At 43.5% G+C, this 144,179-nt stretch overlaps 1 protein-coding gene and 1 long non-coding RNA gene across 3 annotated transcripts; one reads left to right on the forward strand and one right to left on the reverse strand.

Moving 5' to 3' along the window:
* The first annotated feature begins 2,718 nt into the window (after positions 1-2,718).
* On the forward strand, positions 2,719-70,057 carry ETNPPL (ethanolamine-phosphate phospho-lyase). The gene is made up of 13 exons (XM_073571978.1): positions 2,719-2,894; positions 25,027-25,145; positions 25,296-25,455; positions 33,404-33,478; positions 33,575-33,668; positions 43,015-43,131; positions 46,195-46,277; positions 48,654-48,879; positions 50,146-50,300; positions 52,516-52,605; positions 59,697-59,827; positions 68,397-68,461; positions 69,372-70,057. Exons 1-13 carry the CDS (start codon positions 2,839-2,841, stop codon positions 69,477-69,479), a joined length of 1,479 nt encoding a protein of 492 aa, XP_073428079.1. The 5' UTR covers positions 2,719-2,838; the 3' UTR covers positions 69,480-70,057.
* Positions 25,704-99,447, reverse strand: LOC141086169 (uncharacterized). Of its 2 annotated transcripts, XR_012231527.1 has the most exons (4): positions 99,281-99,447; positions 75,033-75,950; positions 74,251-74,414; positions 25,704-25,921 (listed from the first exon to the last, which is right to left on the reverse strand). It is a non-coding gene; the product is annotated as an uncharacterized lncRNA (long non-coding RNA). The 2 variants fall into 2 exon arrangements; XR_012231526.1 differs by having other exon boundaries at positions 74,251-75,950.
* Positions 99,448-144,179: the final 44,732 nt, after the last annotated feature.

Consider the following 144,179-nt stretch of genomic DNA (forward strand, 5'->3'; position numbering starts at 1 on the left):
ATGCACTTGGGGGTTAAAGGGCTGGCAGGATACGGCTGCCACACAAGCATTGCGGACTCTGGGGACCTGCCCGTGGGCTGCATGAAAAGTCACCCCTGCTATATACTATATACAGAGCTCCTGTGTATAATATCACAGGTGATCCCTTTATTACCTATACAAAGACACTATATACAGAGCTTTCTGAGTATAATGTATCCGGTGATCACTGTATTATCTGTACACTATATACACATGAGCTAAGTGTATAGTGTCAGTCTACAGGTAATAAAGGAATCACCAGTGACTTTTTACACAGGAGGTCTTTATATAGTGTACAGGTAATACAGGGATTACCAGTGACAATATACACAGTAGCTCTGTGCTGTGATGCTGTGACAGCCAGGACCACCCAGTCTCAGATTGAACAGCCGAGCTGTCAATCAAAACACCGACAGCTCAGCACGCCCTGCACCTGATTTGACACTGAGATGCCACTCAAAGCACTGACATCATCATCATTCCCCTGTACCAGATTGGATGGCTGAGCCATCAGTAACTACATTCCAGACACACTGAGGGTTGGAATCGTGACCTGTACAAAGTGTAATGTCACTGGTGATTACTGCATTACCTGTACACTATATAAAGATCTCCTGTGTATAATGTCACTGGTGATTACTGTATTATCTGTACACTGACACTATATAATGTTACTGGTGATTACTGTATTATCTGTACAATGACACTATATACAGAGCTCTTGTGTACATTGTCAACAGTGGTAATGTTAACATTATTAGTATTGTGGTGTTTATTCATGGTCATTATTGTAGTATTATTCGATCACTATTTGGTGGTAGTAAGTGGTCTGGTCAAGGCGTAGCGGTATTTGTCCTTTGTATGTGTTATTATTCAGTCACCACGGGGTGATAATTTATAGTCTGGTCATGGTGTGGTCGTATTTGTTCCTTATATGTAGTATTATTTGGTCATTATTTGGTGGTATTATGTGGTCTGGTCATGGTGTGGCGGTATTTCTCCTAGTATGGGGTATTAATTTGTCAGTATGGTGGGATAAGATGTAGTCCGGTCATGATGTGGTGGTATTTGTCCCTGTTCAGTATTTGTAAGCCAAAACAGGAGTGGGGGAAAAATACAGAAATGGTGACGTATGTCTATTATACTTTTCCTCTCATTGTTCCACTCCTAATCTTGGCTTACAAATACTGACCACATACTGAATGTGTGAACGTGGCCTAAGGATAAGTGATAAATTATTGATAGGTAGGAGTTCGACTATTGGGACCCTCACCGATAGACGGAATCTCCAACTTTTATCCACATTAGTATGGAGCGGCATGATTGACTTGATCACTAATCCCATTTGTTCCCTAAAGGGCATGTCACACTAAGAGATATCGCTAGCAATATCGCTATAACTAGTGACGTTATAGCGATATTGCTAGCGATATCACTGTGTCTGATACTTACGACCGGCTCCCCCGCTGGTTATCGCTGATCGCGCGAGAACGTTCAGGACTGTTTCTCGTCGTCAGCTTCCTGTGGCGCTTCCTGCTGTGAGGACGAGCGGCGCGTGGAGCCGGGCGGGTGGACGCAGGATCGCCTGGTGTGACAGGTAAGTAGCGACCCCCATCCCCAGCGATGTCGCTAGTGAGATCTGCCTGTGTGGCAGCTCACTAGCGACCACTTACTGATGTACCAGCGATCCTGACCACGTCATATCGCTGGTCGGGATCGCTGGTGCATCGCTAGGTGTGACAGTACCTTAAAAGTGCTGCATGATGCATCTGACTTGCGGCTCCATTTCAAAATGGGAATAAAAGTTCCCCATATCAATAAATTATCACCTACCTAACCTGTGGATTGTTGATAACATGTTTTCAAAGAAGCCCTTTAATGCAAACTACTGTAATTGTACATCCCAGTTATGGTGGCGCACAGTAGATGTGCAGGGGCCGCATAGCTGTAAGGCGGGCCCATGGAGTCAATTCCTACTGTGGGCCCCAGACACACCAGTCCAACCATGCCTAAAAGCATAATGATTTATTATGGTTTTCCAATGTGTCCGTAAAAGATAGTGTTTGTCCATGATTTTTTGCTGAGCTCTTCAGAAAACATAAGTCAAGTTGGCAATCCTGAGCAGCACCATCACCTCCAGATGTGTTAACGTTTAGTTCAATCCCTCACTGCTTTCATTACATACAATACAGCTATAAAACAAGGTGACAAACACAACAGAAAGTATTTTGAATACTTCAGACAGTTCAGCAAATAACTGTAAATCTATTTTGTGCCGCTACTTTTTGATAGATCTGATCAGCTTTTTTTTTCTTTTTTGCTATTTGTTCAGATTCTATTGTTTTTACTTGAGCATCTGAATATAAAGACTATGGGTAGCTTCTAATATTGGGATTCACAAGAGGGCAAAAGAGTTAGGAAAGCACAAGAATGCAAAGTTTGTAGGCTAATAATTGAAATTAACTACTGAACAGTCAGCAGGACATTTGTGCCCATGCAAATGGGGGCATGGAGTCGGTACAATAACTGTGTAGAAGACATTTCGAAGGCGTATGTTACCGCTTTGATGTCCTCGGCTAGAACAAAAGTTGGAAAAGTTAACCATTTGCTAGCCCATCACCATTGTAGGAGTTAATGTCAGGCAGAGGCGGGAGAGGGGAGTGGAAGAGGCAGTGTCCTTAGAAAACTCAGCCAAATAGGGTGAGAGCAAAAAGCAAGAGAGCAGCTCTCACACCTCACAGCCTGTGGTCACACAAGAGTCCTGGGAGCTCAGCTGATCTGCAGTTCTGTGCCAGGGGGAGATTGACAGGAGCCGAAATGTGTGAGCCATACTGCAAGGAGAAAACCATTGAGCTGAGGAAAAAGCACATAGGGTAAGTCCCAATGCAGAGCAGCTATCTCCACTGTGGAATATGAACCGACTATCATTTCAGTACTTTATTAGTCGTGCTGCTTCAGATATACATATTCCTAAATAATTAAGAATCAGGACACATTCTGCATCATATACTATAGGGTTGTATTGGTGTTATTCTGTTGCATGGTACCATATGTTCCTTGTACCATCCATGTACTATAGCAATGTGGGACATTACATCCCTGACTCAGGATCACAGCTGACAGTAACTGGAAAGTAAACAGCATTAATACCTAGTGCCAAAATGTCCTGAATGTCAGTGTACCCAAAATTAGAGGAGACCTAATAGTTGAGGTAGAGCAGACCCTCTAGTAGATCATTCCCATCTGCACTCAGACAATGAGTATGGCAGTATACTGTGTGAAGTTGGTCTGAAAATAACACAAGATCCCCATACTACCTAATCATGCCATCCTACTGAGCGGTGGAGAAAGAAGTCTGGTGCCAGCAGCACACTGACCACAAGTGACGAGGCATTTCCGAAAAGAACAAACAGCAGATCTCCGAGCACATTACAAAAGGAAGCCGCGTCTCCCATTTCTGGGTCTAATCACACATGTCCTAATATTTACAGAAGAGAACTTGGGTAACTGAATTGGCCCTAAGGAAATTGCTAAAGTTTACATATAAAAGAATGATCAAGTTCTACACGTCATATGACAAATTGCAAATATTTGTCAACAATGTGCTAAAAATCTGTAATGTGATTTCACTGTACAGTGGTATTCCTATATTATAATGCTCAAAAATAGATAATTGAAATGTAGACAGCTATATGGTAAAAAGATATGATTGAAATAGACAGAAGTATATACAACAGCAGCCTACAATGAAGGAATATAGGAATTCCACTACTGCAACATAACGTTATTGATCAAAGAGTGTAAAAACCGTCCACAGGGACAAGGTGGCCTCATTAGATGGGCCCTGGCTCTATTGACTCACCTCTCATTTAGCCTATCCATGCCTAGATAGATAGATAGATAGATAGATAGATAGATAGATAGATAGATAGATAGATAGACAAATACAGGATAGATAGATAGATAGAAAGATAGATAGAAAGATAGATAGATACGAGATAGACGTGGGATAAATAGATAGCTATGGGATAGATAGACACAGGATAGATAGATAGATAGATAGATAGATAGATAGATAGATAGATAGATAAATAGATAGATAGATTTATATGGGATAGATAGATAGATATGGGATAGGTAGATAGATATATAGATAGATATTGGATAGATAGACAGATAGATAGATATGGGATAGATAGATAGATAGATATGGGATAGATAGATATGGGATAGGTAGATAGATATATAGATAGATATTGGATAGATAGACAGATAGATAGATAGATAGATAGATAGATAGATAGATAGATAGATATGGGATAGATAGATAGATAGATGGATGGATAGATAGATAGACAGATAGATAGATAGATAGATATGGGATAGATAGATGGATAGATAAGATATGGGATAGATAGACAGATACGGGATAGGTAGATAGATAGACTTCTATAGCCCCATCCTGGATCTGCCCCATCCACCTTTCCTACAGCCCCTATCCCTATTCCCTTTTGTACACTTGCTTTGGCAAAACTAATGTGTATTTAGTTCTGCCAATAAAGCTTCTTTGAATTTGATAGATATATAGAAAGATAGAAACTCTGTTATCCCATATGATCTGTCCAATCCTCATTGTTCTCTCACAAATAGGATTATACCAGCATATAACACTGGAGCCAACTAACAAAAGCGGAGGGCTGGGCGACCCTTCCTATTATTCAGGAGGATCACCAGTACTGAAGCCTTGTCTGTTGTCCTGTAAATCACTCGGTGACTGCACAGGAAAAAAAAAACCAGGAAGGAAAGAACCTAATCTACACGTTACGTTATCTTATCTGGTTTTTTCCAGCGTATTCCATTTCTTACTGTCTAAAGTTCGCAGTCTTCAGCAGACAGTAGGGGAGCAGCGGCACACAGTCCCTGTAATTGCCTTCCAATGGCGCCAGTGTCCCAAATAAAGCTGATCATAGTCTCTGTACATGTGTCATTAGATGCTATGCATTATACGTCATAGCAGGAAAGTACCACATATAGCAGAAATGTCCCCTTACACTAACATACCGACACCTAAGCCTTACAGACGGTGATGAATGGTGGCGAGTGGGATGAAGGGAACAGGGTGGGGGGATCCTGAGGCTGAAGCAGACATGGGAAGGGGAGAGGGGGAAGGAGAGGGGTGTTCATGCTCTTCTACTACATCCAGACTGTCCAAAATGGAATAGTCTCTGAGCAGGCTTTGGATCAGCTTTATCCAGGCAAGGGAAGTCCAGGCTAGCCATGTAGTGTCCCTAGGTGACAGGGTGTACAGTAAGGCTTCTTGGTTTTGAAGCAAATTGTAAACTCAAGGATAAAGTTTATAAAGTACCTATTAATACAATAGGAGTTTGTATGTTCTCCCCGTGTTTGCGTGGGTTTCCCCCAGGTGCTCCAGTTTCCTCCCACATTCCAAAGACATACTGATAGGGAATTTAGAGTGTGAGCCTCAATGGGGACAGAGATGATAACGTGTGAAAACTGTAAAGCGCTGCGGAATATGTTAGCGCTATATAAATATAGAGATTATTATAGTCATCTCTTGGGTACAAATTGTGTTCCAGGTCGACTAATAGATCCTGACTAGAGTTGAGCGATACCGTCCGATACTTCAAAGTATCGTATCGGATGGTATCGGCCGATCTTTAAAAAAAGTATCGGTATCGCCGATTCCGATACCGGAAGTCCCATTCAAGTCTATGGGACTTCCGGTATCGGAATAAGAAAAACCCTTTCCTGCCCTTGTACAGCCTCTCTGGGGTCTGTACGGGCCTTTCGGGGGGCTGTGCCGGCCTGCCAGGGGGTCTGTGCAGGCTCCGGTGGTCTGTGCCGGCCTGCCGGTGGTCTGTGCAGGCTCCGGGGGGCTGTGCCGGCCTGCCGGGGGGCTGTGCCGGCCTGCCGGGGGGCTGTGCCGGCCTGCCGGGGGGCTGTGCAGGCTCCGGGGGGCTGTGCCGGCCTGCCGGGGGGCTGTGCCGGCCTGCCGGGGGGCTGTGCAGGCTCCGGGGGTCTGTGCAGGCATCGTCCGATGGGACTACAAGTCCCATCGGGCGATGCCTGCTACCATGACAGTGATTGACACATTAGCCAATGATGGGATAGTAGTAGTCCCATCATCCGGCTAATGTGTTAAATGTAAAAAAAAAAAAAAAAAAATTACATGCTACATACATACAACATGCATACTACATACATGCTACATTCATACTACATACTACATACATGCTACATTCATACTACATAAATACTACATGCAACATACATACTACATATATACTACATGCATGCTACATACATACTGCATGCTACATACATACCACATATATACTACATACATACTACATGCATGCTACATGCTACATACATAACACATATATACTACATGCATGCTACATACATACTACATGCTACATACTACATATATACTACATGCATGCTACATACTACATGCTACATACATACTACATATATACTACATGCATGCTACATACATACTGCATGCTACATGCATGCTACATACATACTACATACATACTACATGCTACATACATACTACATATATACTACATACATACTACATACATACTACATGCATGCTACATGCATGCTACATACATACCACATACATAACACATATATACTACATGCATGCTACATACATACTACATGCTACATACATACCATATACATACTACATGCATGCTACATACATACTACATGCATGCTACATACATACTACATGCTACATACATACTACATATATACTACATGCATGCTACATACATACTACATGCTACATACATACTACATATATACTACATGCATGCTACATACTACATGCTACATACATACTACATATATACTACATGCATGCTACATACATACTACATGCTACATACATACTACATATATACTACATGCATGCTACATACTACATGCTACATACATACTACATATATACTACATGCATGCTACATACATACTACATGCATGCTACATACATACTACATGCTACATACATACCACATACATACTACATATATACTACATGCATGCTACATACATACTGCATGCTACATGCATGCTACATACATACTACATACATACTACATGCTACATACATACCACATATATACTACATACATACAATACATTCATACAATACATACATAGACATACAGTACATATAACATAGAGTAACATACTTACCAATACTTGTCACATTGTTCCCCGAAGCCATTGTCTTTTCCGGAATAAATATTAACATAACAAACCACAAAAATACTCACCCACGATCCGAAGCAGTCCACGAGTGTGTCCCACGACGATCTTGGGTAGAGAACTGCAGCATCAGCTGTTGCTGCCGTTCTCTACGGGCTGCAGGAATCCAATGACGGAAGGTAGGTATCCTTCCGCACTGTATTCCTCCTCCACTTAAAAAAAAAAAAAGTCCCTAGTCTCACTTTATGCCATTGCTGTGTGGGAAATTCCCACACAGCAATGGCATAAAGTGAGACTAGGGACTTTTTTTTTTTAAGTGGCGGAGGAATACAGTGCGGAAGGATACCTACCTTCCGTCATTGGATTCCTGCAGCCCGTAGAGAACGGCAGCATCATCTGATGCTGCAGTTCTCTACCCAAGATCGTCGTGGGACACACTCGTGGACTGCTTCGGATCGTGGGTGAGTATTTTTGTGGTTTGTTATGTTAATATTTATTCCGGAAAAGACAATGGCTTCGGGGAACAATGTGACAAGTATTGGTAAGTATGTTACTCTATGTTATATGTACTGTATGTCTATGTATGTATTGTATGAATGTATTGTATGTATGTAGTATATATGTGGTATGTATGTAGCATGTAGTATGTATGTAGTATGTATGTAGCATGCATGTAGCATGTAGTATGTATGTAGCATGCATGTAGTATATATGTAGTATGTATGTAGCATGCATGTAGTATATATGTAGCATGTATGTAGTATGTATGTGGTATGTATGTAGCATGTAGCATGCATGTAGTATATATGTAGTATGTATGTAGCATGTAGTATGTATGTAGTATGTATGTAGTATGTATGTGGTATGTATGTAGCATGTAGTATGTATGTAGCATGCATGTAGTATATATGTAGTATGTATGTAGCATGTAGTATGTATGTAGTATGTATGTGGTATGTATGTAGCATGTAGTATGTATGTAGCATGCATGTAGTATATATGTAGTATGTATGTGGTATGTATGTAGCATGTAGTATGTATGTAGCATGCATGTAGCATGCATGTAGTATGTATGTAGCATGCATGTAGTATGTATGTAGCATGCATGTAGTATGTATGTAGTATGTATGTAGTATGTATGTAGCATGCAGTATGTATGTAGCATGTATGTAGTATGTATGTAGTATATATGTAGTATGTATGTAGCATGTAGTATGTATGTAGCATGCATGTAGTATATATGTAGTATGTATGTAGCATGCATGTAGTATGTATGTAGTATGTATGTAGTATGTATGTAGCATGCAGTATGTATGTAGCATGTATGTAGTATGTATGTAGTATATATGTAGTATGTATGTAGCATGCATGTAGTATGTATGTAGCATGTAGTATGTATGTAGCATGCATGTAGTATGTATGTAGCATGTATGTAGTATGTATGTAGTATATATGTAGTATGTATGTAGCATGTAGTATGTATGTAGCATGCATGTAGTATGTATGTAGTAACATTTAACACATTAGCCGGATGATGGGACTACTACTGTCCCATCATTGGCTAATGTGTCAATCACTGTCATGGTAGCAGGCATCGCCCGATGGGACTTGTAGTCCCATCGGACGATGCTTGCACAGACCCCCGGACATCAGCACAGCCCCCCGGCAGGCCGGCACAGCCCCCCGGCAGGCCGGTACAGACCCCCACAGGGTGCACAGACGACCGGCAGGCCGGCACAGCCCCCCGGCAGGCCGGTACAGACCCCGGGCAGTCCACACAGCCCCCCGGCAGGCCGGCACAGCCCCCCGGCAGGCCGGCAGAGACCCCGGAAGGCCCGAAATGACGGCGCATCATGATGCGCACACACCGCGCATCATGATGACGTCAGGCCGTCAATCAACTGAACTTCCGATTCCGATGCCGAATTCCGATATTGAAAAAATATCGGAAGTCGGTATCGGAATTCCGATACAGCAAGTATCGGCCGATACCCGATACTTGCGGTATCGGAATGCTCAACACTAATCCTGACCAAAGGGGCACTTCTACAGTTGTCTATTCTGTGAAGTTACCCCTTTGGGCATTCCACCGGTTGCATGAGACTTCCTCCACATCCCACCACCTAACCCCTGATATAGCCACCAATAACAAGTCATTTTGTCCATTGGATAACCTACCAAAAAGCAGATAAGTCTCTAAAGTCCCTAAAGTAGTGTCAGTCAGTCCTTGAATAGACTCCACCAAGTCTTTTGCTCTGATAAACTTGTAAATTGTCTTTGGTTTCCACAAATTGGGCTTGAGTCCTTCCATTTGTTGCTCCCTCACAACATGGACAACATCACTATAGAAAGGAAAGGATTGCAGTAGTAATGGTAGCTACTTTCCCTGCCAAGCCTTTGACATACGGGCAAGGGAAATAAATAATCCATGGCTATATCCACAGAGCTACATGTCCTTCTCACCATTGTGGGGTGTCTTGCATATAATAGTCCACTCTGCCCAATCCTAGAATTAAAATAAAGTGAAACACTGACCTGGCAATGATCCGGCTAATGGTGGTAAGAGGGGACAGCAGGCAACATCTAATATATGGAAGGCTAGGAAGAGCAGATTTTTATATACTTGACCTTGCTGTTACCAGTGTGCAATAGCAGCCTAAAGGGCCTGTCACACTAAGGGTGGTTTCACATTGGCATTTTAGGGCGCAGCGACGGCCTGCGCACGGCCGCCGCTAAGCCCCGCCCCCTGCTGCGCCTCATCCAGTAGCTCCGCCTACGGGCGCATGACGCTGCATGCATCCTGCGTCCCCTATCTTTACCACTGGGGACGCAGGCCGTGCGCAGTTTGCATTTGGCGGCGCTTGCGTCCTTTTGACGGTGCGCCGAGCGCAACCAAATTGCAACAGGTTGCGTTTGGCGCTGGTCGGCGCACCATCAAATAGACGCATGCGCCGCCAAATGCATACTGCGCACGGCCTGCGTCCCCAGTGATAAAGATAGAGGATGCAGGATGCATGCAGCGTCATACGCCCATAGGCGGAGCTACCGGAGGAGGCGCGGCAGGGGCGGGGCTTAGCAGCGGCTATGCGCAGGCCGTCGCTGCGCCCTGAAACACTAATGTGAAACCACCCTAAGCAATATCGCTAGCAATATCGCTATAACGACACAAAATCAGCGATCTCGCTGGCGGTCTCGCTGTGTGTGATGGGGCCTTTAGCGCTTTATCTCTTGCTTTATATAACCTATTTAACCTACAAGAGCAAACAATACAAGAGCAAATTACAAACAAGGCATGGTTATTGGGGGTTTACATAACGCTAAAGGTACTGTCACACTTAGCGCTGCACCAGCGATCCCGACCAGCGATATGACGCGGTCAGGATCGCTGGTACATCGCTAAGTGGTCGCTAGTGAGCTGCCACACAGGCAGATCTCACCAGCGACATCGCTGGGGACGAGGATCGCTACTTACCTGTCACACTAGGCGATCCTGCGTCCTCCCGCCCGGCTCCACGCTTGTCGCTCGTCTCTCCACAGGAAGCGCCGCAGAAAGCTGACGATGAGAAACGGTCCAGGTCGTTCTCGCGCGATCAGCGATAACCAGCGGGGGAGCGGTCGTAGGTAAGTATCAGACACAGCGATATCGCTATAACGTCACAAGTTATAGCGATATTGCTAGAGATATCGCTTAGTGTGACAGGCCCTTTAGTCTCTGATTATACCAAACTCTCTTTTAAGAGACTCTATGGTGCTGCCTGATAACAAGCTTTGTTATGGCAGCTTTCTGTACACAGTTGTGGCCTGAACTGCCAGACTGAACTGTGGGCAAACATCTGAATATCAATTCACTTAGTAAATCATTTTTCCAATAAGGCTAAAAAACACTCATTCCAATGGAGTAACAGAAACGAGGCGGATAGCCTGCAGGGGAACAAACATCTGTCCTGCAGTCACCTGAATAGCCAGAAGTTGCCAGCTGTGCAGCGCTGCCCCGGCCACACATGTGCTCTCTCCACCACCAGACGGCTGATTTTCCTTTACGCAGCAGCCCGCACATTGTAATCATTTCCTATGCGCTCCTTCTTTCCAATCCACCCCACCAGTAAACAAACTTCTCGTTGCTTAGTAAAACCTCTTTGAAAGACTTGTGAAACACTGTGATGGTCGAGCAGCTAAGAAAGCCAATGCAAGTCCATATTCTATCTTAAAGCGGATCTGTCACCAGACTTCACAATGCAAACTGCAGATATGAACACACAGATCTCTCGGACATGATAAGAACGCTGTATTACGTGGCACAGCTAATTGCTTGAAGAGGTTGTCTCTCCTTGAACTAAATATGTGGCTCCGATAATATAATAAAGCCTATACTCTCCTCCCGTGCTGGCGCCGTTCCAGCAGTGTCCCGGAGTCCTGGTGCTATGGAATGTCACATGGCACCCAATGGGCGCTAGCATCACTGTCTCTGCCTCAGTACAGATTGAACATGAAGCTCAAGTCAAAGATCAGCTGCAGCCCGGACTTCCTCTTCATGTTCAGTCCGTACGAAGGTGGGTATAGTGACGCCAGCACTGATTGGGCGCGAGGCACAAGTGTCATACCACCGCACCAGAGCTCCGGGACCATGAGTGCTGACACTGCTGGAATGGCGCCAGCACAGGAGGTCAGTATAAGCTTTTTATTCTATCGGGGCCAAATACTTTTGTTCAAGAAGTGGTTGTCCTAATAGTGGACAACCCCTTAAAAAGCAATGTGTATTTGCAACCTTTTCTGAGAGCAGCATGAAGAAGTGGCTCGGAATCCAGTGATGCATCACTTACTGGGCCGCTTGCTGTCATTTTGATAAAATCATTGTTTTCTCTGCTGCAGATCTAATAGTTCATCAAATGCAGATCTCTGTATAACCCTTACACCACTGACTGACAGCTTTCCGTGTAAATTGAGTATAGGCAGAAAGCTGCTGGTCAGTAGTGGGAGCCAAGTTATACAGAGGACTACATGGCACAAGGCAACTAATCCTTTAGTGATAATCTTCTACTGATTAAACACTGATTTAATTGAAACAACACAGTCCAGTAAATGACAGATCACTGGAATCAGAGTCTGTTTCCTACATCATGCTGCTCTCAGATTACATAACAAAAACCTGATGACAGAATTACTTTAAAATATTTTCTCCATCCACCTATCCTGATTGACCTGTCTTTAGTGTCCCTACTGCTGCTGATGTCTCGCACTGCTCAGTACAAGCTGCATCTGTCAGGCAAGATGGGTTGGTGGAGACTGAATGCACTTAGACTCATAACCGATTTCATTCTACAGCTGGATTATTATGCACATGGATTTTAGAAGTAATTGCATCATCACATCAGGTATCAGAGATTTATTTATTCATGTATACAACTTGCATTGTGAAATTATGTGACAGATATGCTTTAAAGGGAATCTGCCAGTAGGATAAACCATCCTAAGCCCTCTATATGGGCATGTAGGTCATAGGAAGCTGAATAAAGTGACACTTTGATATTTGCGATCTGATAGCTTATTCCGGAGAAATCCACATTTTTCGTATACGTAAATTATCTCTTCCAGGCTATAGGGAGGATGTTGCCTGGAAGATAACTCTGCTTCCAGACCTTATTTTAAATAAAAGGGAGAGTTACTCTGCAGTGAGATCAGGAGAGAGTGGCAATTACACACTGGTAACCATTACACATCACACTGGTAATCAGCTGCGGCCACCGGCATCAGGGGCTTATCTACAGCATTCTGTAATGCTGTAGATAAGCCCCCAATGTTACCTGAAAGAGAAGAAAAAAGAGTTAGATTATACTCACCCAGGGGCGTTCCAGGTCCGGTTCGGGTCCAGAGGGAGTTGTGGTCCGGTCCGGCGCCTCCCATCTTGCAGCGATGACGTCCTCTTCATTCCTGGCCCACGTGGCTCCTGTGCAGGTGCATTGCTCTGCCCTGTTGAGGCAGAGCAGAGTCCTGCAGTGCGCAGGCGCAGGACCTCTTTGCCTGCGCACTGCAGTAATCTGCTCTGCCCTCAACAGGGCAGAGCAGTGAGCCTGGAATGAAGAGGATGTCATCGCTGCAAGATGGGAGGCGCCGGACCGCGACTCCATCCGGACCCGAACCAGAACCGGAACGCCCCTGGGTGAGTATAACCTAACTTGTTTTTCTTATCCTTCAGGTAACATTGGGGGCTTATCTACAGCATTGCAGAATGCTGTAGATAAGCTCCTGATGCCAGTGGCCGCAGCTGATAGGCAAAAAAATTGATGACAGATTCCCTTTAAGTAAGCTCTGGAGGCAGATTTATCTTCCAGGCAGTGTCCTCCCCAGAGCCTGGAACAGAGAATTTACATAAAGTCATAAAGCATGATTTCTCAACAACAACACATCTGATATGAGACATACATGTAGGATTTTTCAGCAGTCTATAACCTGTATGCCCATACTAATAGTTTAGATAGGTCAAATGTGATGACAGATTCCCTTTAATCCAGATTTTACAGTTGTGACCAGTGTCATTTTTTCACACAAAATAGATAATAAATAACATTTATCACATGTCTACTTAACATAAGCATAATTTTTTAAAAACTTTTTTTGTTATAAAAACTTCACCCCTCAAAGTACTCAAAACCACATTCAATAAGTTTATTAACCCTTCAGGTACTTCACATTAATTAAAGCAATGTGGAAGGAAAAAATAAAAACTTTCCCTATTCCCACAAAAATGTTGATTTAGCCCCAATTTTAGCATTTTCACAAAGGTTATGCAATTTCTCCTGAGTACGCCAATTCTCCATATGTGGTGGAAAACTACTGTTTGGGTGCATGATAGGGCTTGGAAGAGAAGGAGCACCATTTTACTTTTGGAATGCAAAATTGTCTTGAATTCATAGCGGATGCCATGTCGCGTTTTAAGACCCCTGATGTGCCTAAACAGTGGAAACCTCCACAAGTGACCTTATTTTGGAAACTACACTCCTCAAGAAACTTATCTAGAGGTGTGGTGAGCATCTTGAACCCACTGGTGCTTCACAGAATTTTATAACGTTAAGCAGTGAAAAGGAAAAAATACATTGTCGTCAGCAAAAATGTTGGTTTTGTCCTTAATTTTTCATTTTCACAAGCTTAACAGAAGAAAGTGAACTGTACAATTTGTTTTGCAATTTCTCCTGAGTAAACTGATACCCCATATGGGGGAAAAACTACTGCATGGGCTAATTGCAGAGCTCGTAAGGGAATCAGTGGCAACTGAATTCTGGAGCTCAATTTTGTCTGGTATAAATTTCGGATGCCATGTCACATTTGAAGAGCCTTCAACATGCCAAAACAGAGAAAAAAAAGACAAGTGACCGCATTTATAGGGAATCTTCTGCCGGGGGTTCCGTCTGAATCATGTATTTCAGAGATGTACACAGAAACCCTGGTGTAAGCACTCAGTGCAGAGCGCAGGATAAATGTGAGCCGAGCCTTACTGCAATCATTGAGAGGCAGAATGAAGAAATCAACAGCAGGTTAAGAATTGGTTTTATTTCTTTATTTATGCCATTCCTCTTGCAGTACAAGTGATTAGATGGATTTATTCTCTGGGTCAGTGCGATTACAGCAATACCAGATTTTTATCGTTGGTTGCTGTAAAACACTCAAAGATGCTAAATAAAGTTTTTGCATCACCATATTCTGACAGCTATAATTTTTCTATATTTCTGCTGACTTTTACATGTAATTTTCTGGCACTTGACATTTTTTGATCGCTTTCTATTTTGATCTTTGGGAGGAAGAATTAACAAAAACCAGCAATTCAGAAATTGTTTTGTTTTTTTTCCTGTTTTTCATTATGCCATTCACCATATGGTAAAAGTGATAACACAGCTTTATTTTTGAGTCAGTATGATTGCAGAGAATTGTTTTATCATCGCTGTATTCTAAGAGCAATAACTGTTTTTTTTTCTCCACTGATGGAGCTGTAAAGCAGCTTGTTTTTTGTGGGACAAGATGCTGTTTTCATCTATACTACTTTATTTACATTTTACTTTTTGATTTCGTTTTATTCCAATTTTTTGGTGGTATGATGAAAAAGCATAGTTTTTAGCCACTTTTTTTTTATCTATTTTAACCGAGTTCACTGAAGGGGTTAAATACTGTGATAGTTTTATAGATCAGGTCGCTCTGGATGCAGAAATACCAAATATGTATTTTTAATTAAACTAATAGATAAAATTAAGGAACAATAGGATCCAAAATATATCAATTTATTAATGTTTGAAAATATAGAATATCATAATAAATATACCTACTAACATTAAAAATTTTTATTTTTTGGTTTATTTATTTTAGTATTTTTTAATACATTTTTACAATTTTGTTTTGCTTTTTTTTTTACTTTTGCACATAGTCACGCTATAGGACTTTTTTTTACGTTTATCGTTTATGGTATAATTCAATGCAATGACAGAAGCCTCTTGGACCATACTCTCAGCATGGTCTAACAGGCTTACTATAGCTGACTAATTCAGGGATCATCATGATGACTTCGGGTTGCCATGGCAATGATTGGGCCCTTGTAATGACGTCACAAGGGTGCTGATCTGTCTCTTGCAGCTTTCAAAATCCTCAATTGCTCTCAATCGCACCATTTATGGGTTTAAATGTCCTGCGGCTGTGCACTCTAGGCAGCAACAGCCGAAGCTCAGCTATAAATTATGACGAGCTCCTTGTGCTGATAATTGGGCACAGCTTCTGTGCCCTCATAATTTCCGTGGCATAAATTTACATCATCTTTTGGGAACCCCTTCCTGACGATGACGTAAATTCAAGTCAAATATCGTGAAGGGGTTAAGGGAAACCTGTCATGGTGAAAATGGTATCTGATCTGCAGACAAGATAGTATGTACATTTTTATGGGAAATGATAAATTTTATTTAATGAAATCCCTGGTATTTATATGTATATGATGCCAGTAGGTGGTCCTACTCAGTGATTGATTGCCTTCCCTGTATGACTGTGTAAATCACTGAGTAGGACCGCCCACTGGACTCCTATGCATACAGACACCAGGAATTTCAATGAAAAAATACACGATATGTAGATTTTTTTCCAACAAACCTATATATAATTCTGCTCCACTTCTTTCTTTATCACTCTGTCCACAGATCAGACTGCCTCAAGAATGTGACAAGTTCTCTTTAAGTCCTGGAAACTTTTTAAAAAATCAGTCTGAGATTTCTGTAATTCCCCTAACCCAAGTCTATGTCGTGTATTTTCCATAAGTGTACTGTATCCTCACATGCAGACATTTATTAGTGTGTTTTCATTTTCACTATTATTCATATTTTGGCAGGGTAGGATTATGCAGATTGTTTTATGTGATTTAACCCCTTTGAGACAATTTTTTTTTTGTTTTCAACTCTTTGCTTTCGATTTTTCCTCCCCGTCTTCCAAGAGCCATAAGTTTTTTATTTTTCCATCGTTATAGCTGTATAAGAGTTTGATTTTTGCAGGACGAGTTGTATTTTTGAATGACAACATAAATGTTGTTGTATCAAGTACTAGAAAACAGAAAAGTAAGTCCATGAGAGGAGAAATAAGAAAAACTGCAGTTCTGCCATAATTTTTCAGGTTTTGCTTATACAGCATTCTTAAAGCAGTAAAAATACAGCAAAATCATACTAGTTACATTTTTTTATATAGCATAGATGGTAAGCCTGCGAGCACTGCCCTCAAGCCTCACTCCTTGGTATGTGTTGAATTTTGTGTTACTCTGTAATGTCTTTATTGTCTGTACAAGTACTCTCTGAATTATAAAGTGCTACCGAATATGTTGGCGCTGTAGAAATCAAAATTGTTATTATTTTAACAGTGAAAAAAATATGAAATCTGTAAAAAAAAAATAAAAGGTTTGTTTATGCCGCCATTTTCTGAGAACTGTAACTTTTTCACTTTTATGTTTGATGGAGCTGTGTAGAACTTGTTTCTTTGCATTCCATGCTGACGTGTTTATTAATTTATCATTTTTATTGCATTTTTTTGTGAACTGAAAAAATGCAAATCTGGCATTCTGATCTTGTCTTTGTTTTCAGTTTTAAATAATTTTATATCTTGATAGACTGGACTTTTTGGACTTGTGATACAAATTATGTGTATTATTACCTTTTTATTTGCATATTTTGATACTCGCATAGTTGTAGAAAAGCAGCTGTCCTCTACCAATGCTGGCTCTGGAGAATTCTGACAGAACGCATACAGGACACAGGCAATGGAAAAAATGGAGAAATTAAGTTCTCCATCATCTCCAAACTTGTGATGTGTTTCTTTCATGCGAGAGAATCGAATCACACTGCATGACATTCTGAATAATCTCTGACATGAGCGACTATTTGCTCCTGTGATCCCGGCTTAAATGTTCAAATTGATGTAGGCTTTTTGACTGCCCTAGCTATTGTTCCCATACCCCCACAAGACACATAGTAGCAATGGTGGATACAGTACAGGAATAAACTTGGTCTGTCATTATGTCTGCCAGTGCTTTACAAATTCATTACCATCTAGAGTAATCACAGGTGATTTATATTAATGAGAATAGCTATTATAGCATTGCACGATGATGGCATGGACTATTTAATTCATTTGATATCTTAAAATAAATAAAAGATTAAATAACGAAAGTATCTATCAGAGATGAGTGCTAGAGATGAGCGAATCCGAACTTAAAAGTTTGACCTTCGTACTGGACAGTTAGTGTCTAGTTCTAAAACGCCCAACACGGACTTTCCCTAGAACTCCGTTGTAATGTTCAGAGTTGCGGGGGAAGTCTGGGAGGGGAAAGTGTGAGAAAGAGAGGGTTTTTTTTCCCAGATCCAAAGTTCTGGTCTGCATTGTTTATAATGGGGTTCAGGTTCTGGTTCAAGTTTGGGTACAGTTCTGGAACCAAACTTTGGACTAAATTTCACGTCGAGTAGCAGAACCCAAACTTCCATGGGTCTTCTCATTCCTAATGAGCAGATTAATACACAGGACCATAGTCCAGTGTTCACATCAATATTCTGTGGCTGTAGACCTCGAACCAGCAGCATCCCCGGTGCCGATTCTGAAAAGCAAACCCACCATAACATCAAATATGCATCATGTCACAATGATGACAAAGCCTCAGTACCACAAATCAGATGAGACAGCAGAAAATCCGGCAGGTACGAAGCAATTCACAGTGTTCTTGTACAGTGATTTTGGACTACTGATATCCTGCAAATTGTTTTGTTAATCTCTAATATCTATAATAATCTAGAATAATGTACATATAAGACCTTTTAGACACATAAGCATTCTTTATCTTACATAGTTACATACATAGTTAAATAGTTATATAGGTTGAAAAAAGAACTAGGTCCATCAAGTTCAACCTTTCTCCACCAATTGTACATTTGTCACTAATCTAATATATAATTGCCAATCGGCTCTGTCACAGCTTCTGGCAATTGTGTCACTATCCCACAACCTACCGTGGCTGGAACTACGCCGACTGACATATTGGAACACCCAAGTTATGGGTATTCCGATATGGCGGCCAGGATTCAAATCCCCCGCCCTCCGGCTGAGTCAATGAGCGTTGCCACGTGGGATTCAAATCCCCCGCCAAAGTCGCGCAGCTCCGCTCATTGGCTGAGCAGCCTGCCTTCGCTCATTGGCTGAGCCGCCCGCCGGCTGAGGCTTGGCGGGGGATTCAAGTCCCGTGCGGCACCGCTCATTGCTTCAGCCGGCGGGGGCTTACTTACTTACATACTTACCTGACCGGGAGGAGCGTTGCCGCGGTGCTTCTATTCTCACCAGAGACCGGGGCAGGAGTGCGGTGTCGGAATTGCGCATGCGCATAGCGCTATCCGGCGACATTTTACAGAAGACACATTTGCAGTGTGCCTTCAGCAGTATGGCACCGGACAGTGCGGTATGGGCATGCGCGCACACCGGCGCTCCTCCCCGCCCTCCGGCAGGATGGGACAGCGCTGGAGCACAGGGAAGAAAGGTGAGTATAAATGTTTTGGTTTTTTTTGTTTGTGTGCAGTTTAATAGGGGTGAGAGGACCATACATATCAGGATAGGGTGGTGAGAGGTAGCATGCACACCTGGATAGGGGGTGAGGGGACCATGCATAATCGGATTGGGGGGTGAGAGGACCATGCATATCAGGATTGGGGGTGAGATGACCATGCATATCAGGATAGGGGGGTGAGGGGTAGCTTGCATACCAGGATAGGGGGGTGAGGGGACCATGCACATCAGGATAGGGGGGTGAGGGGACCATGCACACCAGGATAGGGGGTGAGAGGACCATGCATACCAGGATAGGGGGTGAAAGGACCATGCATACCAGGATAGGTGGGTGAGAGGACCATGCATACCAGAATATGGGGGTGAGAGGACCATGCATACCAGGATAGGGGGTGAGGGGACCTTGCATACCAGGATAGAGGGGTGAGAGGACCATGCATAACAGGATTGGGGGTGAGGGGACCATGCATACCAGGATAGGGATGAGGGGGGACCATGCATATCAGGATTGGGGGTGAGGGGACCATGCATACTAGGATAGGGGGGTGAGGGGACCATGCATACCAGGATACCAGGATTAGGGGGTGATAGGACAATGCATACCAGGATAGGGGGGTGAGAGGACCATGCATACCAGGATAGGGTGTGAGAGAGCCATGCATATCAGTATAAGGGGGTGAGAGGATTATGCATACCAGGATAGGGGGGTGAGAGGACCATGCATTCCAGGATAGGGGGGTGAGAGGACCATGCATACCAGGATAGGGGGGTGAGAGGACCATGCATACCAGGATTGGGGGGTGAGAGGACTATGCATACCAGGATTGGGGGGTGAGAGGGCCATGAATGCATAAAAATCCTGTGAGGCACAGCTCATTGGCTCAGCCGGCGGGGCGTGGGATATGAATCCTGCACCGCTCATTGGCTCAGCTGGTGGGGTGGGGGATTCAAATCCTCCTCCCAAGTCGCGCGGCACCGCTCATTGGCTGAGCCGCCCGCCGGCGGATGTTCATTTCACAGCACTCCCAATGCAATAGCATCAGGCCTATTTCTAGTTTAAGTATAACCTTCAATCTTATGTGTATTGAGGAAATCATCCAGCCCTTTCTTTTAAAGCTGTTACAGTGTTTGCCATTACTACCTCTTGTGTTCGGCATTCCACAGTCTGACTGCTCTAACTGTAAAGAACCCTTTCCTATTTATCTGTTGTAATCACCTTTTTTCCACCCGTAATGAGTGCCCCCTGGTCCTTACTATGATCTTTAGAAGGAAATAGTCATGCCCCAGTCCTCTGTACTGACGACATAAGTATTTGTACATGTAAATGACATCTCCTCAGAGGCAACTTTTTTCTTAGCTAAACAAGCCCAATTATTCCAACCTTTCATCATATGAGAGGCCTTCCATCCCTTGTAATAATTTAGTTGCCTGCCTTTGAACTGATTCTAACTTCTGAGTTATCCTTTTTAAATGTGGAGCCCAAAACTGGATCCCATATTCTAGATGTGGCCTCACCAGTGATTCATAAAGGGGTAATAATACGTTGGGATCGTGGGATATTATCTCTCTTTTTATACATCCTAAAATCTTGTTTGCTTTTGCGGCTGCTGCTTGACATTGAGTACTGCTGCTCAGCTTACTCTTCGTTCACACCTGTCAAACTAGTCTTGACATTAATCCAAACAGCACACAAATTTATAATTGGTTGTGTTGTGGTACCTTCTAAGGGTCCATTTTCATGGGCTGACTGACAGCTTGATACAAAACCTTTACTGATCAGCAGTCATTTAAATGAATGTTTAGACCAAAGAAAATGATGCACACTGTGCGATCTGTAATAGATCTTCAGTACAAATAGGTTGTCATGGTTCTCGGTAGCTCGAGTCCTGTTTTCACAGGTCAATGCACCGATGATAACGATGATTTATTTTTGAGCAATACAAAAGATCAATTAATCTTATAGACGAGTATTTTTCTCGTCGTCTGCTTCCTGCGGCGCTTCCTGCTGTGACGACGAGCAACGCGTGGAGCCGGGCGGGAGGACGCAGGATCGCCTGGTGTGACAGGTAAGTATCAACCCCCGTCCCCAGCGATGTCGCTAGTGAGATCTGCCTGTGTGGCAGCTCACTAGCGACCACTTAGCGATGTACCAGCGATCCTGACCGCGTCATATCGCTGGTCGGGATCGCTGGTACATCGCTAAGTGTGACAGTACCTTTAGAACTAACGGGCAGGTAGGTGCATGGCGCTGATCTCTGCTGGCTCACAGCAGTCACAGACCGCTCCTGCCGGCAATTCTGCATCATCCGGTGACATCACCTCGAGAGAGCAGCTGCTTATCTACCCCTGTCATTGTCATGCTGATCGTAAGTCAGGTCCCCCCTGCATAAATGCAGGAACCTGGATGTCAATCACCATAACACTGGCAGTCATTCCCCATCCACAGAGCAGCCTGGAAAAGGAAGAGCTGCTCTGTTGACATGAAGCACCTTAATCGCTGGCAGGAGAAGTCTTTGACTGCTCTGAGTCGGCAGCACGCAAAACAGTCAGATACTTAGCATCTGCCTGCCTGTCAATTCTTAAGGTACTGTCACACTTAGCGATGCACCAGCGATCCCGACCAGCGATATGACGCGATCAGGATTGCTGGTACATCGCTAAGTGGTCGCTAGTGAGCTGCCACACAGGCAGATCTCACCAGCGACATCGCTGGAGACGGGGGTCGCTACTTACCTGTCAGACGAGGCGATCCTGTGTCCTCCCGCCCGGCTCCACGCGTCGCTCGTCGTCACAGCAGGAAGCGCCGCAGGAAGCTGACGACGAGAAACGGTCCTAGATGTTCTCGCGCGATCAGCGATAACCAGCGGGGGAGCCGGTCGTAGGTAAGTATCACACACAGAGATATCGCTAGCAATATCGCTATAACGTCACTAGTTATAGCGATATTGCTAGCGATATCTCTTAGTGTGACAGGCCCTTTAGACCCATGAAAAAAAAATAGTCCCAGGAAACACCTTTCAGTCTCTATTGGTTTTTTTTACAGAAAGAATATTGCTACAAACTGTCAAAAATAAAGTCTTGCTGTCAACAGTGACAGAACTGCGGAAAGCAGATGTGAATAACCTGTCTGACATATATTCCTAACACATAGAAGAAAGCGTAAAAAACACATACAGTGCAAATCATCATAGAAACTTGTCACAATAAGATGAAGTCAGTGACTCGTTTTTTTTTTTTTGCATTTTTTTCTTGTTCGAGGAAAAGTTCTGCTGTCAACAAAAGTGGAAAGTTTGGATAAAACTTTTGGACTGGTTTCCTGTTATTAGAGAAAGTTTATAGTTTTTGTCTAGTCATTATCTTCTGTGACAGCTGATTAGAATTGTTTAGTACCCTTCAACCAGTCTGAACATGTTAGATAAACCACTAAAAATGTTCAAAGTCTGAAAATGAGAGGAGACGTTATGTATTGTCACTACTAGTAATATTTATGGTCTTCAATTTCGGTTTCATTGTTTCCTCAGGAAGTAAAGCCCAGACATAGCTTGGCATTGTAGCACCTATATTTAAAGCACTGTATATTTAAAAGCAAAATTAATTAAACCCTGATTCATTATTGCCCTTGTGCCTGTTTTTGCCTAGTTTAGCGTGGTTTGGCTTTTTTTTGTTTACACCCAATTCAGTTATTCTATTTGCATCCTTTTTTAGGTCTGTTTTAGCTTTCGGCTTTGTTGGGAAAGTTTTGCAATTCTAGATGTTTTTCCTGATTCACCAATTGTGACATTATAAAAATTTGCTGCAATTCCACTCCAGTCCCCACCGGTGTATTTTTGAGTGCACTAGTAATTTGGTGCATTTTGCAAAATGTTATGCTTTTGCACTAAACAGTTGCAAAAATAGCGCAGAACAGAAAAAAGACCATGTTTGAACAAGCACCAGATTCATTAACTGCATGTGCCATGTTAAATAATTTTGCACAAAAAATGAGAACAAATGCCACAAGACAAAAAAGGAAAGTTACTTAAGAAACAAAAACAAAAGACGAATTAGAGCCTTGGTTTAAAGCGATCTCATCTACAAATTAAGACCATGGCCCATGGTACCATGCATTTGTACCAGTTTTTTGTCTTGGATTTTAGTGTTTTTAATCTTTTTTTGTGTTTGCACAGTATTCCTCTTTACTCTTGCTCCTTTTTTAAGTCTATTTAATATGTGGTTGCCTGTTTTGCATTTTTTTGTATCTTTTTAGGTCTTTATTGTGGGCAGAGGTTAATATTTTGTGATGTTTTTGCCTGATTCATTATTTAGCGACTTTTCAAAAAGTCGCAAAAGTGCTGCAATTTTTTTTGCCATTTTGTGAAACATGAAACTTTTGTGTGCTAAACAATAACAAAAAAGGTAGCAGAGTATGCGGTCTATATTTCTGTTTTTGAAAAATTGGCACAAAGAATACCACAAGACATAAAAGAAAAGTGACTTAAAAATGCAAATGGTGAATCAGGCCCCATATGCTTACATCTAATCTAAGCAATGTCAGTGATGTCAGCATTGTGCCCCCCCAACTACATGTAATTAGCCATTTTTCTCTAGGCCAATAAAAATATATATTGATTAACCACTCGTTCCCCCAATTCTTTACCAATCGCTCTCCTGCATCTTTAACCCCCCACCACTGTTCTCCTCCTGCTCCCCTAATTCACTATACTTTTATGTCCTCCATCACATCCCCACTCCCACTTTTTATTTTCTCTTTCCCAGCTTCTACTCCCAGTTTTTACTTTCATGTCCTTTTCCCAGCACCCACTCCCACTTTGTTATACTTTCATGTCTTCCAATTCCTTATAATACTTGTCCTCTCCCATATCTCCAGTCATTCATTTTAAATTAAAAAAAAAGAATCACCTCTCCAGATAATCTCTGCAGCTCTGTTTCCTTCCTTCTGTGGCTAGTGGGTACCTGCTAAATTTCATAATCATCAAAGATGAGTCATAGAGAAAGCTTTGATAAAAGCTTGGGGTGGGCTGAAAAATCTATGGATTTGCTTTCATTGCAATAAAACAGATACTACTCAATACTTGAGTGCCAGGATTCTATGCCTTTCCATTTATACTTCCTCCAAGAGCACCACACTGGAACACGAAGTGCCGACCACTTCTTGCTTTTTCACCCCAAGTCATAGAGAAAGCTCCACCTGTAGATTCTCTATTGCAAGCTGAGGAGCTTCAGGAACAAGCCTTGCCGGGCAATGAAGGCCACCACCAAGAATGTTAGCAAAAACTCTTACAATGAGGGCAATCTCGCCTCTCCCTCTCCCAAGGTCTGTGCCCCAGGCGAAAGCCCAGAGTGCTCTCATTATCATCCGCCCCAGTATGTATCCATGTTATATGGATCTGTAATACAGTGCCCGTATATTGCTATTAGCTCATATTGTACCCCATATGCATCCAATTTTATATGTATGCCATGTTACGAAGCAACTCTTTCCTAAAAGTAATTTCATGTGCCCCACAGTCTTATAGACACCATGTACCATCATATAGGGTCTGTGTCATCTGCCCCAATAATTACCTTAGCAATGAGCTAGCCTTTGGACAGCTAACACTTTTGGAAAGAGTGCTATGGTTTTTACTGATTTATTCCTTATATCAGAGAGCAGCTTGGATAAAAGGGTGTTTAATTATATTATTTATTCCCTTTCAGACCATCTTGCAAGGTATTTTTTGCAAAAGATCCAATTAAGATTGTTTGTGCAAAAGGGCAGTACATGTTTGATGAGAAAGGAGAAAGATACCTGGACTGCATAAATAATGTTGCTCACGGTAAGTCTATCAATTATATATAAGGGTAAGTCAATCTACACATATACACACTAGACCGTCTAACACAACTGTTAGTGTGATCTCATTGGATCATTGTGTGCTTTTGGCAGCACTTGCTTATGAATAATGCATCTCTTTCGTCACTTGCAGTTGGACATAGTCATCCTGAGGTGACAAAGGCTGCAGTGAAGCAGATGGAGTTACTGAATACAAACTCTAGATTCCTGCATGACAATCTTGTCCAGTACGCTGAACGCCTAACAGCGACCCTGCCTGAGAAGCTGTCGGTCTGCTACTTTGTGAACTCAGGGTATGGTTAATAATAATATTTCAAGCTCTCAACATACCAGATATTTTGTTGAAATGTTTGTAATAATGGAAAACCACAGCAAAGTAAGAATGCATTAAAAATAGAAATAGTTTATTTTTATCAATTAACAAAATGCAAAGTGAATGATCAAAAGAAAAATCCAAATATTTGGTGTGACCAATCTTTGCCTTTGAACAGCATTGAAGCATCAGTTCATCTATGTTCAATTGAGGACAATGTTTGAAGGAACTCGGCAGTGAGGTTGTCCCAAACATCTTGTAGAATTAACCACAGATCTTCTGTGGATGTTGGATTGTGCAAAGTATCTTTATGAAATCCAACACAGATTTGATGTTGTTGAGATCAGGGCTCTAAAAGGGCCAAATCATAACTTCCAGGACTCTTTGCTCTTCTTTACACTGAAGTTTCTAATGACATTGGCTGTAGGATTGGGGTCATTGTCTTGCTGTAGAATAAATTTGGAGCCAATCAGACACATGGATCGTAATTATATTTTTTTAAAGAATTCATACTTTTCAGCTTTTTTCCCACACCTCCCTAAACTAAATGAAGATATTTATGTGATTATTACTATTGACATTAATAGCATAATTTAAAGAAAAGCTTCACAAAGTCTCTCCGCCACAACTTTTGGCTTTTATCTTAAGTCATGTGATAATGCTCGTTAAAGGGTCGACATTGACTTTTAGGCTTGCTACTTCCTATAGGTGGCACTAGAGTTCTAGTCCTCTTCCTCTCTGAAGAGACAATTTGCATATTCACCACAACTGTAAGTTTTGGGGTATGTTTGACCTTCAATAAAATCTAAGTGGTGGTGTCAGAGGTCCATTAGAGTGTACAATTCTAAGGCTTTCATTTGCCAGCTGAGGCTCTGTTGTTAGAAAGTGGTGAGATTTATCTACTGCAATGAGGAAAAAAAGATATTCATTGAAAAACATTCATGTTATTTGACAAATTTGGTAAAACAGGAAAAGCACTAGATAAACCTGAAAATCCTAAAATAAGGTCCCCAAATGACCCAGGAATGTACAGTATGTTAAGCAAACACATCGATGACTTTACTGCTATCACGTTAGTCATGTTTAAAAAGTTAGAAATACCCCTTTATCACCAGCCTACTCCTTTTAAGCTGAATTATAAAATTATTATTATTTGGCTATATTCGCATGAATGTATTTATGATAGTGCTGTCTATTTAAACAATGGTCTGCACAGTAACAATATCAATTTAATAGAAGCTTGATATCTGATACATGCTTCCCACTCACAATGGCAATGGCTGCATGATTCCAGACATATATGTTTCAGAGAAAAGCATAGTTTAAAGGTACTGTCACACTAAGCGATATCGCTAGCAATATCGCTATAACTTGTGACGTTACAGCGATATTGCTAGCGATATCGCTGTGTGTGATACTTACCTATGAACGGCTCCCCCGCTGGTTATCGCTGATCGCGTGAGAACGTCCTGGGACGCTTCTCGTGATAAGCTTCCTGCGGCGCTTCCTGAGGAGAGACGAGTGATGAGCGTGGAGCTGGGCGGGAGGACGCAGGATCGCCAAGTGTGACAGGTAAGTAGCGACCCCCGTCCCCAGCGATGTCGCTGGTGAGATCTGCCTGTGTGGCAGCTCACTAGCGACCACTTAGCGATGTACCAGCAATCCTGACCGCGTCATATCGCTGGTCGGAATCGCTGGTACATCGCTAAGTGTGACAGTACCTTCACAGTCACCTGGGACAGAGCTTCACAGGAAACCAGGTGGTCCCTGGCGGCTTCTCCCTGCCCACTCCCATTGAGTGACATTTCTCAAGGCGGGGAGAAGCCACCAGAGACATCGCCGGTCTGACTGACAGTCCCCGTCACCTTTGAAAAGATGGTTTTCTCCAAAACACAGCAGTAATCCAGAATGAACCATATTTTCTGAAATCATGCAGCCAGTGACTGATAAATGCCACCTATGGAGCAGGCAGGATGTATCAGCTGTCAGGTTCCCTTTAAGCCAATGCGCCCGTGCACATCAGAGATTTTGCACATGGACCATTAAAATCGCAACACGCACTAATCTTATCTATTTTGTGGATGAGACAGTACTTGTTTTAATAGCTGATCCTTCACCTATCCATGTCGCAGATGTGTGTACAGAGCTGCAAATGAACCCAGTCATGTCCCCAATTTGCAGACAGAACTGGTTGAGGAAATTGTGCAAATTTGGGCTTTGGGTGGGAAAGAAAGTTTCATGTACAATATTAACCCTCGTATTGAACCTACACTTTCAAGTACACAGTTCGCTGAAACCATTGATAAGGTTTTACAAATGATTCTGATAGTCACTGAGAAAACGAGATAGCAATAGAAATATAGGCTCTTTCTTTTTTTTTTTTAAACTCTGTCTATTAAATGCACAGTACTACATACAGGCAATGATATCCAACAAATACCATGAATTTAACACTTAACCAAAAAAAAAAGAACCCCCCCTCCTCCCATCCCCACCATGTGCTATCTCTTTCTTAATATTGATTTTCTTCTTTGCCAACCACAGAGCATTGGAATGTGAGACAATAAAAAACATCTCTGCTCCGTAGCACCTAAGATAGTTAAGCTCAATAATATGCTAAAAAATGACCCATAATCTACAATTATATAGTTACTAACCAGTAACTTGCCCCATACCTTCCCCCTGGGGTTGGTTCACACAGACAGTTAAAAAGGTCCTTTCACTTGCTCAAAACAATTGAGTTAAATACCTTGCAAAAATCCCTGAGCTCCCCTGATTCTGCTTTTCTTTTTCCATTTGAGCTACATCGCTCCATTGTAGATATATTCACATTTAAATATTTTGTAGCACACTATGTGAAATCTCTACTCATAGTTCAACTGGGAAATTATTTATAGTCTTCTCTAGGGGCGTGTGCTTTCCCTCCTCCTTTCCAGATGCTGCCAATCACAACTCGGGAGCTGATCTTAGTCTAGGAAGGAGAGGTGATAGTGCGTGCCACGAGAAGACTCTAAAGAAAGGCCCTGTTGAGCTACAAGTAGGCATTTCTCATATTGACTCCAAAAGCAACAGGTGTAAATATTGCTGCAATGGAGCAATGCAGCACAAAATGGGTAAAAGTGGCAGAATTAGGGGAGCTTTTACAAGGTAATTAACTCAATTTTATTGAACAGGTGACAGGTTCTCTTTTACCTAAATAGGCTACAATGAGCCCAGTAAGCCTAAAATAATACATTTAAAGTGTATCTTTATTATAAGAAAATGCTCTCAAATATGTCTTACAATAGAGCATATACAGTAAATGTGCCATTCTCTAATTCCCTTTGTTCAAGTATAGCACTAAAATAAAAAAAAGCAATAACAGTGGATTTGTAGTAATACAATGAGTCAGAAATAGTTCAAGTGATCTAAAAAGTGCACCTAATAAAAAATATAAGCAAACATAGTTCTTAATCTTTACATATTATCTCTGGCTTAGGGGCTGGTAACACCCTCAACGTGAACAGGCCTATGTGAAATATGTGTTTAAGGTGTACCCATCCCGTAGGCCACAATTAAAATTACCGGTATCTATTTTCTTGAATAGTAGAGCGTGAAGAACATTTTGTTTCAGGCCAAGCACGTCCTGTCTACATATTGTTTGACTGCTAATACTATAAGAAAAAGAGCAACCAATGGTGTACATATCATAGTGGCAGACCATGCAGCTGCTATGGGGTGCATGTTCAATGGGAGCCCCTAACATATGGGACCAATGTAACTACACAGAAACTACATTTAATCACAGATATTGCCCAAAACATATCATTAACCCTTTAACAGGTAATACACAACAGAACACTATCACTACTTTTGTGGTAGCAAGATAATACAGTAGAAAATTGATACCGCACAATGATGTATACTTTATAAAAATATACTTTATTGAAACATAAAAACAAAGTACACAAGAAAAATGCTGGAAAGTAAAAAATGAGGGACTACACGTCCATGGAATCTCACATTACAGCACTCCAATTCACCAACATAATAATGTAATAATGTATAAGACCATTGCACATACTTATCTGAATGAGTCACCTAACAAAGGAAATCACATAGCAAAAAATTAAGAAACGCTCCAGCAATATTCCCTAGTAAAACGTGTACCCACAACGGGTGTACCTATATCTAAATGTCAGGAAAAATGCCCCGCGTATGTAGAAAGCCAAAAGTTACCCTATTAATAGGTGCAAACCCATATAGATAGACCTGAAATGGGCCATCAAGGATGGAGGTAAGATCCGCATACGGGGGAGATCCGCATACGCATGCGGGGTATACGGAGATGCCGGAGGATGTAAAGTGGTCTTAATTAATGACTCGGGGGCGCACAATTCCTTTGATGACCTGGCGTTACCGGACCATGTGACCGCAAAATATCGCTCCTATTAGCTATTATGTCTCACGTGATACCGTGCATGCGCCATGAACGCCTCAGTATTAGGACTTCGAACAGGACCTTCACCTTCACGCTACGCAGGCGCCTTTAGCTGCTTCATACAGCAGCTATAGTGAACACAGGTTTAGGCAATTTTTAATTAGTCACACAAGCGGTATTAGTATTTATACTGGATCTCCCCCTGCCCTGACACGCCTCCCGAGGAAGATGTGCGAAACACGAGTCGGGGCAGAGGGACGTTCACGCATCTCCACCAGCACACACAGGTATGGATCCGTCCATCATTTACTATACTTACCTCCATCCTTGATGGCCCATTTCAGGTCTATCTATATGGGTTTGCACCTATTAATAGGGTAACTTTTGCCTTTCTACATACGCGGGGCATTTTTCCTGACATTTAGATATAGGTACACCCGTTGTGGGTACACGTTTTACTAGGGAATATTGCTGGAGCGTTTCTTAATTTTTTGCTATGTGATTTACCTTGTTAGGTGACTCATTCAGATAAGTATGTGCAATGGTCTTATACATTATTACATTATTATGTTGGTGAATTGGAGTGCTGTGATGTGAGATTCCATGGACGTGTAGTCCCTCATTTTTTACTTTCCAGCATTTTTTCTTGTGTACTTTGTTTTTATGTTTCAATAAAGTATATTTTTATAAAGTATACATCATTGTGTGGTATCAATTTTCTACTGTATTATCTTGCTACCACAAAAGTAGTGAGAGAAACTACATTATTGGTAGCCAGGGTGTGAAGAATGGAAAAAACAAACTCTAAACATTTTTCTCCTGGATGGCAAAACTCCGTAACATATTTAGAGACAATTTGATACTTGTTTGGAGATCCCACCAATTTTTGCGGGAGTTAAATACATAAAGACTTCACTGATTGAAAAAGGTTTTAAAGGAATACAAAGCACTACCACAGTGGTCCACTGGTTGTGTGAGATATTGCAGGTCAGCACTGGTCATTTTAATGGAGCTAAGATACAATAGCAGATACAGTCCATGAACAAATGTGACACTGTAGGTACAACAGTGCAGCCAAGGCCTTTCAGTCTGGCCTCTTTTTCATGCGGATATCATAGAACATGATTGAGGGCAGGGACAGATAGACTTGAATATATTCAATGCTCAGTGGTTACTTTAAAGGGGTTGTCCGGTCAAAACCGATAAGTATGAATCCCCCCCAGCGCGAACACTGTGTGCTGTTGGGATTTGCCAGTTTCAGACTGGGAAACAGCATATGTATAAATTATACATACTCTATCCAGTTTGTGCGGCCTCGTTCCATACACTTGTATAGAGCTGAAGCAGCGCCCTGTCTAGTGACGCGGACGGCCAGTGGGCGTGTCCGACTAGAGGGCGCGGCCTCGCTCCATACAAGTGTATGCAAAAGAAGCCACACCCACTTGCCAGGTGTATGTATAAGTCATACATATCCACCGTTCCCCGGTCTGAAACCGATGAATCCCTGCAGTGCATAGTGCATGCATTGGGGGATTCATAAGTCTGCAGTCACACAGAGTGACTGAAGACATATCGATTTTGACTGCACAACCGCTTTAAGGCAAAATCAGGAGTAAAACATATAATAAAATGTTACCAACTACTGCAAATAAGTAATTCATATCTCATTTTTTGTGATACCAAGCAGTATATGTATTGTCATATATGTGATGGGTTTACATAGTTGACTTGATAGTCTAAGGCAGGGGTGTCAAACTCAAATACACAGAGGGCCAAAATTAAAAACTTAGACAAAGTTGTGAGCCAACCTTCATATCTATTAAAAATGTCTGCAGTTGAGGAAGTTTTTCCTTATTATTAAATATAACTATGAAACTTTTCATATGGATCACATGGCCACAAACTTAAAAAACTTGTCCTACAAATAAACTACATTTTATATGGGACATACTGGAATAATATGCTATATAAGAGCAGTAAAACACATATGGCCCAATGACTTAATTTAAACATGTAATAACAAAGGATAAAAAGCCTAGAATTAATAAATAATACAGCAAAAAAATTATGATGCCAACAAAACTGCCCCCAAAACACAGTATGATACCCACACAGTGTATTATTCCACAGTACCCTCCACACGCACAGTATGATGACCTTACTGTACCTCCCAGCAAAGTATGGTGATCCATCATAGTATGATATCCCAAGTGTGATCCACTCACACAGAAACCTATAAAGTATAATGGGTCCCACAAAGTCCTCTACACAGAATAATGGACCCCACCTAGTCCTCCATGAAGAATAATGGGCCACACACCGTCTTCCGGGCCACACACAGTCTTCCATACAGAATAATAGGCCATACATAGTCCTCCATACAGAATAATGGACCCCACATAATCCTCCATACAGAATAATGGGCCCCACATAGTCCTCCATACAGAATAATGGGTGCCACATAGTCCTCCATACAGTATAAAGGGCCCCACATAGTCGTCCATATAGAATATTGAGCCCCACATAGTACTCCAAACATTAAAATGGGCCCCACATAGTACTCCATACAGTACAATGAGCCCCACATCGTCCTCCATGCAATAATGGGCCACACACAGTCTTCCATACAGAATAATAGGCCATACATAGTCCTCTATACAGAATAATGGACCCGACATAATCCTCCATACAGAATAATGGGCCCCACATAGTCCTCCATACAGAATAATGGGTGCCACATAGTCCTCCATACAGTATAAAGGGCCCCACATAGTCGTCCATATAGAATATTGAGCCCCACATAGTACTCCACACATTAAAATGGGCCCCACATAGTACTCCATACAGTACAATGAACCCCACATCGTCCTCCATGCAGGACTGCATGGGCCCCTCATAGTCCTCTATACAGTATAATTGGCCTCACATAGTCCTCCTTACAGTATAATGGCCTCATAGTCTCCAGTGTCATGGACCAAATATAATCATCCTGAGGGCCAGACTTGGCCCTTGGGCCAGAGTTTGCCATGTGTGGTCTAAGGTGATGCTCACACAATCCAAGTGTTGTTCATGAAAAAAACGGACAGTACTAGAAAAAATACAATTCAGTAGTGTTGTTCAGGTAGCTGTTTTCTTCACAAGGACTGAATGTCCTTGTGAAGAAAAGTGCAACATTCACTGTTATCTTCCATAGTTCGGATTAGACTCACCAACTCAAGTTTATGGGTGAACCCAGATCCCTTGTGGAGCATCCATATAGCATCTAATTTTTATGGATACATTGCAATTGTTTAAAATCGGAAATTGTATTTGTTCTTGTAAATTGTAATTACTGCAGCTGTATAACAACGGATAGCATAGATGACAATACAGATTAAAAAAATCGTCCTTTTTTTCTGGATGAAAAACGGACAATTTTTTATATGCTAGTGTGAGTTTAATTCTCATTTTTCTGAAACACTTTTCACAAAGGTATTACACCCCTTATTTGTTAAACTGTCTCTTGCAGGTCAGAAGCAAATGACCTAGCTTTACGTTTGGCACGCCAATTCTCTGGACACCATGATGTGATAACCCTTGACCAGTAGGTTTTTAAATGTCATTATACAGTAGAACGTTCACTTTTGTTTGCTTAGTAAGTTTATTTTACATATTAAACTTTTGTCATTTGTTGTTTTAGCGCCTACCATGGACACGTGACGTCTTTGATTGACATAAGTCCGTATAAATTTCAACAGCTCGGAAAAGAAGCAAAAAAAGAATATGTTCATGTGGTGAGTGTTTATTAGCACTTCCACTTAGTACCATTATTCTATTTTTACGATCTCAACTCATCATTTAGCTTGTAACTCATACTTATGATTTGAAATGCTACCTTTTAATAACATAATTTTCTAAAATATGGACTTATACAGTTCACAATGATTTGATTGATAAATCAGTTTTAAGTAAGCTCTCAAATTCTAGAATTCTATTTCGAGTTTTATCATTGTTTTTTAAAAATGTTTCCAAAAATTGCTATTTTTCCATGAAACTATTCATTTACATAAGCAAGCAAAATAACCATTATCAGTTCTAGTACTTTTATGTTTATATTGATTTTGCACTTACCACTTTATCTTAAAACTGAAAAGTTATTTCCAAATTTACATGTAAAGTGCAAACTCTCAGCTGGCATCCTGTCAGCATAGCTGTGCTGTATCTAGAATGTAGCTTCTATTGTGAGGGATGATGTAATGGGAAGGGGCAAAGCCTCCTTTATTATGGTGTAGAGAGTGTAGTGTCGTGATGTCGGCGATAAAGAATTCAGAGACGTACACTGATGTGCTGGTGCTTGGCTGCTAGGCCGTGCTTTTCTTTATTCCTTACTTCCTCCTTCCTCTCCACGTCCCTGCCTCTGACTCCTCCTCTCCCCTACATCACTGTTACTAGGCAAAGAATGCAAACAAGGGCAACAGCCCACAAACAACAGGAGATGTGACAACATCACACCTCTTCTTTTCTCACAACAAAAAAAACCTGAAACATTGGAAGAATATTGTCGTTCAAACATTAAGTCTCACTGCAGAACATAGTCTGTAAGGTGGGCAGGTGGTCGGCGATAGGTCCTAGTCGGATAGCGGTGAGACGGACCATCACCAGATAAGCCCTGAGTATCCCAGGAGACATCCCCTGTTAGGCATCTCCAGTCTCTGGCAGGAAGTCGTCGCTCTCCGCTTCCTCAATAGGCGTGGTTTTTGGGACGTGGCCCCGGAGTTTTTTAAAGTGGGACACATTTCGTGTGACCTGACGACTTTGATTCCGGGCAGTAACCATGGTGCCCTTAACACCTATAACTTGAAAGGGTTCCGGATAGTACTGTGACGCAAACTTGCTAGTCGCTTTTAACCTTTGTGCCAGGACCCAATCGCCCACCTGTATTGCCGGCTGTCTGCCTCGATGGTTGCGCTTATCTGCATACCGTTTCATCTTTTCCTTTGATATGGAGTCATTAATAGAAATCGGGGTCTGGACGGAGATTGCTGGAATGCTTGGAAGTTTGACCCGTAAGGGCCTGTTGAACAGTGCCGTTGCAGGTGGTATTCCCGTTGTAGAGTGGGGTGTAGCCCTGTACTGTCTGAGGAATGCGTTCAACTCTTGCTGTAAGTCCTTGTGCTCCATGGTAGCAATCCTTAGGGTCTTGTTAAGCGATTGCATGAATCGTTCGACTTCACCGTTGGCCTGAGGCCAGCAAGGAGTTATTTTCCGGTGTGTGAAACCCAGGTAGGTTGCGAAGGACTGAAAGTCTGTGCTATTAAAAGGCGGTCCATTGTCAGATTTCATGATCTCCGGTATGCCATATGCCGAGAAGATCTTGTCTAATTTTGGTAAAACAGCCTTGGCCGAGGTTGTAGAAACATGTTCGATGACTGGAAACCTTGAAAAGTCATCCATGATCACCAGCAGATAGGAGCTATCCGGTAGACTGCAGAAATCGATGCTAACAGCTATCCATGGGCCGGCTGGCAGGGGTGTCATTTGTAATGGTGCACGTCTATGGGCAACTGTAGTGGCTTGGCACGGTATGCATGTTTCAACGAGTGCCTCCACCTTTTTGTCAAGTCCGGGAAACCACACTTTCTCCCGCAGTAGCTGCTTCGTTTTCACGACCCCTTGATGAGCTTCATGCGCCAGATCCAGTACCCTGCTCTGAAGTTTCTGAGGTATCACCAGGCGATTATTTCTTAAGAGCATATTTGAGTCTGATACTGATAGTGAATGTCTCGCGTTAAAGAAAACCTCCAGGTACCCAGCTTGATCAGTAGGGTGAAGGCGGGCCTCAGCGAGAAAGCTGCTCCAGTTCTTAGACCGAACCGTCTCTATCACAAATTGAAGTTGGTGATCGGCATCCAGCGCTTGCTTAATTTCCTGTATGGTCATAGCTTTCGGTACCGAATGGGCGACGACAAAGTTGACATGCTCCTCCGCCAGAATCGTCGCGGGGATGTCGTCTGTGGTGGGCTGTGGTGCTGGGTGTCTCGAGAAATAGTCTGCGGGATTTCCAGCTCCCGCCTCGTATCTCAACTGGAGATGATAGTTCTGTAAGCGGAGCAACCAGCGTTCAAGACGCGGGGGAGGCTTTGAAGAGGGCTTATTGAAAATTGGAACGAGTGGCTTGTGGTCAGTTATCACTGTGAATTGATGTCCAAAAAGGTATAAATGGAAATTAAGGCACCCCCACACAACTGCCAGGGCTTCTCTCTCAGTTTGTGAATATCGCTGCTCTGTATCTGTTAGTGTCTTGCTGGCATATGAGATTGTGGATATGTCGCCTGCGCTAGACACTTGTGTGAGAATTGCCCCTAGGCCTACTGGACTAGCATCCACCAGTAGCTGTGTGGGTTTTGACGGGTCAAAATAGGCCATGACAGTGTCGCTGGTTAGGTTGGTTTTCAATGCGTCAAAAGCTGCTTGCTGCACAGTGCCCCATGTCCACGGAGAGTCTTTCTTTGTGAGCTTTCGCAGAGGTTCAGAAACAGTGGCTAGGTCAGGTATAAATCACCCACAGTATGTGACCAGTCCTAGGAAGCTGCGAACATCTGACACATTTTGCGGTGGGCTAGCCGATTTTATGACAGCCACTTTCTGTGGGTCAGCTGAAACTCCTTGTTCAGAAAATATGTATCCAAAAAAGTTAATGATTTTTGGTTAAATTCACATTTTGACGGATTGACAGTGAGATTGCAGGCTTGGAGTCTTAGAAATACTTGTTCTAGGCGATTGTCATGTTCCTCTTGGGTTGTGCCATAAATGAGAATGTCATCACTGACGTTGAGGACTCCTGCAATGCCAGACAGAACCTGGCTGACGATATTCTGAAAAATTTCTGCAGCCGATGAGATGCCAAAGTTCAATCTCTTAAATCTGCGCAGGCCCACATGCGTGCTAAAAGTTGTAATGTACCTGGAGTCTGGATGCAATTCAAGTTGATGATAGCCTGAGTTTAGGTCAATTTTTGAAAATACCTTCGCACCATTCAGGTCTGCGAGAATGTCATCAATAGTGGGCGTGATGTGCCTTTCTCTTTGGATCGCCCGATTGGCGTGGCGCATATCCACACATAGTCGGATTTTACCTGGCTGCTTCGGTTTAGGTGCAACAACGATTGGTGAAACCCAGGGGGTCGGGCCTTCAACGCATTCGACGACATCGGACGCCTCCAGGTCTTGCAGTTCTTGCTCCACAAGCTTGCGGACATGGAATGGAATGCGCCTGTGGGGCTGAATAGAGGGCTGTACTGACGGATCTATATGCAATTTTATTTGAACATCCTTTAGCTTACCTAGGCCTTTAAAGAGATTTGGGTACTTCTGCATAATGTGGTGGGCCGAAGGACCTGTAATGCTGTTGACAAGGTTCACAAGGCCCAGAGATATTGCACTGGTACAGCTGAGAAGTGTGTCCGCAGAGCATTCTACCACATAGAAGGTGTCAGTGATGGACTTTCCTTCAGCTGCTACTTCTGACTGAAATTTTCCGCACAGGGGCAGTGCAGCTGCTGAGCCATAAGGAAAAATCTTTATGTTAGTACTTTGTAGAGTAGGTTTGTTTAGGAGCTGGTTGTAGACTGTATGACTGATGACGTTGACTGATGCCCCCGTGTCCACCAGGGCTTCTATTGGATTGCCATTCACTAGGATTACACGTTTTGGATTAGTAACTGCGTGCACAGTATTAGATCCCTCTTCCGTCACGGAGAATAAATAGGTGCTGTGGGACTCGTCATTAATCTGCAGTGTTTGGATCTTTGGTGACCTAGGTTGTGCGGTGGTATGAGGAGATTGTGGCTTGGATCTACACACCTTTGCAAAATGATTTTGCTTTCCGCAATTATGACAAGTTCCTCCCTTTGCTGGGCAGACATTCTGGTGAGGATACGATCCACTGCAGTTGTAACATGTGGCTGCCTGCGTGCGAGGCACATTTGGTTTCTGTGTAAGCTTTGCTATAGAAGATGTCACGTCTGGCTCATGCTCGATGTTCTCTATCAGTTTAGCTTGTTTGTCTGCAGCATCATTTATACGCGCTGTATCTAGCAACTTCGCTAACGTCATGGTGGGGTCTCTGAGTGCTTGTCTCCTTAACTTGGAGGAAATACATCCTTGTACGATCTGCATTTGGATTTCTTTGTCTACCTCCGCAAATTCACAGTGCGCTGCAAGGTGTCGTAGCCGGACATGATACTCAGCCATGCTTTCTGTTGGCGACTGCTTTGACTGCCTGAACTTAAAAATTTCAAATGCCGGATTTCTGTGAGGGGAGAAGTGCTTGCTTAACGCAGCTTTGCTGAGCTCATAGTCCTTGTCCTCCCCTGTATTCGGCAGAGTAGTGAATATATCGTAAACCTGCTCCCCTGCGTAGTGTAATAGCATGGCTTTTTTCCGGGTATCATCAGAGACATTCATGGCTTGCAGAAATATCTCGAATCGCTTTAGCCATTTATCCCAAGATACTGCCAGGTTTGCTTGGGACTGATGCACATCAAAAGCGGGAAATGCGGGTAGACAAGCCATAGTGAGTGCTGATAGCCTTGTAGACTGTTCGTGGGACTGAAATACCTGTGGCTGATAAATGAACGCTTCCTCGTCGCCAGTTGTAGTGTCGTGATGTCGGCGATAAAGAATTCAGAGACGTACACTGATGTGCTGGTGCTTGGCTGCTAGGCCGTGCTTTTCTTTATTCCTTACTTCCTCCTTCCTCTCCACGTCCCTGCCTCTGACTCCTCCTCTCCCCTACATCACTGTTACTAGGCAAAGAATGCAAACAAGGGCAACAGCCCACAAACAACAGGAGATGTGACAACATCACAGAGAGCTAGGAAGCAGCATTGTGTCTGTGTGCTGGTTACCAAGAGGAGTGATGATCTGCAGGATGTGGATATATTCAGGGGCTAAAAGAAGAGATATACTGCAGGACGGGGCCCTGTATACAGGAGACAGAAAGGAAAGATATATTGCAGCATGGGGCTCTGTATACAGGGGGCTGAGAGGAGAAATATATTACTGGCTGGGGCTTTTTACACATTGGCAAAGAGGAGAGATATATTAAAGGACGAGTTTCCGTGTACAGGGGCTGAGAGGATGGATATATTGCAGTAGGGGGCTGAAAAGAATGATGTACTACAGGAGGGGGCTCTATATAGAGGGGTTGAGAGGACAAACTGCAGGATGAAGCTATATACAGGGGGTGAGATTAGTTGAGCTGTGTTTATTGCTTGCTGCATATAAAAGAGGATTATCTTCTACCTGAATGAATAGAGTAGCAATTGCAGTATCACAAAACTGATCTGTCAACAGTAGACAGCAAGCACAGCCCTGCAGTGCTGTTGGCAGGAGTGCAGGATTGTTTTGCTCTGCTAAAACATGCTACCAATGAAGTGAATCCACAAAGGAATCTATACCGATGTTGATGGCAGAGTTAAATATCAGTCAGCCAGGGAACTTATGCAGGAGCATTGAGTGCACAGAGCATAAGGGGAATTCTACACATAGATTATCTTAACCACTTCAGCCCCAAAGCCTGTTTTCACCTTCATGATCAAGACAAATTTTACAATTATGACCAGTGTCAATTTATGAGGTAATAAATCTGGAACGCGTTAATTCCACTGATTCTGAGGCAGTTTTTTCATGACATATTGTACTTCATGACAGAGGTAAAATTTCTTCGATATAACACGTTTATTTGTGAAAAAAATGGAAATTTGACAAAAATTTAGCAATTTTCAAACTTTTAATTTTTATGCCCTTAAATCAGAAAGTTGTGTCACACAAAATAGCTGATAAATAAAATTTCACACATGTCTACTTTACATCAGAACAATTTTTGAAACATAATTTTATTTAGTTAGGAAGTTTTAAGGGTTAAAAGCTGACCAGCGATTTCTCATTTTTTCAACAAAACTTATAAAACCATTCTATTAGGAACGACATAACATTTGAAGTGACTTTGATTGGTGTATATGACAGAAAATACCCAAAAGTGCCATTCTAAAAACTGCACCACTCAAGGTGCTCAAAACCACATTCAAGACATTTATTCAATTAATTTATTAACATCACAGAAATTTTTAGAATGTGGAAGGAAAAAATGAACATTTAACTTTTTTCACAAAGATGTTACTTTAGACCCTTATGCAGTGGAATACCACTGTTTGGGCACATGGCAGGGCTCGCCATTTTATATTTTGAATGAAAAATTTGTTGGAATAATTAGCAGATTCCATGACACGTTTGGAGTGTCCCTGATGTGCCTAAGTGATGGATACCCCCCACAAGTGACAAGATTTTAGAAACTACACCCTTCAGGGAACTTATCTAGATGTGTGCTGAGCATTTTAAATCCCCAGTTGCTTCAAAGACATTCATAACCCTGATCCATGAAATTAAAAAGCAGGGCTTGGAAGGGAAGGAACACCATGCAGATGGCATGTCACGTTTGGAGAGCCCCTAATGTGCCTAAATAGAGGAAACCCCCAAAAGTGACATTTTGCAAACTAGACCCCTCAGGGAACTTATCTAAATGTGTGGTGAGCACCTTGAACCCTCAGATACTTCATAAAAGTTTATAACAAAGAGCCATGAAAATAAAAAACATTATAATTTTCCCAGAAAAAATTTTTTAGTCCCAATTTTTTTATTTTCACAAGGTAACAGGAAGAAATGGACCATAAAATTTGAAATTTCTCCTGTGTATGCAGATACCCCATATGTAGTGAAATTCTACTGTTTGGGTGCACGGCAGGGCTCAGAAAGGAAGAAGTGACATTTTGGAATGCAGATTTTGATCAAATGATCTGCAAGTGTCATATCGCATTTGGAGAGTCCCTGATGTGCCTAAAAAGTGGAAACCCAAACAAGCGACCCCGTGGAAACTAGACCCCATAAGGAATGTATCTAGGTGTGTGGTGAGCACCTTGAACCCGTAGGTGTTTAACAGAAGTTTATAGCATACAGCCATAAAAATAAAAAAATCACATTTTTCCAACAAAAAGGTTATTTTAGCCCCAAATTATTATTTTCACAAGGGTAACAGGAGAAAGAAGACCACAAAATTTGTTGTGAAATTTCTTCTGTGTACGCCAATACCTTATATATGGTTGAAAACTAATTTTGAGGCACAGTGCAAGTCTCAGAAGGGAAGAAGCACCATATCGAAGTTCAGATGTTGCTGGACTGGTTTGAGGGTGCCATGTCACATGAGCAGAGCCCCTGAGGTGCCAGAACAGCAAAAACCCCCATAAGAGACACCATTTTACAAACTACACACTCAATGAATTCATCTAGGGATGCAGTGTTCATATTGACACCACAGGTGGGTCACATAACTTTTTTCTTTTGGGCAGTGAAGAAAAAATTTAATTTTTACCACCAAAATTTGGTTTTAGCACCAGATTTTACATGTTCACACTGGGAAAAGGGTAAAAATGTCACCAAAACTTGTCCAACAATTTCTGCTGAATGTAGAAATACCCCATATGTGACTGTACAGTATTACTTAGCCATACAGCGAGATTTGGGAGGGACAGAGCGTTATTTGCCTCCTGGAGCGCAGATTTTCCTAGAATAGTTTGCAGACTCCATATCCAGAGCCCTTAAGTGCTAGAAGAGCAGAATCCCCCTCAAGTGACCCCATTATGCAAATTATACCCTTTTATGCACAGGTGTAGTGCTGATTTTGTCTCCATGGATGTTTCCAGAAACAAACAGTGGATGTTGCTGAGTGAAAATTGCAAACTGTGTAGTAACCAGTACGTTGTAGTGGCCAGTACTTTGTAGTGATCAGTACATTGTGCCCAGCTCTTGCTTCTGGAGACATGCACCCATAAATTAGAAATTAGGTGGGTTCTCATCACTACAGAAATGCCAAACATGTGGATGCTAAATATGGTTTGGGCACACTGTGGGGTTCAGAAGGGAGATGAGCATTTGGATTTGAGGGCACAGAATTTGGTGAATTTCTTTTGGGGGAGGGGGTGAGCCATTTCGCTTTTCCAGAGCCTTTGTGCTACCAGTAATGTGGAAGCTACCTATATTTCCATTGACAGATGATGGACCTAAATGGGGACTTTTTTATGGATTGAGTTGAAGCTTTTATTGGGAACATTTTACATGTGATCACATTTATCCTTTGTGGAGTGCTGAGCACTTACTTTGGTGTTACCATCTAAATCTCTGAGTGACATGATTCAGATGAAACCCCGAAGGATCTTTTCACTATAATAAGGCAGCAGAGTCATCTCTATTTAGCGATGTACTTTTTTTTCTCAGAAGTGTACAAAACTGTGGTGAACCACATTTTTATGCATGCCTAAAAAGATGGACAACGCTGGATCATAGGCCTGACAGCATCCACTGTATCTCCATCTGCCTGATTACAGACAATCTTCCGCAGGGGTTCCATCTGAATCATATTTTTCAGAGATTTATATGGAAACACCAGTGCAAGCTCGATGTCGTCATGACATCGGATCTCTATGGCAACGATTGGTCACTCGTGATGATGTCGCAGGGGTGAAAATCGGAGAGTAGAGGGGGCTCCCTCCCTCTGCTTGCCTGCTAAATACTGTGATTGATATCAATCGCAGTATTTAGGAAGTTAAAAAGGTGGATGTGGTGCAAGTACCACGCCTGCACTGAGTGCCAGTTGTGAGCTGTCAGAATTATGCCTGAACAGCCTCTGTGCACTATGACGTATCCATCCATAAGTCAAAGGTCAGTAAGTACCAGTCAACCATGAAGAATGGATATGCTCAGTGTCGGGGAGGGGTTAATGATAACTCAGAGAGTTAAGGCTAATCAGGGGCAAAGGAAAGAGGGGAACGGTCTGCAGTGCTGGAGAAAGCTGGGAAATGTAGTTTTAGCAGATAACAATAGGATTGTACATTCTGCTATGTGAAGCTGGATGCACAGAGAGGCAAAGAGAGATAAAAGAAAAAAAAACACAAAGGTACAAGAAAGAAACTTTGCTAGGCTTAGTCTGTTTATTAACCATACATATGCATTTACTGTGCTTTGTTAAAAAACAATGTGATCATGGGAATAATCTTTTACTAAAACTAAAAAAAAATTCAATTTCCAGGCTCCATCACCTGATACCTATAGGGGTAAATACAGAGACGACCATCCTGATCCTGGGACAGCATATGCTGATGAAGTAAAGGATGTCATTAAAAAGGCTCATCAAAATAATCGACAGGTTAGTGTGGAGACCTTAACACTCTCCTAACATATACAAGTTTTCCATCCTTTGTATCTGTGTTTATGTCTGTATCCATGTATCTATACATCTACACACAAAAAGCCATAAAATATTGATGAACTACCAAACTATTGATCAAAATCCAATTTAATAATATTCTATCCCACCTTAGTTGCCTCGCTTAAACATTCACAGACTGGAAATATTTTTGGCTGGTGTTATATGATGATATGATTTTTTGGTTAAAACATTTATCTAGTTTTCAAGTTTAACAATGACATTCTGTTTCTTCCTTTTATGCAACCGTTCAGTCAAAGTCAGGATAAAGGTATTCTAGTTTTGACTAGCCCACTAGCTTTTCTCATTTCACTGTTAGAAAAGCTCTATGGGCATATTATATTTTGGGCTTTTTGTCATGCCAGTGTTCATGACCTTGGTTTGTATAGCAGACATAGATTTGAGAAATGTAAACCTTTTGGGCAAAGCTGTAGGGGTGACTTTTACTTGGATAGCGTGAAACAGGTGACATGAATACATATAATATTTGTCAAATAAAGTTGGCATGTGGAGAGAAGCAAAGGCACTCATGTGAGATACAGGGCTTTTTTGCTGAACTATCCTCTTACGGGGCAAATTCATCATGTCCTTATTGTCAAAATAATTGGTGAAAATGTCTAAAAGTGTTTGCCAAATGGATAGTTGCAAAAAAAACCTATAATTCACGTTTGACTTTTTTACGCCAGCCTCACAAACTTTTTGCAGTGTGGGTGGTTCTTCAGGAAAGGGCATAGTCTTCCTTGTTCCAACTGATTCATTATCATTTATCCCACAAAAGTGGTGTAAATTACAAGGGATATGTGCTCCATTCCATAACTGGAGCTCATTTCTGATTTTAGCGCATGGGCGGCCACATTCATTAAAATTATTGTGGCTCTTAATGAATTTATCATATGTTACTCCAGACCTGAATGGGTTTAATCTACACCTGACATACACATTGATCTCAATAAGATTCCCCCCACCCACATATGCCAGTTATCTAAAAGTCCTGTATGCATGACACTAAAGTAATCTTTTGGAAGCATCTAAGACAGGTTTGCTTGATATATGTGTCATTAATTAAACTAAAGCCAGTAGGACAGGTCTAGCCTAGAGTGTATTCTTATTGCGTACATAACTGATCTGGGGGATAAATGCATCATAACAAACGTACAAGGCAATGACCCAATCGAAAAAAGAAAATGAGTCAGGTTGTGGTTATAATTGGTGTAGGTAGTTCCAAAAGTGACACCTTCTTGTCTGAGGCAGAAACACTAGTATTCTGTTTAACTTGTTTGCTTTTTTTTTAGGCTTAATATTCCTGTCCCCGGTTAGGGGTGTTACCCATCTGAAAATATGTAACAACCACTGCTCTTTTTGGGATTGGATTTATTATTCTTTACTGGGGTATAAATTTTCCAAGTATGTTAAGGAAATGTTTCTACACATCTGCTAAAGACCAACAGGATATCCTGTGATCTGGTTTAGGCCCTAATAACGAGTTCTTCTCCTGCCAAGGGCTTTAGCTTTACAGAACAGAATGTAATAATCATATTCTCCTTGGAACATTCATATCATTCTGTCATCCATTTATGTGTTAGCTATTATTTCAACAAGTAAATAAAATACTAAATTCTTGGACCATTAAACTTGATTACATAGACCTTATGCCTCAGATGTGTAGTTCTCTTAGTATTTATTCAAAATATTAGATAGTATAATGAAATTAATATACTAAAAAAAATATAAGTATAGTTTGCTATAAGATTAAATAAAATCGATAATTGCAGCTATGACATTTATGAAGAGTAGCGCATTACGGGCTTTAAGATATATTGAATGCCAAACGGGTGACTTATAGATAGATTTAGCTGGAGAAATTATGTATTTATGTATTGTTTATTCTTTTGACCTCATAAAAAGCCTTTGTCAGAGGGACAGAAATACTTGCATTCATTCCAAGACAAAAGGATGGTTATGAAACACAAGCCTTGCCAGCCAGAACACTTGTTTCATACTTTTCTACTAATCTTATGAGACTGACATAATGCTGTGCTATACTTCTACTCTGAGGAATTTATGGATCGGCCTTACATAACCTTCTTACTAATGGTCAGTTTTTCTTTTTCCCTTTTCTCCCTTTTACATATTGTAGGTTTTGATGACGTTACCCAGTTGCTGACCAAGCTGTGCTAAAGACTTATATCTCTCCTTTGGATTTCCCCATGATGTTGCACTGTAGTGGCTCTCTTCAACTGTAGAGTGTATATATTCATTTATTCACAGCTTTATGTTTTCAGATTAGGGACGATGATACTGAACACCAAAAATGTGTTAGAATTTACAAAACACAATACAGAGAAAATTTGTAAATTCAGGACAAAATTGAGAGCAAAGGTGATTGAACAGTCTTCATATACAGTAAAGGGAATAGTAGGTCCTATATTTCTTGGATTGAGTTTGTAAATTGATTGCCAAAGATTCTCCTCTCAGGTCTATAAAATTCAGCCTACTTGCTTTTACAGTAGACAGTTCAGGAGAAACAAGGTATAGCTATATACTTCACAATCTTTTTTACAGTTGGAGGCTCAATAACTTTTCAATTAAATATTATTACTATTAAGAATAAAGCTGATTATTTTATTTTACAGAACCATGATTTTCCCTTGCTAGAACTAGAAAACAATCAGTTGTTGGTAATTGACTATCATAAAGGTTTTTTTTGTAGCAAGGAATGAACTAAACCAACACTTTTTATTGTTTAGCGATCTTGTGCATCTAATGAAGGTCTTCTTAGCCGAGGTCAAGTGACATTCAGGACATTACTGAATAATGGTGGTCTTCTTTACCAACCTTCTTGCCACCAAACTGACTTTGTGATGGAATTTAGTATAATATATTTATTATTCAGGTATTTTAGATTAATTATTTTGGAGTCAAAAAAGGTTACACACCATGGACTGAAGACATTTTACTAGAGTCTACAAGAATATTGCCCTGACCTTCTTTTCTTTGATATAGATTTCTGCATTCATTGCTGAATCCATGCAAAGCTGTGGAGGTCAAATCATCCCACCACCTGGCTATTTCCAGAAAGTCTTAGAGTATGTATGCAGTTTATGACAGATTTTGTTGGTTAAGTACTATAATAGTTATCAAAGGAAATCTAGATTATACCCAACAGCATTATGTCAAAAGAATAACAATCATACCATAAAAGAGCCAATTACCGTACATTAGGAAGCATGTATGTCTTTCTAGAGTCCAGCAATGCAAAAACTTTCTATTTTTATGGAGAAATTATTTTCTGAATGTGGCATAGTATATAAGTCAGGATTGTATTATAAACATATTTTTGGTGAAATATTCCAGTTTTTAGATTAGCTTCTCTTGCGAAAAAGATATTGAGGTTTTCTGTATTTTTGCTTCTTAGCTTTGCTACGTAGGTTACGGCAGCAGAGTCATCAAATTACCAATAGAGCGATGGACTTAATGACATATGGAACTAGCCTAAGGAGGACCCCAAGAGCAATCGAAAATATGCCTATATATAAGGCTAAGGACAAATAAGGTCAAGCACGAAATATTAACAAAAATCATATAAACAAATTGTGCGGATGTGACCAGATCATAAAGTTATTAAAATCCAAAAGTTTATCAAACAAGAAAGCATAACAAAACATAAAATACTGTTAACAAATATATAGACCAGCTGAAACCAATGCAGTGGTGTACCAGACAGGTAATTTGCACAAGGGTATGAATATATAATGATAACTAAAGCTGGAGTCACACATAGCGACTCACCAGCGATCCCGACAACAATATCAACGTGTCAGGATTGCTGATGAGTCACTATGTGATTGCTGGTGAGCTGTCACACAGACAGCTTCACCAGCGATCAGCACAGCGACGCCGAGCGCGCGGCGTCGCTGTGTTCGTTAGTTACCAGCGCGCTGATGCAGGGAGCTGGTAACTAACGTACACATCGGGTATCCAAGGGAGGTGCGTCCCTTAGATACCCGATGTGTACGTTAGTTACCTGCTCCCTGCATCGGCGCGCTGGTAACTAACGTACACATCGGGTATCTAAGGGACGCACGTCCCTTGGATACCAGATGTGTACATTAGTTACCAGCAGATCGCTGGTCTCCCACCAGTCACACGCAGCGATGCGTGCTGGCCAGCGGGAGACCAGCGACAAAAGAAATGTCCAGCGGTTTCCTACAGCGATACCGGCAGGGGGGTCGGTCGCTGATCGCTGTCACACACAGCGATCTCGCTGGTGAGATCGCTGTCGTGTCACAAAACTTGTGACTCAGCAGCTATCTCGCTAGCGAGATCGCTATGTGTGACGGGGCCCTAAGAATTTTCTATACTAAAACAAACAAGGCATGGGACTTTAAAATAAAGTCACAGTATGTTGGTAAGAGAAAAATTAATAGCAAGTGCAATCAGACAAGCATAAACTGCAGGATATAGATAAACACTTGTCTCAGCCAAGTAATTTGTAGTCCTAAAGTGCATTTGCACATATAGAGTTAAAAATAGACACATTGATAATTACCTCAGCATATGTCTGTGCAACCGTGTCCCCTGTATTTTATTTTTTATGATATCTTGTTTAATAAACTTTTTGGATTTTAATAACTTTATGATGTGGTCACATCTGCACAATTTCTTTACATGATTTTTGTTAATGACAAATGGCTCTATTATACTGCTAGGGGGTGCAGATAAGTTAGGAAAGCCAAATTATACCCCACATAGATTGAAAAGACTCTTTACACAGCTGCTCCTCTGTCACTCTCTGGCCTCTGAGGGGCTTTTACTGTACCAATTCCCTGATACTACATTAGTTTGATATTTTTATGTACATTAATTTCCATTCTTTGTAGCTGCCCTAAAGTGCATCCACCCTGCTGCATGATGTGCGTGCACAGACATTACAGAGAAGATGGGTATGCTATCAGTATGCCTGCCCCAGGAGAGCTTCTAAAAATAAAATGCTACAAAACATCCAAGGCATTTTTTACATACTTGCATTTGATCAAAATTTTAACAGGTAGATTCCCTTTAATGTCGCAAAAAAGCTTATATTTTGAAGAGGACTTTACAGGCTATTGCCCCAATAAGCAATTCTGAAGGCGTTTTACTTTGCAGACCAATGGGATCCACTTATTTCTAGTACTCCACTTATAAGCCTTGCAATCCCACATTTTGAAATCCTTTCTTGACTGACTATTGTGCATATTTCACTTTGAAGACCCATACAGATAACATTTTTAGTCAGAGCAGTAAGTTTAACAGCCATGCATCAATTTGCCACAAATATAGTTTGTAGGGAGACATGGCCCATCAATGTGATGATTTCATCACTACAGGCTGTGGACCTAATGCCCTCTGTTCACATTCCCTGATAGCTTTTGTATTTCTCTTTCATATTTCCGCTTTTGATTGCTGTATATCTTTCTTTCCAGGTACGTACATAAGGCTGGAGGAGTATTTATAGCTGATGAAGTTCAGGTTGGATTTGGACGAGTTGGAAAACATTTTTGGAGTTTCCAGTTACAAGGTGAAGACTTTGTACCAGACATTGTCACTATGGGAAAGCCTATTGGTAATGGGCATCCAATGTCTTGTGTAGTGACAACCAAAGAAATTGCAGAAGCATTTGGAGCGACTGGCTTGGAATACTTTAACACGGTAAATTTGTGAAAAATGAAAAATATTTACGTCACTTGAAAACTATGTATGCACTTGATAAATCCTTCTATATGGCTATTAAGTTAGGCCTCTTCACACATCAGTTTTTTGCCATCAGTGACAATCCATCATTTCTTTTTGTTCATGCTGGATCCGTTTTTTTCTCATAGACTTGTATTAGCGATGGATTGTGACAGATGGCCATTCGTTTCATCCGTTGTCCGACGGATCCGTCATAAAATCTCTGTCCGTTGGCCGGAGACAATGGACAGAGGAACGTGTTTTGTGTACGTCGAAAAGTCGGACAGCGACGGATCCAGCACCATCTGTCATCGGCTATTTTAACCCCTGCGGTTGCTTTTTCCATTCTGGCACATAAAAAATCTCTCTCTCTCTCTTCCACCCCATTAGCTTTCATGTATTAGTATCTTTTATATAGAGCAAATAATAATAATCATTTACACATAGGTCTGTCTAGGGTTGAGATATTCTCTTGAAGGGTTGTTCTAGTCCATACATTTCAGGAGTGCACTGCTCCCCTTGTTGTCGACTTCCTGACTGCTGGGGATCAGGGCAGGCGCTCCTGCTTCAGTAATAGTACACACCGGTGGCATTGTCTTGCCGCATGCCTGAACAATGGCCTCTCAATGTTGTTTTATCAGACAACTTTGCAGCATTAAATTAAAAGTGCAGTGGGATTGAAGCTGACTGAAAATAGGACCACTGAGCATGTTCAGACAGCGCTGCTAGACCATGGAGTAGACTGTCCCCTGGACATCAAGAAGCCAACAACAGAATATTAAAATTGAAATAATGGGAGAACGGGGGCAAATTTTAACAGAAAGTTATTACATAGTTGCTTGATAATCTGTAAATTAGTCCAGTATTTCAAATGACCATTATATACAATGGTAAACTTAAAAAAAAAACCTTTGTGTCTCTAAATACTTTTAAGCTACAGATATAGAGTTCATCTGCAAGTTAATAATGTTACAATGCTGTCCAGCCGCCTTACTGAAAATGCAGTTATTGGTATAAAATGAATTGTATTCCTCAGGCTTTCAGTCATAGAGCCGTGCCCGGAGAGTCTACAGTCACCGATCAGTACACAGTGACTGGTGGCCATAAGCCCGCCCTGGCCCTTTGATATAACAACAGTTATTTTATAAGACAGCTCTCAAATAGTCGAAAGGTCTCACTTGTTGTCATGATTATTTTCATAATTTTTCAGTAACTTTTGGTAAAACTGATCCGTTACTTTTGCAGTTTGGAGGAAATCCTGTGTCTTGTGCCATTGGCTTGGCAGTGCTTGATATTATTGAAAAAGAAGATTTGCGAGGAAATGCTACCAGAGTGGGAGACTATCTTGTAGAGCTACTGCAGGAGCAGAAAGAAAAACACCATATGATAGGCGATATTAGGTAACTGCTCTCTGTAAAAGTAATCTGCCTTGATGCTAAAATAGATTTCCAAAACACCTTGCTGCAGGGCAAGGTCACCAGCTGTCCCTCTCTTGGCCATATTTCTTCTCTCCCTCCTACTTTCCATAATGACTGACTGTTAATGACATAAGTATAGCAGCAGCTCGTCACTTCCCGAATACAGACTCATAGGCTCACAAGTGGAATGAATGGTATGATTGTTAGCATCTGGCTGCCTTATAACTATGTTCCGTTTCCTCTAATCCAGAAATGGCAACTCATAATAATGATTGATTTCCGTGTTATATGTTCTGTTCACATGTGTGCATGAGACGCTTCATTCAGTGGTATGCAATGGAAAAATTCCTTACAAATATACATGAGATAATTATTTTGGAAAAACAGCTGGACGTAATTTTCTTTAATTTACGTAACAGAAACATTTTCTTTGAAAAATTCAACTATGAGGACTATGTAGTCATTCTAAATTCTATAGGCCTTAATATGAACGACGTGTCGTAATAGACTAGTGAATAAATCCACAGCATAAAAGAATAAAAGGAAGAGAAGATACTCTGCAAATCTTGATGGCAAGAGGATCCATAAGGAAGAGTTAACACCTATAGATCAAGGGCATATATACCATAAAGATAAAACATGAGGCTAAAAAGAGCAGACCAAGCCTAGCTGGTTCCAAGGGTAGCAAGAACCTGTGTAAGACTCCTCTCCTCTTTCTGGAGAAATTAGACTGCTCGCAAACAAGAGTATGGCAAGTTGTTTAAAGGGTCTTACAATGAGTGCATACAGAGGAGAAAACTCTTCCATCCTAGAAGTCCGGGCAAGAAAACACTGTCTTCTATGCTTGTCATTGTCAAGAGGTGCCCATACAGGTCAGTCATCTGTTGGATAAACACTAGCTTGGTTGATAGCTATCTTTCATGACTATCCCATAGACATGGATGCTCAGCGAGTGATATTGTATTATCTATTAGGGAGAACAGAGCCACACACCTCTGCCTGAGGCTCCCCTAGCTAGAGACCAAACAGGACAGTAATTTGAATACAAGATACTGATCCTTATCTCCCCCCTCACTATCTAATGAGGGACAGCCAGCAGGCCACCATCCACATTAGGTGTCCCCCAGAAATTTCACAGAAATTTGCAGGTTTGGTCTTCTTTAATCTAATGTGTATGGGATCATTAGACTTCCTCGTTATCTGTTGAGGGAGAGTCAGCAAGCCACCATCCACATTAGGTTTCACCCAGAAATTCCACAGTTAGGCAGGTTTGGCCTTCTTTAATCTATTGTGTGTGGGATCTTTAGGCTTAAATCTTTGCACAGTTATTAGCTATAAGTAATCCAGTGTGCTTTGAACGATATAACAAATCGATAGGATCATCATTAAAGCTAAGAACATTTTAGGTCATGAGTCTCATTATGACTACTTATGTTGTGAACTATAATTCAATATTACAAGAAGAGGTTCTATGCTTACATGTATATTTATAACATAATTATTTATATATTTATTATACAACCCCAATTCCCAAAAAGTTGGGATGTTGTATAAAGTGTGCAGAATGCAATGATTGAAATATTTTATTCACAAAGAAACATAGAACACAGATCAGAAGTGGAAAGTTAGACATATTTCTGTCTCATCTTTCAACTTCTTATATGTGCTTTGTGTTCTTTTGTGAATAAAATATGGTAATAAGATATTCCAAAATCATTGCATTCTTGTTTTCTTTTCATTTTATGCAGCATCCCAACTTTTTTGGAATAGGGGTTGAAAATGAATATCCCACATCTCCAAAAAGTTGGGATGCTGTAAAATTATATAAAATTGCTTATAAGGCTAAATAAGTTTACACTGAATAGTTATAGACTCTAGTGTACATATAGATACACATTATTGTAATCTTGTGAGCAGGGTCCTCACACCTGAGTTATGTATTATTCTGTATTGTCTTTATTGTCTGTAAAAGTCCCCTCTAAAATTGTAATAAAGTGCTGCGGAATGTGTTGGCACTATAAAAATAAAAATTATTATTATTATTATGTGTTCAACTATAGCCATGACCATTAATTACATATAAAACACTTTATTAACCCCAGATATATACAGAGCAAAGCAATTTGTATTAAGTTCATATTACATTTACTTTGTGTGCTGTAAAAATATACTAAAATATAATGTGCAATTCTTTCAGAGGTGTCGGCTTATTTGTTGGTGTAGATCTGGTTAAAGACCGGCAACTGAGGACTCCCGCTACAGCAGAGGCCCAGCACATCATATATAAGTAAATATTTCATTATTTAACAGTGAGGCGAGTTCATGCCACGTAAAAGTGTCACGATCCCACCATTCACAGTGTCCTATGGACGCTGTGAATGACAGCACTGCCACCCTATGGGATCGAGGGCTTGTTGAACTATCAGGATTGTGAGTGACAGCTCTACCACCCAATCTAAGGCAGAGTTGACTGACCGCTCAGTTTTCCCTTCTGGCTATGTCTGTGGAATCTCCTCCAGAAGTCATCCATTCTGGATGACTTACAGAGCTATTTAGCAACGTACTGTAACCTTAGTACCCTTTTGTCTTTTCCCTTTGTCTATTACGAGCCCTCTTGCTACTGACTCGGGACTTCTTGATTATCATGCCTCACAGTAAGGGCCCCGTCACACTCACCAGCGATCCCAACAACGATATCAACTTGTCAGGATCGCTGGTGTGTCGCTACATGATCGTTGGTGAGCTGTCAAACAGACAGCTTCACCAGCAAACAGCACCAGCGACGCCGATCGCGCGGCATCACTGTGTACGTTAGTTACCAGTGCGCTGATGCAGGGAGCTGGTAACTAAGGTACACATCGGGTTTCTAAGCAGCGCGCGTCACTTAGAAACTCGATGTGTACCTTGGTTACCAGCTCCCTGCATCAGCACGCTGGTAACTAAGGTACACATCGGGTTTCTAAGTGACGCGCGCTGCTTAGAAACCCTGCGTTTACCCTAGTTACCAGCGCGCTGATCGCTGGTCTCCCGCCTGTCACATGCAGCGATGCGTGCTGGCCAGTGGGAGACCAGCGATCAAAAAAATGTCCTGACTATTCCAGGACGATCAGTGATAACCGGCAGGGGGGGCCGGTCGCTGGTCAGTGTCACACACAGCGATCTCGCTGGTGAGATCGCTGTTGCGTCACAAAAATTGTGACTCAGCAGCGATCTCGCTAGCGAGATTGCTATGTGTGACGGGGGCTTAAGTCCATGAGTAGTTACCAGTTACAAAAAGCTTATCAAAAAGGAACCCTTGCTATCTCAAGTAAAAGTCCACTTAAACATTAGATTACAGTATATTTCTGGTTAACGAACAATTGTAATGCCAACACGACCTACATGTAGGTCATTACTGATGTTCACCATACGACAAATGAACAATATTTCTGTAAATATTCTTTCAATGGAAAATCCTTCTTGGCTGAACAATCGTTCATTTGCACGACCTTTGGCCCAAAAAATTTAACATAGTGGACTTAACTACACATTATGATGACCAGCAATCATTCAGCTGATAGATATGTTTTTCTTAAGCTTTTACCCAATCAATGACCGTTTTGGTTGAAATGAATCATTTTCATCCACTTTCATCTAATGTTTCTTGGAACATCATAGCCAGTGGATTGTGTTTTAACATTTTCTCTTTCTGTAATGGAGTATCTCTGCCATTAAAATGGAACCTGCCAGCTGATACATGTATACAGCTGATACAGGAAGCATGTATTAGGCACTGGCTGACCTCGGCCAGGTATGTTTGAGTCTGAAGTTCTGTGGCGTTCCAGAGAAAAACATACTTTAAAAGTCATCTGGACTGAGCTGCATGAAGACAGACAGGTGGGTCCCCGGCACATTCTTCCTGCCAGATCCCCATGAGTGACAGGTCCCTCACTTTGTGTGTATACATAGAGAGACCTGTCACTAAAGGAGAGTGGGAGGAGAGATGCCACTGGGGACCTAACCTGTCTGACTAGACTCCCGTGCGGCTCGGTCCTCGGTGGCTTTTAAAGTAGCTTTTTCTCTGGAACAGAGTAAAAAAAATATATGAAATCATAAAGCCAGTGTCTGATACATGTGCTGCCGTAAATCGGGCAGCATGTATCAGCTCTCGGGTTCTTTTTGAAACATATTAGGAAATCTTTATGGGGCTTGCATACTCTAATAAGCGATAGGCAGAAGACATGAAATGTATATTTTACATTCCATTGTAGTTCATCCTTGGGCTACATTCACTCATCCATGTCTCACACAATCTAAGAACAGAATGTGATGTATGGGCTTTCCATGGGTCTCCTGACTCAAATGTTACAATCTCATGTATGTCTATGGAGCTATCAAGGTCAGGCCTGGAGAAATCAGGAGATTTCGAGCATCATGATCCATGCTCCGACCATTAGACATGAATGTATGAATGTAGCCTAAGGCTAAGTTCACACGTAGCGGAATTCCCGCGGAAGTTACCGAGAGAATTCCGGAATTCCATTCCGTGGGAAAAACGCATTTTAAATTCCCGCGGAAAAACTAGCGATTTGCAAGCGTAATTAGCTTGCAGAATGCTAGCATTTTCCAAGCGATCTGTAGCATCACTTGGAGAACTGATTGACAGGTTGGTCACACTCATCAAACATAGTGTTTGACGAGTGTGACCAACTTTTTACTACTGATGCTGCTTATGCAGCATCAGTAGTAAAAGATAGGATGTAAAAAATAATAAAAAAAATATTGTTATTATCACCTTCGGGTGTCCCGTGCAGCCTTCCCGCCTCTCTCCAAGCTCCCGGCATCTTCCGGTCCCAGTAATCCTTTGCGCGAATGACCGCGAGACGTCACGCTCCCGCGATGTCATCGCGAATGACCGCGAGACGTCATGCTCCTGCGAGACCGCGACGTCATTGTGGTCATTCTCGCAAAGGATTACTGGGACCGGAAGATGCGTGGAGAGAGGCGGGAAGGCTGCGCGGGACGCCGGAAGGTGAGAATAACAATATTTTTTATTTTAATTACATTTTTTACAGGGATATGGTACCAGAGCCCGGAGGACAGTCTCCTCTCCTCCGGACAGTGGGTACCATCCACAAATGTTCTGCTTACTTTTCGCATGGTGTGCACAGCCACATGCGGAAAGTAAGCAGAACAATGCATTCCTATGTGGGCGGAATCGCCGCAATACCGCTAAATTAATGAGCATGCTGCGTTTTTTACCGCGAAGCGATTCCGCCGCGGAAAAAAACGGAGCATTAGCACAGCATTGCGGAATCCCATAGGATTGCATGGGATGCTTATTTTCGCGTTTTCGCTGCAAAATCCCACGTTTAAAACCGCCGCGAAAATGTCAAAAAACCGCGACGTGTGAATGCAGCCTTAGGCTATGTGCACACGTATGCAGAACATTTCTGCATAAAAACTGGACTCCTTCCCAGAAAACGCGCGTTTTTTCCACTTTTTTGTGCAAAAAGCGCACGTTTTTTATACGTTTTTTTTCCGCGCGTCCCCAGACACATAGAAAATAGCCAGACATGTGGAATTTTCTGCAAAATTAATGAGTATAATTTTAACACCAAGTTTCATACCTATAATTGATCATCACACTGAATACAAAGAACATATATATGTGTATATATATATATATATATATATATATATAGTCAGGCAACTCTCTATTATAATAGCACCTACCAAAGACCTCCTGAGTTCATAATGCCTGGAACAATATTGACTCTAACGAGAAATCACACAAAACCATTGTTTTTGACGCTTCCTCTGGGCGAAACGCGTCGGGGTTTTACCAGTGCCACTCGACCTGTCCACATGGGTAAGAGACATTATTCCTGTGCATTTTTTCTGTAAACTCCTTTGGGTATGATGCAGATTGCAGGGTGTAGAGGTGTTTATTCAGTCTTGTTACCTGAGAGGTGCTAGCAGCATAGTAAGGGAATATTATCCCACTTGCTCCCACACTTGAGGATGTTTACTTTGATCTCTGTATGAGATATGAGCAATTTTCTGCACAGGCACTTTATCATTATTAATAACCTATTATACTTATACCCTGCACTAGACGTTACTTAATGGTTTACATCTTGTGCACATTGTGTCGAGTGGTTTGTTGTTTCCACCTTATATATACTCATTGGATTTGTGATTACATGTATTTTATCTAATAAAATTGATTGTATATTTTTGCACAAAAACAATGGTTTTGTGTGATTTCTCGTTAGAGTCAATATTGTTCCAGGCATTATGAACTCAGGAGGTCTTTGGTAGGTAAAATTAATGAGCATGCTGCGTTTTTAACGCGAAGCGGTTTTTTTTGCGGTAAAAAACGCATCAATATGCACAAAACGTGCAAAATGCATTAAAATTAATGGGAAGCTTCTTTTAAGCGTTTTTTGAGTGGATTTTTTGGTAAATCCACGAAAAAAAACGCTGTATGTGAACACAGCCTTATACATACTGAATTATGTTACAACTAACAACTAGTCAAACCTAGTATTCAAGAGTTCAGTGTCTTTATCAATACAGCAAATCTATATTTACACACTCCGCTTTTATTACATTCCACATTTATTACACCTCTAACGACTACAATTGTTACGATGGCTATATACATTGTTACTACTACTGTATCTATATACTATGAATAACACATGATTTGTCCCATGACAATAGGGAGATGATGACAATTCAGTAATCAGTTGTTGTCTAAAGGCCCCTTTACATTTAGCGATGCACCAGCGATCCCGACAACGATATGACCCGGTCAGGATCGCTGGTGCATCGCTAAATGGTCGCTAGTGAGCTGCCACACAGGCAGATCTCACAGTGATGCAGCAGCGATACAGCGGTCATTACTTACCTTTCAGACGCGGCGATCCTGACGTCCTCCCGCCTGCGTCCACGCGTCACTCGTCAGTGCCAGCAGGAAGCCCAGCAGGAAGTGGCCGACGAGAAATGGAGCTGCGCGATCTCGCGCGATCAACGACAGACAGCGGGGGGAGCCGGTCGGCGATAAGTATCACACATAGCGATATCTCTAGCGATATCACTATAACGTCACCAAATCGGTGATGCTTTAGCGATATTGCTAGCAATATCGCTATGTGTAAAGGCCCCTTAAGAGAAAATCTGGCAAAGGGTTTAATCTCCCTGCAGTGCCACAATAGTAAAAATTATGCAATACACAGTGCCCATTCAAATCAATTGGCTGTCTATATAATGCAGGACAGGACAGGCCCTCAAGAGTGACAGATTTTCATTGCAACTGAACTGCATGCTAATCACACTAGTCATCAACTATTATACTGATTACCAATAGAGCATTCCAAAATGAAAGGGAATCGCTCACCACAAAAACATAGTTCAACCACTTATACAGGTATGTAGTAGAATTAATTACTATAAAAAAAAACATACTTGTATTATAGATGTTAGTGGTTTAGGTGCCATAAAAATAACTGAATGCACATGAGGGGTCTTTGGTGCACTCAAGTCGGAACCAAGGACTCAGAGCACCGTTATGCCCCCTCTATATGCATACTGAGCACATTGACATATATTAATTAAAAGCGCGCAAGCAAGCGCTGCCTGACCTCAACCAGTGGCTTGGAACCTCCGCAGTGACACTGTAGGAGCCCAGCCATGCTTAGAGTCAGTATGCGCTCTTAGATAGTACACATTGACACTTTGGAAGTGGCACATGGCTGGAATCCTGAAGTGTCAGTGTGATGCTGGCAAGAACCAGCAATGAGAGTGTACATTGACACTGAACACAGCTGGGCTCCTGCAGTGTCACCATGCCATAGTTTTGAGTTCAGGCAGCCCTAGCTTGGGTGTAGTCAATCAAGTTATGACCATGTGTTTAGTATGCAACTTGAGGGGGCTTAATGGTGCAACAAGCCCTTCGCCACACCAAGGGTGCACTACAATTCCCTAAATTGCACACAAAATAAATATTTTTTTCTTACAACTAAACCACTAAAATCTATAATACAGGTTTGATGTTTATAGGGGTTAACCAGGAACCCCTACTGAGCAGCCGTTATTACCTCCACTGACCAAATGTAAAAAGTGTACCGAGCAGAACACCACAGTTCATCACACTTTTTAGTGACTGATGCTGATTACTGCAGATTAGCTACTATTGAGGAGAACAGGAGCAGATTCCTAGTGTTCTGTAGAAGGGGAAAAAATTGTGCGGAGGTGTTTTGATCTATTGTGTACAGTATACTAAATAGTGTGTGGAGCTGTTTTGCTCTATTGTATCCACTAAATAGTGTGTGAAGCTGTTGTGCTCTATTGTATACACTAAATATTATGTGGAAATTTTGTGCTCTCTTTTGTACACTAAATAGCTGATTTTCTCTATTGTGTACACTAAATAGTGTGTAGAGCTGATTTTCAGAGCTGTTTTGCTCTACTGTGTTTTTCAAATAGTGTGTGGAGTTGATTGGCTCTATTGCGTACACTAAATAGTGTATGGAGTTGATTTGCTCTATTGTGTACACTAAATAGTGTGTGGCGCTGTTTTGCTCTATTTTGTACACTAAATAGTGTGTTAAGCTGATTTTCTCTATTGTGTACATTCTTCACATCTGGCCACCGGAGGTGATAATGGCTGGACCCCCACTTATCTGATATCGTTAACCTATACTAAGGATAAGTTATCAATATAAAGCAGTAGATGACCTCTTTTAGTACACAACTCAATTAGGCTAGTTTCACATTTGTGTATGGTGAAGCTGCGGAGGGCTGCGGACTTCCTCCGTGAATCTCCGCCCACTGCCACAGCTCCTCCGGTCAGTTCCGCCTACGTTCGCATACTTCTGCGTGCGGCCTGCGTACCCTATCGTTAACACTGGGTACGCAGTTTGTGCGGGTGTATGTGGATGCCTCCGCATGCGTCGTTTTGATGATGCGGTGACCCGCATCGAACGCAACATGTTGGAATTTGAAGCGGTTGCCGCATCGTCAAAACGACACATGCAGAGGCATCCGCATACATCCCCACAACCTGCGTACCCAATGTTAAAGATAGGGTATGCAGGCCGCACGCAGAAGTATGCGGACATAGGTGGAGCTGACCGGAGGAGGTGCGGCAGTGGGCAGAGCTTCACAGAGGAAGTCCGCAGCCCTCCGCAGCTCCTCCATACGCAAATGTGAAACTAGCCTTAGCCTGTGACTATATGCATTTTTCTTGTTTTTCCTGAAAATTATTATAAGATAATTCATGTCATTTGTTCCTACCACTTTACTTGTTCTGAGTGTTTTATGGTTAAACATTTATAGAAAATTAAGTTTAACATAAAAGGAAAGAAGGCTAAACATTTCTGTATATTACAGGTTGAAAGAAAAACATATTCTTCTGAGTGCAGATGGCCCCCATAGAAATGTTCTTAAATTTAAACCTCCGATGTGCTTTACAAAGGAAGATGCTAAGATGGTGGTGGAAATTATAGATGAACTACTTACTGGTAAGGACATGGCAAGAGAATATTTTGTAATGTCAAACCTCTATAAAAGAAATACTGTATTCCATTCAAGATTATACCTAGGGAGAGACAGCTTCCCAAAGCCCTGAAAAGCAATGCATGAATTGAAAGATACAAAAGTTTCGCAAAAATATATCAAAATGCATTATACACATAAAGAATAAAACATACATTTTCTTATGTAGCCTTAAACATCTCAGTCTTTTCTGCTTTTGGGTAACTTAGGAGAAATGACAAACAAAGCAGCCAGCAAGTTGGTAGGAAACTGCCTTGTAATCTACAGTTATTACGAAATTTATTTACAAAGGCTAAAAGATCACAGCCAAGAAAAATAGGTCATGAATAGAGAACGTGCAGTTCACGGGCCTCTTATCTATGATAAGGTGAAGGTATTGTACATGGGAAACAGTAAATCTCTCAATACGGTCAAATGGTTGACACTGTCCTGTATACGGCATATGTACGGGAGTCGGAGACTGTACTTGTGTTGTTGACATCTATAATACTTCCATATCTCAGTGCTGCGTCTGTGTACGTCAGTAAAGATAAAGTGTATTGCCTTGGATACTGCCAATATGTGCAGCTATCAGCAATGCACAAGGTTAGACAGATTGCATTGGCATTTTCTGTGTCAGGGATTGCCAATAATTGTTTCAGAATTTCTTAGTAAGTGTAGTGTAAAGTCAGACAAACAAATAGCAGAATAAAGGGACCCACACACATTAGACCAGTGGTGCACAACCTTTTCTGGTCCAAGGGCCACACTATCATATTGAACTACTTCAATTGCTGCAGTTATCGGGCTATTACGGTACATTTTGAGAGGTTTATGGCATGTCAAAAGTACAGGTCGAAGAGATGCAGATTCCACTACCAGGATTTTCACATATCATGGAAAAGTGGTGATTATCTGCTCCAATCAATACTCTAGTCAGGATGAGACCCTGCACACTAGTAACTTGCTCCATTGAAGACTATGCTTGTAGTCACTGGTCGCATTTCACAATTCTCTTACAATAGAATAGTGTGCATTTCATGTAGGGGCAACCACCTCACTAACTTACATATACCTTTCTAGAGTGCTAAGCAGAGTTCAAGAATCCCTAGTGTTAGGCGTCAGATTCCTGGGACTGCACAACAGGAATCCAGAGCCGTACATCCAGCGGTCTCCCATTCCCCTCCGACCGCTCAGGGACCTGCTCAGCAATCCCAGCAATCCAGGCGTCCTGCTCAGACTCGCTCTGTGAGCCTGGATGTTGCTGCCACCTCTGGTGCAGCAATGGTAGCGCAACCTGCTCTGCAGGGAACCGCTCCAGAGGCTAAGTCCTCTCACCGTGCTGCTGGGCATGCCCGCAAGATGACCTCTCAGTGGAGAGCAGGGGTCACATGCTCAGGTCCTGTGTCAGATCTGATTGGTCCTTCCCAGAGTACTGGAAGGTCCCGGAAGTGCATGGCTATAAAAAGCCCGCATGGCGGCTCGGCCATGCGCTAGTGTAGACTATTATGCTGTGTGTGAAAGGTGATGGATGCATGTGTCTGGTGACTGACTTATTTGAAACCCCCTTCCCTCTGATATTATGAATGGTGACAGAGTGTTGGTTATAGTCAGTTCCAGGTAGTGGCAAGCTAGGCGCCACTGTGCTTATCGCACCTTACACTAGCGTCCGTCGGTGTCCGGCTCTCCGGCACCGTCGCTTAGCGGCTACAGTTACCGCCGCGCTGCAGTAGCAGCATCTATTGGCATTCGCGGCTGCGACGCCACACGCCGGCAGGCCTGTGAAGTTAACAGGTCCAGCGTTCCTTTCTCTTTTATATTAGGGCGTCTCTGTGTCCTAAACAGAGTGTGCCTTAACTACCTCGGGTGACGTTAACCTGAGTGCTCTACTTCGCCATCTAGCGAGTTTGCCATTATCCAGCAGCGGTCTTTACACCTACCGCACGGTGGACACCGGGCGGCGAACGCACCTCCTATTATTTATATTTGGTGCGTTCCGCCATCCCTAACATTACACTAGCGCCAGGGTCTGGCTGGTAATGGCAGACCTGCAGTAGCTGCAGCGCTACATTCGGCAGCTGGAGAGCAGGTTGGCGGCTATTGAGAGCACCAACTCAGCCGCGAATGCTGCACTAGCTGCTGCTCAGACAGTCGCAGAGGCTGTCTCACGTGTGCCCGCATGTTTGCCCATGCCGACAATTTCTCGCCTCCCGCTCCCCGACAAGTTTTCGGGTGACAGCGCCACCTGTAGGGGATTCGTGAGCCAGTGCTCTATTCAGCTTGAGTTATTGGCTGCACGGTTCCCTACAGAGCGGGCTAAGGTGGGCTTTATTGTCTCACTGTTGTCTGGCAGGGCATTACAGTGGGCTACGCCATTGTGGGAACGTGATGATCCCGTGGTTCAGGGTGCTGCTCAGTTCCTTGCGGCCCTGAAGCAGGTCTTTTTGGGACCACGGATCACGCACGATACCTCACTACAATTATTATCCCTAACACAGGGGTCGCTCTCGGTTAGCCATTATGCCGTCCGGTTCCGGACATTGGCTTCCGAATTAGAGTGGCCGGACAAAGCATTAGTCCTGGTGTTTTAGAGGGGGTTAGCTGAGCACGTCAAAGATGCTCTAGCTACCAGAGAGGTTCCCACAAGTTTGGAGGAACTGATTGCCGTCTCCACTCACATTGATCTCCAGTTTACGGAGCGCGGGCTGGAACGTGCACAATCCAGACGTAGGGTTAATTTGGCTCCCACCTTCACCGAGCCGCTAAGAGATCCCGCACAGGAGCTCTCATCCTCCGAACCTATGGAGGTGTCTCACACCGGCCCCAAGCCACGTCCGATGCGAAGCTCTGTACGTTGCTATCAATGCCGACAGTTTGGTCATTCGGCTAGCACGTGTCCACAGCGTTCGAAAAAACAACCACGTCCAGTGGCCGTAGGTGGTGGTCAGTCCAATATACAACCCTTTTCCCCTAAACCAGTATTCCGAGGCACTTTAGATAGTGGGGCGTCCACCTGGGAGGCAGAGGTTACCGTGGATTCCGGAGCCGAAGGGAACTTTATGTCCTCGATCTTTGCCCAGAAACATGCTATTCCACTGGTGTTACTGCCCCAACCTCTGACCATTAGGGTGGTTAACGGTGCACCTTTACCATCTCAGGTGACCCACCAGACAGCTCCACTCGGGCTCTCTCTCTCACCCTCTCATTGTGAGGTCTTGTCCCTGCTCATTTTACCTGATGGCATCGCCCAGGTTCTTCTCAGGGTTCCTTGGCTCCGTTGCCACTCCCGACATATTGATTGGGCTTCGGGGAGTATACTGGGTTGGAGCAATGACTATGAGGGAAGGTGCCTGGGGGGGCAGTGTTCAGGTAGCTTCCACTGAAGTGCCTGCGGATCTTTCCGCGTTTCCAAAGCCCTACCACCAGTACGCGGACGTCTTCTCTAAGAAGTCTGCGGAGACGCTCCCGCCGCACCGTCCTTACGATTGCCCGATAGATCTCCTGCCAGGCACAGAACCTCCTAGAGGCTGTGTGTATCCGCTATCACTCCCTGAGACAGAGGCTATGTCTCAATATATCTGGGAGAACCTGGCTAGAGGTTTTATCAGAAAATCGGTGACGCCGGCTGGTGCAGGGTTCTTCTTCGTACAGAAGAAGAACGGAGAGTTACGTCCCTGCATTGACTACAGAGGTCTCAACGCTATCACGGTCAAAAACAAATGCCCTCTCCCGCTGATCTCTGAGTTATTTGACAGGTTGCGAGGTGCCCGGATCTTTACAAAATTAGATCTACGGGGGGCGTACAACCTGATCCGCATTCGCGAAGGAGACGAGTGGAAGACAGCTTTTAATACTAGGGATGGCCATTACGAATATCTGGTCATGCCCTTTGGCCTTTGTAAGGCGCCTGCTGTCTTCCAGGATTTCGTTAACGGCGTCTTCCGCGACATGCTCTCTACCTCGGTGGTGGTCTATCTGGATGATATACTCATCTTCTCGCCAGATTTGACCACCCACCGGAGAGACGTCTACAGGGTCTTCGACCGTCTGCGGGCGAACTCTCTCTTTGCCAAGCTGGAGAAGTGCCAGTTTGAGCAGGAGTCCTTGCCGTTCCTGGGCTATACCATCTCGGCCCAGGGGTTGGCTATGGATCCTGCCAAACTGCAGGCGGTGATGGATTGGCAGGAACCCCATTCACTCAAAGCGGTGCAGCGCTTTTTAGGGTTCGTGAATTATTACCGCCAGTTTATACCGCACTTTTCCACACTGGTGGCTCCTTTGGTTGCTCTCACTAAAAAAGGAGCTAACCCCAACACTTGGTCTGAACAGGTCTCCAAGGCCTTCATGTCTATAAAATCTCATTTTGCTGGCGCTCCCATCTTGCATCGTCCCGATGTAGATAAGCCATTTATTCTGGAGGTTGATGCCTCTTCCGTCTGTGCAGGAGCAGTCCTTTTCCAGAAGGATGCTCATGGTCGGAAGCATCCCTGCTTTTTCTTCTCAAAGACCTTCTCACCGGCGGAGAAGAATTACTCCATCGGTGACAGGGAGTTGCTAGCCATGAAGTTGGCCTTTTCCGAGTGGAGACATCTCCTGGAGGGAGCTCGGTTTCCCTTCCAGGTATATACGGACCATAAAAATCTGGTCTATCTGGCCCAGTGCTTGAACTCTCGTGAGGCTAGGTGGTCGCTCTTCTTTTCCCGCTTCCGCTTCACCCTGCATTATCTCTCGGGGAAAAGAACGTCCGTGTGGATGCTCTCTCCTGCTCGGTGGTTTCTGCGGAAGAAGGAGAGGCTGAGCCTTGGCTAATTCTCCCGCCGAAGAGTTTTACGACTGTGGCTCCAGTTGCTCTCGAGTCAGTGCCACCGGGCAAGACCTTGGTGCCTCCCCAGCTACGGCCGGAGGTTCTCGCTTGGGCACATGCCTCCAGGGTAGGTGGTCACTTTGGCAATAAGCGGACCACTGAACTCCTGGCAAGGTCATATTGGTAGCCGCATATTACTCGAGATGATAAGGAATACGTACAAGCATGCGTCTCATGTGCACGGAACAGACCCTCTAGACAGAGGCCGGTGGGGCTTTTGTATCCTCTGCCAGTGGCGGATAGACCTTGGGAGATGGTTGGCATGGACTTTGTGGTTGGCCTGCCCAAGTCTGGCGGCAGTACGGTCATCTGGGTGGTCACCGACCATTTTTCCAAAATGGTGCATCTGGTGCCACTCGCACGGTTGCCTTCCGCTCGTGGTCTTGCCACTCTGTTCATAAAGCATGCATTCCGTTTACATGGCATGCCAGACAAAATCGTTAGTGATCGAGGTCCCCAGTTCGCGTCTCGGTTTTGGAGGGAGCTCTGCAGTCTACTCAGCATCGAGCGAAACCTGTCCTCCACTTACCATCCCAAGACGAACGGCTTGGTTGAGAGCCAACCAAACCTTGGTCACGTACCTGCGGCATTTTGTCTCTGCCAGGCAGGATGACTGGGCATCCTTGCTACCATGGGCTGAGTTTTCCCTGAATAATGCAGTGGCCGATTCCACTGGTCAGACGCCTTTTCTTTTAAACTACGGCCAACATCCACGCATCCCTGTCCCGATGCCAGTGTCTTCCGCTGACTCCAGGGTGGCAGACTGGGCAGTGGAGGCTCGCGACATTTGGGATCGCACTCAGGATGCTATCCGGGCCTCTAAAGAAAGGATGAGGGCGTCTGCCGACACACATTGGCGACCCGCTCCAAGCTTCTCCCCCCGGCGACATGGTGTGGTTCTCTACTCGAAATATCAAGCTGCGAGTCGAGTCCCCCAAATTCGCGTCGCGTTACATTGGACCTTTTAAGGTTCTCGAGCGTATCAGCTCGGTGGTCTACCGCCTGGCCCTTCCGCCACACTTAGCCATTTCGGACGTTTTCCATGTGTCCCTCCTCAAACCAGTTCATATGGTCCGATTCTCCGAGTCATCTGCCGGGTCATTAGACTTGTCGTCTGACAAGTTCGACGTTAACGCCATTGTGGGACGCAGAATTGTCCGTGGCAAAAAATTTTATTTGGTGGATTGGAAGGGACATGGACCGGAGGCTCGGACCTGGTGGAGAATATCTCTGCTCCACTCCTGATTGCGGCCTTTGAGCACAGTGAGGCTCAGGGGGGGCAATGTTAGGTGTCGGATTCCTGGGACTGCACAACAGGAATCCAGAGCTGTACATTCAGCGGTCTCCCATTCCCCTCCGACCGCTCAGGGACCTGCTCAGCAATCCCAGCGATCCAGGTGTCCTGCTCAGACTCGCTCTGTGAGCCTGGATGTTGCTGCCACCTCTGGTGCAGCAATGGTAGCGCAACCTGCTCTGCAGGGAACCGCTCCAGATGCTAAGTCCTCTCACCGTGCTGCTGGGAATGCCCGCAAGATGACCTCTCAGTGGAGAGCAGGGGTCACATGCTCAGGTCCTGTGTCGGATCTGATTAGTCCTTCCCAGAGTACTGGAAGGTCCCGGAAGCGCATGGCTATAAAAAGCCTGCATGGCGGCTCGGCCATGTGCTAGTGTAGACTATTATGCTGTGTGTGAAAGGTGATGGATGCATGTGTCTGGTGACTGATTTATTTGAAACCCCTTTCCCTCTGATTTTACGAATGGTGACAGAGTGTCCAGCGTTCCTTTCTCTTTTATGTTAGGGCGTCTCTGTGTCCAAAACAGAGTCTGCCTTAACTACCTCGGGTGACGTTAACCCGAGTGCTCTACTTCGCCATCTAGCGAGTTTGCCATTATCCAGCAGCGGTCTTTACACCTACCGCACGGTGGACCCCGGGCGGCGAACGCACCTCCTATTATTTATATTTAGTGCGTTCCGCCGTCCCTAACACCTAGTTTGTTGATGTATGGTGGACCCAGCTATGGTTACACAGTGCTCTATCCCTGCTCCTGAGCAATGTGCTACCCTTTTCCAATCTGACGTAGAAAGTTCTGTATACAGAACGCTCAGGGCCACACAAAATGGCATGGATGGCTACCTGTGGCTCCTGGGCCGCAGACTGTACACTCCTACATTTTACTAATGTTGAATGACTGAGTTGATACCGACGGGTTCGACCAATGATGCAATGTGTACGGGAATACCAGCCGTCTGATGGTTGGCAGAGTTGTTGATCGTGCATGTACAATTTCAGCCCGCCAATTGCATTATTCTCCCTGAGATAAGCCGGAAATTGCAGATGGCGCAGTGACATCACTGCACTGCATCGCCTGCTCTCTGTGTAGGTGAGGAAAGGATCCAGTCACTTGGATTAGATGAGTATAATTTTTTGTGTGGGTTTGCCAAAGATGGCATTCATACTTTTGGAGGTGGCACTCAGGGACATCTTTACTTTTTAAGGGAGCACTAGTACTTTTGAAAGGGGGCACTCAGGGGGCATTATTAGTTTTTGGTCAGGGTCACACAAGCATAAAAAAATCGGTCCTATTTTCATCGAGAAAAGTAAGACGATTATTTTCTCTCTTGTCTTCCGTGTACAGTCCGTATGCAATCCTTTTTTCTTCAATCCTTGGCTATCAGTCATTTTCAGGTCCATTTTCAGATTCCTATGATACAGAATTGTAATGTATCCGTAAAAATCAGATGCTTTACTGTGGCTTCAAATGGCATCTGATTTTTTTCTCGCACCCATTTAGTTTCAGAGTGAAATTGCAGCATGCTGAGATTTTTTTCACAGTTTCTGTCAGTGAAAGAAATGGTCAACAGAACTGCCCCATCAAATAACACTGGTCAGAGTTCCAACGATCAAAAGACAGATAGCTCTCGTCCAATTTATACGGTGATGTGAGCAAGCCCTTAAGGTGACACTCAGAGGTCATTATTACTGGGTTAGTGGGTGCAATACCTGTTCCAGGCGGCACAGACTACCCTCGCTACCCAAGTGATCCATAGTATATCAGAGAACTGACTGCTGTTCTAAACAGAATTCATTGGAAAACAATTCCTATTCTGTCTCCATAACTAGGCTGAGAGTGTAGGACATTTGAGACTCCATTTCTATGGATATCTCCATTTACTAGTACTCACACAAAGAGAATTCATCAGATAGCTTGACTCGACTGCAGGAGGCATGTATGAAAATTCCAGAAGAAGGCTAATTCTTGTAGTTATGCACAATTACAGTAGGTAAAAAGACTTTTCTGAACCAGAGATGCAAAGACATGAGCCTCATAAGATGGCTGACATACTCAGAATGAGGAAGCAGAAGGGAAGGGTTACTGACATCAGAGGTAGGGAGGCAGACAGGGAGAGAGGGAGGACAAACTCATAAAAGGCAAACCTATTGCATAGCAACAGCAGCAATACATGACAGTTCCTAATTCTCCATTCTGACAGCATTTACAGTTATGACATCTAAAAGTTACATATTAGTAACTGAGTGGAAAGTTCAAGGAAACTTCCTTTTGGTTGGATTTGCCTAAGTCCAGACATTTAAGAACCACCATTGCAAACCGATAACATTCTGAAGTACACTATAATTGTATAATGTAAAACACTGGTGACAAAAAAACATCTTGTAATTGCTTCCTTGCAGCTTTTGAAAAAGCAACAGGAACAAAACAAGCCATAACGAATGAACAGTCTGGAAACAAAAGAAAAGTAAGTTGCGAACTTTGCTGATTTTTACCATTGTATCTTTACAGCAATTTAAACATCATTGGAGTAGAATTCCTAAGGCAATGTGAACAACACATTTGACCCTACACTCAGTGGCTCTGTTGGGGCGTAAGGGTCCTGTTACATTTAGCGATGCACCAGCGATCCCGACAACAATCAGGATCGCTGGTGCATCGCTAAGTGGTCGCTAATGAGCTGCCAAACAGGCAGATCTCACCAGCGACGCAGCAGCGATCCAGCGATGCTCGGCGGTCGCTCCTCCCTGTCAGACGGCAGCGATGATGACGACTTCTGCCTGCGTCCAATTGTTTTATGTTGAAATAGACATTTTATGGTTACAATTATCATCTATTTTTAGCTATTTAGCTCTAAATTTATCCTGCAATTGTTTTTTACCTGAATAAAGTACTACAGTGTCCATAGACATGTCATTTTTATCAGTGGGTCACATCATTTTACAGGGGTTTTACAAAAATTCTCATGACTGTGATTCCTTCCTTATGTCCCAGAGTCTGCTATTATGGTAAAAAAGAATCGGACATGTAGAACTTTTATCTTCCCTAACCTTCGATCATCTATAGAACTGATCATCTAGAGAAAAGCCGTACCGGAGGTGTCTGTGAAAATGTTTCTTGGCCAGCCTTAAAAAATGCATTACATTCGACAAAACCACACAGACGCAAGGTTAATCTCCAGTAGGAGTCAGTTGTATGCTAGGAAGCTCCTTAAAGTGAGAAGAAATGGCAGTAGTCTGAGGAAACCCATACAAATGATGATAATGGCATAAGCTCATTTCCAGTAGTGTGATAATATTGCTACGAGCAGAGAGTTAACCACTAATATGTAAGGTTTTTTGTGTAACCTCACCTTCATAAAGTCTTTCTCTTTACAGGATGCACATGAGACCTCTAGCAATTTACAAGGAAACGTTTGCAGAACCCAAGAGAGTGGATTACACTCAGAAAACCATGCAGTCAGCAACAAAAGAATAAGAACATAAACCAGATATCAGATTCCTTCGCAGTTTTTAACGCTTCCAATATTGCGATGAAAGCCAGTGTATGGATGGGTAATGGTAGGAAAGCATGGTTCTACCGTGAGCTGTATTGTATGCGTGCCTGTAATTTCAATATATCTTATTGGAATGGAAACTATATCCATGTTTTAATGGCTTACACATATAACATAATTTCACATATTTCTTGCCTCGGGCGGTGTATTATGAGAGTGCAATGCCATCAAATGACCTTTTCATACATATTGCCAAGTTACAATATTTCATCATGTTATCGGGTTTTGCAAATTAATGTGCTGAATTCCTAATTTAGCTATCGTGGTATTTGTACAGCTATTTCACAATCCAAAGTCTAACCAATAAATCATGCAATTGTGTAATAGGAACAAACGTGGAGAACAAAATGACAGTACTGTAAAGTTCATGAAGTCGTATGGAGACTTATTGGTGATAGACTTAACCTAATGTATTGGATAATGATACTATATAATGATAATACTGGACTGTAACGTTTCACTATTACTTATGGTAATATCAATAAACTATTTCATTTACCAGTTGAATTATTTCTTAGCTGTGTATTATTTAACTATCTACAGCGGTGCTTGAAAAGTTCGTTAGTAAAAATATTAGAACAATTAAAATCATCTAATATCAGTATCTGTGAGTGGCAAAAGTATGTGAACCTTTGCTTTCAGTATCTGCTGTGACCCCTTGTGCATAAATAATTGCATCTAAACGTTTCCGGTCATTATTGATTAGTCAGGCACATTAGTTCGGAGATAACTTATTACAATAGTGTCCACAGACAAATAAAGTTGGACAGAGAACTTATGCTAATTATTAATACCAATGAAAACAACCAAGTATAATCCAAAAAATATAAATGTTTATTCAGAAATATTTTTCTTAAAAAAATGTTTTTTAATACATCACATCGAATAACAGAGGTCACTGAACCACATATAATATGACATAACCACTGGTATATATAATAAACCATGTATCAAATTATTGCACAATTCCCTTATTAATCCATATGTGCAAAATCCGCAATAAAATGAGATATATGTGCAAGAAAAACATCATCATCTTCCATGGTATTTGTAGACCAGTGGTTATGTCATATTATATGTGGTTCAGTGGCCTCTGTTATTCGATGTGATGTATTAACCCCTTACCTACAAATGACGTAATATTCCGTCCATGTGACCATGGACCTAAATACCATGGACGGAATATTACGTCATCGCGATCAGCGGCGCCCACGTGGTGAGCGCCGCTGATCGCGGCCGAGTGTCAGCTAATTATCATAGCTGACACCCGGCACAATGTGTCAGGGGCGGTCACGGACCGCCCCCGACACGTTAACCCCTTGCACACCGCGATCAAACACGATCGCGGTGTACCGGGGGTTAAAGGGAAGCATCGGCAGGGAGGGGGCTCCCTCCTTGCTTCCCTGAGCCCCCCACGGCAGCGCAATGTGCAGCGCTGCTGCGGGGGACTCCTTTCCTGCAGGTCCCCGGATCCAATATGGCGACGGGGACCTCCGGGGGCCTGCAGGAAGCTGGCTTCCTCAGTGCCTGCAAAGCGCAGGCATGAGGAAGCCTGTGCAGTGCCTGTGACAGATCGCTGATCTGTCACAGTGATCTGTGATGTGACAGATCAGCGATCTGTCATAGGACAGTGATGTCCCCCCTGGGACATTGTAATAAAGTAAAAAAAAATAAAAAAAAAGTGTAAAAATAATTTTAAAAAAAATCGCCAAATAAATTAAAAAAAAAAAAAAAATTCCCCAATAAATTCATTTTTTGGAAATAAAAAAAAAAAAACAATAAAAGTACACATATTTGGTATCGCCGCGTCCGTAACGACCCGCCCTATAAAACTGTCCCAATAGTTAACCCCTTAAGCGAACCCCTTAAAAAATAAAAATAAAAAACGAAGCAAAAAATAATGATTTATTATCATACCGCCGAACAAAAAATGCAATAACGCGCGATCAAAAAGACGCATATAAATATCCATGGTACCACTGAAAACGTCATCTTGTCCCGCAAAAAACGAGCCACCACACAGCATCATCAGCAAAAAAATAAAAAAGTTATATCTCGCAGAATAAAGTGATGCAAAAATAATTATTTTTTATATAAAATTGTTTTCATTGCATAAAAGCGCCAAAACATAAAAAAACGACCTAAATGAGGTATCGCTGTAACTGTACTGACCCGAAGAATAAAACCGCCTTATAAATTTTACCGCACCCGGAACGGCGTAAACGCACCACCCAAAAGAAATTCATGAAAAGCTGGTTTTTGTAAATTCTGCGTCCCAAAAAACGAAATAAAAAGCGATCAAAAAATGTCACATGCCCGAACATGATACCAATAAAAGCGACAACTCGTCCCGCAAAAAATAAGACCTCAGATGACTCGGTGGGTCAAAATATGGAAAAATTATAGCTCTCAATATGTGGTGATGCAAAAACTATTTTTACAATAAAGTGTCTTTTAGCGTGCGACAGCTGTCAAACATAAAAACCGCCATAAATAGTAAATTAAACCCCCCGTTATCACCCCTTTAGTTAGGGAAAAATAATAAAATTAAAAAAATGTATTTATTTCCATTTTCCCATTAGGGTTAGGGCTAGGGTTAGTGCTAGGGCTAGGGTTAGGGCTAGGGTTAGGGCTAGGGTTAGGGTTAGGGCTAGGGTTAGGGTTAGAATTGGGGGTTTCCACTATTTGCGCACATCAGGTGCTCTCCAAACGCAACATGGCATCTGATCTCAATTCCAGCCAATTCTGCGTTGAAAAAGTCAAATGGTGCTCCTTCCCTTCCAAGCTCTGCCATGCACCCAAACAGTGTTTTACCCCCTCATATGGGGTATCAGCCTTCTCAGGACAATTTGCAAAACAACTTTTGGGGTCCTATTTCTCCTGTTGCCCTTAGGAAAATAAAAATTTTGGGGCAAAAATATCATTTTTGTGGAAAAAAATTTTTTTGTTATTTTCACGCCTGGGCGTTATAAACTTCTGTGAAGCCCTTGGGGGTTCAAAGTTCTCACCACACATCTAGATAAGTTCCTTGGGGGGGGTCTAGTTTCCAAAATGGGGTCATTTGTGGGGGGTTTCCACTGTTTTGGTACATCAGGGGCTTTCCAAACGCGACATGGTGTCTGATCTCAATTCCAGCCAAAAAAGTCAAATGGCGCTGCTTGCCTTTCGAGCTCTGCCATGTGCCGAAATAGTCATTTACACCCACATATGGGGTATCAGCGTACTCAGGACAAATTGCACAATAACTTTTAGGGTCCTGTTACCCTTGGGAAAATAAAAATTGGGGGTGAAAAGATCATTTTGTGGAAAAAATATGATTTTTTAATTGTACTGCTGTACATTATAAACTTCTGTGAAGCCCTTGTGGGTTCAAAGTTCTCACCACATATCTAGATAAGTTCCTTAGGGGGTCTAGTTTCAAAAATGGGGTCACTTGTGGAAGGTTTCCACTGTTTAGGTACATCAGGGGCTCTCCAAACGCGACATGGCGTCCGATCAGAATTCCAGCCAATTTTGCATTGAAAAAGTCAAACGGCGCTCCTTCCCTTCTGAGCTCTGCCATGCGCCGAAACAGTGGTTCCCCCCCACATATCAGGTATCAGCGTGCTCAGGACAAATTGCACATTAATTTTTGCAGTCCAATTTCTCCTGTTACACTTGGTAAAATAAAAAAAATTGAACCTGAAGTAATTTTTTTATCGAACTTTTCGGATTTTGGCGCGCACGGCGCACTGTCAAAAGTGCGCAGCGCAGGTCAAAGTGCAACTAGCGCACGGCCTGCGCACGATCTGCGCACCCTATGCTAAAGATAGGGTGTGCCGATCGCAGGCGCCGCTGTCCGCTAGGAGGCGGCGCTACAAGCAAGGGGCGGGCACGCCGGGCAGAGAGCCGGCTCGGGGGCGGAGCTACCCCCGGCCGTGCGTGCGCTTAAAAAGCGCTAATGTGAAACCGGCCTAAGCGGTGCAGTTTTACAATGGTGTCACTTTTGGGTATTTTCTGTCATATAGACCCCTCAAAGTGGCTTCAAATGTGATGTGGTCCGTAAAAATAAAATGGTGTTGCAAAAATGAGAGATCGCTGGTCAACTTTTAACCCTTATATCTTACTAACAAATAAAAATTTTGGTTCCAAAATTGTGCTGATGTAAAGTAAACATGTGGCAAATGTTACTTATTAACTTTTTTGTGTGCCATATCTCTGTGATTTAAGGGCATAAAAATTCAAAGTTGGAAAATTGCGGAATTTTCAAAATTTTCGCCAAATTTCCGTTTTTCTCATAAATAAACGCAAGTTATATGAATGAAATTTTACCAGTAACATGAAGTACAATATGTCAAGAGAAAACAGTGTCAGAATCACTGGGATCCACAGAAGCGTTTCAGAGTTATGACCTCATAAAGGAACAGTGGTCAGAATTGTAAAAATTGGCCCGGTAGTTAACGTGCAAACCACCCTTGGTAGTGAAGGGGTTAAAAACATTTTTTTAAGAAAAATATTTCTGAATAAACATTTATATTTTTTGGATTATACTTGGATGTATTCTTTGATATTAAAAATTAGTTCGGAGAAATTTTAGCCCATTTATTTCCACGAAACAGCTCCAATTATGTTATGTTGGTGGGTTTTCTCCCTTGAACTGTTTCTCAACATTTCTATAGGATTAAGATCAGGGCTTTGACTTGGCCATTTCAAAGCTTTACCTTTATTCTGCTTTAACCATTCTTTTGTAGTCCGACTTGTGATGTAGTGGGTCATTGTTTTGCTGTATGACCCATGTTCTCTTGATCTCTTGACTTTTCAGTTCACTTTCAAATTTGCTAATATAATTCAGAATTCATTGTTCTATCAATGATGGCAGGCCACCCTAGCACAGATGAGAAAACCGGAGAATAAAGGAGTACTAGGTGATATTAATATTAAAATGGTATATCAATTTTATTCAATAGAAAAACACATATGTAAAACATCACACGATAACATAGTAACCATAGTGCACCAAGACAGGCAGGAAAGGGAAAAACACCTCTACATACATGCCACCGTTAAATGTGAGAAGCCAAGGCCAAGTGGCCAATGCGTATAAACAATACCGCTAGCGGCCTGGTAAAAATTCCACCATAATCGCCAAAAAATGAGGCTTACCCAGGTAATAGGGGCATCAGAGACGTGATCCCAGGGCCAGATGTTCACCCCGATGCGTTTCACAAATAGCATGAGATTTTTATGCAGTAATGCACTAGGCTTTTTTTTTCAAGCACAATGTTTTTTATTTAAACCAAAAAGCTATATTTTCGACTCATCTGTTCACAAAATATTGTTGTAATATCGCTTTGGCTTGTCCAAATGATCTTTAGTAAACTGAAGATGGACAGAAAAATCCCTTTTAAGGCCCCGTCACACTAAGCGATATCGCTAGCAATATCGCTATAACGTCGCTGGTTTTGTGACGCAGCTGCTATGTCGCGCTATGTGGATTACTTACCTCCGACTGGCTCCCCCGCTGATTATCGCTGATCGCGCGAGAACGGGCTGGGCCATTTCTCGTCGTCAGCTTCCTGCTTGGCTTCCTGCTGTGGAGACAAGCGACGCGTGGACGTGGGCGGGAGGACGTCTTCATCGCCTCGTCTGACAAGTAAGTAGCGACCGCCGACCGCTGGTATGTCGCTGGTAAGATTTCAATAGAAAAACACATATGTAAAACATCACACGATAACATAGTAACCATAGTGCACCAAGACAGGCAGGAAAGGGAAAAACACCTCTACATACATGCCACCGTTAAATGTGAGAAGCCAAGGCCAAGTGGCCAATGCGTATAAACAATACCGCTAGCGGCCTGGTAAAAATTCCACCATAATCGCCAAAAAATGAGGCTTACCCAGGTAATAGGGGCATCAGAGACGTGATCCCAGGGCCAGATGTTCACCCCGATGCGTTTCACAAATAGCATGAGATTTTTATGCAGTAATGCACTAGGCTTTTTTTTTCAAGCACAATGTTTTTCATTTAAACCAAAAAGCTATATTTTCGACTCATCTGTTCACAAAATATTGTTGTAATATCGCTTTGGCTTGTCCAAATGATCTATAGTAAACTGAAGATGGACAGAAAAATCCCTTTTAAGGCCCCGTCACACTAAGCGATATCGCTAGCAATATCGCTATAACGTCGCTGGTTTTGTGACGCAGCTGCTATGTCGCGCTATGTGGATTACTTACCTCCGACTGGCTCCCCCGCTGATTATCGCTGATCGCGCGAGAACGGGCAGGGCCATTTCTCGTCGTCAACTTCCTGCTTGGCTTCCTGCTGTGGAGACAAGCGACGCGTGGACGTGGGCGGGAGGACGTCTTCATCGCCTCGTCTGACAAGTAAGTAGCGACCGCCGACCGCTGGTATGTCGCTGGTAAGATCTGCCTTTTTGGCAGCTCACTAGCGACCACTTAGTGATGCACCAGCCATCCTGACCGCGTCATATCGTTGTCGGGATCGCTGGTGCATCGCTAAGTGTGACGGTACCTTTAGAGTGCATTGGCTTATCCCATTTCAATCCTGCCATGCACACCTTTGTTACTCAGTTTCCTTCTGATAGTGGACTCATGAACATTTCATTATCAGGTCTTTAGTTGCTTAGAGATTACCTTGGGTTGCTTTGTAACTTCGCAAACTATTATACATCTTGTGCTTGGAGTGATCTTTGTTTGTTGACCACTCCTAGGATGGGTAAAAATGATCTTAAATAAAGAAGTGTGAATATATTCCAGTGGAATTAATTCTAACTGAATATTATAAAAATGTGGATTTTATTTTTGTAATTCACTTCCACATGGATTTGACAAAATGGCGGTGGTCGTCCACCAGTTTTCTGAATTGTAAAGGTCCATCAAGAGGTTAAAAAAAACAACTTATTTGCACCTTACTACTCACCTCTACAGTCCTTCCTCTTTTTGCAGTCTCCCTGTCAGTACCCTCAACTCATCTTCTTATCAAAGCAGTGAGCCCTGTTATCCCCGGGCCTCTCACATTAGGCTAGCTCTGATGAGGCCCTGTACTATTAACTATAGGTTCATTTCATTTTGCTGTTCACGTACAAGCGATATTGAATCATTTTCCGCATTTAAAAATTACAATTTACTAAGTTTGATTCATTTGTTTTATTTGGTTCTCTTTTTCTGCCTTTTCTGTGTGAATATCTGATGTCATTTTAGATCAAATTTACATGTAAATATAGAAAACTTTGGAGGGTTCACACTTTAAAATGCTAATGTATTTCTAAACTGTAAAGAAGTTTACAAGGAACCGGCAGGATTATTATAAATGGATCCGTCCAGATCTAAATTCTTCCCAAATAAAAAAGTGCTTATGAATGACATCAGAGATGATGATCAAAGCATCATTTCTTGTTCCAGTTGCTTCTGTTGGAACCCGTTTCATCTCCATTGTCGTTTATTTTTTGATGGAAGCCAGAACAGTTTGCTGAATCCATCACCTGAAAGATTCCAATGATGCCTATGGGATCTTATGGACTTATATTAGGGTCTGTGTCAGAGTTACATCAAGGTTTCCATCACTGGAGCATCATGAACATTACTGCACGCTGTGATGCTGAACACATGTTTACAATAATGTGTGAACAGTCACTTGCCATAATCGCTTTTGGAGCCATATTCGATAAGGCAGAGCAAAGCCTCATGCACATGACTGTGTGCACTTCAGCTCTAATCTGGGGTGCAAGTTAGAAGAGTAGCACAGTTAACTGGATGTCATATATGGCAACATATTCCCCACAAGAACGACTAAGAATACTGTTTTGTAGATGACAATATGGTTGAGTTATGGGATCGCCTTCCTCCATGTCCCTAGTGAAGTGTGTTACCACTGTATTGGGATGTGGGACCAGATGTAGTTGTCTGCATGAACCTTAATAAGTTGATTGACACGCCAGTGGGCCTATGACTAACTCTATATCATTAAAAGTCTGTCTCTTCTGTATTTTTACACTTTGGTAAATTAGCAAGTAATTTTCCACTCTAGGTGAAGTTACTTTTTAATTAAAGAATAAAGCAAGTGAATACTAATTATTGTATTAAATTAATATCTTCTTCTTTTAATATCTGTACTTGTGTACTTCTTCATGTCTTGCCAAGTGACTTCCTCGCTGTCCTGACATGAACTGCCTTTAAGCACAAATGTCTTTTTATACTGTTTATTTTTGTGGTTAGGACTAGTTCTTGGATCCTTTTCTGACTGGCATTAGTTCAAGCTATGATTCATTTTAGGCTGCAGATGAGCTGTGCTAGCAACATTTAGCCATGCGTGGGTATACGAAAAAGACTGTGAGGTTAAGTTCACACGAGTTTTTGGTGAGTTTTTGACGCTATGTACTGTATTTTTGCTGCACTAAAAACACAGTGTCTTACAGTCCCAGCAAAGTGGATGGGATTTATAGAAATCTCATGTCATCTGTGCTTCTTTTTTATGCTGCATAAACTGACCTGTGATGTGTGTGTTTGAAATTGGCAAATTGAGTTTTTCTTAAGAGTACAATGCATTTATTGTGTGGATTTTCCCCATAGAATTTCATTGGATTCATGATACATTAGATGGTGTGAGCAGCAAAAATCGAGGTTCACTTCAAAGGTGGACTTTTGAATCAAGGATTTTTGAGGAAAAGAGTTTGGGCGCGCTCACACGAGCATATACATCACAGGCGATGCCCAATGTTTTATCAGCACTCGGACCAATGTTATTCTATGCGGCAGTGCTAATCTGAGGGGGTTTTTTGCTCATTCAGTGTGAGAAAAATAGCAGCATGCTGCGAGTGGTTCTGCGTATTGGATGGCACTTAGCCATTCAAGTGTATGGGTGCATAGAAAACATCTGACTGCTCTTGAATGCATTCACACAATGGATAAGATGGAGAAAACTTGTTCTCCATCTCCTCGTCTCTTGTGCAACGATTCTCTGATCCGAGAAAATTGGATCACACTAAGCTGATACTTGACTCAAACTATGATCAGAGTTTGATCCATGTGACATTACCATAATCGATCACATTCTCTCGCAGGGGAGAATCTACACTCAGGTGACCCCAGCCCCAGTGAAAAATGGAAATTGTTAGTATTAAAGGGGTTTTCCATGACTATTTTATTTTGAAATGGGCCTAAAAACTAACAGGTAGATAGTTTCCTCTGTTAGAAACTATCTGCCTGTTCTACTTGTCACTAGCTCAGAGCATCAGCGATCATTTCTGCCGGCAGTTCAACTGCTCAATGTCAACAGAGAAGCTCTTCTTCCAGGTTGCTCAGTTGATGGAGCATGACTGCTGATGTCATGCTGAGTGACAGCTGGCTTCATGCAGTTAGGCATTGAGAAGACAGCTGTCAATCAGAATGACATTGGCATTCACTCCATATCAATGGAGCAGAACAAAAGAAAAGCCATTGCTCTGTTGATTGTAGTACCAGAAAACGTTTCGGTCAATATAGACCTTCATCAGTTACGTGCTTGGACAAGTGGTGTTTACCCACGTCCAGGAGGACCAGGCTGCGCTGATATTTTCAACTATTAAGATTATCCTGCGTTACAGCAGCATTCTGACCATTTGATTACTGGCGTTATCAGTGAATAACATAAAAAGCGCCCTCCTTCAAGCTACTTTCAAACATGCTAGCACGTAACTGATGAAGGTCTATATTGACCGAAATGTTTTCTGGTACTACAATAAACTGCCTCACCAAGCATTAAGTTGACTGCCAGGTTTTCATTTTATCATATATGGTTTGGGAACCTAACTTGGCACCACTACAGTAGTGCACACGGTGTTTTCTACTAAACATTGCTCTGTTGATGTGATGTCAGCAGCAGTCACTGAATTACCAGCAATAGTGGTCTGTGACCACTCCATGGTGGCAGAGACCAGCAGCGGTCACAACAGGCCGGAAGTTAGGTACTGAATGAATATTAGTTCTTAGACCTATAGTAAAAAAGTGAAATAATCCTAGATAAACCTTTTAAGCGCTAGTTTGAAGAGATGGCTCAGGGATCAAATAAATGCAAGGTTTTGTCGTGTGATAGTGTTAGGTGGAGAACACAAGGATTACGTGAGCATTAGAGAATGATCCAGAAAGTCGATGCTTGGTGTAAATGGGGAAGCAGATTATATGGTGAGCAGAAAGGGTGGTAGAAGGGTGCTCCTAAGCCAGTTGCTAAGGTTTAGGAGCTCTCGGCTCTCTGCATTATGTGACTCCACATCCCCTCCCCTCTTCTACTATAGTAGGCTCCTTGATAGACGCAACAGCAGTTTGAAGGAAGAGTTTGTGGACCCTTCTATAGCAAAGAGCTGAGAGGACTTCACCTTTACCTCTAGAGTAATTGCAGGAAAGGTGCCCAATGGATTCAAATTTCTTTTTTTTTTAAATTAATGCTGCAGCTAAAATGCCACAGTAAGGTTTGAAGCATCTACAAGTATTTAGCATTATTTGCTGTTTTGTAAGTTCAGAACTGCTGATAGACTCTTGTTATGTCCCATGAATGAGACATTTTACAGACTGTCTTGTACATTTTACATGCTGTATTGCAGTTTCTCATATTGTCTACTGTTGCTATGTTTCCTGTGCTTTGCATAGCTGAAATCCTCCCTTTCCATCAAGTTTGTCCCTTCTGTCTCCCTGTCTCCCTCTTCTGGGTGTGATGTCACTTCCTTCTTCTTCCCCCTGTGTCTCATTCTCCATCTTGGCTTCATTAGAAGCACATGTGTTTTCAGCCTGTCTGAAGAAAGTCTTTTTTACCTGCTGCTGCTGCTGTTTGTATGCATTCAACAAGAATTCTTAAAGAAATCTAAGTCTCTTCTGGATTCTTCATAACATGTGCGCCGGCAGCTGAGTTGAGCTATCTGTGACCGTTGCCAATTGTAAGTAAGGTGAAGAGATTCAGCATCTCACAGAGCCATATTTTCCGCCACAGGTCCCGGGGACAGAATAACTCTATTATATCAGAATCAGGGGTTTTAATTAACTTTTGATCCTGGCTCATACAGTATTGGATTTGTAAGCAAATGATCAGTGCACCTCTGTTACTGAATGGTTTGAGACATGAACTATACAACTTATTTTATGCAGAGAGCTGAAAAATCCCTATTTTACATAGCTAGGGTCATTTTCCGTATGTTACCCAGCAGAAAGGAACAGTGTGAAATAATCACAATATGCCAGAGTCAACAGAAAGTTATGCAACCGACAAGACAAGCCAAGAAAAAATCAGCAATTTCAACACAAGATTCTTTAGTAAAAGAATTGGTCACTACAGTCTGAACATGGATCTGCTACGAGGTATCACTTTGTACTATTTGGGGAGCCTATCACAGTTTTATGTTGCCCAAAGGAGAGCCTGACGATTGCTGCCAGGGATGTCTTTCTCTGAAACACTGCAGCATTTCAGAGAAAACATTCCGTAGTTTTGAAGGAGACTATATTGAGAGAGCGGACTAGTTTGGTGCAAACTGCAGCAAACTGCAGTGAGCTTCTCTCCACCCCACACAAGTTTATTGACAGGTCTCTCCCTATGGACACACATTGTCTCTGGCTGGTTTTACAAACTATGTTCTCTCTGAAATGTTGCCAAGTTTATAGTAAAGCCACCCAAACACAGTAGATGACTTTAAGCTGTATGATGCTTCAGCCAGTCATTTGTCCCACAGTCACCTTGGCCGTCACTCCCATACACAGGAGCTCTTATTTGAACGAGCAATCTTGTGCTCTCCATGAACATACAGCGACAGACATCTCTGCTGGCGGCTTATCTCCAGGAGAATAAAACTACAAACAATTCGGACACGCTCAATATAAATCTTACCTGACAATCAGTTGGCTGGTGCTTCAGCCAGGCCCATCAATATTGGCCAACATTAATCTAATGTGCATGAAGGCATTAAAACATACCTAGCTGCAATCTCGCAACGAGGCTCTGATTCATGCTGCCTGTGGTTTGGGTAGCATTAATCTTTTGCCAGGTTCCTTTTAAAAGGAACCTGTCAGCTGTCTTGGCTGCTATAATGCTGCAGATAAGCACCCGATTCACCCTGCAAGATAAGAAAAAAGATAAGAAAAATAAGTTTTATTATACTCACCAGGGGGGGCGGTCCGGTCCGATGGGTATCGCAGGCCCGGGTCTGGAGCCTCCCATCTTCTTATGCTTGATTCATAGCTCCCCGGAATTGCGCTACTGCGCAGGTGTACTTCTCTCCCCTGTTGAGGGCAGAGCAAATTCCTACAGTGCGCAGGCCCTGGGTCTCTCTGACCTTTCCCGGCACCTGCACACTGCAGGAATTTGCTCTGCCCTCAACAAGGCAGAGATGCACGCCAGCACAGGAGTGCGATGCCGGGGATCTATGAATCAAGCAGGAGGGCATCGTCGCAAGAAGATAGGAAGCGCCGGACCCGTGACACCCATCAGACCGCACCGCACCAGACCGTCCCCCCCCTGGGTGAGTATAGTAAAACTTATTTAGAAGTTATAGAATGCTGTAGATAAGCCCTGAAAGGCAGTGGCCACATCTTATAGCGGCCAAAACAGCTGACAGGTTCGCTCTAGATAAGGAGGTTAGTGCCAGTCAATGCAGTTCCATTGAAAAACTTAATTGCCTAATATTCAGTTAGGTACAATATTAAATATATGCCCTGCATCAATGACAACCACAGTGTGATAGTGTGTTAGTAGTAGTAGTAGTAGTGTTGTGTAGTGATGAGAAGTCTGTGTTACATCAATACTGGGGACTAGAGTTGAGCGAAACGGGTCGAAAAATTTCAAAAGTCGCCGACTTTTGGCAAAGTCGGGTTTCATGAAACGAAACCCGACCCTAGGATGAGGTCGGCCACGAGGTCGGCGACTTACGCGCCAAAGTCGCGTTTCAAAAGTTTGTTTTGCGCTCTTTTTCAGCCAATCAGGATCCACGGACACTGTGGGCAACGTGATGACATAGGCAGGGGTCACCACCATCTTTCAGAAGGGCATGCAAGTGATTGGCTTGCTTTGGTGGGCATCACAGGGGGTATAAAAGGGCGTGCACGCCGACCGCCATCTTACTTCTGCCGATCTCAGTATAGGGAGAGGTTGCTGCTGATTCTGTAGGGAGAGCGTTAGGCAGGGAAGAAGACAAAAAAACTGCTTCTGCTGCTAGCGATTTGGCCTGCACAACACACCACTGTGTGTGCAGTGCAAGGGGAGGCTATATAGTGGTGTATCAGTGGTGTTGGTTGTTGGGCTGCCTTCTAAGGCTTCCTGACATTCCTGCATTGCTGTTTACCCACTGCTCCGCAAACTGCTTTTTTAAAAGCAATCCCAATTTTTTTTTTTTGTCCTGCTGAGAAGAAAAATAACTGCTTCTGCTGCTAGCAATTTGGCCTGCACAACACACCAGTCACTGTGTGTGCAGTGCAAGGGGAGGCTATATTGTGGTGTATCAGTGGTGTTGGTTGTTGGGCTGCCTTTTAAGGCTTCCTGACAGGCTGGCATTGCTGTTTACCCACTGCTCCGCAAACTGCTTTTTTAAAAGCAATCCAATCTCCCTTATCCTCTAGTCACTTTTGTCACAGCTGTGCCATCGAGCCTGTCACATAGCGCTCAGATATTCATTGGGCCTCACACAATCCAAAAGTGTCCAGTGTCCAAAAGTGTGTGCAGAGATTCAAAATCTCCCTTATCCTCTAGTCACTTTGGTCACAGCTGTGCCATCGAGCCTGTCACATAGCGCTCAGATATTCATTGGGCCTCACACAATCCAAAAGTGTCCAGTGTCCAAAAGTGTGTGCAGAGATTCAAAATCTCCCTTATCCTCTAGTCACTTTGGTCACAGCTGTGCCATCGAGCCTGTCACATAGCGCTCAGATATTCATTGGGCCTCACACAATCCAAAAGTGTCCAGTGTCCAAAAGTGTGTGCAGAGATTCAAAATCTCCCTTATCCTCTAGTCACTTTGGTCACAGCTGTGCCATCGAGCCTGTCACATAGCGCTCAGATATTCATTGGGCCTCACACAATCCAAAAGTGTCCAGTGTCCAAAAGTGTGTGCAGAGATTCAAAATCTCCCTTATCCTCTAGTCACTTTGGTCACAGCTGTGCCATCGAGCCTGTCACATAGCGCTCAGTTATTCATTGGGCGTCACACAATCCAAAAGTGTCCAGTGTCCAAAAGTGTGTGCAGAGATTCAAAATCTCCCTTATCCTCTAGTCACTTTGGTCACAGCTGTGCCATCAAACCTGTCACATAGCGCTCAGATATTCATTGGGCCTCACACAATCCAAAAGTGTCCAGTGTCCAAAAGTGTGTGCAGAGATTCAAAATCTCCCTTATCCTCTAGTCACTTTGGTCACAGCTGTGCCATCGAGCCTGTCACATAGCGCTCAGATATTCATTGGGCCTCACACAATCCAAAAGTGTCCAGTGTCCAAAAGTGTGTGCAGAGATTCAAAATCTCCCTTATCCTCTAGTCACTTTGGTCACAGCTGTGCCATCGAGCCTGTCACATAGCGCTCAGATATTCATTGGGCCTCACACAATCCAAAAGTGTCCAGTGTCCAAAAGTGTGTGCAGAGATTCAAAATCTCCCTTATCCTCTAGTCACTTTGGTCACAGCTGTGCCATCGAGCCTGTCACATAGCGCTCAGATATTCATTGGGCCTCACACAATCCAAAAGTGTCCAGTGTCCAAAAGCGTGTGCAGAGATTCAAAATCTCCCTTATCCTCTAGTCACTTTGGTCACAGCTGTGCCATCGAGCCTGTCACATAGCGCTCAGTTATTCATTGGGCCTCACACAATCCAAAAGTGTCCAGTGTCCAAAAGTGTGTGCAGAGATTCAAAATCTCCCTTATCCTCTAGTCACTTTGGTCACAGCTGTGCCATCAAACCTGTCACATAGCGCTCAGATATTCATTGGGCCTCACACAATCCAAAAGTGTCCAGTGTCCAAAAGTGTGTGCAGAGATTCAAAATCTCCCTTATCCTCTAGTCACTTTGGTCACAGCTGTGCCATCGAGCCTGTGACATAGCGCTCAGATATTCATTGGGCCTCACACAATCCAAAAGTGTCCAGTGTCCAAAAGTGTGTGCAGAGATTCAAAATCTCCCTTATCCTCTAGTCACTTTGGTCACAGCTGTGCCATCGAGCCTGTCACATAGGGCTCAGATATTCATTGGGCCTCACACAATCCAAAAGTGTCCAGTGTCCAAAAGTGTGTGCAGAGATTCAAAATCTCCCTTATCCTCTAGTCACTTTGGTCACAGCTGTGCCATCGAGCCTGTCACATAGCGCTCAGATATTCATTGGGCCTCACACAATCCAAAAGTGTCCAGTGTCCAAAAATGTGTGCAGAGATTCAAAATCTCCCTTATCCTCTAGTCACTTTGGTCACAGCTGTGCCATCGAGCCTGTCACATAGCGCTCAGATATTCATTGGGCCTCACACAATCCAAAAGTGTCCAGTGTCCAAAAGTGTGTTCAGAGATTCAATATCTCCCTTATCCTCTAGTCACTTTGGTCACAGCTGTGCCATCGAGCCTGTCATATAGCGCTCAGATATTCATTGGGCCTCACACAATCCAAAAGTGTCCAGTGTCCAAAAGTGTGTGCAGAGATTCAAAATCTCCCTTATCCTCTAGTCACTTTGGTCACAGCTGTGCCATCGAGCCTGTCACATTGCGCTCAGATATTCATTGGGCCTCACACAATCCAAAAGTGTCCAGTGTCCAAAAGTGTGTGCAGAGATTCAAAATCTCCCTTATCCTCTAGTCACTTTGGTCACAGCTGTGCCATCGAGCCTGTCACATAGCGCTCAGATATTCATTGGGCCTCACACAATCCAAAAGTGTCCAGTGTCCAAAAGTGTGTGCAGAGATTCAAAATCTCCCTTATCCTCTAGTCACTTTGGTCACAGCTGTGCCATCGAGCCTGTCACATAGCGCTCAGATATTCATTGGGCCTCACACAATCCAAAAGTGTCCAGTGTCCAAAAGTGTGTGCAGAGATTCAAAATCTCCCTTATCCTCTAGTCACTTTGGTCACAGCTGTGCCATCGAGCCTGTCACATAGCGCTCAGATATTCATTGGGCCTCACACAATCCAAAAGTGTCCAGTGTCCAAAAGTGTGTGCAGAGATTCAAAATCTCCCTTATCCTCTAGTCACTTTGGTCACAGCTGTGCCATCGAGCCTGTCACATAGCACTCAGATATTCATTGGGCCTCACACAATCCAAAAGTGTCCAGTGTCCAAAAATGTGTGCAGAGATTCAAAATCTCCCTTATCCTCTAGTCACTTTGGTCACAGCTGTGCCATCGAGCCTGTCACATAGCGCTCAGATATTCATTGGGCCTCACACAATCCAAAAGTGTCCAGTGTCCAAAAGTGTGTTCAGAGATTCAAAATCTCCCTTATCCTCTAGTCACTTTGGTCACAGCTGTGCCATCGAGCCTGTCACATAGCGCTCAGATATTCATTGGGCCTCACACAATCCAAAAGTGTCCAGTGTCCAAAAGTGTGTGCAGAGATTCAAAATCTCCCTTATCCTCTAGTCACTTTGGTCACAGCTGTGCCATCGAGCCTGTCACATAGCGCTCAGATATTCATTGGGCCTCACACAATCCAAAAGTGTCCAGTGTCCAAAAGTGTGTGCAGAGATTCAAAATCTCCCTTATCCTCTAGTCACTTTGGTCACAGCTGTGCCATCGAGCCTGTCACATAGCGCTCAGATATTCATTGGGCCTCACACAATCCAAACGTGTCCAGTGTCCAAAAGTGTGTTCAGAGATTCAAAATCTCCCTTATCCTCTAGTCACTTTGGTCACAGCTGTGCCATCGAGCCTGTCACATAGCGCTCAGATATTCATTGGGCCTCACACAATCCAAAAGTGTCCAGTGTCCACAAGTGTCTGCAGAAATTCAAAATCTCCCCTGTCCTATAGACACCTTGTACCTTGTTTTACATTACTATATAGTTTGTTGGATTTTGTCTACATTTCTACCAAAAATGAGGAAGGCTGGTGGAAGAGGCCGTGGAATTGGGCGGGGGTTGGCAGCTGGTAATGATGGTGTTGGTGGTGGATCTGATGGTAGTGGCAAGAGCAAAATAGGACCGAATGCAGGAGGTGTTGAGCCTGCGTCATCGTCTGGCTACATAAGGCCTCGAACGCTTAGTTTTCTAGGAGTTGGCAAACCGCTTTTAAAGCCAGAGCATCAGGAAAAAGTTTTGTCTTACATTGCTGACTCAGCCTCCAGATCTATCACCTCCTCTTCTTCAGTTGTAAAAAGTAAAAGCACTGAGTCGTCATTGGAGGTTCATGTTCATGAACCACACCTTTCCTTGTGTCCTTCACCCCAACCAAGATTGAAGGATGACGCAGGCCATACTACTGATTACTCCATGGAGCTGTTTTCACATACCATGCCTGGATTATCAAGTGAAATGGTGAATTACCCAGGCCAAGATGAATCTGACATGGAGTGCACTGATGCACAGCCGCTGATGGATGATTCTGCTGGTACATTCACTCAGAGCACTACATTGTCCTCGCAGTGTACAGAGCCAGATTCTGACCCTGATGAGACTCAGGTGCCCCTTCCCGCACACTATACCACCATACACGGTGACACAGAGGAAGGTGCACATGACATAGAAGAGGAGGTGATGGATGACCCAGTTGTTGACCCAGATTGGCATCCATTGGGGGAAGAGGGTGCTGCTTCCAATAGCTCAGATGAGGAGCATCCACAGCAGACATCGACATCACAGCAGCTGTTATCTGGCAGGCCCGGAGCACTCCAAAGACAGGTTCCAAACATCAAAAGAGTTGCTGGACAGCTTGTCCAGAGGGTCAAAAGATCACAGCGTGCTAGGCCGCAAAATGTCTGCCAAAGTAGGAAGAGTGCAGTGTGGCAATTTTTTGAACAAAATCCTCATGATCAGGCCAAGGTTATCTGTAAGAAGTGCGCAAAGACCTTTAGCCGAGGGAAAAATCTGAAAAATTTGAATACCAGTTGCATGCTTAGACATTTAACCAGCATGCACTTGCAAGCGTGGACACAACACCAAACCTCAAGTGCCACATGTGCAACTGATCACAACGAAGGTAGTCAGCAACGCTACATTGTTTCCCCCACTGTAAGCCCACCGGTTAGCACAGCAGCAAATGTTGAGGTGTCGTTGCAAGGCCACAGCAGTCAGGGAATCCCACTGTTATATCAACGAAAGACTGATTCTAGGCCATCAGAAAGAACACCAACTCCATTACCATCATCAACCCTCTCTCAGTCCGCCCTGTCCACCGCTACTTCCACCATATGCTGCTCTCAAGTCCAGCTCACCCTCCCAGACACTATGAGTAGGTCAAGAAAGTACTCAGTCTCTCATCCGCGTACACTGGGTTTGAACGCCCACATTGCCAAACTAATCTCGTTTGAGATGATGCCCTTTCGGTTGGTGGAAAGCACAGCTTTCCGCGAACTCATGGCCTATGCAGTACCACGCTATGACCTACCCAGTCGCCACTTCTTCTCTCGCAAAGCCATCCCAGCCCTCCACCATCATGTGAAAGACCGCATTGTCCATGCACTCAAGCAGTCAGTGAGCGGAAAGGTGCACCTCACAACTGATGCATGGTCCAGTCGGCATGGCCAGGGCCGTTACGTGTCCATCACTGCGCACTGGGTTAATGTGGTGGATGCAGGGTCCACAGGGGACAGCGGTGGTGGGACAGTGCTGCCTAGCCCACGGTATAGGAAACAGTTGGCTGTAGGCGTTCGACCCTCCTCCTCCTCCTCCTCCAGAAGCGAAAGCTCGTCCACAGAGCGCAGTCGTACGAGCACTCCATCTGCAGCTGCCACTGTTGCACACGATGTGTCCCCCTATCGAGCAGCTAGTGGAAAGCGTCAGCAGGCTGTGTTGCAGATGATGTGTTTGGGCAACAGACACACCGCCGAGGTGCTGGCCGAGTACTTGAAGCGACAAACTGAGTCATGGCTGGGCAGTGTACATCTTGAGGCAGGCAAGGTAGTTAGTGATAACGGCCGTAATTTTGTGGCAGCCATAGCCCTTTCAAAACTCAGCCATATACCTTGCTTGGCTCACACCTTGAACCTGGTGGTGCAGTGCTTCCTCAAAAATTATCCGGAGTTAACAGCCCTGCTCCAGAAGGTGCGAAGACTGTGCGCGCACATCCGCCGGTCGCCTGTACACTCCGTTCGTATGCAGAAGCTGCAGCGATTGCTCCACCTTCCCAACCACCGCCTCATTATCGACATTGCAACAAGGTGGAACTCCACCCTGCACATGGTGGAGCGGCTGTGCGAGCAGAGGCAGGCCATAATGTATTTGTGGGAGGATACACGGCCAGGCACTTTGAGAGCAGACATGGAGTTGACAGGTGTGCAGTGGTCGAAGCAGAAAGACCTCTGTAAAGTCCTTCAGTGTTTTGAGGAATGCACACGGCTGGTATGCGCAGACGACGCCATCCTAAGCATGAGCATCCCACTTATGCGTCTGCTCATGCAAACTTTGACGCACCTTAAGGAGCAGGCGTCTGCAGCCAATGTTGATGAGGAGGAAGAGGAGGAGGGAATCCTTGATGACATTCAGCCATTGTCTGCTCAGGGACCTCTCCTGGACGAGGTGGAGGAAGAAGAGGAGGAGGAGGAGGATGATGGGGATGATTACTTAGGGGAGGAGGATGCATCTCGTGGGGCAAGTGAAAATGTTGGCGTGGCAAGGTCTGGTACAGGGTTTGTGCGTGACTGGAGGGATGTGGATTTGCCAGAAAGTGCTCCTCCAACCAGCACTCGCAGTGCATCATTGACACCGGGAACATTGGCCCACATGTCAGATTATGCCTTGCAGATCCTAAAAAGGGACCCACGCATTGCCAAAATGATGAACGATGATGACTACTGGTTGGCCAGCATCCTGGATCCACGCTATAAAGGCAAATTACAAAACATCATGCCACAGGAGAACATTGACCTAATATTGGCTAATAAACAAGCAACTCTGGTAAATCGGTTGCTTGAGGCATTCCCAGCACACAGCAGCGGTGATGGTTCTCACACGAGCCGTACGGGCCGGGGGCAGCTTGGCAGAGGTGTTTGTGGTGCACACAGCAGAAGTGGCGTTGGAGACAGGGGTTTCATGACAATGTTGTGGACTGATTTTTCAAGTACCGCTCACACAACTGGTAATACTGCATCGATGGAAAGTGACAGGAGACAGCAGTTGTCAACTATGGTTACAAACTACTTTTCCTCCCATATCGATGTTCTCCCACACAGGTCATTCCCCTTTGACTATTGGGCCGCTAAACTGGACACCTGGCCTGAATTGGCACAATATGCCTTACAGGAGCTCGCTTGCCCAGCTGCAAGTGTGCTATCGGAAAGAGTCTTCAGTGCAGCTGGATCAATCCTGACAGAAAAAAGGACCCGTCTGTCAACCCAAAATGTGGATGATCTAATCTTCATTAAAATGAACCACGCATGGGTTTCCAAGGATTTTGTCCCACCTTCCTCTGATGACACATAGGGTGACAGAAAAATGGCTTGCTTTGGTCCACCTCTTCCTGGGACTTCACCTATTTCACCTTTTGCATCAGCTGAATGTCCAACATCAACATATGCCACTTTCTAAAACTCCCTAACTGTGCTGCCTCCCCCCCATGGCCGGGGTCACCACCTAGCGCACGACACCGTGCGAGTGCCGTTGCCCTGGACAGGTGGGTAGGCCGACTCTTGGGCGCGGGCACTGGTACAGGGTCCTTCATAGTGCAATCAAGTGTCTCTGACGGTGGTGGTGCACACCCGCCGTCAGACACACCGCCGTACTATGAGGGGCCCAGTGCCAGTACCGACGCCCACGAGTGGGCCCCCCTTGCTTGGGCAGGGCCCCAGCATTTGCAATCTTTACCTCTCCCTGCTCCTCCGCTGTGTAGTCTGGGCCGTCAAATCCATACTGTGCCTGACACCGTCTGAGCCTGCCTCCTGATGTATAGACATATATTTTGAATGTGTATGCTATCCATACATGTTATCCGGGGATACGGTACCCTTTCTAACCTTTGTGCAATCACGTGCAATCCATACTGGGCCTAACACCGTCTGAGCCTGCCTCCTGAGACATATATTTTGAATGTGTACGCTATCCATACATGTTATCCGGGGATACGGTACCCTTTCTAACCTTTGTGCAATCACGTGCAATCCATACTGGGCCTAACACCGTCTGAGCCTGCCTCCTGAAACATATATTTTGAATGTGTACGCTATCCATACATGTTATCTGGGGAAACGGTACCCTTTCTAACCTTTGGGAAATCACGTGCAATCCATACTGGGCCTAACACCATCTGAGCCTGCCTCCTGAGACATATATTTTGAATGTGTACGCTATCCATACATGTTATCCGGGGAAACGGTACCCTTTCTAACCTTTGTGCAATCACGTGCAATCCATACTGGGCCTAACACCGTCTGAGCCTGCCTCCTGAGACATATATTTTGAATGTGTACGCTATCCATACATGTTATCCGGGGTTACGGTACCCTTTCTAACCTTTGTGCAATCACGTGCAATCCATACTGGGCCTAACACCGCCTGAGCCTGCCTCCTGAGACATATATTTTGAATGTGTACGCTATCCATACATGTTATCCGGGGATACGGTACCCTTTCTAACCTTTGTGCAATCACGTGCAATCCATACTGGGCCTAACACCGTCTGAGCCTGCCTCCTGAGACATATATTTTGAATGTGTACGCTATCCATACATGTTATCCGGGGATACGGTACCCTTTCTAACCTTTGTGCAATCACGTGCAATCCATACTGGGCCTAACACCGTCTGAGCCTGCCTCCTGAGACATATATTTTGAATGTGTACGCTATCCATACATGTTATCCGGGGAAACGGTACCCTTTCTAACCTTTGTGCAATCACGTGAAATCCATACTGGGCCTAACACCGTCTGAGCCTGCCTCCTGAGACATATATTTTGAATGTGTACGCTATCCATACATGTTATCCGGGGATACGGTACCCTTTCTAACCTTTGTGCAATCACGTGCAATCCATACTGGGCCTAACACCGTCTGAGCCTGCCTCCTGAGACATATATTTTGAATGTGTACGCTATCCATACATGTTATCCGGGGATACGGTACCCTTTCTAACCTTTGTGCAATCACGTGCAATCCATACTGGGCCTAACACCGTCTGAGCCTGCCTCCTGAGACATATATTTTGAATGTGTACGCTATCCATACATGTTATCCGGGGAAACGGTACCCTTTCTAACCTTTGTGCAATCACGTGCAATCCATACTGGGCCTAACACCGTCTGAGCCTGCCTCCTGATGTATAGACATATATTTTGAATGTGTACGCTATCCATACATGTTATCCGGGGATACGGTACCCTTTCTAACCTTTGTGCAATCACGTGCAATCCATACTGGGCCTAACACCGTCTGAGCCTGCCTCCTGAGACATATATTTTGAATGTGTACGCTATCCATACATGTTATCCGGGGATACGGTACCCTTTCTAACCTTTGTGCAATCACGTGCAATCCATACTGGGCCTAACACCGTCTGAGCCTGCCTCCTGAGACATATATTTTGAATGTGTACGCTATCCATACATGTTATCCGGGGAAACGGTACCCTTTCTAACCTTTGTGCAATCACGTGCAATCCATACTGGGCCTAACACCGTCTGAGCCTGCCTCCTGATGTATAGACATATATTTTGAATGTGTACGCTATCCATACATGTTATCTGGGGATACGGTACCCTTTCTCACCTTTGTGCAATCACGTGTAATCCATACTGGGCGTGAGAACGGCTGGCGAGCTGTTAAGCAAGCTACAGCACCTGTGGTTTGCACACGTAAGTTTTTCATTTTTTCAGGAATGACGGTTAGGCCTAATTCCGGAACTGCGGTTGACCTGCACTTACTGGGAAATCATTGTTCGCGGGTAATAATTGTAATCAGTGATCCCCATCACTAACGTTGTTCAGCGGGTTATCTGCACCTGTAAGCGACAAACGCTGGCCTTTTCAGTGTAGCACACATGCAGCCACGGACATGTAAGGGCATGACACACCAGTTATTGGCCAATCTCATGTGCCAGAGCCTCACGTGTCCCTCTAGTAAGCCAGACTCGGACCGCGGGGCATGACGGAGTCTCGTTCGTTAACGGAATTAAGCTTGCAATGTGTGCATCTGTTCTGTAGCTGGCATGGTTGAGGTTTCCCAGGTGGAGTCGAATTTAACCGTAGGCTCCACTCCTGGTGGTGCCCTTCTGGACATTCCTTTAAGGTTCAGCTTTGCAACCATACTGCCCACGTAAAACAAACACTTTGCCTTCATGAACGCTGTTTGGAGGGTCATGACTCGTGGGAATAACGCCGCCCAATCAGTTAACCTGCTAGATAGATCCTTCGTTGCTCCCAAGCATGACATCACACTCCCTAGGAAGAAGGTAATGCCACTGTGGCGACCGTACTCCTGGGGGCGACACAAGTGCACTGATGCCCAGCCACTGCTCGATGAATCTGCTGGTACATTGACCCAGACCACTACATTCCCCTCGCACGCTACACGACCTGAATCTGACCCTGATGAAACTCAGGTTACCCTTCCCATATACAGTTCCATCTTACACGGTGACAAAGAGGAAGCTGCAGATGAAAGTGCAGGTTCGGCCCACCCGCCATCAGACACACCACCGTACTATCAGGGGCCCTGTGCCAGTGCCGTCGCCAACGAGTGGGCCCCCCCTGCTTGCCCAGGATCACAGCACTTGCAAAGTTGAAATACTGTGCAGTGAGATGGAAGATGGGGACGACGAGGAATCCAGACAAGTACAGGGATTCCCTAGCGAGGAGACTTATTTGATTGTTTTCAATGTTGGGACAGCAATTTTTGGGGAGCACTATACTCTGGAGAATGATAGATGGGGCCCACCATACACTGGAACATTCCAAAGGTGGACATCAGACACTGGAGCAGCATTTACAGGGCCCATTATACACTAGAGCATTAGAAATGGGGCCCATTATGTTTGGAGCATTATTTGGGCCCATAAGACAGTGGAGCTTCATCCATGGGGACCAACATATACTGTAGCATTATGTGGAGCTCATCATATACTGTTTCAAACATTATATGGGACCAATGATTCTGTATGGAGAAATAGATGGGCCTCATCATGAGATGTAAAAAGTGAGGTATTTTTCATTGTACTATACCGCTATTTCTCTGCCGTATCGGAGCATGATGAGTTGTGGTATGTGTTAAAGGGGCGCTCTTTCGCCCAGGGCACATGAAAACCTGCAGCCAGCCCTCCCCCCCCACAACTTTAGCCAAATAACCCCCATTTTTCAGTGCGTAACTTGTATTATGAAGTTAATTAAGGTTGACAAGCTTAAGTAAGAAGAATTGATGCTCTTGGCATTCAAATGGGCACTGTAGGTGTGTTTCCTGTCCTCCTCTCACTGCCGACTTTTATTCCCCATTGACTTACATTGGGTTTCGTGTTTCGGGACGACCCCGACTTTTCCCTATAATCGGACGATCTTGCTCGACCCGACTTTTGGAAAAGTCGGGTTTCACGAAACGAAACGCGACCCTAAAAAAACAAAAGTCGCTCAACTCTACTGGGGACTTTACCATAGTGGCCATGATACAAAACTTCAAATTACATAATGTGATGGAGGAGTGAAAACATTGCCAACCTATCCTTGGCTTTGCTACCATTACATAGTTTGCTAAGGTCTGTCATTAGTAAAAACATGATGTCTCACAAGAAGGCTGGCACACCCATAGCACTGGACTAATTCTAATTAAAGGGAATGTGACATACTGTTCAAATCAGGTTTTTGTGCTAAATGTAGTTTTTTTCTTATTTTAATGTATTTTTTTCATATTTTCATATTATGATTTGCATGAATAAAAATAGAAATCTTTTCACAACGGTAATTGAGGTTATTCTAGACTCATTCTTTTTGTTCTTTTTAGCAGCAATAGACTGACTCATATTGAAGCATCTGATCATTGTGTGGAAAAGCCATTGTGAAACAGAGGTGTGCAGTGGACATCCACTGCTGTGAATGGTGAATACTTTGTTATTAGCTTTGTATAGAGGTGTAAACTTGCTTGTGATGATAATAAGATCTCTGAAAAGTATCCTGTAAAGGACTTCAAGTTTCACCTAAATTTTGGGACTTTACATGAGAATCTCCAAGCTGCGCTGAAATGAGCAGAGATGGGGAGTGACAGGACATGGAGAGGACAGGACGCCACAGCTTGTTTAATTCATGATGCGCTGTGGTATTCCATATCTTATTCCAGTATCTGAGTGGAGTGAGATTCCTGGCATAGCGCACAGAGGCATACGCCACTTGTCAGATGCCCCAGAATCATGAAGAAGCATGTACCTCATCATGAACAAGAAGCTTCTGACTCCAGCACACACCCTCATCGAGGCTGGTGTGGACAATACTGGTCTTGATCAATCAGGCTATAAATGTCTTAAATAGCTCTTTGACCAGTGTAAAAATTGCAAAAGATCTTTTTTTTTTAAATAAAAATTGCCATAAAAAAATACATTTAACAGAAAACCGTGAGTTAAACAATAGGTCATTTTCTGCTGATATATTCCCTTTAAACACTGTGTGACAATTTTGTGCTCCATACTATCGTGTCGCGGTATGCTATACCGCTAGCACAGATGATTCATCTGCGCTAGCGGTGACGGAGCCTCAGACGCTGCAGCCCGCGTCCGAGGCTCTGTCACAGAATGACGGCTCATCGCTAGCGCATGGCGATTATGGCATGCGTTAGCGATGCACCCGATAATGGGGGTTAAAGGCAGCGTTAACGGACTGCGTTACATCGCGTTATGCCGCGGTGTAACACAGTCCGTCTGTAGATGGGTAGGTAGCTGGCTTAGTGATAGAAAACAAAGAGTGGTTATTAATGGGGCATACTCAGATTGGGCCTGGGTTACTAGTGGGGTACCACAGGGTTCTGTATTGGGCCCCCTACTATTTAATATATTTATTAATGATCTAGTGGAAGGCTTACACAGTAAAATGTCAGTATTTGCAGATGATACAAAACTATGTAAAGTAGTTAACACAAAGGAGGACAGTTTGCAACTACAGACAGATTTGAGTAAATTGGAGAATTTAGCTGAAAAATGGCAAATGAGGTTTAACACAGATAAGTGTAAGGTTATGCACATGGGAAGGAGAAACAGATGCTATAATTACTTACTAAATGGGAAACTGCTGGGGAAATCAGACATGGAAAAAGAGTTAGGCATCTTAGTCAATAAGAAGCTAAATTGGAGTGCCCAGTGTCAGGCAGCTGCCACCAAAGCAAATAGGGTCATGGGATGCATTAGAAGAGGTCTGGGGACACGAGATGAAAACATAATTCTCCCTCTGTACAAATCACTCGTCAGACCACACTTGGAGTATTGTGTGCAATTTTGGATGCCGGTGCTCAAGAAAGACATTACTGACCTTGAAAGGGTTCAAAGCGAGCTACTAAAGTGATAAATGGAGTTGGTTCACTACAATACCCAGAAAGGTTATCAAAATTAGGTCTATTTACTCTAGAAAAGAGAAGACTTAGGGGACACCTAATATATACAGTGGGGCAAAAAAGTATTTATTCAGTCAGCAATAGTGCAAGTTCCACCACTTAAAAAGATGAGAGGCGTCTGTAATTTACATCATAGGTAGACCTCAACTATGGGAGACAAACTGAGAAAAAAAAATCCAGAAAATCACATTGTCTGTTTTTTTTTTCATTTTATTTGCATATTATGGTGGAAAATAAGTATTTGGTCAGAAACAAAATTTCATCTCAATACTTTGTGATATATCCTTTGTTGGCAATGACAGAGGTCAAACGTTTTCTGTAAGTCTTCACAAGGTTGCCACACACTGTTGTTGGTATGTTGGCCCATTCCTCCATGCAGATCTCCTCTAGAGCAGTGATGTTTTTGGCTTTTCGCTTGGCAACACGGACTTTCAACTCCCTCCAAAGGTTTTCTATAGGGTTGAGATCTGGAGACTGGCTAGGCCACTCCAGGACCTTGAAATGCTTCTTACGAAGCCACTCCTTCGTTGCCCTGGCGGTGTGCTTTGGATCATTGTCATGTTGAAAGACCCAGCCACGTTTCATCATCAATGCCCTTGCTGATGGAAGGAGGTTTGCACTCAAAATCTCACGATACATGGCCCCATTCATTCTTTCATGTACCCGGATCAGTCGTCCTGGCCCCTTTGCAGAGAAACAGCCCCAAAGCATGATGTTTCCACCACCATGCTTTACAGTAGGTATGGTGTTTGATGGATGCAACTCAGTATTCTTTTTCCTCCAAACACGACAAGTTGTGTTTCTACCAAACAGTTCCAGTTTGGTTTCATCAGACCATAGGACATTCTCCCAAAACTCCTCTGGATCATCCAAATGCTCTCTAGCAAACTTCAGACGGGCCCGGACATGTACAGGCTTAAGCAGTGGGACACATCTGGCACTGCAGGATCTGAGTCCATGGTGGCGTAGTGTGTTACTGATGGTAGGCCTTGTTACATTGGTCCCAGCTCTCTGCAGTTCATTCACTAGGTCCCCCCGCGTGGTTCTGGGTTTTTTGCTCACCGTTCTTGTGATCATTCTGACCCCACGGGGTGGGATTTTGCGTGGAGCACCAGATCGAGGGAGATTATCAGTGGTCTTGTATGTCTTCCATTTTCTAATTATTGCTCCCACAGTTGATTTCTTCACTCCAATCTGGTTGGCTATTGCAGATTCAGTCTTCCCAGCCTGGTGCAGGGCTACAATTTTGTTTCTGGTGTCCTTTGACAGCTCTTTGGTCTTCACCATAGTGGAGTTTGGAGTCAGACTGTTTGAGGGTGTGCACAGGTGTCTTTTTATACTGATAACAAGTTTAAACAGGTGCCATTACTACAGGTAATGAGTGGAGGAAAGAGGAGACTCTTAACGAAGAAGTTACAGGTCTGTGAGAGCCAGAAATCTTGATTGCTTGTTTCTGACCAAATACTTATTTTCCACCATAATATGCAAATAAAATGAAAAAAAAACAGACAATGTGATTTTCTGGATTTTTTTTTCTCAGTTTGTCTCCCATAGTTGAGGTCTACCTATGATGTAAATTACAGACGCCTCTCATCTTTTTAAGTGGTGGAACTTGCACTATTGCTGACTGACTAAATACTTTTTTGCCCCACTGTATGTACAAGTATATCAGAGGGCAATACAGAGATCTCTCCAATGAACTGTTTGTACCAAGGACTGTGACAAGAACAAGGGGGCATTCTCTTCGTTTGGAAGAAAGACAATTTCTGCACCAGCATAGAAGAGGGTTCTTCACGGTAAGAGCAGTGAGGCTCTGGAATTTGCTTCCTGAGGAAGTGGTGATGGCCAACTCACTGAATGAATTTAAGAAAGGAATGGATGCTTTTCTTGTGAGTTACAGTATAGAAGGTTACGAATAACAGAATATTATAGGTAGATGGTTGACCCAGCTTAGGGGAAGGAATTTTTTTCCCTATGGAGAAAATTGGCTTCTACTCTGTGGGTTTTTTGCCTTCCCCAGGATCAACAATGCAGAACAGCTGCACTAAAAATAGGCTGAACTAGATGGACATAAGGTCTTCCTTCAGCCTTCAAAACTATGTTACTATGTTATGTCTAACGGACTGCCATAACGCAGTGTGACCCCGGCCTAAGGGGAAAAAATTTCATGATCTAATTTAATTAGGTTAAATATGTTTCTATGTATTATTCACCATGATGTCTATTCTTGTGTGTATTAATATATGTTGCAACTTCAATATAAAATACCTAGATCTGCTGTGAAATGGAAATTCATTTATGTTTGCACTCTAAGCACAAAGAAGTTCAAGTTGTTGGCTCTGTCTTTCATATGAGATATACCACTTGTAAAGGTCATAATGAAGTAAATGTACAATTTCTTGTTTACCTGCTGGAACCTTGATCCTTAGCGTTACAGTTGTTCACATGTCTGTGACACTATCAGGCTCTTGGTCTTTGCCCTCCGTTAAATACCTGGAAACAAACTGGTTATATCCAGATCTGTGTGTACAAGTTGCTTCTGTCATTCCCGTGTGACATAGGAACAATGTTTGTGAAATGTTCTACAAAGTCAGCAGGAAATGTTCAGAGCGACCGGGAAAAAATATTTGATGCTGAAACCAGGGACGGACTGACACTAAAATTCATCCCTGGCATCTTAAAGCACAGAGGCCCATGTCGGCTCCATCCCCTTCCCCAGATAGGGGTCTCTATTACTTATATTACCCTTCCTGCAGGAAATCAAGATTTACTAAAAGACCTATGTTTACAATAATACAGTATATTATAAGATTCAATAATAATAATGTAATAATAATATTGCAATAAAACAAATACCACCAGACCATAGCAACATATTACCAGCATATACTGTACAGTAGTAAAAATACCGCCATACTGATCATTAACCAAAACCACTGATCTAGAACTGATATTATCACCATATAGTGACCATATAATGGTAATTTCAGTTGTACATCAGTGCTTTGCAGACCATATATGTGTATACCGTACAGGTTCTCACAAGTAACGTTCTCAATGATCGTAGTCATTCATTTTACCTTTTCTTTTTCATTTGGCCCAAACCGCTGTGAACTCTTCTTGCATCCATAACTTGATCCTGTAAACACAGAGATCACTTTGAAATTACTGCTTTTCCAGGTAGCTCGTCATATTCTCCATCTCTTCACAAACCATATAGTGCTATAACTAGTGCCCTAGACAGTAATAATGCCCTCTCTTTGACCTGTATGGTAATAGTGCCCCCCTTTTGTGACTGACACAATAAAAGTGTCCCCTCTTGCCCCTACACAGTAATAATGGTCCCTATGTACTCTGTATTTTGGATGTATTCACACGCGCTGAGTTCAGACCGTTAAATGAGTGTCATTGACAATATTGAAGACGTTCGACACTTGTTTCCCGGCCTCTTTACACCACCTAAGGAAGGATGATGGGCACAGAACGATTACTAGTAGATCAGTCTGTCCTCACACAGTACCATGTTATCAGCAGCATATCTGCAGTTTTCACCAGGTAATGTGCTGCTGAGAACAATGATTTTTGTTTTGGCACAAACAATCCAATCACTCAATGAATAGGCAGTATTTTGCTTGTTTAGCATAATGCATCCCACAGTCCTACATATTGTTTAAAACAGTCCCTATAGTCCACCATATAGTATAATACACTCACTATAGTCCTCCACAGTAGCGTAGCTACTCGGGGGGCAGAGGTAGCCATTGCCCCTGGCCCAGTCACATGCAGGGGCCCACTGGCAGACATCTAGCCGTATCTGAGGTGTGAGGGAGAGAGCAGCACAATGACAGCTCCCCTGTCTGACAGACTGCACAGTGGCAGGTGGCAAAGCCTGTCTGTGCAGTGTATGGCGCTGATGTCTCACAGGAGGAGCTGTTTCCTGGCCGGCAACAGCTGCAGTTTCTGCTGTGCAGGCTCTGATTGTATCAGGTACACTGGGTCTTAGTGCCCTCTGTGTGCATTAAACTGGACACTTCCTGATCCTGCCTCAGTCACTGCCTGCAAGCTTCATTGAAGTGGGGATGGAATTTATTGAATTCATTCAGCTTAGGCATGTCATGGTCACTGTGAGATGAATGTGAGAGGATGGGGGTATTGTGAGGCAGGGGGGACAGAGCAATGGGGGTGAAAGTGAGAGGATGGGGGTAGTGTGAGGCAGGGGGGACAGAGCACTGGAAGTGAATGTGAGAGGATGGGGGTATTGTGAGGCAGGGGGAACAGAGCAATGGGGGTGAATGTGAGGATGGGGGTATTGTGAGGCAGGGGGAACAGAGCACTGGGAGTGAATGTGAGGATGGGGGTATTGTGAGGCAGGGGGAACAGAGCACTGGAAGTGAATGTGAGAGGATGGGGGTATTGTATGGCAGGGGGGACAGAGCACTGGAAGTGAATGTGAGAGGATGGGGTATTGTGAGGCAGGGGGAACAGAGCACTGGGAGTGAATGTGAGGATGGGGGTATTGTGAGGCAGGGGGAACAGAGCACTGGGAGTGAATGTGAGGATGGGGGTATTGTGAGGCAGGGGGGACAGAGCACTGGGATGAATATGAGAGGATGGGGGTATTGTGAGGCAGGGGGAACAGAGCACTGGGAGTGAATGTGAGGGTATTGTGAGGCAGGGGGGACAGAGCACTGGGATGAATATGAGAGGATGGGGGTATTGTGAGGCAGGGGGGACAGAGCACTGGGATGAATATGAGAGGATGGGGGTATTGTGAGGCAGGGGGAACAGAGCACTGGGATGAATGTGAGAGGATGGGGTATTGTATGGCAGGGGAGACAGGGCACTGGGGGTGAATGTGAGAGGATGGGGTATTGTGAGGCAGGGGGGACAGGGCACTGGAGGTGAATGTGAGAGGATGGGGTATTGTATGGCAGGGGAGACAGGGCACTGGGGGTGAATGTGAGAGGATGGGGTATTGTGAGGCAGGGGGGACAGGGCACTGGAGGTGAATGTGAGAGGATGGGGTATTGTGAAGCAGGGGGGACAGGGCACGGAGGGTGAATGTGAGAGGATGAGAGTATTGTGAGGCAGGTGGGACAGGGCACGGTGGGTGAATGTGAGAGGATGGGGGTATTGTGAGGCAGGGGGCAGCGCATGGGGGGTGAATGTGAGAGAATGGGGGTATTGTGAGGCAGGGGAGACAGCACACTTGGGGTGAATGTGAGAGGATGGGGGTATTGTGGGGGGGAGGGTACATGGCACTGGGGGTGAATGTGAGAAGATGGGGATATTGTGGGGGCTAGAGCACTGGGGGGTTAATGTGAGCGGATGGGGGTATTGTGGGGGCTGAAGTGGGGGAGAGGAAAAGGCACTGGGGGTGAATGTGAAAGGATGGGGGTATTGTGACTGAGGGGGGACAGGGCACGGAGGGTGAACGTGAGAGGATGGGGGTATTGTGGGGTCAGGGGGACAGAGCACTGAGGGTGCCTGTGAGAGGATGGGCTGTTGTGGTATGGGATGGGGACAGGGGGAGGTAGAGGGCTTTTTTATACTTGTGAGCTTGTTAATACTTTAATAATAGATTACTATTTTAGTATTAGTATAACAAGATATAACAAGGGCACAGACAGACATATAACTCATGCGAGAATCGCACCGCAATCCTCGGACTGGCTGGTACCGCTCCTGACATATGCGTGACAGCGTGATGTATTGCTATGCAGCTGTCACACTCAGGTGTGGAGAGCCAACGGTCAGTTTGATGATTGCGATGCGATCCTCGCAGGAGAAATATATCCGTCTGTCTGCCCCCTAAAAAGTATAACCATACAGTAACCACGAGCTGCATTCTATTTAATAATTTAATAATAAGCAATGTATTATTATTCAAAAGTTATTAAAGGCTCGGGATAATTGTCTACAGTCACTCTGAGACTACAGACTGCAAAATCATGATGGGGTGCGCCTGCTGTCATGAGACCCCAAGACCACTGGTGCGATAAGGCAGTTATGTGACCACATTTGCTATTTGCATGGTTCGACTAGATAAGTTTGACTTCAGAAGCCGAAATTGTCACCACACGACCCCCTGTTCACATCTGCGATGTTGGAGCCATTACTACTGTACATAGGGGGACTCAGTTAAATATTAAGTGGGCACTTAAGAAGTATTATTATTTATAGGGGAACCAGTAGGGTAACTACCGGGTGGCAAACGGTGTTGAGGTGGCTGTCAGCCAGTGCCAGAGGGAGGTTACAGCCGCCATTATCTATACACAGAGCGGTGACTGAAACCATGCCAGTGCAACCCCTGTGAATGGAAGAGCAAAGGCTGCCGGGAGGAATAAAGTTAATTTCCTCCCTGCAGAGGCGCTCACAGTGCACGTGACACAAGGTGTCAGAATGCTATTAACTATTATACTGTGTATTGGGGGAGCAGTGGGGACATCATTATATGTATAGGGGAACTCTGGGTGACATCATATTGTATGTTAGGGAGCTGTGGACCCATCATACTGTATATAAGGGAGCTATGGGCCCACATGAATACATTTGCATATGAAAACATGAGAAGCTGAAAGGGAGAAGATATGTGGCGCTTCTAAGGGTCCAGTTGCCACAGAGGTACTGCACCTCAGCCAGAGGTGTGGTACCCCACTCTCCAGTAAGGAGGGGGCACTACCTGGTACCCACACACTAGCACCCAACACCACACCTCTCCACGCCAGGAGGGAACTTTGTAGAGGGTGTGGGTGGAGGAAGTAGATAAGGGTAGGACAGCTGGAGAGAAAGTTGATAGTTGGTAGTGGAGAGTTGTCAAGGAAATGAGAGTCAGTTGGAGCAGGTGTCAAGAGAGGAGAGGAGTGACGGAGAGGGGCTCCAGAGAGGAGAGAAGGAGAAGGGGTCCTAGGGGCCAGGGAAGTGAAGGATCCACCCGTGGCACCCAAATCCACGCCGACCGTAGTCGGGTGGAGGGACCAGGTCACAGTGGGGACCGGCCCCAGACTAGTGGAGAGACTGTAGGACTCAGCTAGCGAACAGGAGGCTATAGTATCTGTATGTGCAACAGCCAAATCCACACAATCAAGGGAACCAGGAGATCGTCGCCAGACAGGACCTGAGGCTGCAGGCTTGGGACACTGTGTGTGAGGCGCAGGGCAGGAGGGCGTGAGCCAGCACAGATAGATGACCTGGGAAGTTACACAAGAAGGGGTCCTGGAAAAGTGCACCCAAACTACCTGAGAGCTGACTGGACCACCCGGCTGGTGATTGTAACCTAAAGATTGTGAGTAAAGTGTGAAGACTGGACCCTGCTGTGTCCTCAGATTTATTTACTGCATCACCTGCCCTGCACTACAACAATTACCATCATCAAATTAACCCTATAACTGCCCTGGCGCCTGCTCTTCTAGTGGAGAGCTGTAACATCTCTGCTGCTTCACTAAACGCCCCAGTGGACCTGATTCGCATCGTCAGCCATCTATTGCCGAACACCATGGGTAGTGTCCCTACTTAATCCCCTATAAACTTTTCTTCTTGCATTTTATTGCACGCCCAGGGCCATGGACTGGGTCACTGCTGCCGTGACATCCCCTGAAGTACTGACCAGCCTGGACCGAGTACCCCTGGCTCTAGCGGGCATTGCAGTTACACATTAGATAATAGAAAACACTTTTTGACAGTGGGGGTGATCAATGAGTGGAACATGATGCCACGAGAGGTAGTGAGTTCTCCTACAATGGAAATGTTCACACAGAGGCTGGACAGACATCTGACTGAGATGGTTTAGTGAATCCTTCATTGAGCAAGGGGTTGGACACGATGACCCTGGAGGTCCCTTCCAGCTCCAACTTTCTAGGAATTCATGATTCTACATGAGAACGGTGCTGTAAATGTGAGAAGACAGATGTGTCTTTATTGTAATCTTTGCAGATGAGTCCTGGCTGGAGAAGTCGACATGTTGGTTTGGGCCAGATGGAAAAGATGGGAAAAGTGAATGACTCCACCTGAAAGAACGTCCTCTGTAAGTCACCATGTATAACTGTGTAGTAATCTCTATATGTCCAGCAGGACTGCGATCTACCACTATATGTCACCATAAGGCGGTAATAACAGTGCTGGTCTTTGTATAGACTTTTATTTTCAATAAGAGTGCGGTCATCTCCTGAGGTACCCCTATACCACCATAGTTAAAATCATAATTACCTGGTTAGGGGCCACAGGTGGACACAAACAGAAAGGGCCCCTGTGCAAGAACAATATATGATCCCTTTGCAGCCCAAGATCTCCTAAAAATGCAAAATTATACCTTTTTTGGAGGTAGAAATGGGCCCCCTTACCTCTTGCGCCCATGTGCAGCAGCGCAGGTTGCACCAATGATATGTCCTCCTGTTAGGGGCCCACTCAGATGTTTTGCCCCCCTGAGCTGAACCCATAGCTACACCTCTGGTCCTCCATATAGTATAATACACACCCCATAGTCCTCCATATAGTATAATGCACTTCCCATAGTCCACCATATAGTATTCAACACTCCCCATAGTCATCCATATAGTATAATGTGCCTCATAGTCCTCCAGTCCATACAGTATAATGCAGTATAATTTTTATGAAACATAAAAAAGCAAATTAATGTTTGCAAATGCACACAGGAACAAAGACCTTATTTTTTGGAGACATGTCCTGTGGTCTGATGAAACTTAAATTAAATTTTTTGGGCATAATGACCATTGTTACGTTTGGAGGAAAAAGGGAGAAGCTTGGAAGCCTTAGAACACCATCCCAACTGTGAAACACGGAGGTGGCAGCATCGTGTTGTGAGGTTGTTTTGCTGCAGGACGGACTGGTGCACTTCACAAAATAGATGACATCATGAGAAAAGAAGATTATGTGGCAATACTGAAGCAACATCTCAAAACACCAGCCAGGAAGATAAAGCTTGGGCGAAAATGGGTCCTCCAAATGGACTATGACATGAAGCATACTGCCAAAATGGTAACAAAGTGGCTTAAGGATAAAAAAAAGTCAATGTTTTGGAGTGGCCATCATAAAGCCCTGATCTCAATCCTATTGAAAATACAGTGGGTACGGAAAGTATTCAGACCCCTTTAAATTTTTCACTCCTTGTTTCATTGCAGCCATTTGGTAAATTCAAAAAAAATCATTTTTTTTTCTCATTAATGTACACTCTGCACCCCATCTTGACTGAAAAACAGCAGAAATGTAGCAAATTTATTAAAAAAGAAAGGCAGAAATATCACATGTTCATAAGTATTCAGACCCTTTGCTCAGACACTCATATTTAAGTCACATGCTGTCCATTTGCTTGTGAACCTCCTTGAGATTGTTCTACTTCATCGGAGTCCAGCTGTGTTTAATTAAACTGATAGGACTTGATTTAGAAAGGCACACACCTGTCTATATAAGACCTCACAGCTCACAGTGCATGTAAGTCCAAGCGAGAATCCTGAAATCAAAGGAACTGGCCAAGGAGCTCAGAGACAGAATTGTGACAAAGCACAGATCTGGCCAAGGTTAGAAAAGAATTTCTGCAGTACTCAAGGTTCCTAAGAGCACAGTGGCCTCCATAATCCTTAAATGGAAGAAGTCTTACTAGACCTGGCCGTCTAACCAAACTGAACAATCGTGGGAGAAGAGCCTTGGTGAGAGAGGTAAAGAAGAACCCCAAGATCACTGTGGCTGAGCTCCAGAGATGCAGTAGGGAGATGGGAGAAAGTTCCACAAAGTCGCTGCAGCCCTCCACCAGTCGGGCCTTTATGGCAGAGTGGCCCGATGGAAGCCGCGCGCCGGTATTTTGGCTCATTTTTCATCGTTTTTAAGAAATCTCATTATGGAAGAGGCCAGGAGCCATTTGGTGAGCTGCACTTCTTGCTACATGTTCACAGACTTACCAGTGGAAAAGCCAAACTTCACATGCCACAAATGCAAGCTTGTGTCCCTGTTGGAGGAAAAGTTGCAAAATCTCGAAGAGAGGTTAGCTACGTTGAAGATCATTAAGGAAGGTGAAGAGTTCTTAGACAGAGCAGAATTATCTCTTCATGTTACAGAAAGAGAAGAAATTCGAAGTGCACCTGAAGAAACAGAGGAATGGAAACATGTGACCCAGAGAAGCAGGAGGATCAGGAGGCAGTCAGCACCCATACTTCTCAGGAACCAGTACCAGGCTCTCATGCAGGAAAACGATGAAGAAATACATCAGGATAAGACTTTGCCCACAAACAGCAACCTTGTACGCCTTCAGAGTCCTCCTGGATGGAGAAAGAAAGACGTCGTGGTCATGGGAGATTCCCTGTTAAGAGGAACAGAGGCCGCTATCTGCAGACCGGATATAACTTTGAGAGAAATGTGCTGTCTTCCAGGTGCAAAAATTAAAGATGTGTCTGACAGGATATCAGGACTCTTCAGACCTACAGATGACTACCCATTCCTGCTACTACATGTGGGGACAAATGACACCGCAAGAAATGACCTGGAAACAATCTGCAGAGACTTTGAAGACTTAGGCAAGAAAGTGAAAGAACTGGGAGCGCAGGTGGTCTTCTCTTCCATCCTCCCAGTGGATGGCCATGGAACAAGGAGGTGGAATAAGATTCTGCAGGTGAACAAATGGCTACGTCGATGGTGCCGTCAGCAACGATTTGGATTTATGGATCACGGAGTGAATTACCTTTATGATGGACTACTTGCTAGCCCCTTCAAGACCGCCAATATGTATATATACTGACCTGAGATATAAGAGAATATCATCCCCATAAAGGTGACAATCCAGCAGCTGTTGGCTGTCCACTATATCTGACAACTTGCTGCATCACAAATGATCTGTGTTGGCACCGTCCATATCTGTTTAACCCCTTAGTTGCTGCTGTCAAAAGTGACTACATCAAATAAATGGTTAAAAGATTGTGGGGGCTTTCATTTTAATCTAATTGATACACTGAGATCATGATTCTGTGATCCTGATGTTTGCCATAGCAGTTCATGGCCAAATAGCGGCCTTAGAGTCTCCCGGATATAGCGGTCAGTTCAGAAGTTAGCGACATTTAGGTGGTAAACAAACACTTTTTCATTCCGGCTATACCACTTTGCATTAATTCCTGAAAATCACCTGAAGGGTTAATAAACTACCTGACAGCAGTTTTCAATATGTCAGGGGGTGCTGTTTATAAAATGGTATCACGTTTGGGTTTTTCCAATATATAGCACCCCTAAAGTCACTTCAAACCTGGATAGGTCCCTCAAAAAAATAAATTTTGCAAATTTCCTTGAAAACATGAAAAATTACTGCTACATTTTTAAACCTCCTAAAAGTCTAACAAAATAAATGACAGTTTTAAAAATGGTGCTGATGTAAAGCAGACATGTGGGAAATGTTATTTATTCATGTTTTTCTGTGGTATGACTATCTGGATTAAAGGGATAATCATTCAAAGTTTGAAAACTGCAATTTTTTTTACGTTTTTGTCAAGTTTCTGATATTTTTATAAATAAATACAAAACATATCAATCTAAATTTACTATTACCATAAATTATAATGTGCCACGAAAAAACAGTGTCAAAATCACTGGGATTTGTTAAAGCATTCCAGAGTTATGACCACATAAAATGACATTGGTCAGAATTTAAAAAATTGGCCCGGTCACAAAGGGGCTAGAGATGGGGTGCACCTTACGAAGATTGGAAAACATGTATTTGGAAGTCGCCTTTCTACACTTGTAAGGAGAGCTTTAAACTAGAACAACATGGGAAGGGAAGCAAAAGACCAGAAAAAGCCAAACACCTGACAAATTCTATTGAGAACTCTGCTATTAGAAGTGGAAAGGATGAACAAAGACAAAAGAATCAAATTAATACAAATATTGGAGAAAGAGAAACCAATCACAAACTAAAATATTTCTATACTAATGCACAAAGCATGGGCAACAAACAAGGAGAATTGGAACTACTAACACAGGAAAAGAAATATGACGTCATTGGAATCACTGAAACTTGGTGGGACAATACATATGATTGGAATACAAGACTAGAAGGATACAACTTATTTGCAAGAAACAGACTTGATAAACGAGGAGGAGGTGTCGCATTGTATGTTAGAAACGCGTATATCTGCACAGAGATTGAAGCTTCAGAGACTGGGAGTTCTGTGGAAACTGTTTGGGTAAGAATACAAGGACAGAACAATGGAAAGGACACCATTGTAGGCATTTACTACAGGCCGCCTGTGCAAGCTGAAGATATGGATGAACTCTTTATGCATCAAATGGCCAAGTTCTCCAAAAAATATGACATAGTTGTCATGGGAGATTTCAACTATCCAGACATTTGTTGGGAATCTCTCTCAGGCAAAACTAACAGGTCAAGAAAATTCTTATCCTCTCTTGCTGACAACTTTATCTTCCAAAAGGTAGGGGAGAAAACAAGGGGAACTGCTACCTTGGATCTAATCCTTATAAACAGGGAGGAAATGGTTGAGGAGGTAAAAGTGGCTGGGACCCTAGGAGGTAGCGACCATGCTATTTTAGAATTTTGGATAACTAGAGGAGGAAGACCTGTGAAGACTCAGACGTCAAGGTTAGATTTCAGAAAGGCAGATTTTAAGGGATTCAGAAAGAGAATTGGAGGGATCCAATGGCTGGATATTCTTAAAGACAAAAATGTCCAGGAAGGATGGGAAATCTTGAAAAATGAAATTCTCAAAGCACAATTGTTAACAATTCCGAAAAGAGGGAAGAATAGGAAGCATTTAAGGAAGCCAGGATGGATGAACACAGAACTTAAGCACATGCTAAAAAGGAAGAAAAAAATGTTTATAAAATGGAAAGAGGGAGGCATATCTAAAGAAGAATATAATGCTGTCTGCAGAACCTGCAGGGCACAAATCAGCTTATCTAAAGCTGACAATGAATTGAGGCTTCCAAGAGATGTCAAAAGCAATAATAAAGGATTTTGGGGATATGTCAAAAGTAAAAGAAAAGTCAAAGATGCTATAGGATTTTTACAGGATGAAAATGATGAAATGGTAAGACAGGATGTTGAGAAGGCCGAACTTTTAAATTCCTATTTTGCTTCTGTTTTCTCTCAGAAAGGAAGTGTAACATCAACTGTTCTTCACTGTCCTAGTAAGGGAATAGAAGAATCCAGGATATCTATAAACAGAAATATAGTGAGGAAACACTTAGCTAACCTAAATGAATTCAAGTCTCCAGGTCCAGATGAATTACACCCCAGAGTACTGAAGGAGATAGCAGAAGAAATTTTTGAACCCCTCTCCATAATCTTTGAAGATTCTTGGAGAACAGGAGAAGTCCCAGAAGACTGGAGAAGAGCAAATGTTGTTCCTATCTTCAAAAAGGGGAAGAAGGTGGACCCAGGCAACTATAGGCCGGTGAGTCTGACTTCTATACCAGGAAATATCTTTGAACAAATTATTAAACAACATGTATGTCAGTACCTGGATAAGAATGAAGTGATTAAACAGAGTCAGCATGAGTTTGTAACTAATAAGTCATGTCAGACTAACTTAATTTCCTTCTATGACGGAATCACTGATTGGGTGGATCAAGGAAATGCTGTAGATATAGTATATATTGACTTCAGCAAAGCATTTGACAAAGTATCTCATACAATCCTTATTGAAAAAATGACTAAGTATGGAATGGACAAGGCAACTGTTAGGTGGATTCATAACTGGCTTAGTGATCGGACCCAAAGAGTGGTCGTAAATGGCTGCACATCCAGTTGGAAGAATGTCTCAAGTGGGGTACCACAAGGCTCTGTCCTGGGCCCTGTATTGTTCAACATCTTTATCAACGATTTAGATGAAGGAATTGAGGGTAAACTGATTAAATTTGCTGATGACACAAAGCTAGGAGGGATAGATAATACTAGAGAAGAGAGAGCGGATTCAAAAAGGTATAAATAAACTGGAGAAGTGGGCAGCAACTAACAGAATGGTTTTTAACAGGGAAAAATGCAAAGTACTACATCTGGGCAATAAAAATGAAAAAAGCATATACAGAATGGGAGGAATAGGGCTAAGCAACAGCACATGTGAAAAAGACTTGGGTATACTAATAGATCACAGACTGAATATGAGTCAACAGTGTGATGCAGCAGCAAAAAAGGCAAATGCAATTCTAGGATGTATTAACAGAAGCATACAGTCTAGATCACATGAAGTCATTATTTCCCTCTACTCCTCTTTGGTCAGACCTCATCAGGAATATTGTGTCCAGTTTTGGGCACCACATTTTAAAAAAGACATCAACAAACTGGAGCAAGTTCAGAAAATAGCGACCAGAATGGTGACCGGTCTCCAAACCCTGTCTTATGAGGAAAGGTTGCAGGATTTGGGAATGTTTAGTTTGCAAAAGAGAAGACTGAGAGGAGACTTAATAGCTGTCTACAAATATCTAAAGGGCTGTCACATTGTAGAAGGATCAACTTTATTCTCATTTGCACAAGGAAAGACTAGAAGCAATGGGATGAAACTGAATGGGAGGAGACACAGATTAGATATTAGAAAAAACTGTTTGACAGTTAGAGTGATCAATGAGTGGAACAACCTGCCACGAGAAGTGGTGAGTTCTCCTTCAATGGAAGTCTTCAAACAGAGGCTGGACAGACATCTGACTGGGATGATTTAGCGAATCCTGCTTTGAGCAGGGGGTTGGACCAGATGGCCCAGGAGGTCCCTTCCAACTCTACGATTCTATGATTCTATGATTCTAAGCCTCTCCTCAGTGCCAGACATGAAATCTCGCATAAAGTTTGCTAAAAAACACATGAAGGACTCCCAGACTATGGGAAATAAAATTCTCTGGTCTGATGAGACGAAGATAGACCTTTTTAGTGATAATTCTATGAGGTATGTGTGGAGAAAACAAGGCACTGCTCATCACCTGCCCAATACAATCCCAACAGTGAAACATGGTGGTGACAGCATCATGCTATGGGGGTGTTTTTCAGCTGCAAGGACAAGACAACTCGTTGCCATTGAAGGAAAAATGAATGCGGCCAAGTACAGAGATACCCTGGATGAAAACCTCTTCCAGAGTGCTCTGGACCTCAGACTTGGCCAAAGGTTCACCTTCCAACAAGACAATGACCCTAAGCACACAGCTAAAATAACAAAGGAGTGGCTTCAGAACAACTCTGTGACCATTCTTGATTGGCCCAGCCAGAGCCCAGACCTAACTCCAATTGAGCATCTCTGGAGAGCCCTGAAAATGGCTGTCCACCAATGTTCATCATCCAACCTGATGGAACTGGAGAGGATCAACAACTGGAGAGGATCAGAGGATCAACAAATCCAGGTGTGAAAAACTTGATGCATCATTCCCAAGAAGACTCATGTAGGGGGGATGAAGAGACAGCGGGTACCTGCGTGCCGGGTCCAGAACTTGAGAGGCTGCATCCACTGTTCCCGGGGGAAACTTGAAGGAGGTGGACTTTACCCTGCAGCCTGGGGGAAGCCTGAGTGAGCCGGACCTTCCTCCTGACCAAGGGGGGCGGGGAGAGCCTGTAAAGCGTGCCCAGCAACAGAGGAAAAGAGGGAAAAAGTGCGCGAAGGGGAGCAGTGTGGGGCCAGTGCAGAGCAGTGAGAAGCCTGCTCTGATTCCCCCTCCAGAGAGTGCTGCAGCGGGCCTGAAGTACGGGGACTGCTGCATTGAGGGGAGTAGTGTGCTCAGCAGCAACATGCAGAGCGAGAGCTGTGCAGAGCAGAGTCGTATGGAGTAGAGCCGTGCAGAGCAGAACCGTGCAGAGAAGAGCCATGCGGAGCAGAGTCGTGCGGAGCAGAGCCTTGCATAGCAGAGCCAGGTAGAGGCATGTACACAGAGCAGAGCAGAGCTGGGTGTTGCAGCAGCCACAGAGAGTAGTGCTCCGAGTGGGAGAACCAGTGCCAAGCAGATCAGCATCGCCCGCCGCCAACAGCGGGGACCATGGAGAGCAGGACATGCGATGTGTGTCCAGTGACTGCCAGAGAGAACCAGGTGCTGTACACTACATGACCGTGAGTACCGCACATGCACTGCCCCAAGGGAGACCACACATGAGACTGACACTTTTGCCTTGATGTGGGCAGAGAATAGTTGTCCTGACCCTTGTTACCTGAATACCCCAGTTAAGATAGTTAAGGAGCCATGTTGGATTCACGCAGGATTGTGGCCTGTGCTTTTGTTAGCCACATCATTATATGGACAAGGGGCAATGGAAGGTACCGAAGACCAACCACTGCCGCCGGAAGATGGACCAATGACTACAGCACCATCTGGGAAAAGACACTGCGCACACCGTTGCCGGCGCTATTGAGTTCGCAGCAGGAGCTGCAATTTTTGGACTTCCTGATACGCCTCCTACCAAAGTGTCGTTATTTCTACCATTGTACTTCACTTTGCCAGTCATACTGTTTAACTCCTTACCTCCCTGCATGGAGTACTCCCCTGTAAATAAACCTGTTAACCCTTGCTCTGCCTCCCGTCTGTCACTGCATCCCGCGTTCCTGCAGTTTCTACAGCTGTACTAAGCTAAAAAGGTGCTTCTACTCAATACTGAGCAAAGGGTCTGAATACTTATGACCATGTGATATTTCAGTTTTTCTTTTTTAATAAACTTGCAAAAATTTCTACATTTCTATTTTTTTCAGTCAAGATGGGGCGCAGAGTGTGCATTAATGAGAAAAAAACTTTTTTGAATTTACCTAATGACTGAAATTAAACAAAGAGTGAAAAATGTAAAGGGGTCTGAATACTTTCCATACCCACTGCATATGGGCAAAGCTCAAAAGGCAGGTGCGAGCAAGGCAACCTACAAACCCTGATCAGTTACACCAGTTTGGACAGGAGGAATGGGCCCAAATTCCGAACAACTATTGAGAGAAGCTTGTGGAAGGATATCCTAAATGTTTGACCCAAGTCATTCAGTTTAAGGGCAATGGCTCCAAATACTATTGAACTGTGTGTAAACTTTTGACTTTGCAGTAAGTAATACACATGCCTTAACCCCTTTACCCCCAAGGGTGGTTTGCATGTTCATGATCGAGCCAATTTTTACAATTCTGACCACTGTCCCTTTATGAGGTAATAACTCTGGAACCCTTCCATGGATCCCGATAATTCTGACAATGTTTTCTCATGACATATTGTACTTCATGACAGTGGTAAAATGTCTTTGATATAACTTGCGTTTATTTGTGGAAAAAATGGAAATTTGGTGAAAATTTTGAAAATTTCGCAATTTTCCAGCTTTGATTTTTTTATGCCCTTAAATCACAGAGATATGGCACACAAAAACTTAATAAATAACATTTCCCACATGTTTCATTTACATCAGCACAATTTTGGAACCAAAATTTTTTTTGCTAGGAAGTTATAAGGTTTAAAAGTTGACCAGCGATTCCTCATTTTTACAACACCATTTTATTTTTAGGGACCACATCACATTTGAAGTCACTTTGAGGGGTCTACATGTTAGAAAATACCCAAAAGTGACACCATTCTAAAAACTGTACCCCTCAAGGTGCTCAAAAACCACATTCAAGAAGTTTGTTAACCCTTCAGGTGCTTCACAGGAATTTTTTGAATGTTTAAAAAAAATGAACATTTAACTTTTTTGACAGAAAAATTAGTTTAGGTCCAGAAGGGAAGGAGCGATGTTTGACTTTTTCAATGCAAAATTGGCTGGAAAGGGAAGGAGCGCTGTTTGACTTTTTCAATGCAAAATTGGCTGGAATTCAGATCGGACGCCATGTCACGTTTGGAGAGCCTCTGATGTGCCTAAACAGTGGAAAACCCCCACAAGTGACCCCATTTTGGAAACTAGACCCCCCAAGGAATGTATCTAGATATGTGGAGAGAACTTTGAACCCCCAAGGGCTTCACAGAAGTTTATAACGTACAGTTGTACAATTAAAAAATCACATTTTTTCCACAAAAATTATCTTTTCACCCCCAACTTTTATTTTCCCAAGGGTAACAGGACCCCAAAAGTTATTGTGCAATTTGTCCTGAGTACGCTTATACCCCATATGTGGGTGTAAATTACTATTTGGGCGCATGGCAGAGCTAGGAAGGGAAGCAGCGCCATTTGACTTTTATGCTGGAATTGAGATCGGACACCATGTCGCGTTTAGAAAGCTCCTGATGTGCCAAACCAGTGGAAACCCCCACAAATGACACCATTTTGGAAACTAGATGCCCCAAGGAACTTATCTAGATGTGTGGTGAGAACTTTGAACCCCCAAGGGCTTCACAGAAGTTTATAATGCCCGGGCGTGAAAATAAAAAAATAATATTTTTTCCACAAACATGATCTTTTAGTCCCCAATTTTTTTATTTTTCCAACGATAACAGGAGAAATTGGACCCCAAACGTTGTTGCCCAATTTGTCCTGAGTACACTGATACCCCATATGTGGGAGAAAACTACTGTATGGGCACACGTCGGAGCTTGGAAGGGAAGTAGTGACGTTTTTTAATGCAGACTTTGATGGAATGGTCTGCGGGTGTCATGTTGCATTTGGAGAGCCCCTGATGTACCTAAACTGTGGAAACCCCCCACAATTGACCCCATTTTGTAAACTAGATCACCCAAGGAACTTTTCTAGATGTGTGGTGAGCACTTTGAACCCCCAAGTGCTTCACAGAAGTTTATAACGTAGAGCCATAAAAATAATAAAATCATATTTTTTTTCCACAAAAATGATATTTTTGTCCCCAATTTTTTACTTTCCTAAGGGTAACAGGAGAAATTGGACACCAAAACTTTTTGTGCAATTTGTCCTGAGTAGGCTGATACCCCATATGTGGGGGTAAAACACTGTTTGGGCGCATGGCAGAGCTTGGAAGGGAAGGAGCACAGTTTGACTTTTTCAACGCAGAATTGGCTGAAATTGATAGCAGACGCCATGTTGCGTTTGGAGAGCACCTGATGTGCCTAAACAGTGGAAACCCCCTAATTCTAACTCCAACCCTAACCCCAAAACACCCCTAACCCTAATCTCAGCCCTAACCCTAGCCCTAACTCTAACCCTAGCCGTAACCCTAAACCTAATGTGAAAATGGAAATAAATACTTTTTTTTTATTTTATTATTTTTCCCTAACTAAGGCGGTGATAAAGGGGTTTGATTTACTATTTTTAGCGGGTTTTTATGTTTGGCAGCTGTCATACGCTAAAACACGCTTTTTATTGTAAAAATAGTTTTTGATCACCACATTTTAAGAGCTATAATTTTTCCATATTTTGACCCACCGAGTCATGTGAAGTCTTATTTTTTGCAGGACAAGTTGACGTCTTTACTTATACCATTTTCGGGCACGTGACATTTTTGATTGCTTTTATTTCGATTTTTGTGACGCAGAATGAGCAAAAACCAGCATTTCATGAATTTCTTTTGGAAGGTGTGTTTACACCGTTCCGCGTGTGGTAAAATTAATAAAGCGGTTTTATTCTTTGGGTCAGTATAATTACAGCGATGCCTCATTTATGTCTTTTTTATGTTTTGGCGCTTTTATACAATGAAAACAATTTTATATAAAAAATAATTATTTTTGCATCGCTTTATTCTGCGAGCTATAACTTTTATATTTTTTAGCTGATGACACTGTGTGATGGCTCTTTTTTGCGGGACAGGATGACATTTTCAGCAGTACCATAGTTATTTATATCCGTCTTTTTGATCGCGCGTTATTGCACTTTTTGTTCTGCGGTATGATGATAAAGCATTGTTTTTTGCTTTGTTTTTTATTTTTTAAGGGGTTCACTAAAGGGGTTAACTAATGGGACAGTTTTATAGGGCAGGTCGTTACGGACACGGCGATACTAAATATGTGTACTTTTATTGTTTTTTTTTTTCATTTCCAAAAAATGAATTTAGTAGGGAATATTTTTTTTTTATTATTTATTTAGCGATTTTTTATAAATTATTTTTATATATATATATTTTTTTACTTCATTACATTATCCCAGGGGGGGACATCACTGTAATGTGTCAGATCGCTGATCTAACAGTTTGGACAGCACTCTGCCAGATCAACGATCTGACAGGCGCTGCACAGGCTTCCTCACTGCCTGCTCTCTGCAGGCACTGAGGGAGCCGCCTCCTTGCAGGCCCCTGAAGGCCCCCGTCCAATCTTGGATCTGGGGACCTGCAGAGAAGGAGGCCCCCAGAGCAGCGCAGCACATCGCGCTGCTCTGGGGGTCTCAGGGAAGCACGGAAGGAGCCCCCTCCCTGCCGATGCTTCCCTAATCCCCCGGTACTCTGCGATCATATTTGATCGCAGTGTACCAGGGGTTAACGTGCCGGGGTGGTCTGTGACCACCCCTGACACATAGTGCCGGGTGTCAGCTGTGATAATCTGCTGACACCCGGCCGCGATCAGTGGCGCCCCCCCGGGAGCGCCGCTGATTACTTAGACATACTATCCCGTCCCCGGTCATAGGGGCCCGGGTACCATGGACAGGATAGTGTGTCTAATGTCAGAAAGGGGTTAAAACACTCTCTCTCATTATTATGGCATTTGGCAAATATTAATTATAGCTGAAGAGCCCGGCGCTGCTCGGGCATAGTAACTAACTGTGGTTAGTTATAGCAAATTATAATTATCCTCCATCCCATAGTCCCGTGCCCATATACCCATCATACATATCCACGATCCCATAGGCCCGTGCCCATATACCCATTATACATATCCTCCATCCCATAGTCGAGTTTTCATATACCCATCACACATCCTCCATCCCATAGTCCCATGCCCATATACCCATCATACATATTCTCCATCCCATAGTCCCATGCCCATATACCCATCATACATATTCGCCATCCCATAGTCGAGTGCCCATATACCCATCACACATCCTTCATCTCATAGTCCCTTGCCCATATACCCATCATACATATCTTCCATCCCATAGTCCCGTGCCCATATACCCATCATACATATCCACCATCTCATAGTCCCGTGCCCATATACCCATCATACATATCCTCCTTCCCATAGTCCAGTGTCCATATACCCATAACACATCCTCCATCCCATAGTCCCGTGCCCATATACATATCCGCCATCCCATAGTCCCGTGCCCATATACCCGTCAAACATATCCTCCATCCCATAGTCAAGTGCCCATATACCCATCATACATATTCTCCATCCCATAGTCCAATGCCCATATACCCATCATACATATTCGCCATCCCATAGTCGAGTGCCCATATACCCATCACACATCCTTCATCTCATAGTCCCATGCCCATATACCCATCATACATATCTTCCATCCCATAGTCCCGTGCCCATATACCCATCATACATATCCACCATCTCATAGTCCCGTGCCCATATACCCATCATACATATCCTCCATCCCATAGTCCAGTGCCCATATACCCATCACACATCCTCCATCCCATAGTCAACCATTATGACATTATAATGAACGGCGGCAGGGCTTGCAACCTATGATGACATCAGCATCGCCATGGCAACCATTGTGATATCATAATGAGAGGCGGGGCTTGATACGCACACACTGCTTCCCCAGTATGCAAATAGGGGCATTATGACATCACAATGAGGGGCGGGGCTTGACACGCACACACTTTTTCCCCCAGTATGTAGATAGGGGCAAACCTGTTTGGTGAATTGGAACGCGCGGGGTTAAAATTTTGCCTCACAACATAGCTTAGGACACTCTCAGGGTCCAGACGTGTGACTGTGCCAAATTTTGTGGCTGTAGCTGCGACGGTGCGGATGCCTATTCCGGACATACAAACATACACACACACACACACACACACATACACACATACATACACACATACATACACACTTTGAGCTTTATATATTAGATTATACCGTATTGTCATGAGTTATTCAGGATTCTGGACAGATGGTGCAGGGGTTAATAGGGAGAGTCTCTCTTTGACGCCAGGGAGGGTTTTTATAGCCTTAGGTGAGCACCCCTCCCTGTCGTTTATACTCCTAACTAGAGTGTGCCCGACCCTGCATCGCTAGTGCCTCTCGCCTGTTCTCGTACGTTGTTTGGTGTATGATCTGTTCTGGACTTGGTTTACGTCTTTTGGTTTCCGATTTGGTACTGTACTGCTCGACCCGTGTATGACCCTCTGCTTCCCTTGACTGCTCTCTATCATCCTGATTCTGTACTGCATTGCCCGACCCGTATCTGACCCTCTGCTGCACCTGACGATCCTCTGCCATTCTGAGTCTGTACTGCATTGCTAGATTTGTGTATGACCCCCTGCTTTATCTGACTATCACCGCTGCTCAGCCCCTGTGTGACTTAGTCTCCTGCCTGTCACCACTGCGTCCCGGGGGTAAGCCCCGCCCCCTCCTCTGACAAGCGGTCACATAGTGGAAGGTCCTGCGGGTACTGAGTGCCTCTCCATCGCTCCTCCCTCCCACGTCCTGTGACCATTTTCCTGATCTCAGATACTGCGCCCCTTCCCGGCCACCAAGAGTTACCTTCCCCTGGAGTCTCAGCATCTTCAGGGCCCGCTGACGCTCGCCTGTCACGCCACTCCTGACAGCTACAACAGGTGAGCGTGACACGTATATACTCGGGTATAAGCCGACCCGTATATAAGCCGACCCCCCTAATTTTGTCACAAAAAACTGGGAAAATGTATTGACTCATGTATAAGCCTAGGGTGGAATCCATAGACTATGCCCCCATATGCTGCTCCATGATTTATGCCCCATATGATGCTCCATAGTTTATGCCCCCATATGCTGCCCCATAGACTAAGCCACCATATGCTGCTCCATAGCTTATGCCCCCATATGCTGCCCCATAGACTATGCCCCCATATGCTGCTCCATAGACCATGCTCCCATATGCTGCTCCATAGACTATGCCCCCATATGCTTCTCCATAGTTTATGCCCCCATATGCTTCTCCATAGTTTATGCCCCATATGCTTCTCCATAGTTTATGCCCCCATATGCTGCCCCATAGACTATGCCCCCATATGCTGCTCCATAGACTATGCCCCCATATGCTGCCCCATAGAATATGCCCCATATGCTGCTCCATAAACTATGCCCCTATATGCTGCTCCATAGAATATGCCCCCATATACTGCAAAAAAAAAAATTCCATACTCACCTCTCCTGGGTCCATTGCTGCTGTCTGCCGCTTCTTGTGTCAGTGACTGTTCAGCCAGCAGAGAGCGCGGCGTGCACTAACCACATCACCGCACCCCCTGCTGCCTAACCATCACTGACACAGGATGCAGCAGAGACAGCGGTGAGCAGCGATTGACCGGGGGGGCAGGTGAATATCGCTATACTCACCCATCCTGCCGCGGTCTCTGTAGCCTCGCTTCTCCACTGTCTCCCTTCCTGTTTTCAGCGGTCACGTGGTACCGTTCATTACACTCATGAATATGCGCATATTCATGAATGTAATGAGCGGTGCCACGTGACTGCTGAAGACAGGAAGGGAGACAGTGGAGAAGCGATGCTGCTGCTGCAGAGAATGCGCCAGGACTGGTAAGTATGATCTCTGACACCCCCGCTCCCCCTCCCCCGCCGACCCCCAGGTATATGACCCGTGTATAAGCCGAAAGGGGGACTTTCAGCCCAAAAAAAGGCTGAAAATCTCAGCTTATACACGAGTATATACGGTAATTGACCTAAACCAGAAAAGGTTCATTCTGATTTCATGTCAGATACTGAGAAAAACATGCATATGCGTCTTTTTATATAGTGTATGAAAACTTCTGGTTTCAGCTGTACATGCTGTTTAATAAATTGTTCAAAAATCTTTCCTGGTATAGAAGTAAGGCTCACTGGCCTGTAATTTCCTGGCTCCATCTTCTTTCCTTTATTGAAACTAGGGACAACATTTGACCTTCTACAATCTTCCAGGACTTCTCCTGTTTTACAGGATTTTTCAAAGATTCTGGCTAGTGGCTCTGCAATTTACTTTGCTAACTCTTTCAATACCCTAGGATGTAATTCATCTGGATCATGAGATTTAAATTTATTTAAATTAGCTAAGTGTTCCCTCACCATCTCTCTGTTTATAGTGTGGTGTAGTGACCACTGTGTCTGCTAGGGGGCGCTGTGTGGATGTCCCTGGAGAGAGAATGAGTGGCAGAATACTGAATGACCGTTATGTATCTCAAGGTGGGTGGCCTTGAGATGGAGACTTGTGTGTGTGTTGATCAGCAGTGATACTGCTGAGGTGCTGTTTCAATGTGTTTGGGAAGTCTAGGTAGCTGGTGAGACGGGCGTACCAGTTACCTACAAACCCACCCAGGGGTGTGTTTAAGAACGCTATTGTAAAGTGTGTATGAGTGGTTGAAGGACCTGTGATGAGGTCATAGCCATGTGACCTGGTGGGCGTGGCTACAGACCATATAAGTTGGCCAGGGTAGGTCACATGGGGTGAATGCTGGGACCTGGTTGGTCCGTTTTGGAAGGTCCCGTCTGAGAGAGATGGGGCTGTCTTCCTAACAGCAAGTGAACGCTGTGTTTAATGGCTGCATGTGCCTGATAGTTCCCTGGAGGGAATGGATGTCTGCAGTGAGCTGAAGCAGCCATGAGGGAACCCTGACGGGTGAGATAACTGTGAGGCTGAAGAGCCTGCATATGGAACATTGCATAACCTGTGTGACCACAGGCTGGACAGAGTGAAGTTCTGTCATGGATGCTATGCTGTTTTCTATTGCTTTGATGGTTTATGATGCATGAATAAACCGCATTGACTGAGATTGTTTTATGGAAAACCCATGCTAGATCTGATTATTTGGCTGCCAAGCGAGTGTCCCCAACCTTGAATGACAGCGCTACCTTACAATAGAGTGGATTATTTTATTCCTTCGATAGCACTGTGAAGATCAGCTGATGTTACAATTGCTTTCTTAGAGAAAACAGATGCAAAATAGGAATTTAAAAGTTCGAACTTCTCAACATAATTTTTGACCACTTCATCATTTTCATCCTGTAAAAATCATATGGCATCTTTGACTTTTTCTTTTGCTTTTGACATACCACCAAAATCCTTTTTTTTAACTGCATTTGTTCTCCCTTGCAAGCGTCACTTCATTACTGGCTTTTGGTCTTCTAATACTTACCCTGAATTCCCTGCAGACAAGATTATATTCTTCTTTAGATATGCTCCTCTTTCCAATTAATATACATTTGTGTTACTGATTGTGCAGTGAGAATTTCATTTTGCAAAATCTTCCATCCTTCTTGGACATTTCTGTACTTTAGAACATTCAGCCATTGGACCTCTCCTACGCTCTTTCTGAGCCCATTAAAATCTACCTTTATGAAGTCCAACTTTAAAGTCTGGGTCCTCACAGGTCTTCCTCCTCATGTAATCCAAAATTCAAGGATAGCATGATTGTTTCCTCCTTTACTTTCTCTATCATTTCCTCCATGTTGGTAAGAGTTAGGTCCAAGATTGCAGATCCTCTTGTTCTCTCTTCTACCATTTGAAAGATAAAGTTGTCAACACGAAAAGATAAGAATTTTCTAGACCCATTACTTTTGCCTCAGAGAGATTCCCAACAAATATTTGGATAATTAAAATCTCACATAATCACTATTGTATTTTTTTGAGAACAGAGACATCTGATGTAAAAAGTGTTAATTCATATCTTCAGTCTGTCCAGGTGTCCTACAATAGTGTAATTTATGTCCTTCTCTCCTTCCTTCCATATTTACCTAAACAATTTCTACAAAGCTACCAGTCTCTGAAGCTTGGATCTCTGTGGAAATAAACATTTTCCTAACATACAATGCAACACCTCCTCCACTTTTGTTAACACTGCTTTTAATTAATAAGTTTGAAAAAAAAGAGGAGAGAAAGTCTACTACTGAAAAAATACAACTTTATTTTAATACAAAAAGACACACATTAAAACAGAACTTATTAAAAATAGTCACTTGATGGAAATAACATGATGAGGAGAATAAATGACCATCACCTAGATGTGATAAAGACCACTGCTAATCCTGATGTGGTTGCACAAGGGTAAGAAAAGACCACAGAACCAGTCAATAGCTGCTGTATTATTAATCCACCATGGGACTCAAAGGGTTAAAAGGACCCCATTGATAAGCAATAAAGAGCTGTTCTGTGGTTGGGTAAAAACGATGTGTAAAGAACAGGAGTACAAAGACCCCAAATAAATAAGAGCAAGATCCTGAGACACAAAATTGCACAATGCCCCCTCTAAAAAGATTGACAGCGGTCAAAAAGATCCCCTGGAGGGGAGAACTAGTGCAGCATGCACAAATAGAATGATGTGATAGTTCCAAAAGAATCAAGGGTCACATAAGAATATAAGATTTACCCATTGTAGTAGCAGATCGGGTGCACCGGTCAAAACCCCGACGTACGTTTCACAAACCCAAAAGTTTGCTTTCTCAGGGGGAATTAATAAGTTGTAGCTTTCAAGGTTTGTATACCAGTCATGTGTATCATCCAACAAATTTTCAGTGATGCCTATGGCATATCTCTCTTCCTGTGCTAGCAGCTCCAATTCCCCTTGTTTTTTTCCCATGCTGTGTGCATTTGTATAGACACATTTCAGTTTGTAGTTGGTTTCCTCTGCTTCTGTATATTCATTAATATTTTTTTTTCCTGGCCGTATATTTCCCATCCCATATTGTATCTAGTTTAAAGCTCTCCTGATGAGTGTAGCAATGTGTCTACCAAATATGTTTTTTCCTGTTTTCGTAAGATACAGCCCATCTCCAGCAAGTAGTCAATCATGCATATAATTCACTCCATGGTTAAGAAACCCAAAATGTTGCTCATGGCACCATTGACTTAGCCAATTCTTCATCTGTAGAATTCTGTTTAATCTCCTTGGTCCATGCCCATCCACTGGGAGGATGGATGATAAGACGACCTGCATTCCCAGTTCCTTTATTTTCTGGCCTAAGTCTTCAAATTCTCTGCATATAGATTCCAGGTTCTTTTTGTGCTGTGTCATTTGTTCCTACGTGTATTAGTAGGCTTAGTTATTCGGCTGTAGAATTGAAAAGTCTTGATACCCTATCAGACACATCCATAGAATATAATGCAGCCCCCATAGAGAACATAGAGCAAAAATGCAGAGCCCCACAGAGTGTAAAGCAGCCCCATTGATTACATATGTTATAATGCAGTCCCTATAATCTTCCAGTCTAATGGCCACCATGTACTCACTGATTTAGAAAAAAAATTACAATACTCACCTCTCCTCATTCCTCGGCTGCTCCGCTCTTTGCAGCGCGTCTACTCAGCAGCTACACTGCTCGGCACTGTACTTTGCGTGATGAAGTGACGTCATCGTGCCCGCTTCGTCCCGCCACTGGCTGGGGGCCCCTTGTGGAGTGGGGGCACTAGGCAAATGCCTAGTTTGCCTGCCCCTAACTCCGGCCCTGTCTGTACTGCCTCCGTAAAGTTACACAGCATCCTAATGAAATAATGTTCCCTTATGCTGCCCTATAATAATTCCCCTTGACCCATTATAATAATAATGACCCCGCTTCTTCTTATTATAATACAACAAACACCCCAGTTTTTTTATAATAATAATGCCTTTTGTTCTGCCTGTACAATGATAACGATCCCTCATTGTGCCTCATATATAAACATGACCCTGAGTGCCTCTTTATTGTAATAATACTTCGGCCTCAATACATAGAAATCACGGGACTCCATGGTAAAAGTCCTATCACGGCACATAGACGCAGTCACAGAAGGGCATACCAACCTACTTTTTAAGGTACAGAGATGGACATGTATTGCAGCAGTTACACAGTAATATTGCCCCTATTAAAGCCCGTTAGTGTTATCACCCACTATACCCCAAGAAATGCCAGCACTCAGAATAATGTTCCCACATTCCTCCACCTACACAACATGATGTTCACCACAGCCCTGCACAAAGTATGATGGTCACCACTACCTCCCCATTCACAATATAATGGTCAACACTGTTTCCAATGCAGTATGATGGTCACTACTGCCCCCCACTTCCATCCACAGTATAATGATCACCACTACCCCCACACTATATGATGGTCACTAGAGATGAGCGACTTTGCCTATGCTAGGGTCGAGTCAGGTTTCATGAAACCCGACTTTCTCTAAAGTCGAGTCGAACTAAATCGCCCGACTATCGTGAAAAGTCGAAGGTCCGACTGAAACACGAAACCCAATGCAAGTCAATGGGGAAGAAAAGTCGGCAGGGAGTGGAGGACAGTAAACACACCTACATGCCGGACCGCATTTTTAAAGTGCGCAAAATCTCTCTCTCCTTCTCCCCGGACGCTGCACATGTCATCTCGTTGCCCACAGTGTACGTCCTTGCTCAGTGGCTGAAAAAAGTAACGTGCAAGCATTCTGGGAAATCAGACTTTGGCACTCATTTCGACGACCGCATGGCCGACTTCACGCTGTGGTCGGGTTTCGGTCGGCGAAACCCGACTTTGCCATAAGTCAGCGACTTATGAATCTGGCCGACCTGTTTCGCTCAACTCTAATGGTCACTACTATTCCACCCACACACACACATTATTATGGTTCCCACAGTTTCCCACACAATATGATGTTCACCAGTGCTCACAATACATTTATACATTATGATGGTCCCGACAGTCCTAATACAGTATTTCGGTCCTCCAAAGCACCAGTACAGTATGATGCTCCAAAGCATAGTATGGTGATCTGCCTTAGCTCCAATACAATATCATGGTCCCCCCATAGCCCTCCATATAGTATAATTGTCTCCCACAGCCCCAATATAGTATGATGCCACCAAACATAGTATGGTGATCTCCCACATCCCCAATACAGTATGATGATCTCCCCACAGTCCTCCATATAGTATGGTGGTCCCTTCACACACTATTATGATCACCACAGCCCAGAGAAAAAACCTTATACTCACCTAATCATGCTGCAGCAGCTGTCTCCTCTTCAGTTCCTTACATGGGTGGCGTGATGCAGTGATGTAATTGTGCCAACTGGGATCCCTGCAGAGTTGGAGGTAACCTGTGGTGGCTACATGCTTTCCCACAGCTGTTAACAGTACCAATGTCCTGAGGACACCAATACTGTTATTAGTGTTGTAATTGACGCGGCACATGGCCGCAATGGTCCATCTGGCATTTGCTAGATTTGCACGATGGCTAGTCTGGCCTTGGCTGATGCCCATATATGAATTCATCAAAATGACAATTTTTTATTCAGGTTCTTTGGCATAACCAAACCTAAAGGTCTAATTTACACAAATGTATTATGGCTCTGTTTGGAAATTAGCTTTAATAAGACCCTCATCCACACTCCCTTTCTACTGTACCACCATATGCCTTATAATTTTATAGAGTTTTTGTTTTATTCCATATAAATGATATATGGAAGTCCATTGCTTCACTTGAAGGGTTACGTCTAAGTGAAAAGGGCTGGATAAGGGCTCCTGATGATTCAACTTACTGGAGTTTAAATATCATAGACGGTCATGAGGTCAGTTTTGCTCAATAGAACTGAGGAAATGGAAGCTGAAATACAGATTGGACTTAAAGCGAATATGTCAGCATTTTTTTTGCTATGAAATCTGAGAGCAGCTTGATGTAGGGAGAGCAAGCCTGATTCTAACTACAGTATGTATTGCTTACTGGACTGCTTGGTGCTTTGTGTAGTTTTGATAAAATTTCGGTTTTCTCTGTTGTTGATATAGCAGTGGTCAGAATTCCGAGATGCATAGAATCCTGCCCACACCGCTGATTGTCATCTTCCTGTGTACACCGTGCATTGTCAGAAAGCTGCCAATCAATAGTGGGGGTGGGCTACACAGATTAGCTGGACTGGCCTACACATGAGACCTAGTCGGTCGTGCTGCTATCAAATTAAATAGCAAAAACATGCTGATGGAATACCTTCATATCCAGTTCTGGAGCAATCAACTTAAGGGGAACCAGTCACATTGGAAAATGCTATTTACTTGCAGATATAGGGTAAATCTTAAGGTAAATACTGTTACAATGCTTAAAGGGAACCTGTCACCTCGTTTTTCAGCTATAAGATGCGTTCACTGCCTTTCGGGGCCTCACATCTTCTTGCGATGTTATCTTCCTTGCTTCGTGTCGTAGCTCCTGCGCAGGCGTACTGATCTGCCCTGTTGAGGGCAGAGCCAAGTACTGCAGCGCGCAGGCTCCAGGAAAGGTCAGAGAGGCCCACTGCCTGTGCACTGCAGTACTTGGCTCTGCCTCAACAGGGCAGATCAGTACGCCTGCGCAGGAGCCACGACACAAAGCAAGGAAGATGACAACATCGCATGAAGATGGGAAGCGCCGGACTCGGACCTGCAACGCCCATCGGACTGGACCGCCCCGGGTGAATATAATAAAGCTTGTTTTTCTTATCTTTCAGATTAGATCGGGGGCTTATCTAAAGCATTATAGAATGCTGTAGATAAGCCCCGAAAGGCAGTGGCTGCAGCTTATAGCTGAAAAACGAGTTGACAGGTTCCCTTTAATAAACATTATAAAATAATTAAAACTTAATAAAACTGTGGCAACCAAGACAAAAAGAACTTATTTCCTTCCACTACCAGCATTCATTCAAGAGCACAGAGCAGGTACATACTATAAATGATGGCTCTAATCACTCCTGGTACATTGAGTCCCGTTTTTTAAGACGACGTAGTCAATGCCATGAAGCAGCCTTCATGAAGAGCACATCTTCAGGCTGCACTACATTATTACTCCACAAGCAGAAAGTTAATTGTAAAATTGATATATTGAATGTCTGTCTCATTAGGTTCATGTTTTTTACTTGACATTATAGAGGTCATGCCTTCTTTTTGTGCCTGTGGCAAGTTTCTTAACAGACCTTCATAAGTAGATGTTGGTATTTGCTATGCCTAGTAGTTATCATCATACAGGTGGACTGTAGCATAGAGCGCCACATAAAATAATTTGCATTGCATTGCATAGAGTGTGGGATTTTTGAAAAGAGTATACAGGAGCTTCCTCCTCAAATACCCACTGATTACCTATTGTCAGATATAATCCAGATGACACAGCTTATTCTACATGCTAAATAGTGCATAGCAGCTGCCTGTTCAAAAGTCTTGAGTACACAGACTATAATGCATAGACAGGCATGCTTTTTATTTTGGACAATTTCCTACAGACTCTTAAGTGCTGTGGTGCAGACATCACAAAATTCTACAACTGATGAAATATTCATGCTGCTACCATAAGAAAATATCTAAAATGTAGTTTGATAGCTTTGATCATACACATTGAATAGAAAATTAGGGGTTGTTCAGTCAGTGTATAAAGGGGTGGTATCTCATGATGGAGGTGCCACAAATCTCCAGAGCGCCGACCTGGGGAAGGAGTTGTGAATGGGCATAACAGGGGGTAACTCCAGCTGGTAAGTCCCCGGGCCAAGGATGGCCGACACCTGATACGGCCTGATCACCCGAGAACTCCAGACCCCAGCTACAGCACACTTCCACCGGATGTTTTTGGTGGACACCCATACATACTCGTTCACACACAGGTCCGGACCTGAAAATTTGTGGCGCCTCTGGAGCACACGTTGCCACCTCCATCAGCCCACGTTTGCCATGAACCTGTGAGTCAGGTGGTCACTGAGGTGAACTGTCATGGATCTAGGCATCCTTACCGTAGGTGTTTTTCTGGTGAGGTGCAGTGTTGAGGGTCCAGAGGCCCCTCATTGAAGGAGGGGTACTGTCACGATCCATTTTTGGATCTGTGTCAGAGTCTGGACTCTCTTATATAAACCTTTTTCCTTTCTGGCCCTCGGGGGTTAATATGGGGTTTTGACACCCGGTGGCCACTGGTGTTACTACAAGTTTAGTGAGTCTGCTGCTGGCTTCCCACCGGTGGCTGCTGGTGTTTCTACATGTTTAATCAGGTGTGACCACTCCCTCCTTCCTATAAAGGGTCATCAGGTGCTGCACTCACTGTTGGTGATATTGTTCCTCTTTGGAGACCAACCAAGCTGGAGTTCAGGAGCTGACCAAGTTCTTTGGTTCTTCTGTTGTATGCTGTTTTCAAGTGGCTAACTCTGCTGTCCTGGAGCTTTGCAGCAAAGCAAGCTAAGTCTTTTCTTTTAGTGTATTTAACCCCGAGGTGTCTGTATTACCTTTTCCTTTGGTTTTAGTGTAGTTTACTGTATTCCCTGTCTCACCTCCTGGGGAGGGGGTTGGGGTTTAGCTCAGGGCAAAACAGGAGATAGGGACAGGTCGGGGACTTGGGCCTCACTACCATTAAGTGTACCCCCAAGTTAAAGAGAGTCAGGTCTCCCCCTTCGCCTGAGGGGCAGTTCAGGGGCCCAGGTTCCACGTCTCCTGTTTTCCCCCAACTGCCCTGTGACATTATCACCAACTGTGAGTGCAGCACCTGATGATCCTTTATAGGAAGGAGGTAGTGGTCACACCTGATTAAACATGTAGTAACACCAGCGGCCACCAGGGGGGAACCCAGCAGTAGACTCACTAAACTTGTAGTAACACCAGCAGCCACCGGGGCAAACCCCATATTAAACCCCGAGGGCCAGAAAGGAAAAAGGTTTATATAAGAGAGTCCAGACTCTGACACAGATCCAAAAATGGATCGTGACATTGAGCCCGCACGGCAATAGAGTTTAACTGAACCTGCCTCTCGGATGCAGGTTCAGTTTCTGCACTGGCAGAAACCTGCCGCTGGGGCCCGATGACCAGAAGAGACTAAGCCCGATGCGGGCCCCCTCTGCTGATTGGGCCCCATATGCCAGTCAGGGCAGTAATATCCTGATGGCGGCCCTGGGTGGTTATTTTGAACTTTTACAAGAAATAATTTAATTGAAAAATTTACAAAGTGTTGATTAATTGGTTGTGTGAGAGCTGTCACAAATCCCCCAGTTTGCTGATGCCAAACCTTGCTTGCTTCCTTATGTCTTTGGGAGACCATCCCTATGTCACATCGCATCTCAACAAAATGCTTCTCATTGGGTGGTACTAGCTAGTGACACATTTCTAGCAGCCACAACGGAATAGAGCCACATTTATAGCAGCGCTAAGGACCTTCGTGACAGTCCATACCCTGCACGTAGAAATGTGTGTGCCGCTTGAAGGGAATATATTAGCAGGATTTCCCTACAACCCCTAACCCTCAAACTATTTATTTGCACATGTAGTTCTTGTAAAGACAAATCCGGCCACACGTTTAGTTAGTCAGTCTGTTCCACTTTTACTGAGAAATCAGAGTTTGAATCGATATGTAAAAAAGCTGAAATGCACATGGAAAAAAGTTTCTTCACTTTAGGATCTTCTCATTGTGTAGTACATACCCCTGACTTGGGTAGCCCTGCCATATTACATGGAGTTGTGTGAAAAAGTGTTTGCCCCCTTCCTGATTTTCTATTCTTTTCCATGTTTGTCACACCTCAATGTTTCAGATCACCAAACAAATTTAAATATTAGACAAAGATAACACAAGATAACAAAATGCAGTTTTTTAAAAACAAACCTACAGGGCCCTGTGTGGAAAAAATGATTGCACCTCCCCTTAAAACAAATTAACTGTGGTTTATCACATCTTTGGGAAGCTGAGTTCAAATTCCCTAGCCGCACTTGGGCCTGATTACTGCCACACCAGTTCTTAATCAAGAAACCACTAATATAGGACCTGTGAAGTTGACCAAAAAACCTCAAAAGCTAGACATAATTTTGAAGAAGCCCAATAACGGGTGCCATTATACTGAAGTAAGACTGTATAAAGTCCAAAAAAGAGAAACAGATTCGGCACCGCTGCACCACCGTGGTCTCTTAAACAAATCTAAAGAGATCCTTCACACACTATATGAACGCCACATACCCCAAGGAACGGGTGCTCAATCCTGAAGAAATATAGCAAAATCCAATAGCACAATGAAAGAAAAAAGGATGGCAATCACCGTTACCAAAAGTATAAGTCTTTATTTCATGGATAAAAATGCATGGGCTCGGGAGCAATGCAAAGAGTGCGGACGATGGCCATTTCGCACTCCTGCGCTTCAGTGGGTCCTGTTGAAGCACAGGAGCACGAAACGGCCGTCATCCGCACTCTTTGCATTGCTCCCGAGCCCATGCATTTTTATCCATGAAATAAAGACTTCTACTTTTGGTAACGGTGAGTGCCATCCTTTTTTCTTTCATTGTGCTATTGAAGTAAGACTGTCTACAGCAAAACACCAGTACTTAAAGCAAACCAGCCATCAGGATTTTGCTAAGCAAACTACAGACACTGTCAGGTTAGTGCCATTACACTGATTAAAATGTTACCTGGGCTGATGAAATCCATCTTGTGGTTGTTGTTTAATCTGTATTTGCAGTTTTCAGTTAATGAGATTCTGGTGCTTTGGGGTGGGGCTGTGGGCGGAGGGTTCTGTCGTGCTCTGCTTACATATGCATCCTCATGGGCTTAAGACAGGTCACTGAACCTTCACTGACCAGCCTCCTATTTTCCATGCAGCATATAAAAGTTTTGGCTTTGAAAAAAAATTAACTACAGCAAAATGGCACCAGCGGCAGCGTATACGCAGTAGCATCTATCTCTTGTCAATAGATGCTACTGCACAAGCACTGGTGCCATTTTGTTGTTGGGAAAAAAATTTGGCTGCAGCAAAATTGTTTCTGTGGTGCATGCACAGTAGCATCTATCACTTGCTGATATATGCTACTTTGCAAACTCCACCACCGGTGCTATTTTGCTATAGTTACATTTTTTTTTCAAAGCCAACACTATTATATGCAGTATGTAAAATAGGAGGCAGGTCACTGAAGGTTCAGAGACCTGTCATGTAAATCCATAAGGATGAATATGAAAATAGAGCACCACATAAAGCCACGCACACACATTGCACCGAAGCACGAGAATCTCAGTGATTGAAACTGCAAATACAGATTAAACAACAAGATGATGGATTTCATCAACCCAGCTATCATTTTAATCAGTATGACAGCGCCAACCTGACACTGTCTGTACTTTACTTAACAAAATCCTGATGACAGGTTCATTTTATCACCTTTCCACCATGGGGCGTAATAGTACACCAATGTCGGACTCCCTCCCTTTAATGTGGGCTCCGGCGGTGAGCCCACATCTTTCCCAGGACATGTCATCTGTTTTGAACAGCTGACATGTGCTCGCAATAGCCACGGGTAGAATCGTGATCCACCCGCGGCTATTAACCAGTTAAATGCCGCTGTTAAACTCTGACAGTGGCATTTAACAAGCGCTTCCGGCAATCGCGCCGGAAATCCTCACACCGATGACCCACGTCACGTGATCGCGGATCACCAGTGTGTCGGCATGACAACCGGAGGTCCCCTGGAGACCTCTATGCTTCAGTGCAGGATTGCTGTGAGCGCCACCCAGTGGTGGGCGCTCATAGCAAGTCAGCAATTCTACTAACTTATATCCTCCCTGTAGCCGCTCACTTTCAGTAATAGGTTTGTGCACAGAGCAATTGCAGTCACCGCTAACTACGCTGTGAGCACACTGTAATTACGCCACATTACGGCACATCTGTGCAGAGGTAGTTGTCAATCACAGTGAGTAATTACAGTGTGTTCACAATACAATGAGTGGTGAAGGAAATGGTTCTGTGCACAAACCTATTACTGAATGTTAGCAGCTAGAGGGAGGATAAATGTTCATTTTTTACAGTAGCAGGATTTCAGCAAGATGGTCAGGCAGGATTTTAACCCTATATACTTGCAGATTAATCCTACAGTGGCTTGTAAAAGCTTGGACACCCCTGGTCAAAATTACTGTTATTGTGAACAGTTAAGTTGAAGATCAAATGATCTCTAAAAGGATTAAAATCAAAAGTTACACATTCACTTTGTAAAACTTATATATCATCATTTTTTACATTTTAAAATTGCAAAAAGGAAAAAGGGCCAATGGAAAAATTTGGGCACCCTTGAGATTTGTGTGCTTAGATAACTTTGACCAAGATTTTGATCTTAATTAGCCTGTTATGGTTATGACGTGTTCACTATCATCATTAGGAAAGGCCAGGTGATTAAAATTTCCTATCTTTATAAAAACACAGCCTCTTCTAAAGTTGTGCTAAAAAACAGCAGCCTTGGGTTCTTCCAAGCAGCTGCCTAGCACTCTGAAAATGAAAATGGTGGAGGCCCACAAATCAGTAGAAGGCATTAAGAAGATAACAAAGCATTTTCAAGTTGACCTTTCCTCAGTTTGAAATGTAGCTAAGAAATGGCAGGGCAGTTAACAGGAACAGTGGAGGTTAAGATAAGGTCTAGAAGACCAAGCAAAAATTCAGTGAGAGTTGCTTCTAGGATTGCTAGAGAGGCCAACCAGAACCCCCGCTTGACTGGAAAAGACTTTCAGAAAGATTTAGCAGACTCCACCTGCACAAATATGGCCTTCAGGGAAGAGTCATCAGAAGAAACCTCTCCTGCATCCTCACCATAAAATTCAGAGTAAGGAGTATGCAAAAGAATGTCTAAACAAACCTGATGCATTTTGGGAACAAGTCCTGTGGACTGATGAGGTTAAAATAGAACTCTTTGGCCACAATGATCAAAGGTATTTGTGGAGAAAAAAATGGCACAAAATTTCAGGAAAAGAACATCTCGCCAACCATTAAGCATGGGGTGGATCAATTCTACTTTGGGGTTGTGTTGCAGCCAATAGCACGGAACATTTCACGGGTAGACAGAAGGATGGATTCAATTAAATTTCAACAAATACTTGATGCAAACATAACCACATCTTTAAAAACAAAAAAAAGCTGAAGTTGAAAAGAGGATGGCTTCTACAAATGGATAATGATCCTAAACACATGTCTAAATCCACAAAAGCTACCTCAGAAGGTTTTACAATGGCCCTCACAGTCCCCTAATATGAACATCATTGAAAATCTCTGGCTAGTCCTCAAAATAGCAGTGCATGTAAGACGACACAGAAATCTCACAGAACTGAAAGAATTTTCCAAGGAAGAATGGATGAAAATCCCTCAAACAAGAATTGAAAGACTCGTGTCTGGCTACAAAAAGTGTTTACTAGCTGTAATACTTGCAAAACGGGGGTGCTTATAGGTACTAACCACTCAGGGTGCCCAAACGTTTGCATCGACCCATTTTCCTTTATGTAATTTTTAAAATATAAAAAATTACAATATATATTTTTAGATTTTTGGCTAAAATACAAAAGAAATGTGTCATCTTTAACTTTAGCCCTTTTAGAGATCATTTTATCTTCAACTTGCTTAACTGTTTACAATAACAGCAATTTTTTTTCCAGGAGTGCCCAAACTTTTATATGCCCTGCATATCTGAGTTCGTAAATAGTGTTTCTGGACATGGCAGGTTCATTTTTATACAAGAACATTATCCATTAGCTAACAGCTACTTTTCATAGAGATTAATTCCACAAATTACCTGGATTCCAGTAGAAGACAGTGACGGTGAACTGACATTTTTTTTTATTTTGAAGACAGTGTTTAAGTTTTCTAAAAAAAAATGTAATCCTTTTTCGATTTCTTAGTGCCTGAAACCAAGAGCTGAAAAGATAGAACTCAGTTAACAAACCTTTCTTTCATGGGAAAATCAGCCATAGTTGCTGGCACATTACTCAGGGCATGTGAGGCAGTACGGGCTTGATTATTGAATCATTTTTATCCGATCTGACAAGAAGAAGAATTATTATTATATGAGGGTAAACATAAGTATGAATCAGGAGATAGGGCTGCAATTATCTTCTGGAAACAAAAAGGTTATTTTGAGTCATGTTGACCTTTCCTGTCCTTTTATGGTGGGTGGAAATAATGGTTACAAGATCCTATGCCGATATTAGCAACATAATTGAATTATAGGGGCTTTGGGTATGTTAACACAAAATCTTTTAAGGCAGTTGAGAAAGATGAGGGTTTGTAAAGTGGAAACTGCTTCATGTGTTTATTTTTCAGAAGTTTCTTTTTTCAACATTTTTGATTGTCAGTGTTTATTTTCTAGCACTTTTCCAGCATTTTGGGAGCATCTTTTTTACTGGTGTTTTCAAGACTTTGATTTCACTCCATTCATCAATGAATAAACTGGTAGCAGATTTTCAAGGAAAGATGCTGACAAAACAATTAAAAAGAAGCGTGAGCGTCTTCCGGGTGTCCTTTGAGCCCTCCTAAGTGACTGTGTTGTACACCCCCTCCCTGAGTCCGGCACTGGGTCTCTACCGCGGCTCTCTGTGTCTGTTATCGTATGCAGCACCAATAACTGAGCTTGGCGGCTCTCGCAGAGTTGACAGCTCAAGAGGCTGAGCTCAGTGACTGGCTGCATCACTATCGCTATGACAACAGTGCTGCCGAAAATAACAGGAGTGGAGACTCAGTGCGGGACCCAGCGAGCGTGAGTAAAGCTCAGTTTGTTTTTTAAAAAAATATAGCACCTCAATGCAACGCCCACAGAAAGGAGGATGAGGTATGTATTTCTGAGGGATTACAGGCCCGTAACCGATGCCGAAGGGAGGGGGTAAGTATTACATGAAGACAGAGGACAGGGATTTCTTCATGCACCGCACGCCCCGAAGCCTGTAAGAAATCATTAGCCTAAAGACAAAATATAACCTTTCTCAGCAACAAGACCATTAATATGAGGCATACAGGTAGGACTAGTGTTACATTTCTATTATCTGTATGCCCATATTAATAGGTCATATAAGTCCCGGGGGTGACAGATTCCCTTTAAGTAAAACATTTGATAAGTTTGTCCCTTGTTGCTCTAACATTTCCGCAATCTTGAGGAGAGATAATAGCTTGGTTGTGTTACCTTGTAACCAATCAAGAGCTTGGGAAAGCTGTCTGCGCGTATACCAGTGGGTTGCCCAGTGAAGGGGTCTCACTCGCCAAATAAAACAGCAAGTGTTGTCAGCGAAATGTGTGGTGTGGATATATGAACTTAGCTCATTGTGACAGATAAGTGCATTAGTGAGTGGGAAGTGGAGCCCCTCTACGGTTACATCCGAGGCACATGTGTCGTGAGCAAGTGGTGTTCGTGACACATTCATTGCTTAATGTCCATGTTAAGCTTTCATTTGTGTTTCTGTTATGTTCTTTTACATACTGTATTTTAGGCTATGTGCCCACGTAGCGTTTTATTCCGGACACTAAAAACCGGACTCCTTCCCAGAAATCGCGCGTTTTTTCCCGCGCGATTTCACCGCGATTTTACCGCGATTATTATCGCGATTTAGCCACGATTTTCGCGTGTGATATTCAAGCACTTTCCAAGCGATTTGAAGCATCGCTTGGAAAGTGATTGACAGGTTGGTCACATTCGTCAAACATAGTGTTTGACAAGTGTGAGCAGCTTTTTACTATTGAGGCCGCCTATGCGGCCTCAATAGTAAAAGATAGAATGTTAAAAATAATAAAAAAAATTAAAAAATCGGGGTATATTTACCTTCCGACGTCCCGCGCTGCCATCCCGGGCCTCAGCGTTCCCAGTAATGCCTTGCGAGACCTGTGATAACGTTGGTCTCGCGTTGCTATAGCGATCTCGCGAGACCGTTAGAGTCACGCGAGACTGTCATCACAGGACCTTGCCGCAAGGCATTACTGGGAACGCTGAGGCCGGGAATGCAGCGTGTGACGCCGGAAGGTAAATATACCCCGATTTTTTCTTTTTTATTCTTTTTTTTACAGGGGTATGGTACCCAGGGCCTGGAGGACAGTCTCCTCTCCTCCACACTGTGGGAACAAACCTCACATGAGGCGCTTAACTTCCCACATGGTGGGCATAGCCACATGTGGGAAGTAAGCAATTCTCATGCATTCCTATGGGTTCGGAATCGCGGCAATTCTTTGCGATTCCGCACAAGAGAATGACCATGCTGCGATTTTTTCCGCGATGCGATTCCGCTGCGGGAAAAAGCGCAGCATTAGCACAGCATGTGCAGAATGCCATAGGAATGCATGGGGGGCGTTCTGTACACGATTTTTAAACATATTCGCTTCGTTTTCGTGCCGAAAATCTCGGCAAAAACGCTTAAAAATCGCTACGTGGGCACACAGCCTTTATCAGTCTTTAGAGTAAATAATCTTTTTTTTTATTTAATTACTGAACAACCTTTTCAAAATTATGAAAGTTTGTGTTATACTCCACAGAAAGTGCTTTTTTAACTGCCTACGTCATGATCTTTTACATACAAACTGCTTTGTACTGCAGCTTTAGCAGGACTCCCTAGTGAAACATTCTTCCTGCGAGAGCTTCTCTGCTCCTCTCCCCCTGCTCACACAGCAAATAGTGTTTGCATAAGAAAGCTTGCAAGAGCAGCAGTTCAAAGTAGCTTGTAAAAGATCATGTCAGTTAAAACAGCACTTTCAGAATGCAGTTTGATAGAGAAGGAAGTAAAATATGATAGTGGAGTATATAACAAAGATTCATACTTGAACAATAATTCAATTAAAAAAAAAGTTTAGTTACGCTTTAAATAAAGTAACTTGTGAAAAGAATTAAAATATAGCAGCTTGTCATCTTTATCATTTTCATACTTATGTAATTTGGTCAGAATTTACTATCAATATTGGTAAAACAAGACCACAAAAGAATTAAACCACAGAAAATGTGAAACACAAGCATCTCCTTTGTGTTTTGTACCCAGCCTGGTTTTGAAATACAAAAACTAAAGAAAATACTGAAGTATATAAAGACCTCTAAGGAGCTATTAAGCTGTTGAATGAAATGATCAGTCATGGTAAGGCCAGGATTATTGATATATGAGTCATAATATGTGATTATAATGCGCCTGTATTACACCCCTGTGAAACTGACCATAGGCGTTATTCTCTGGCAGTATTTTGGTCATTAACCATTAATGAGACAGACAATTTTCATTTTTGCACTTTCATTTATGCCTATATGGGCTTGTTTTTTTGCAGAAGGAGTTGAATTTTTGATTGATACCATTTACTTTACCATATAATGGACTGAAAACTTGAAAAAACTCCTAGTGAGGTGAAATTAATGAAAAAAACACAATTCCACCATAGTTTTTTTCAGGCATTTGTTTTGCAGTAAAATTAAATTAATAACATGATTATTTAGGTCAGTAATAGTATAATTACTACAATATATTTAAAATTATATATTTTTTTATTATTTTAGTGGTTTAAAAAATTCTGAGCTTTGCAAAGAAATATAGTTTGTGTCATCATTTTTGGAGACCTTTATTGTTTAGTTGCCATAGAGGATTTGAACCGGTGTCCATTTGATCACTGTTAATATATATGGCAATGTTGGAGTTGACAGGCAAAGGTGATGGTGATAAGTTCAGCATCGGACACCCTACCAGGATTGCGCCCCTTAAATGCATGTCAGAAACTGAAATAGAAAATTACTTGTTAGTAGAGTTGAGCGAAACGGGTCGGTCAGATTCATAAGTTGCCGACTTTCGCTAAAGTCAGGTTTCATGAAACGAAACCCGACCATAGCGTGAGGTCGGCCATGAGGTTGACGACCAGAGCGCCAAAGTCGCATTTCAAATGATGCTTCCAGCGCCCTTTTTCAGCCAATGATGGAGGACGCACACTGTGGACAGCGCGATGACATGGGCAGTGGTCACCACCATCTTTGAGAAGGGCATGAAAGTGATTGGCTTGCTTTGTGTGGCATCACAGGGGCTATAAAAGGGCATGCACGCCGACCGCCATCTTACTTCTGCCAATCTTAGCATAGGGAGAGGTTGCTGCTGCTGATTCTGAATAAGGGAGAGCGTTAGGCAGGGAAGAAGGAAAGAAAAGCTGCTTCTGCTGTTAGCAATTTTCACTGTACAATACAACAGTTTGTGTGCAGTGACAGGGGAGGATATATTTTTGTGCATCAGCTCTGTTGGTTATTAGGTAGCCTTATAAGGCTCCCTGATAGCTGCATTCCTGTTTGCACACTGCTGTGCAAACTGCTTTTTTAAAAAGCAAAAATACTTTTCTTCCTCTTTTCTGCACAGTTACCAAGCGTTCATTTTTCCACACTTTTGCGTGCAGCAGTCCTGCTTATTAGGCTGCCTGCTGCCATACTTGGACTAAGAGCATCATTGTCAGCCTCCTAAAATCTCTAGGGAGATTCAAATCCTCCCCAATACTATATACACCTTGTACCTTGTCATACACCAGCCAATTTCAGCCTGTTAAATTGAGGTGTGATCTATAGTGGGCCTAAGATAATAGTTCAGCCTCCTAAAATCTCTAGGGAGATTCAAATTCTCCCCAATACTACATACACCTTGTACCTTGTTTTACAGTACCATATAGCTGGTGGTATTTTGGGTACATTTTCCAAAAATGAGGAAGTATGGTGGAAGAGACTGTGGACGTGGGCGGGGGTTGCCAGCTGGGACTGATGGTGGTGGTGGTGCATCTGCTGGTAGTGACAAAAGCACAATAGCACCTAATGCAGGAGGTGTTGAGCCTGCATCATCGTCTGGCTCCACAAGGCCTCGAAGGATCCCTTTTCTGGGAGTAGTTAAACCGCTTTTAAAGCCGGAGCTTCAGGAACAAGTTTTGGCTTACATTGCTGACACAGCCTCCAGCTCTATTGCCTCCTCTTCTGAAGTTTCAAAAAATAAAAGCACTGAGTCGTCAGTGGAGGCTACTGGTCAGGAACAACACCTTTCCTTGTGTCCTTCACCCCTACCAAAAGTGAAGGATGCGGCAGGTCACACTACAGATTACTCCATGGAGCTCTTTTCATTCCATGCATGGGTTATCAAGTCAAATCGTGAATTCCCCAGTCCAAGATGAATCTGACATGGAGTGCACTGATGCACAGTCACTGCTAGATTTTTCTGCTGGTACGTTCACTCAGAGCACTACATTGTCCTCGCTGTGTACTGAGCCAGAATCTGACCCTGATGAAACTCAGGTGCCCCTTCCCGCATACTATACCTCCTTACATGGTGACACAGAGGAAGGTGCACATGAAATTGAAGAGGAGGTGATGGATGACCCAGTTGTTGACCCAGATTGGCATCCATTGGGGGAAGAGGGTGCCGCTGCCAATAGCTCAGAAGAGGAGGATCCGCAGCAGGCATCAACATCGCAACAGCTGTTATCTGGCAGGCCCATAGCAGTCCAAAAACCGGTTACAAAAACCAAAAGAGTTGCAGGACAGCTTGGCCAGACGGTCAAATTAGCACAGCGTGCAAGGCCTCAAAATGTCTTCCATAGTAGGAAGAGTGCAGTGTGGCACTTTTTTGAGCAAAATCCTAATGATCAGGCAAAGGTTATCTGTAAGAAGTGCGCAAAGACCTTTAGCCGAGGGAAAAATCTGAGAAATTTGTATACCAGTTGCATGCTTAGACATTTAACCACCATGCACTTGCAAGCATGGACGGACAACCAAACCTCACGTACCACATGTGCACCTGCTCCGAATGAAGGTAGTCAGCAATGCTACATCGCTTCCCCCACTGTAAGCCCACCAGTTAGCACACCACCAGCAGCAAATGTTGAGGTGTCGTCGCAAGGCCAAAGCAGTCAGGGAATCACAATGTTATTGCTACGAAAGACTGAATCTAGGCCATCAGCAACACCACCAACCCCATCTCCAACCCTCTCTCAGTCCGCCATGTCCACCGCTAGTTCCACCATATGCAGCTCTCAAGTCCAGCTCACCCTACCAGAGACTCTGAGTAGGACAAGAAAGTACTCATCCTCTCATCCGCATACACTGTGTTTGAACACCCACATTGCCAAACTAATCTCATTAGAGATGATGTCCTACCGGTTGGTAGAAAGCGAAGCTTTACTCGAGCTCATGGCCTATGCAGTACCACACTATGACCTACTCAGTCGGCACTTCTTTTCTCGAAAAGCCATCCCAGCCCTCCACCTGCATGTGAAAGTCCGCATTGTCCATGCACCCAAGCAATCAGTGAGTGGAAAGGTGCACCGCACAACAGATGCATGGTCCAGTAGGCATGGCCAGGGCGATTACATGTCCATCACTGCGCACTGGGTTAATGTGGTGGATGCAGGGTCCACAGGGGACAGTGGCGGTGTGACAGTGCTGCCTAGCCCACGGTATAGGAAACAGTTGGCTGTAGGCGTTCGACCCTCCTCCTCCTCCAGAAGCGAAAGCTCGTCCACAGAGCACAGTCGCACGAGCACTCCATCCGCAGCTGTCAGTGTTGCACATGAGGTGTCCCACTATCGAACAGCTAGTGGTAAGCGTCATCAGACTGTGTTGAAGATGATGTGTTTGGGCGACAACAGACACACCACGGAGGTACTGGCCGACTACTTGCAGCGACAAACTGAGTCATGGCTGGGCAGTCTACATCTTGAGGCAGGCAAGGTAGTTAGTGATAACGGCTGGAATTTTGTGGCAGCCATAGCCCTTTCAAAACTCAGACACATACCTTCCCTGGCTCACACCTTGAACATGGTGGTGCAGTGCTTCCTCAATAATTATCCGGAATTAACAGCCCTGCTCCATAAGGTGCAAAGACTGTGCTCGCACATCCGCCGGTCGCCCATACATTCCAGTCGTATGCAGAAGCTGCAGCGATTGCTCCACCTTCCCAAGCACCGCCTAATTATCGACGTTGCAACAAGGTGGAACTCCACCCTGCACATTGTTGAGAGGCTCTGCGAACAGAGGCAGGCTGTAATGCATTTGTGGGAGGATACACGGGCAGGCAGTTTGAGGGCAGACATGGAGTTGTCGGGTGTGCAGTGGTCGAAGCTGAAAGACCTCTGTAAAGTCCTTCAGTGCTTTGAGGAATGCACACGGCTGGTAAGTGCAGACAACACCATCATAAGCATGAGCATCCCACTTATGCGTCTGCTCATGCAAACTTTGATGCACATTAAGGAGCAGGCGTCTGTAGCCGAGGAGGAGGAAGAGGAAGAGGAGGAGGGAAGCTTTGATGACAGTCAGCCATTGTCTGCTCAGGGAACTCTCCTGGATGAGGTGAAGGAAGAAGAGGAAGAGGAGGTGGATGATGGGGATGATTATTTAGGGGAGGAGGATGCTTCTCAGGGGGCAAGAGAAAATGTTGGCGTGGCAAGGTCAGGTACAGGGTTTGTGCGTGACTGGAGGGATGTGGATTTGCCAGAAAGTGCTCCTCCACCCAGCACTCGCAGTGCATCATTGACCCCTGGAACATTGGCCCACATGTTTGATTATGCCTTGCAGATCCTAAAAAGGACCCCCACATTGCCAAAATGATGAACGATGACGACTACTGGTTGGCCAGCATCCTGGATACACGCTATAAAGGCAAATTCCAAAACATCATGCCACAGGAGAACCTAGAGCTAATACTGGCTAACAAACAAGCAACTCTGGTAAACCATTTGTTTGAGGCATTCCCAGCACACTGCAGCGGTGATGGTTGCCATAGGAGGCAACATGGAAGAGGTGTTCGTGGTGCACACATCCGAAGTGGCATTGGGGACAGGGGTTTCATGACCATGTTGTGGACTGATTTTTTCAAGTACCGCTCACACGACTGGTAATACTGCATCGATTGAAAGTGACAGGAGACAGCAGTTGTCAACTATGGTTACAAACTGCTTCTCCTCCCATATCGATGTTCTCCCTCACAGGTCATTCCCCTTTGACTATTGGGCCTGTAAACTGGACACCTGGCCTGAATTGGCACAATATGCGTTACAGGAGCTCGCTTGCCCTGCTGCTAGTGTGCTATCTGAAAGAGTCTTCAGTGCTGCTGGATCAATCCTGACAGAAAAAAGGACTCGTCTGTCGACCCAAAATGTTGATGATCTAACCTTCATTAAAATGAACCATGCATGGGTTTCATAGGATTTTATCCCACCTTCCTCTGCTGACACATAGGTTGCCAGAAAAATGGCTCGCTTTTGTCCTCCTCTTCCTCGGACTTCTCCAATCCCTCCATTTGCAGCTGCTGAATGTCCAACATCAACATATGCCATTTTTTCAACCTCCCTATCTGGGCTGCCTCCCCCCCAGGGCCGGGGTCACCACCTGGCGCATGCACCCGTGTGAGTGCCGCTGCCCTGGACAGGTGGGTGGGCCCACTCTTGAGCAATGGCACTGGCACAGGGTCCCTCATAGTACAATCAAGTGTCTCTGACGGTGGGGGTGCACACCCGCGTCAGACACACCGGCGTACTATGAGGTGCCCTGTGCTAGTACTGCCGCCCACGAGTGGACCCCCCCTGCTTGCTCAGGGCCCCAGCACTTGCAATACTTACCTCTCCCTGCTCCACCGCTGTGTAGTCTGGGCTGTTAAATCCTTCACTGGGACTGCCAATACAAATTTGGTGAACTGATAGATGATGGTTAAGACGTAGCTATGCCCTGTCCTGCTGGGCTCTATCTTCAGATGATCAATGGCTTCCATTTGTTATGGATGTCGACTCACAATGAGATGCAGTGGTGGTTTATCATAAGCTTTCACAGTTTTCCTACTCACAGACGTGTGACATTCCTGCCCACATTTTGAAATGTGTCCTCTCATGCCAATCCAATAAAATCGCCTACGGCCTGTGGCTTCTGTCTTTTGCACTCCAAAGTTACCTGACAGATCATGATAGGCAGTGAGGACCATGTCTACATCTCTCCCTGTGATCACAATTTGATGGAGATGAGTAACGGTGATGGGATCCACGGTACTGCGATACATCAACCCTTTCTTCACAAAGAACTGTTTTCGCTGTCTCCACAGACAAAGTAATTGAGGGTCAGCATCGCCTCTGAGAATTCTCCTGGGAGTTTTTCCCGTGATTAGTATTTCAAAAATTTCTGCAATCACTCGACTTTCTGTCTGTACTTGTATCCATCTCGTTTCCTCTTGTGGAGAGTCTGGACTGTCTTACTGAGACTGAAATATATATGAAGATTTAAAAATACCCCAACAGGATATACTGGCGTACACTTCGAATACATAACCCTTTTTCTACTTTTTAGATTCTTGTCTAAACCATACTGAGGCTGTGAGTGTCTTTGTCGGACTCCGGAAATATACACGGAGATTTTTAATGTTTAATCTATGCTATATATACCTGTTTTCCGGTGATACTGTACCCTTTCTCAACTTTCTACAATCTTGTCGAATCCATACTGGGCCTGAGACCGTCTGAGTCTGCCTCCTGATATATAGACATAGATTTTTAATGTGTAAACTATGCTATATACACCTGGTATCCGGTGATACGGTACACCCTTTCTCAACTTTCTACAATCTTGTTGAATCCATACTGGGCCTGAGACCGTCTGAGTCTGCCTCCTGATTAGAGATGAGCGGTGTTTGAGTCGAACTGTTCGCCAAGTTCAAATTCGAGCTGTTTTGGGCGGTGTTCATCGAACTCGAACACTTTGCTTAAAATTCGGCTGTTCGAGGTTCCGTTCGAGAACGGTTCGTTCACCAAAAGCGTAACTTTATTTTCACATTAATAATGGTTTTCAATGTTAATAGACAGTTTCAAGGTATAGTAGCTGTGTCTGGTAGCCAGCGGTGTAGTATACCTGTCAAGGAGCTACACCGTGTCTTTCTAATAATTTTTTACCGCATCTTGTCCAGAAAATCCTTTTGGGCCTTGTAGCACTGTCTGCTACTCAGCAGAGGAGCCCACCCATGAACCTAGCTATGCTGCCTGTTTATGAAAGAACCAGTTTTTGACTGCATTTGGCCCAGTGAATACTTTGGGCCTAGTACCTGTGTCTACTGCTCAGCAGCAAGCCCGCCCGTGAACCTAGCTATGCCGCCTGTTTATGTAAGCACTGTCTGCTACTCAGCAGAGTTGCCCACCCGTGAATCAAGCTATGCTGCCTGTTTATGTAAGAACTGTGTGCTACTCAGCAGAGGAGCCCACCTGTTAAGCAAGCTACAGCACCTGTGGTTTGGACACTTATTTTTTTCACATTCTTTCTGGAATGCCGGTTAGGCCTAATTCCGGAATTCTGGCTGACCTGCACTTACTGG

Source organism: Dendrobates tinctorius, unplaced genomic scaffold (assembly GCF_039654945.1).
Source record: "Dendrobates tinctorius isolate UK_male_01 unplaced genomic scaffold, ASM3965494v1 ptg000030l, whole genome shotgun sequence".
Taxonomy (NCBI): domain Eukaryota; kingdom Metazoa; phylum Chordata; class Amphibia; order Anura; family Dendrobatidae; genus Dendrobates; species Dendrobates tinctorius.

Excerpts from the sequence above, each read along its gene's own strand:
- ETNPPL (XM_073571978.1), top strand. The coding sequence starts at position 2,839 with ATGTGTGAGCCATACTGCAAGGAGAAAACCATTGAGCTGAGGAAAAAG. Across the intron at positions 52,606-59,696 it reads GCCCAGCACATCATATATAA|GTTGAAAGAAAAACATATTC; the intron begins GTAAATATTTCA and ends TGTATATTACAG. Across the intron at positions 68,462-69,371 it reads AGTCTGGAAACAAAAGAAAA|GATGCACATGAGACCTCTAG; the intron begins GTAAGTTGCGAA and ends TTCTCTTTACAG.